This window comes from Sus scrofa, chromosome 8 (assembly GCF_054392235.1).
Source record: "Sus scrofa isolate SSC_HxYL_T2T_F1_AM1 chromosome 8, Sscrofa_HxYL_maternal_Yorkshire_Landrace_v2.0, whole genome shotgun sequence".
Classification (NCBI taxonomy): domain Eukaryota; kingdom Metazoa; phylum Chordata; class Mammalia; order Artiodactyla; family Suidae; genus Sus; species Sus scrofa.
This window is the reverse complement of record NC_139390.1, coordinates 40663428-40785323: the sequence shown is the minus strand read 5'-3', so window position 1 is coordinate 40785323 and position 121896 is coordinate 40663428. Positions and strand designations below refer to the sequence as shown.

At 40.1% G+C, this 121896-nt stretch overlaps 1 protein-coding gene and 1 pseudogene across 2 annotated transcripts; one reads left to right on the top strand and one right to left on the bottom strand.

Moving 5' to 3' along the window:
* Positions 1-5182: 5182 nt before the first annotated feature.
* On the top strand, positions 5183-60864 carry CHIC2 (cysteine rich hydrophobic domain 2). 2 transcript variants are annotated; one of them, XM_003128983.5, is made up of 6 exons: positions 5183-5673; positions 26605-26659; positions 26802-26957; positions 54976-55032; positions 55199-55258; positions 58416-58773. In XM_003128983.5, exons 1-6 carry the CDS (start codon positions 5555-5557, stop codon positions 58464-58466), a joined length of 498 nt encoding a protein of 165 aa, XP_003129031.1. In that variant the 5' UTR covers positions 5183-5554; the 3' UTR covers positions 58467-58773. The 2 variants fall into 2 exon arrangements, with proteins under 2 accessions (XP_003129031.1, XP_084828201.1); XM_084972075.1 differs by lacking the exon at positions 26802-26957 and having other exon boundaries at positions 58416-60864.
* LOC102161838 (peroxiredoxin-2 pseudogene) lies at positions 45436-46154 on the bottom strand (annotated as a pseudogene).
* Positions 60865-121896: the final 61032 nt, after the last annotated feature.

Here is a 121896-nt window from a genome sequence, read left to right as displayed (position 1 = left end):
TCTACCATCTAGGAACTGATGGATTCCAAGTGTATTTATTTCCTGCCAAGACTATTTTTTTTTTAATTTTTTTTTGGTCTTTTTGGCATTTCTTGGGCTGCTCCCGTGGCATATGGAGGTTCCCAGGCTAGGGGTCGAATCAGAGCTGTAGCCACCAGCCTATGCCAGAGCCACAGCAACGCAGGATCCGAGCCGTGTCTCCAACCTACACCACAGCTCATGGCAAAGCAGGATCATTAACCCACTGAGCAAGGACAGAGACCGAACCCGCAACCTCAGGGTTCCTAGTCGGATTCGTTAACCACTGCGCCACGACGGGAACTCCAAGACTTATTTTTTGAGCCTCTCCCCTGATTCAGTCTCTCTCTTTCTCCATCCTTGTCTTATCTATCTATTCACTCATCTACCTACATATCCATCCATCTGTCTATCTAATATCTCTGTGTATCTATCTATGTTCTCCTGGGCATCTCCATTGGGTATCTTACATTCCACCAACTAAATCCATTATCCTCTGCTACAAACCTGAGAGATTTTTATGTGTAGCTGAACTCAGGGGACTCAGGACAAAGTCATCAGGATATGGTCATGTTTGCTTCATCCCTTGGATCTTCTCTTCTCAGTGCTGGCATCATTCTTAGACTGTTTCTACCATTGTAAAAACATCATGGCTCCTAGCAGATTCGTAGAAAAAGAGATCCCCCTCTTCCCAATAGTTCTGTTAAAAGTCCTAGTATTGAGGAGTTCCCATTGTGGCTCAGCATGTTAAGAACTGGACTAGTATCCATGAGCATGCAGGTTTAATCCCCGGCCTCGCTCAGTGGGTAAAGGATCTGGCGTTGTCACAAGCTGTGGTGTAGGTCACAGATGCAGCTCACATCTGGTATTGCTGTGACTGTGGTGTCAGCCAGCAGCTGCAGCTCTGATTCAATCCCTAGCTTGGGAACTTCCATATGCCATGGGTATGGCCCTAAAAAAAAAAAAAAAAAAAAAAAAAAAAAAAGAAAAGTCCTGGTATTGAATGTCGTTGGTTCTGTATGAATCATGTATCCATTCAAACCAATCACTGTGCCCCAGGGTAATCTCATTCTCTCTGATTTGCCAACTTAGGTCATATGCTCACTCTTGGAACTGGGGATGTGATCAGCTTAACCCAATCACATTTCCTGAGAATAGGGGAGATATGGTTACCACAAATTGTCTGGGAAGGGGAGAAAGGTGCTGTTTTCAGAAGTGGGGGCTACATACTGGATAGGGTGGACTGTTGGTCTCCCGTTTGGGGATTTAAAAATGTACATCTGTATGTATGTCATGGCTTGCCTTCACATCTTCACTTTTAGGATGAATTTCTGGCTCTTTATCAAGGGCTTCAAGTTTCTATCAACCTCTCTGACCCTATTGCAGTTTGGCTCTGCCTTCCTTGCTGTGGTCCGATCACACTGGTTTTGTTTGTCACTGATTTGGGCCATGCTGTTTCCCGCTTCAAGTCTTTTTTTTTTTTTTTTTGGCTGTGCCCAAAGCATAGGGAAATTCCCAGCCTGGGGATCGAACCTGCGCCACAGCAGTAACCAGAGCCACAGCAGCGACTACTCCAGATCCTTAACAAGCTGAGCCACCAGGGAACACCTCAGTCTCAGAATCTTTAAATATTGCTATAGACTGAACGTTTGTGTTACTCCCAATTCCCTATATTGAAATCTTACCCCCCAATGTGATGGTATCATGAGGTGTGGATTTTGGTAGATGATTCAGTCATGAGGACAGATAAATGACAGGTAAATAAATTTTGGTCGTTTATAAGCTGCCTAGTCTATGGTATTCTGTTACAGCAGCCCAAACTAAGACAAACGTGCTATTTTCACTGCCTAGAACTTTCTCCTCTCCTACTGCCCCACCCTCATACTTTTGCTTAGCTCATCAACTTAAATGTTGCCTCCCCAGAGAAGAATTACTGATTTCACAGAGTGAGTTGGGATAACTCTCATGGTCCCCTGTACTTCTCCACAGGATTGATCAAAATTCTAATAGTTAATTATTTTTATAATTATAGGACCCTTCCCCCAGGGGGTTTATGCTTCATGAAGGCAGGGACTGCATTTCATTTACTATTGCTAACCCCTAAGTTCCTGATGCAGAGTATGGCACATGGGAGTAATTCAATGCATACTTGTTTAATGAGTGAATGAGCAAACAAATAAGGGTTTATATGCCATCTTAGTCAGCCTGGGAGGCCATAACAAACTACCATAGACTGAGTGGCTTAAACAATAGAAACTTGTTTCTTTCTTTCTTTTTTTTTTCTTGGGCCACTCCCGCGGCATATGGAGGTTCCCAGGCTAGAGCCACAGCAACGCCAGATCCAAGCCACATCTGTGACCCACACCACAGCTCACGGCAATACCAGATCCTTAACCCATTGAGGGAGGCCAGGGATGGAACCTGCGTCCTCATGGATACTAGTCAGATTCATTTCTGCCGTGCCACACGGGAACTCCTCTTGTCTCTTCTTATAAGGATACCAATCCTATCTTGAAGATCCCACCCTCATGACTTCATCTAAACCTAGTTACTTCCCAAAGGCTTTATCTTTAAATACCGTCGTATTGGGGGTTAGAGCTTCTACATACACATTTTGGGGACACAGTTCAGCCCATAGGGCATGCATCACCTTGTTTGACCCTTCATAACCCCATGACATAGATCCCCCTTCAGGATGAAGAGAAGGAAGCTTACAAAGTTGAATCTGCCCACGGCCACTCAGCTAGGTAATGCCAGAATTTGAAAGTTTTCAAATCTGGGAATGTTTGCCTTAACAGCAACTCCAGATTTGTTGCCTCCTGTGGTCCTTAAGACATTATGCTGTTTGGTTTTGTGCCACTGGGTATGAAGGTGAATGTGAAAGTGTGTAGAGCAGGAATGTGAAGGGGCCCTTAAATGGAAAGGAAGCCAGACTGCAGGGCACAGGAGAGCACCTGGGAGCTGAGCCAAAAGACCTGGATGGGATATTTGTGCCCAGGAAGAGACTGGGAAAGGCCTTTGATTGGAAGCTGGACCCTGGAGGGCTGGAGGTGGAGGTTGGCCCCAAAGTCATCAGGGGAATGTTCGACTCATCTTCCATCACCCTCTTGGCCTTGTTCCCAGGTCCTACACACATTTGCTGGCTCTGACAGCTTTTTCAGAACAGGAAAAAGAAGTGCAAAATAGGAAGGGCAAAAATAAGGTAGTCCCCACCTTACACCGAGGTAGTGGGAGTTACAAAGTTTTCTCTGTTGAATAGATCTGAGAACTTCTCTCCCACACGAAACCAAAGTTAAGGGTGAGGTTCTCACAGTCCTCAGAAGCTGCATGAACTCATGATGGTCTGGAAATAGCACCAGTCACAGTACATCTCAACTCAGATAACATTCATCAAGCTCCCTCTCTGAAGCAGGGTGTGTGGAAAGAGCTGGAGACTTAAAGTGACTTCCTCTGTTCTTGGGAAGTTGTCAGCTCTATGAAGATTTATGTGCTTTGGGGCCCCAGTCCCTCATCTTGGCCACTATTTCCACAAAAAGGTGAATTCTCAGTAAAAGCACACAGGGTGTGGGCCATGCCTGGAACATGCTCACCTTCACTCCCGTGGTTCCCTTTTCTCGTCCTCCCACTTGCAGCTGTTCCTTTGACTGAGTACAGCCACTTGGCCTCCTAGCTCCTGCCAAGAAGGAAATTCAGGCAGGAGCTTGGCCTATCCATGCCCTGAATTGAAACCCCTGAGTTTTTAAAAATTTATTTATTTTTATTTTTTGTCTTTTTTAGGGCCACACCCATGGCATATGGAGGTTCCCAGGCTAGGGGTCGAATCAGAACTCCAGCTGCCAGTCTATACCACAGCCACAGCAAGGGGGGATCCCAGATGCATCTGCAAACTACACGACAGCTTAAGGCAATGCCAGATCCTCAACCCGCTGAGCCAGGCCAGGGATTGAACCCGTGTCCTCATGGATAATAGTCAGGTTTGTTCAACCACTGAGCTAGGATGGGAACTCCTCCTTCCTCTTTTCTTGACTAACTGTGCTCATTTTCTTGAACCATTACCAGTAGGAGGTTTTTGTTGTTTCCCCCTGTCCTAATTGCCCCACTTTGTACTTTCTCAGCTACTGCAATCTGCAATGACCCATCTAAACTGGTGGGAAGTGAACACTACATTTGGTGAACATTATGGCCAGCACTGAGTCAGGTATGACCACCCTTACTAGCTCTCACAGTGTATGCTCCTTATCCTGAACGCTCTCAGGAGCCACTCCTGCCCCTGATCTATTTGTATGCCTGGGCGGCTTATTGATTATGAAGCCAAGTACCCAGCGTGACCCTTACTTAGGCCTTTGTTGGTGGCCTAGACCAATAAGCAGAATCCATTAAACTCTTCCTCTGCTTCCCTTTTTCCTTTCGTTTCCTGGGAGGAGCTTAAGGAAGGGAAAGGTAGGCCCTAAGGTCTTAGGGGATAAGAGGTTATGGTTGATGAAGAAGCTTGGGCAGGAAAATGCATCTTCTAATCCAGAATCCAGAGACATTATCAATTTTGTTTCATGGCATGACTTCGATGAGCTTTCTTGTAAGGAAAAACAAAACAAAACATTAGCATCACTGGCATCACATATTGGACAATTTTTAAGGTGGTGATGGGACAAGGTGTTTGAATTTGGACAGTTTTGAAAAATCTTGTATTATAGTGGACAAAAATATTTGCAGTCTGTGTGTTGGGTTCCTCAAATTGGAAAAGTAAAGACTCTGGTACTCATCACAGACTAAAAAATACTGACGAAAAGTGAGATTTGATTTTTAGATAAACTGGCAACCGCATGCACAATAAATTCTCTATTCCGGCCAGGGTTTTTATTCTTAGTTGTTCTGGTTAGAGAGTACTTTAGGGAACTAAGGGCCCCTCTGGACACTCAGCTCTCTTTCTGAGTCACGGTCAATGGCACCAGCCCTTAGGCACAGTCCTCTAGCCGGTCGGCGACCCCTCTTCTGGAGGGCGGGGCCGCGTCGGGGGGCGGGGGGAGCGCGAGCCCAAGACACCCTCGTTGGGTGGAAGTGGGGGAAGGCGACCTTTGGGAGCGCGCGAGGCCTCACGTGCGCGCTCCCGCGCCGCCTGCCTGCGCGCTCGCGCGCCCACGCGTCCGCCCGCCCGCCCGCACTCCCGGGAAGTCTCGCGATGTCGTAGCCGGGTGCTCCCGCTGCGGGTGGCTCTGGCTGTTGCTGTGGTTGCCTGAGTTGCTGCTGCGGCGGCGGCGGCGGCGGCGGCGGCGGCGGCGGCGGTACTGGTGGAGGTGTCGGCCCTTGGGCGGATGTTGACATTGTGTTGTTGTTGTTGCTGACGGTAATGGCGGCGGCGGCGGCGACGGCCGGGACCCCATCTCCTCTGTAGCCGAAGCCAAGACAATCCAGAGCGAACTCCGCGGCCTCGGAGCCCGCGGCAGCGACTCCGCTCAGCCTCGGCTGCCTCGCCAGCCCGTATCCCGGCCGCAGCCCCTGGAGTCAGGCCCCTTCGGGCGGGGGGCCGCGGAGGCTCAGGATGGCGGATTTCGACGAGATCTACGAGGAGGAAGAAGACGAGGAGCGGGCCCTGGAGGAGCAGCTGCTCAAGTACTCGCCGGACCCGGTGGTGGTCCGCGGCTCCGGTCACGTCACCGTGTAAGGCCCGGAGGAGGGCGAGGGCGAGGGCGGGAGGTGCAGGGCTGGGGCGGCCCCCGTGCTCCGTGGGGGCTCTTTCTCCCTGGGGTCTGTCTGGTGTCGGAGGCCTGCGGGAGGAGTAGGCGAGCAGGAAGTGAGAACTTGCTTTATTTTCATTTGTTGCGGTCTCCAGAGTGGAGCCAGACACTGCCCTGCCTCCCCCCGCTGCCTTCTTAGCAGGCCCTACGGGCCTGGGCGCTGTGTCGGATCCCAGGAGGGAAGGTTATTCCTTAGGGTCTGCCCTTCCGGCCACCCTTTCGGCCTCGGGGTGGAAATCCACGTATTTCTGAGGCGCCTCCCCCTTGTTTTCTCATCCTGTTACCCTGTGGCTCTCTGTCTCCTCGTCTGTGCGGTTGAGCATAGTGACATATGGCTCAGAGGCCGGATCTGGGCCAGGTGAGACCCGAGTGACAGTGTGGGTCATGAGTAGTTCGTTGTCCCTATGTTTGTATTTCACACACACCCACAGGTCTTCCCAGTCTCTTGCAGAGTCAGTTTCTGCGGATCGAATGCAAGTTCCTGTAATTGTATATGATAAAAAAATGTATAGATGAGCATATATTTTTAAGATGCAGAATGATTAGGTTTACAGATAATTTTTTAAAAAACTACGTGATGGGCACACAATGCCCAGTGAGGGTTTCTGTTATCTAAGTCCTTCTTTTGGGCAAGAGCTCCTGGGTGGCTTCTTCTTTTGATAAGGGTTCCCGTAAAGTCCCATTGGCAACCTATAAAAGGCTGATATTGTTCAAACAATAAGGAAGGAGAGCTTTCTGAAAGGTCATGACTAATAAAGGAATGTGAAGACTTGAACCAAATAATGAGCTGTCCGGAAGCAGGAAGTTTTGTAATGTTTCTCTGAGAAGTCCAGAGTTTTGTACAACTTGAAGTATTTATACTTTTTCATTTTAGGTCTCTTGTTCAAATCCTAGATCAAACTTCACACTTGTCAGATATCTCCACACTCCACCTTTTTAGTAAAACTAAAGGGCCAGCACGTCTAAGACTGCCTGGAACACTTTTCATTATATTTTTGGTTTAGGGTGAGTGGGGTGTGCAGTGAATAACTTTTGGTGAAACAGTAAGACTTCTCATTGAAGACTGTCAGCAAAATCCTGGCATTTCTCAATACATGATGTGACCAACCATGCTGTTGTTTGGGTGTGCTTATGTAATGCTTTGATTTCTTTAGCACCTGTTAGTTTATATTCAGATGACTTAACAGGGTAAAAACACTGCACAATCACTGTCACAGAGCCATGAAAGGACAATGGAATTTATGGCCACAATAACTGTTACTTAGTTTTTTAACTGTCATCAGCAGCCACATTAAGAAATAGAACCACATATTTGGATATTAAATCTTTCTTTAACAGATATCATAGCCCACCATTTAATTTTTATTTTTTTAGGACCTTTTTACATTGTTTTAAACCTAAGGAGTTGTAGGGGTGCTTAAAGAAGGGCTTTTCAAATTTTATCATATGTGCCCACTCCTCCTCTTACATTCCTCATGTCAAAGAAGAACCAGAAAAATTTTATTTAAAAAGGTGCAGCTATAGATATAATGTTTCCGCTGTTGAAGGAAAAAAGCTAAGTACTTGTTGGGCATAATGGAAAATATAATAGGTGAGGTGCTCAGAACCAATGGATGATTTGATTTTGGTTGGCTGCTGAGAGGGGTTAACAGAGTGGGAGAGAATAATAACCACTAATTAAGTGGTTTTCAATCTCATTTGTCCATTAGAATCACCTGGGGAGATTTAAACACACACCCTTCCTTTGCCACGGGTCAGGCTGCTTGAAAGCCAAGTATCTGAGCGAAAGTTCCAGGCTTGGTTCGTTTTTTTAAAAAGTTCCACAGGTGATTCAAATATGTATCCAGGATTGAAACCCACTATTCCAGAGCATAAGAGGAACTATATGCCAACGCTGAACGGTATGCCTTTCTACGTGGGGACTTAATGTTTCTATGAGCTCCCTCCTCAACTTCTCTTTCTTTCCTGTTACCTTGGCGCTAGGCTCTGGGTTCAAGATGGACCCTTTGCCACTTCTTGGGTAAATTATCTACGCCTCTTCATTTAAGATGGGGATAGTTACAGTTTCTAGCTTTTAAGATTATTAAGGATTGATGTTCCCTGGTGGCCTGGCGTTTAAGGGTTTGGTGTTGTCATTGCTGTGGCTTGGGTTCAATCTGTGAGTCCAGGAGCTTCCATATGCCTCGGGTGTGGCAAAAAAAAAAAAAAAAAAAAAAGAAAAGAAAAAAGATTATTGAGGGTTAAGTGAGATAATACATGCAAAAAATTCATCACATTGTACGGTACTTTGTGCAATAAATATTAGCCGTTATTGACTACTGTCTACACAGCGTGTTCCACTTTGAGAAACTTAGGTGTAAAGCACAGTACTGAGAAATCTGAACTGCCATTTTCAAACCTAATAGTGATTCACCTTAGTCTTATCTTTCCATTTCTAGATGATTTGTATGAAGCTAAATTATTGTGTGAAGTCTTTGGATGAGAATTACTATGATTCTTTTGAAAACCTAAGCCTGTTTTGTGGTGACATAGATAAGTATAGTAATAGTAATACAAAACTCCTTTTTACGTGATTCTGTCATGTATAATTCACAGGCATACCGAGGTGCTTGGAGCCCAGTTAACACCTGTAAAGGATTTTGAAATTGGTGCTTTTGGGTTGCTATGACTGTTGAGCATGTTCAATTTTTTTTTTTTTTTTTTTTTAGGTATAAATGGGAAGACCTATTAAAACAGTTATAAAAAGACTGGTTAAGTTTATCATTGCCTCTGCCCTACCTTCTCCCTCTTTTTTAAAACTAAAGAGCTGTTCAGAGTAGTTTTCCCTTGCTAATTTAAAAATAAATTATAAAGTATAGAATCATCTATAATCCAGATAAATCTGAAAAGATATAGATCCATCCATATGTGTTTTTCATAGATTTCACTTTTGAGTAGATCTTCATAGTTGAATATTTCCACTCTTCCCCCCCCACTTTAATATATCATAGTATTACTCTTATTTTAAAAGTCACTATATTCTCACATGACATAATTTGGCATATCATTATAGTGATATAAGGAAGTAAGTTATCTCCCATTTTCAATTACGCAGTCAGGTCTTGGTTAGTTTTGGGGCCTACCCAGACTTTTGGGACATGAGGATTTAAAATGTGTAATTTGCCTAAGTGAAGTCTGCTTTAATGTGGTTTTAATAAAATATTTTCATATCGACCCCAAATCACACTTAAACTTTGTCCTTACATTAAGATCAGTATTCTTTCTTGATATTCTTCTAGATGAGTATAATTCCTTCAGTGTTAGAGTGGCCTGTAGCAATATGGATCAAGATTGTAGCTCCAACGGAGAAATCTTGTGCAGAAGCGTATTTTGAGGAAGAATGGTATTTGAAGGGAGAGAGGGAAATGATAAATCTCTGTTACTGCATAATATTTATGTACATGTAAGTTAAAGGGCTTGAGATCGTAGTTCAATTAAAAGCAGATTTCCTGGGAGTTTCTTGGTGGCTCAGTGGGTTAAGGATCTGGCATTGTCACTGCTGTGGCTGTGGTTACTGCTCAGGTACAGGTTTGATCCCTGGCCTGGGAACTCCCATATGCCACGAGTAGCTTAAAAAAAAAAAAAAAAAAGATTGCCTTTGTGCGTGGCAGGGGGAGGAGGGATTGTGCTTAACATGAAGATGAGGGAAAAAGTGATTAACATATTAGGGGGTATTGGCAAAATTGGTCAATATGTTAAAATTATGGCATTCTTTGCCCCTTAAAATAAATTTGTGTAAAATATAGAGAACATTTGTTGAAGACTGATTTTCCACAATGATTATAGTGATACGTTAATCTAAAAATTAGAATTTAAAACTCCTTTTAGGTCATTATTTCCTAGTTAATCTTTCATTATAACTGACATTATTTGCTCCCATCTTATTTCATGCCCTCCTATATCAGAAGCAAACTTGGAGTTTTCCTAGGGCACTGGAATCTTTGACTTCTAACATAAGCCAACTTATTTTACTGAAGTTTATTTCTAATATATTCTCTTCACTAAATTACTGTGTCTTCAGGTACTTTCTTCTGAGATATAATCTTCCTACCATCTCCACAAATAATTCCTCATCTTTTACCAGTTTTTATCAATGGCTGTGGGAGATTACTCTTTTTGTTTGTCTTCATCGCAAGTATGCATTGGAAAATGGAAAGATTTGGAAATGTGACTTGAAGAAATATGGAAACGCTTTGGGATACAATAGGAACTCTGCGTAGGAGACATCACAAGAACTCTTTAGTATCTATTGACCTTTCAAATGGAGGAGTTGAAAAGAACTGTCTATCTTAAATGGTATTAATATTTCAAGATTGCTGCTAGATGCTGTGGTTAGCAACAAGAGACCTGAACATGATTTGCCCAAATAACAAAATCACTTTAATTAAAACATTTTTTTAACTTTGTTAAGTCCCATCTCCTTTCCTCTACCCAGAAAAATTATTTCATTTTTAAAGATTAAGTTTTTTGTTTGAAATTTTTGAAGACTTTTTTGATATTTCTCCACAAAGCTGTATATAATTCTTTGATGCCAGGAGTTAGGCTTAGTGGTCTTTATTTCTCCACTACTTAATATAGCATCTGGAATATTATTGGTCCGGAAATGTTCTCTAAATAAGTGAGGTAATTGCATATATCTTTGGATCTTGTCAGATTTATCAAAGGAATAACTGTTTTCTTCCGTTTCTGTATCTCCTAATTAAGGCAAACAATATTTTACAAAAAATGATAAATGGCCTTTTTTTTAAAAAAATAAAATTTGGTGATTTTGAGGAAATTGTTAAGTTAAAGTAGATATTTTTTCCCAGTGATTTTTCTTACTCTATAATTTGAAAGAAAAATTAGTTTGATTTAAAACATAGCATTGGACATATCTTTGATAACATGAGGAGAAGATGCTAACCATTTTAACTGGACCGACTGCTAAAACTTCTCAATGGGTAAACTTTCTTGAAGAAATGAGAAATATGGTAGGAAACTGAAGTTTCAAAATTTTTACTGGAGTTCCTGTCGTGGCTCAGTGGTTAACGAATCCGACTAGGAACCATGAGGTTGCGGGTTCAATCCCTGGCCTTGCTCAGTGGGTTAAGTATCCGATGTTGCCATGAGCTGTGGTGTAGGTCGCAGACATGGCTCGGATCTGGTGTTGTTGTGGCTGTGGCCTAGGCCGGTGGCTACAGCTTCGGTTAGACTCCTAGCCTGGGAACCTCCATATGCCACAGGAGCGGCCCTAGAAAAGGCAAAAAGACAAAAAAAAAAAAAAAAAAAAAAAAATTAATTAAAAAAACAAAACAAAACACAAAATTTTTACTGTATTTGAATTTGATATTTATGTAATGTTCCAGTCCAGACAGTTTAATGTGGGATTTCTGCCTGCCCACATAACGTGAAATTAAGTAGTACTTTGTGACTTGCTAAGTGGAATATAGAAACTAAATGGTAGATAATTAAATTTACTATGATTATTCTAAATAACATTAAATAATAATACTACTCCAAAGAATATTTTTGAGAGCTGCTCTTGAATTCCAGCTTGAGTTTATATCCTAACAGGTTAAACACCCAGGTTTTTAGACCAACTGTATGCTTGGAAGGGAATCTTTTAAGTCTCTAGTATCCATGTCTGGCTTAGCTTTCTAATCGACTCTAAAGCTTAAGATTTCATTCTCAATAAAATTAAGCTTTAAAATATAACATGTAACAACAGATGCTGTAAGGTGTCCTAACTCTAGTTTCTTCTGTGTAAGATTTGTTGGTTACTTTTTATAATTTGTTTCAGAGTGCATTTATAAAATCAGATCTTGTATCAGTGTTCCATGTTCATGCAGTCTGCTTAATCCAATTCAGTATTTCTTAAACTTACCTGATTGACATAAACCACAAAGAGCATTTAAAAAAAATATATGCATTTCAGGTTCTCAGCCAAGACATCCCCAAGAGTCTAGGAATTTTTATTTTTTATAAGAGTTTAGGTAATTCATATGTGAGACACATTTGCCAAGCAGTGGGTGGTACTATGGAAAGAGTGTGGTCTTTGATGTCAAGCAGATTGATTTCAGTTCTCAGGAACTTCCTGACTGTAACCATTAACCTTCCTGAACTATAGTTTTCTCATCTACCTCAGAGATTATGGGTGAGAGGCAGAAATAATTTATCTCATGACCTGGACCCATAGTAGGCATTCAGCAAATTATTGCCACATATTTTGATATTTATCCTTTCATGCATATTTTTTGGTTAATCCTTATTACTCTTTTCTTGGAAATCAGTCTAAAGGGTGATATATGCTTTCCTGCTTTAAAACAAGATTCTGAGCATAAATCAGAATTATCTGATTGAGTAGAGGAAACATTTAATCAAAAGAAGATATTATCAGATTGATACACAGTGATGAAGGCTCTGGAAGTATTTTGGGGTTTGAGGATCTTCTCTGGATGATACTTTCTTGTCAGTTTCACGTGTAGGGGGGCTTTTGCTTTCCTTTACCTTTCTTTCTTTCTAATTAATCAGCTGTAGATTGGGAATAGACAACCAACCTTATTAGAACTTTGTATAAAGTAAGAGAAGCTTGTTCTGGGGGGCTGGATTTAGATGCTTGAATTATAGTACTTTGGTTTTAAGATACTTATTTCCTCAAAGTATTTTTGATTACTCCTTCATTATCAACTGTTTTATTGAGGTTTCCTGATAAATCACTTAGGAAGTATGAATTTTTTTGGGAGGGGGTGGTGCATGCCTGAGGCATGTGGAAGTTCCTGGGCCCGGGATCAAGCCCACACCACAGCAGCGCCCCAAGCCTCTGCAGTGACAGTGCTGGATGCTTAACCTGCTGTGCCACGAGGGGACTCCAAAAATTTATTAAATTTTATGCTGAGTATTATGTGAGGCTCTTGAGTGTATAGTTATGAGTGAAACATGCATAGTTCCTCTGCTCCCTTGGAGCTTACAGCTAATAGACAAATTACATCAGAAAATTGCTGGGAAGGAGACAGTTTCAGAAAGTAATGTGATCAGGGAGAACTTCTTTCTGAGAAGGTAACAGTTAGGAAGGATGAAAGAGTCCTATGAGGAGCTCTGGCAGCTCTGGAGAAGAGCAAAATAAGTTTGGCTTGCCTGAGAAACTGAAAGGATACTACCGCTGTATTGTGGCTAGAATGCTGTAAAAAAAGGAGATAGTGCCTTGAAATGGGGTTGGTAAGCTCAGAGGAGCCAGCCAGGACTGGAGGGGGATTAGAATGAAACTGGGAAAAGTAGTTAGGAGCTATTGGAACAGTATAGTGAGATGATAGTGGCTGGGTCCTGGGTGATGGATTTCAGATAAAGGAGGTATTGCAGTTCTGGTTGTACGCCATCAAATTTATCAGACTTTCCTGTGAGGTATGGTGAAACACTGCATTGGCCTCTTTTGCCATCTCACTCCCCACTTGTGGTATCTTTTGTTTTGCTTTGTTTTTGGTTTTTGTTTTAGCTTTGTGGAGGGTGAGGTCAAAGAACTGTGGCGCTGCCCTTACTGTTGGCTGGAGACTGTCTTGATGACATACCTGCATTTCCTGTTCTGTTGCCACAGGGCAACTAGAATGCCAGGAGAACTGCATGTGCCGGAAGTGGGGAGGGGCTTTCCCACAAGATCATGGATTTTAGAGTGAGGGAAGACCTTTGTACCTTTCAGCCACAGCATGTGTGAAGTTTGACAGTGGTCTGTGTTCATTAGATTTGAGGAAACGACTGTGCTTTTTACCTTTTTATACTTTAAACTGTGTAAAAGGGCTGAAATTTTCTCAAAAAATCTGGAAAAACGACTTTCTTCTTCTTAAGCTCTTTTCCATCCTACATATAGTAAATGAAGTTTACCTAGGGTAGAGTTGGTTGGACTTTGGGTTAACTTGTCTTTGTCTTTGTTTTTGTTTTTGATTTATAAGTGAATGTGGGGAGTTCCCTCGTGGCTCAGTGGGTTAAGGATCTGGCATTTTTATAGCTCTGGCCCAAGTTTGACCCTGGCCCAGGAACTTCAGCATGCTGTGGATGTGACCAAGAAAAGGGGAAGTGAATGTATATGTATTTCTATTTGTCTGCCTATCTGTATGCTTCCCATGAGAGCACCTTATTTTATTCTCTTTGGTCTTGCATTGTAATTACAATGAAATGCTTGATTAGTCCAGTGAAGGAGCTCCTATGTATCTGGCTTTCTTTCTCTGCCTTTTCTAAACTATTCAATGATAAAAGTTTCTTGAAATTGATATTTTGGTGATCTATACTATTAACCAATTCATCCATATATTATTTCTTTCTTTTGATGGGGAATGGACAAAGGAAAAAAAAATTAGCTTTATTGCTTTGCCAGGCAAAGGAGGCTACAGCAGGCTAATGCCCTAAAGACTGTGCCCTCCTATATATTGTTTCTTAAATAAACCTAATTTATCTTCATTGTGCCGCTCATAATATTTATATAAGTATGAAAAGTGTTCTAGGATATGTATAAATTAGTGACATAAAATCTTTTTTCCTTAGTCTGGTACAGATAATTTAAAGTGGTTGAGTTGGATTAGTTGAATCCCTGTATCATTAGAAGTTAATACCATGATGTTTAATCTGTATACATTTATATAACTTTCACTGCTTAAAACCATATTTAATTATCTGTTAATATTTCAAAATTTACTAGTATTTGAAAATTAGTAAATTCGAATGTCAGAATATTATAGAACTATGTATAATGGTGAGGTTTTTGATAAATATAGTTAATGACTTAAGTTTTTGATAATCCTAGTTTATGAATGAGATTTAACTCACACAGTTAAAATTTTTAGAATTGTGTTAGGAGACTCTATGTCTCCAGCTCCAGGGGTTCTTGAAATTGATATTTTGGTAATCTGTGCTATAAACATAGTTCATTTGCAGTTCTATCCTTTCATGAGCCACGTTGATATTCAGATGTATATTAAGGCAGCCAGATGAATTTAAAGTGTGATTTTTTTTTTTTAAGCATTAATTTCTTCTATGGTTATAACTTCATCTCAAAATAGCTAAAAAGCTGATTCCATTAAAAGGTCAGAGTTAAACATCAGGAAATAAGTGGTGTCTTCACTTGCCATCTGCATAACCCATGTGTTTAGATTAAATCTGAAAATTCTAATTCTTATGTCCATATACGTTGTCATTACCTATAGAACGATAAAATTCTCTGAGTCTAAAATATCCAAAACTGAATTTATAATTTTTCCTCCAAATCAGCTTCAATTGCAGCCTTCCCATTTTCGGTTGATGGTAGATCTGGCATCCTGTTTGCTTAGACTAAAAAATCTTTGACACATCCTCGATGTCCCTTTTTCTCTTTCACTGTATCAGATCTGTCAAGAAATTACTCTGTTGGCTTTCATCAAAATATATTCAAAATCTGGCCACTTTTTACCATCTGTAATGCTGGGTGAGTTATTGTTTCTCTTGTGCCTTGTACTTGATACGTTTCTTCTCCCTGCTCCCACCTTTGTCTCTCAATCTTAACAGTCTTTTTGGTACATCTGCCACAGTGAATCTTTTAAAAGGTAAGTCAGATCATGTCTCTTTTCTGTATCAAGACTGCCCAAGGTCCCCATCTTCATAGTTAAAGTTCCTTTGGATGGCCTACAAGACCTCATTGTTATTTCTCTGACTTCTTTTCTACCATTCTTTCACTTGTTTACCCCAGTCTGCAAGCATCCTTTCCATTCCCTGAATTATTCAAGATACATTCCTGGCTTAGGACTTTGCACTGGTTGGTCCCGCTTTCTGAAATAGTCCCCCCAGATATCCAAATGGTTAGCTAGCTCCTTCACCTTCTTCAAATCTTTTCATACTTAATGAGTCCTTCTCTTCTTTGTACTTGAAATTAAAACTCATCTACTTCCTCATACTCAGTGCTATCTTTTTCTTTTTTTCATAGTGCTTCCTCTGTCAGAATGTGAGATGAGCCAGACTTGACAAAGAGTACAAACTTTAGACAACCTTCTCTTGCAAGGAGAAAAACTCCCAAAACTTTTTTGGCAAGAATAAAGTTTTATCCTACTGCATAGCACAGGGAACCATTTCGAACTCTAGTTATAGAACATGGTGGAAGATAATATGAGAAAAAGAATGTGTATATAATGTATGACTGGGTCAGTTTGCTGTGCATAGGAATTGACACAACATTGTAAATCAACTATAATAAAAAATTTAAAAAAAGAATAGGAGTTCCCATCGTGGCGCAGTGGTTAACGAATCCGACTAGGAACCATGAGGTTGCAGGTTCAATCCCTGCCCTTGCTCAGTGGGTTAACGATCCGGTGTTGCCGTGAGCTGTGGTGTAGGTTGCAGATGCGGCTTGGATCCTGTGCTGCTGTGGCTGTGGCTGTGGCCGGCAGCTACAGCTCCGATTCGACCCCTAGCCTAGGAACCTCCATATGCCATGGGAGTGGCCCAAGAAATGGCAAAATAAATAAATAAATAAATAAATAAATAAATAAGAATAAAATTTTAAAACTTTCTTGCTGTTCTATAGCAGCTGACCCATGAATAAAAGGTGAACCCAGAAAAGCTTGCTACTTTTTTTTCTTAAAGTTTGGTAATGCATTTGACCTTTGAACCATAAATGACCCTGAGAAGCAGGTTGTTTTACCTGAGGTAAATAAAACCAGAAAGTGGGTTTAGTTAGATAATATACCTAGTTGATATCTGAACCAGGATTAGAATTCAGGCATTGTGTCTCAACATCCTGTTGTTCTTTTGACTTCACCACAATAACTTCTAGGTGCTTTTCAACCTTTGTCTCACCTGTCTAGATTCCTAGCCTCATGCTTGTCTGTATTAGCTATGACTGTTTAATTTTGCTTGGCTTTCCTGAACCCAGCATCTCTATGTGTACCCTGTTTCCTCCATATTACCCCCGACCTTGAAGAGGTTGGCATAAAGTTTGAATATCTTTGACAGTTAACATTAACCAGTTTTATCATTAGCTGTTCTATTGGCTAAGCTGCTTGAGGATATTTGTGGAGTCATTGAGATTTAGACATTATTTAATTTATAGTTATCTATAGGGGTATTAAATGATGATATTGCCCACTTTATTAGAAGGGTGATAACGCAATATAAACATAGCATACCTTTACATTGTCTTATAATAATAAAAGCAGTTAAACATACACAGTTGAATATACAGGGTTTATGCTATGTACTCTTGGTGCTTTATGTATATGAACTCATTTAATGAGTTAGGGGTTGTTTTTATCCTTGACCTGTAAATAGAGAAACTGATGGCTCAGAAAAGGTAACTAATTTGCTCAGAGTAACACATCTAGAAAATGGCAGTGTCAAGATTTTAGTATAGGCAGTCTGGCTTCAGAATCTTGTTTGTTTAATTGTTCTTATTTTATAGAACCAAAGCAGCAAATTTAAGTGTTCTATATATTATTCATCATCAGAAACATTGGTAACAAAATCCTGTATATTTTGGGATTTTAGATAGAAATGTGAAAAACTCAAAACTAGATTTTTTTTTTCTTAGATCCATATGAGAATGTTAACATTTGTTATGTATTAGTTTTAATTTTATAATTTCTCTTTGATGGAAAAAAATTTTTCCCTCCAATTCGCAAATATTTTCTCAATTTAAAGTTTCTAGTTCAAGAAGATAAACATTTTCTATGCTTACAGAAAAAGTTATTAGAGGCATTGTCCTGTAGTAGAAATTGCCTCAGGTGTGGGTTCAGGAGAATAAGGATAATAGCCTAGATCCTGCATATTAATTAGCCATGAGACCCAAGCTACTTGCCTTTTATGCATCAATTTCTTCTCTGTAAGAATAAATATTTGGATTAAATGATGGTTGTGGTTCTTTCTAGCCCTGAGATTCTGTTGTTATGGAATGAGGAATTATTTTTTTCTATTTAATTTTAAAATTCTTTACAGTATACTTAATATTAAACATACTTTTAAAATCCTTAAACTCTAAAATACACTTTAAAACTGGTAGAATTATCTTGAAATCAAGACATGTCAAATGTACATATATTTCTTTAGGCTTTCTTAAAAATAAAAACAAAACCCCTTTAATCATGTACTTTTTCTTCAGGCTTAATCCTTTTTCTAATTATAATGAAAAACATAAAGGTTATTAAAAAATTGGGAAGTAGTACTTCCCAGTGAAGCAGAAAATAAACCATCTATAATCACCAAGAGGAAAAGGTCATTTAATATTTTGATATATTTGTTCCTAGTCCTTATTAAAATTTTTTGTTTAGTTTAAAATAGTAATATATGTAATTAATGAAATTTTGGAAAACATGAAATTATGAAAATGAAATATCACTCATAATATTGTTGCCCAGGGTTAACCACTGTTAATATTTTGATGGATAAACTTTTTCTGTTTTTCTGTGTATATATAACTTTTTATTAAAAAAATTGAGACCTGGAGTTCCTTTCATGGCTCAGTAGAAACGAATCTGACTAGCATCCATGAGGATGCAGGTTCGATCCCTGGCCTTGCTCAGTGGGTTAAGGATCCAGCGTTGCTGTGAGCTGTGGTGTAGGCCACATATGCAGTTCAGATCCCAAATTGCTGTGACTGTGGTGTAGGCCAGTGGCTACAGCTCCTGTTGGACCCCTAGCCTGGGAACCTCCATACGCTGCAGATGCAGCCCTAAAAAGCAAAAAAAAAGAAAAAAAAGACCATACTTCTAAAGTATTTTGTACTTTATATTTTTCATTTAAGATGTTGGGAACATTTGCCGATATCTTTATAGGTTCTTATATAGCCTGAAACATTAGGCACTATTAGATTTCAAAGAACAGAACCACTGAGGGGGTCTTAAGCAGTGCAAGTTTTTTGTAAGACTGCATGGAGACCAAGAAGACAGGAAACTTGGCCATTGTGTAGACAGGCTTCAAGGAGACAGGAATCATATTATTATTATTATTATTTTTATAATGATTTTTATTTTTCCCATTATAGTTGGTTTACAGTGTTCTGTCATTTGGACTGAAATAATATTGTTTTGGATACTCAAGTGCAGCTCTGTGATGAAGTTGTTCTGTCATTTTTCTCAGCAGCATGTGTCCTTTGGTCAAGTGGTCTGTCACAGTTACTTACCTTACTTAGCTTTTGCTGTTGCAGAGTGAGCTGGCAGACTGCTTTTTCCCTCTATCCCATAGTTTCTGCTTATTATTGGTTTCAGCTTATTCTTAACTTCTACTGATTCATGACTTTACTGTATCTTGGCTTCAGTTTAGCTTCATGTTACCAACCATTGCCTCTTATTCAGATACCTCAAGAAAGAGGATCAGGCTGAGTTAGTAAATGTTGTGCAAGTTGGATAGGACCCTGCCTTCCCATATGTTACTAGCCAGCCCAGGGATTAGCTGTTCTTAAAGCAGATGCCCGTTTGTGGTCTAATTCGTCGGAGCTTAGGGAGCTCCTAGTCAGACACACAGGGTTAGCAGGTTGCTCTCAAGTGTGCAAAGTTTTGAGCTGCGTAATATTTTTCAAATTAATGTCATAATTAATTTCATACAGTTGTAGTCTTTGTATTGTTTTAAGACTTTCTTTGTTAAAAATAGCACTGCAGGGAGTTCCCGTCGTGGCGCAGTGGTTAACGAATCCGACTAGGAACCATGAGGTTGCGGGTTCGGTCCCTGCCCTTGCTCAGTGGGTTAACGATCCGGCGTTGCCGTGAGCTGTGGTGTAGGTTGCAGACGCGGCTCGGATCCCGCGTTGCTGTGGCTCTGGCGTAGGCCGGTGGCTACAGCTCCGATTCGACCCCTAGCCTGGGAACCTCCATATGCCGCGGGAGCGGCCCAAGAAATAGCAACAACAACAACAACAACAAAAGACAAAAGACAAAAAAAAAAAAAAAAAAAAAAGCACTGCAATTTAGAAGCAAGGAAAATAAACAGAACAAAACAAAGTTGAAGAAATCAAATTCTTGTAACTAAATATTTAAAGGGCAAAATTCACCATGAGTTCAAAATGTATCTTAATTCAAAATAACAATGCATTAGTGAATTCTAAGAGACATTAATATGAGGAGATACAAGCAGCATAGAAGAATTAAAAATTGAAGATTAAAAAAAGGATTGGGGATTATAGGAACTAGAACTGAAGAAAAGGTTGAAGTGCATTCAAGAAAGCTATTAATTAGTGAACCCCAAACTCCTTGTTTACCTACAATAACATAACTAGTTAATACTAAATAAAAGAATAGAGAAAATTATGTAGATGTTACTATACATTATAAAATGCTTTTAATGTATTTACTTAGCTATTACTATACATTTATTGAAAAATACTTCCTGTTTTAAGAAACAAGTGAAACAAAATGTCTAATACTCCCTCAACAAATTAGCATTGCAGAATACTTGATTATTCATGAGCACATCTGTGCCACTGAATTATATTCTTCTGATACATTTCTAGAAGTAGAATTACTAGGTCAAAGGGTACACATTTTTTTTTAAGGGCTGCACCTGTGGCATGTGAACGTTCCCAGGCTAGGGGTGGGATCGGAGCTGCAGCTGTACCCACACAGCAACATCAGATCTGAGCTGTGTCTGCAACTTACACTGCAGGTCAAGGCAATGCGGGATCCTTAACACACTGAGCAGGGCCAGGGATTGAATTGGCATCCTCATGGCTACTAGTTGAGTTCGTTACCATGAGCCACAGTGGGAACTTCCGGTATGAATCTTTTTTTTTTTTTTAAAGGAAGCAAAATTTTTATTATAGGAAAGCAGGTAGCTCCCAGGGCTGCTGGGAGGTGGGAGAAGAGACCTCCCCCCCCCCCCCCGCAATTGTCCTATAGGGGTTTTTTTATCCCTTAAAGATGGGGGTGGGGGGTACCATCGTGGGTCCAGAAAGATGTGGTTTCTCCCACTGGCCTTGCCCAGTTACCTATGTCAGTCCTTGTCCGATAGGGGTCTTAGGGATGGAAATGTCCCATGTCCCATAAGTCTCATAGTTTCTCTGCTATTTTCTTTCCGTAAACTGAGTCACAGTGGTTAGGGATTAATGTCCATCTGGGTGTAGGTACACTCCCTATGGTAAACAGGGCCTGTGGGGATGTTACTCCCTATAGTAAACAAGGCCTGTGGGGAATTACTCACTTGGAGCCCTTGAACCACAAATGTTAATGATTTTTTTTTTTTTTTTTTTTGTCTTTTTGCCATTTCTTGGGCCGCCCCGCGGCATATGGAGGTTCCCAGGCTAGGGGTCTAATTGGAGCTGTAGCTGCCAGCCTACACCAGAGCCACAGCAACGCGGGATCTGAGCCGTGTCTGCGACCTACACCACAGCTCACGGCGACGCCAGATCCTTAACCCACTGAGCAAGGGCAGGGATCCAACCTGCAACGTCATGGTTCCTAGTCGGATTTGTTAACCACTGTGCCATGGCAGGAACTCCAATGATTTTTTTTTTTTAAGACTTTTTACTTACCATCAAATGGTATGCTTGAAGGGTCTATCATTTTGTGTTTTTCTTTTACCTTCTAGATCGTATGTTATATGTATATTTTTGTATTTTCTTTTTACTTAACAGCGTATGTACTTTCCATGTTATTTGTAATCTTCATTTTTGTCTAATATTCTGTTATGCTGAGATACTGTAATTTACTTAACATTCCCATAATTTTTTAAAATTTTAAATAAAAATATTTTATTTTATCTTATTTTGTCTTTTTAGGGCCAAACCCATGGCATACAGAGGTTCCCAGGCCAGGGCTCGAATCAGAGCTGCAGCTGCCAGCCTGTGCCATGCCCACAGCAATACCACATCCAATCCATGTCTTTGACCTATACCACAGCTCACAGCATTGCCAGATCCTTAACCCACTGAGCAAGGCCAGGGAATTGAACCCAAGTTCTCATGGATACTAGTCAGATTCGTTACCACTGAGTCACCACAGGAACTCGTCCCATAATTTTTTAATTTTATTTTTCTCTATTGTGATTACAGTTTCATGGGAACTTGTTTATGCATATATTTTTATGCACACTTCAGACTTTTTAGGCAAGATCCTTGAAGGAGAAATTACTGTGACAAAGGTATATATATATATATATAGTTATTTTTTGCTTTTTAGGGCTGCACTGCGGCACGTGGAGGTTCTCAGGGGGTCACATTGGAGCTACAGCTGCCGGCCTATGCCACAGCCACAGCCACACCATATTCGAGCTGCATCTGTGACCTACACCACAGCTCATGGCAATGCCAGATCCTTAACCCACTGATCGAGGCAAGGGATCGAAGCCTTGACCTCATGGTTCCTGGTTGTACTCATTTTTGCTGTGCCATGACGGGAACTCCAAGGTATGAATGTTTTTAATGCCAAATTGATTTCTGGAATGGAGTTCCACTGACATACATGATATTTTCCATCTTAAGATTTTCTTGCCATCATACAATGTTTTTTAGCTTTATTTAATTTATTAGTCTTTGTAGATAACTAAATTGAGATGCTTCCAACCTTGAATAATATCTTTTAAAATTTTTAAGTGCTACTCCCAGCTTTTTTGGATTAATAGAATGTTAGGTTATTAGGTTTGAAGGGAGTTTAGCTTCCTACCCATTGCTCTTCTTTCATGCTGTAGCCTATACTAAATAAGACATTCCCCACCCTGGTACTCAAGCTCTGTGCTATTGCTGGCAGAAAATATGCTGTATGAAGTAGGACTTACTGGAAAAAAAAATGTTTCCAACTACTGTGTTGAAAAGAAATGTGGATTAAATTCTGTATTGTAGTAGTTTGAAAAGTGAATGAGAGGTGAGATAAAGAAATGAATGTAGAGGATTCTTTCAAGGTCCTGGATGAGGAAGGAAAAGAGATGGATGCCATTATACACTGAGGGAAAAGAAAATAGGGGTTCAGATATTAGGGCTGGGTGAACTTATGCAGATTTGTAATCTATGTGTAAGGAGCCAGAAGAGAGGGAAAATGAGTGGATTGCAAAGAGGTGCAACCAGGAGCAAAGGGTTAGTTTGCTTCCATTGAGAAAGATGGTAAAGATACTGAAGACATTGGTAGATCTAAAAATGAAAGGGAGAGAAGGCTAAGCAGTTTATGTTCATTGGTGTTTTTTCCTCTGGTTGGAGTTAATGAACTATGATTATCTGCAAAAAAGTGGATTGTGAGGATAAGGGTAATAAGCACATGTAAGCACATATGAAGTTGGAAAACGGAGTTGATTCGGAATGAATAAAGATTACTATAACATTATGTTTAATTGAAGTTAGAAATTTATGTGGTTTTTCTGTTGTAGCTCCAGGCCATGGTAATTGAAGTGAAGAAAATAAACATTTCAGCTGAATTGAATTGACAAGAGACAGTAGAGATACAAAAAATAAAAAGTTTTGTTGGAGTATGGTTAAATGATTGACTAGATCTGACAGATAAGGAAGAAAATAGAGTCACAGGAAGCTGATTTGTAGTGGAAAAGCAAGGAGGAGTGGTTAAGAGTAGGTTACAACCAGAGACTAAAGAAAAAAAAAATTGAGGGAGTTTCTGCTGTTGCGGTGGGTTACAGATCCAACTGCAGCATCTTAGGTTGCTGGGGAGGTGCAGGTTCAATCCTCCACCTAGTATATTTGCCTCAGCTGCAGCTCGGATTCAGTCCCTGCCCTGGGAACTTCCGTATGCCCCAAGTGTGGCCATTAAAAAAAAAAAAAAAAAAAAAAAGGTAAGGGTAGGAGATGAAATTATTGATGGTAGTGTTAAGAGGAGAACTTTACACTTCAGAATTTCAGAGGTGATATAGTTCCAAATGATGACTTAGATTGCTGAGTTAAATAGAGGTGAATTTCCTCAGAATAGGTGAGGTCAGTTAATTAATTAGGTTTTAGCACTAGATATTGAATTAATTGGGATGAAGAAAAGAGTTCCTGTAGAGAGGAAAAACTGTAATGTGATTATCTGTATCCTGAATAAAGAGTGTGAAATTGTGCAGAAAAAGCATAGCAGACTTGAAACTGCCATCCTTAGAAAGTCTTACTTTCACTGTCAGTTCTTGGTTGGTACCTGGGAATTTGGACTTTGGGAGGGTTCCCAGTATTCCCAGAATTGATAAGAATGGCTCACTGGGCCTAAACTGTCCAAACAATGTGGTCTATACTGAACACCTACTTTCTTTCTGGGATTTTGGAATTTTGGTGCATGGCAAATTGATGGGGCCTTTGTGACCAGTCCCTGGTAAAAGCTTTGGGCACTGACTCTCTAATGAGCTTTCCTGGTAGACATTATATACATGTTGTCAAAACTAATTGCTGGAGGAATTAAGAACATTCTGTGTATCTTTACTGAGAAGAGACTCTTGCAAGCTTGCTTGTTCCTGATTTCCTTTGGACTTTGCTCCATATATCTTTTCCCTTTGATGATTTTGCTTTGCATCCTTTCCCTGTAATAAGTCTAGTCGTGAGTACCACTGTATGTTGAGTCTTTTGAGTCCTCCTAGTGAATCATCAAACCTGAGGTTGGTCCTGGGGACCCCCAGTACAAAAGTAGTGAGCTGGAAGACTGAAAAAACTGCTCTTGGGGCTTGAAACAGTGTGGAAGTTGTTCACATCAAAGAAAGAACAGTGGTGTGGAAGTTTGCAAAGAGGAGTTAGTGGAATGTAGACATTTCTTCTGGCTTGAAAGTTACTTTATTTAGCAAATATTGAGTATTTGTCAGGCATTGGGCCAGACATTTAGGGTATAAAGATAATTAAGATACCATGCCTACCTATAAATAACTCATTGGTTATCAGGGTAACATGTTAGACTTATGACATAGTTATAGTGAGATATGATAAGGATTATACAAGAGATATAAATAGTCAAGCATTGTGAGAATATGGAAGATGGAGTCTGGCAGATGGACTCTAAGGAATGAGCTATAGTTGAGAATTTCTATGGAAAAAGTGGCATTTCAACAGGATTTTTGGTTAAAGTGAAGAAAAAACAATTTTTAAAGAGAAGATGTAGACAGATATCCAGGTAGCAGATCCACAGACTAGAGGTTCCAAAGTTAAATATTAAAAGAATTTGGAACAGAGAGGATTTGTCAGGAAAGGGGGAGTTGTAAATTGGATGAAGATGAGAAGGGAGGGTAACAGATTAGAGTAGCTTACTCTGAGTTTTGGCTGTAGGTTTAGAAATGAGGTGACAGTGAAATGGATGTAGATGGGATATGAGTAAAACAAGCCTATTTCAAGATTCCATTTAGGAGTAAGTTGCAGTCCCTTTCCAGGGCTTTATCACGTATATTATAAGAACTTTCAAAATTACCTCAAATTATCTAAAAATAAAAATTGGCCTTGTACATGCTTTCTTAAAAACATTTCCTTCCCTCCCTCCCTTCTCTCTCTCCGTTCCCTCCCTCTCTCCTTCCCTTCCTTTCCCCACAGGTGTGGCATATGGAAGTTCCCAGGCTAGGCAGGGGGTGACCTGGAGCTGCAGCTGCTGGCCCACCCCACAGCCACAGCCAAGCCAGATCCAAGCCTAATCTGTGACCAACACTGCAGGTCATGGCAACGCTGAATCCTTGACCCACTGAGTGAGGCCAGGAATCAAACCTGCATCCTCATGGATGCTAATCAGGTTTGTTTCCACTGAGCCATGAAGGGACTCCAAAAAATTTTGTATAAACCTTCTGCTGTAGGACCTTGTGATCATGAAGCATTACATAAAAGTTGCTCAGTAGTTTGATTCGAATGAATTCTCTTTTTCTCCAAATATTAGTAGACTTGTAAACTTATACTAGGTAACAGTACAATAGGTTAAGTTTAATGTGTTTTATCTTGTTATATTTGCTATTCTTTGAAAATAGTTTAAATCTTTTATCAATTCCAAAGCCACGAATATTTTAACAGTGATTTGGGACAAGAGCTTTTAGGTAACAGGAAGAGAGATAGATGTAGCACGTGTCTACATTTTCTTTCAGATATTGAATGGACTGACAGTAGGTATTGAGTGGTGACCAGATAGGACAGTTGTTGGTAGTACTTTGCCAATCCTTACCTTTTTTTTTTTTTTTCTTCCATTTCTTCTCTCCTTGTTTTCTCTACTCTTTTTCAACTTTGCCCTACATTTTTTTCTTCTCCTGCTTTTATTGCTTAGGTGTACCAAGGACACTTGTTCAAATTCACAACCATTGCCTATCTCCATCAGTAACATTTAAAGCTAGGAATAAAGTCATCTTTTAAAATAATATGCTTTGAAGTTAGTTTTTAAGGTATAGGCAGTAGCTCAAATTAAATCAACCGCTTTTTCTTTTTTGGCCACCCTGAGGCAAACCTCCTGCGGCATATAAGGTTCCCAGGCTAGGGGTCTAATTGGAGCTGTAGCTGCCAGCCTACGCCAGAGCCACAGCAACGCAGGATCCTAGCTGTGTCTGTGACCTACACCACAGCTCACGGCAATGCTGGATCCCCAACCCACTGAGCAAGGCCAGGGATCGAACCCACAATCTTATGGTCCCTAGTCGGATTCGTTAACCACTGAGCCATGACGGGAACTCCTGAAAGAATCTTAGTAATTTTGACAAAATTGGGCAGTTGTGTTGTTTTCTATTACATTAATATTTGGCTTACAAAGATAGTTCCGAAGAAGTCATATTTTTCTGCAGTCTCAGCCTCTTATATAAAAGCTTTGGTTCAGCTGCTAAAATTGCTTGTTACATTTCATAAATTGCTAATTAAGTTTATGTCTCAAACTTTGTTATTCTGTATATAAAGTTGCACTCTATTTACTTGACCTTTGATTAAGATAAATAGTCTATCTTTGCAACAATGACATGTAATAATAACATTTTTCTCCTTTTTTAAAAACAGATTTGGACTGAGCAACAAATTTGAATCAGAATTCCCTTCTTCTTTAACTGGAAAAGTGAGTATCTGTTGGTTATTTAGGTATTGTTTTTATGCCTTAGAACTGAAGTCTTTTCCTAACAAATTAGAAAAAATTATGCTAATGAGACATATTTATTCACATTAATATTGCAGTGTTATTTCTTAAAATTCTTCTTTAGGTAGCTCCTGAAGAATTTAAAGCCAGCATCAACAGAGTTAACAGTTGTCTTAAGAAGAACCTTCCTGTTAATGTACGTTGGCTACTTTGTGGCTGCCTTTGTTGCTGCTGCACATTAGGTTGCAGTATGTGGCCAGTTATTTGCCTCAGTAAAAGAGTAAGTTGAATTATATATTTTAATTTAAATTTAGAAGTAGACATGTCAGATCTTGCACTTATCTGGTTTTTATTTTTTTGTTTTGAATGAGTCACACTATTCTGAATACCATAGAAAAATAATTTGATCCAGTAGAGGAATGATTAAGTTATGTCCACATGATGTTATATGAAATAGCTATCTAAAAATTATAGTTATGATTCTTATGATACAACACATTATGTCAGGATGGAATACAGCATGCTCTCTCTACATTATGGTATAATTAGTGATTGAAAATGTTGGGCTCGGGTATACCACTTACCTATGTGATCATAGGCAGGTTTCTTAACCTCTTTCAACTAGTTAACATATCTGTAAAATGACAGTATTTACCTCCCTACTTGAATAGGACTGTTGTAAGGATAAGATCAAATAGTTTGTAAAGCTTTTAGCTAAATAGTTCAAAGTAAGAACCTAATGCATATTGATTAAAACGTTATTACTGATATTTCAGTACCAATGGAAGAAATAAAATCTGATAATGCTTATTTGTAATTGGTGAGATTGTGGAGAATTCTGTTTTCTTATTTAAAGAATTTTTTTTTTTTTTGTATTTTACAAGTTTTGCTGAATACATACTAATCCTGTAATCATAAAAATGATCTAAAGAGTAATAGTTTTGACTTTTTATAGTAGGAAATTTCCAAGATCTGGGTAAAGGTATGGCAAATTAGTATAGATTGAATGTGTTATATTTTTGTTAAAAAGCTTTAAAAATTAAATGGTAGTTATATGTATAAAAATGAACTACCATTATGTTGAAATTGAGTGAATAGTTTGTGTGACTACATTTCATTTTATCATCCAGTAATAACAGGATATATGGAAAAGAAAGCTTATGTTTGTTCTTTGTTATAAAACAGGATGTATATTTCTACTGGAAACAAATTTTAACTAGTGCATTTTATTGATAGGAAGTAGATAATTGCCTCTGTAATATAATTTTGTAATATTTATTGTAATATTTGTAATATTTACTTTTTTATATTCCAAGAATATTTCTTTTTTCCCATAGTTCTCAGCAGATGATCTTCCTACCATAGTTTTTTTAAAATCTGGTTTCTGTTGCATTTGTAGCTCTTTGTAGTTTAGGTCCCTTCACTCGCTTCTACTGTTCAGGCATTTCCATTGTTTAAATGATTGCTGAGTCTCACTTGCTTGGCAGCTTACTATTATTTAACCCAAAGAATCAAAGTTTTATTACTGTAGAAACCTTTGCGATATAGTTATTTTTGTTTCTGAAGGTTTTGAGATCCTGTTTTTTTACTTTTTATTTTTATTTATTTTTATTTATTTATTTTTTGTCTTTTTGGCATTTCTTGGCCTGCTCCCGCGACATATGGAGGTTCCCAGGCTAGGGGTCTAATTGGAGCTGTAGCCACCAGCCTATGCCAGAGCCATAGCAACGCAGGATCCGAGCCGCGTCTGCAACCTACACCACAGGTCACGGCAATGCCGGATCATTAACCCACTGAGCAAGGGCAGGGATCGAACCCGCAACCTCATGGTTCCTAGTTGGATTCGTTAACCACTGCGCCACGACGGGAACTCCGTTTTTTGCTTTTTAAATGAGTAAACAAGATGTTAAAATGTGTGCACAGTGTTGGATGTAGAAAACAAAAATAAACTTCCTGCCCTTCTCCACACTTTCTTGGTAATAAGATCATTTTTCAGATGCTTTCATTAAATTCCTTTTTATTTGAGACATAAAGTATATTGACTTTTTTTAGCTTATTTCAGTCTGTGGTTTCAGAAAGTACATTTCATTCAACTTTGTAATATTACACTAAAGTCTCTCTTTGTGTGTGTGTGTGTGTATATATGATTTAATTTTATATAGACTTTACCATCCAGTGAGCGTAAACAAATGCAGTTACTGCTTAAAAACCTGCCTTTACCTGTCTTGGATGTAAACTATTAAATCATTGGAGAGAGTAACTCTACATGCAGGTATGAAGGGCGTTAGAGGCCCTGAAAAAAGGAGTGCTTTGTAAGATGGGGCAGGATAATTTAGAGCAGGGTTGACCTTTTATTTGTTGTAGACCCTTCGATAGTCTGGGAAAGCCTATGAACCCTTTCTTAGAATAATGTTTTTTATTTGATTTGGAGAGGCTTAGTATATATTAAATTTGTAAAATCAAATACATAGGATTATAAAGGAAATCAATTATATAGTTATCAAAATTCTAACACCCCTCAAATATATGATTTATAAATATTTTTTCTTTTTTTTTTTTAATGGCTGCACCCACGGAAAATGGAAGATCCCAGGCCAGGGACTGAATCTAAGCCACAGTTGTGACCTATGCTGCAGCTGCTGCAACCCTGGAGTCTATAACCCCCTGTCCCGGGCTCAGGGATTGAACCTGAGCTGCTGCAGTCAGATTCCTAACCCACTGTGGTGCAGCGGGAACTCCCTAGATAATTCTTTATCAATGCATGCAGGGGATCGCATGGTAATATGATGTGATAGGAAAAATCTATGATTTCTATGAATGTTAAAGATACAGGTCCTGTTTAATCTACCGGTTAGTTGCATACATTCATAATCTAAGGAAATATACAACATTTCAGTTAGAGGTTAGTGAAATTAAAGATGAATTTTTATTCTCTCCATTTTCCCGGACTCCTAGAATTCTACCTAGATATTTCATGTTAAGAACCCTTGATTTAGAGGTAGTGGGATAAATAAAAGCTAAAACCCTGCCAGATTGCAAGCTTCTGAACGTCTCTTTTGTCCTCATTTGTGATGTGGAATCCTCTTATACAGTTAGAATTGTCTCAGACTCTAAGGCAAATCAGGACCAAAGGCAAACTCTGTTTGCAGCTTAGCATTTTCACCTTCCTAACATTATTCAGTAGTTTGGATAACTAGATTATCTGCCTTGCCTTTGAAACCAATCCCCGACTGAGTGATCCTTTTTATGAACTGGTCTTGTTCTGGAAAACTTATTTTTAATCTGTTCTATTACTGTTTTTAGCCCTTCCAAATTGCCTTAGTTACTGCAGTCTATTTTTGAAAATTATTTAACATACAAGAAAATTCACTCTTTTTGATATTCAGTTTTATGATTTTTGGCAAACACATGAAGTTGTGTAATCAAGATACATTACATTTCTTTCACTCCAAAGAACTTCCCTTTTCTGTCCCTTCAACTCTGAAATCCTGGCAACATCGATCTGTTCTCTATCCCTATGGTTCTGCTTTTTCTAGAATGTTCTATAAATGGAATTATACAGTGTGTACGCATTTTGAGTATGGCTTCTTTCATTCAGGTAGTGCATATGGAATCATCTGTTTTGTTTCATTTATCAATAGTTTACTTTTTTATATTGATGAGTAGTAGCCCATTGCATGGTTGTATCACAATGTGTTTACTCATTCACCAACTCAAAATCATTGGGTTGTTTCCAGGTTTGGTGATTTTGAATAAAGCTGCTGTAAATATTCACATGCAAACTTTTGTGAATGTGAATTTTAATTTTTATGGGTGGGATTGCTGAGTCTTTCGGTAAGTGTATGCTTAATTTTAGGAGAGACTTCCAAACAGTTTTCCAGAGTAGTTATATCATTTTATATTCCAAGCAGCAATTTATGAGAGTTGCTCAGCATCCTTCCCAGTGCTTGGTATTGTTAGTTTTAGAAATTTTAGTCATTCTGATAGATGTGATGGCATCTCATTGTGGTCTTAATTTGCATTACTCTCATGACTGATGAGAGTAATGCAAACACCTTTTAATGTGCTTATTTGCCACTCATTCTTTTCTAAAGTATTTATTCATATATTTTGTCTATTTTTAAGTTATTATTTCTTACTGTTGCTTTTTGAGAGTTCTTTATATGTTCAGATTGTTAAGTCCCTTGTCATATGTAACTTGGCAAATATATTTTTCCAGTCTGTAGTTTGTTTTTTCATTCTCATTCTATCTTTGGCAGAGCAAAAGTTTATTTTGAATGAGTGCAGTTTACCAATTTTTAAGAAATTGATTGTCCATTTGGTGTCATATCTTTTTTTTTTTTGGTCTTTTTTTGAGGGCCGCACCCACGGCATGTGGAGGTTCCCAGGTTAGGGGTCTAATCAGAGCTATAGCAGCCAGCCTACACCAGAGTCACAGCAACGTGGGATCCAAACTGCGTCTGCGACCTACACCACAGCTCATGGCGACACCGGATCCCTAACCCACTGAGTAAGGCCGGGGATCAAACCTGCAACCTCATGGTTCGTAGTTGGATTCGTTTCCACTGCGCCATGATGGGAACTCCTTTTTTTAAAAAAAAACCCTCCACACTTGCAGCATATGGAAGGTCCCAGGCTAGGGGTCAAATCAGAGCTGCAGCTGCAGGCCTGTGCCACAGCCACAGCAAACTGGATCCAAGCCGCATCTGTGACCCACACTACAGCTTGTGGCAAAGCAGATTCCTTAACGCACTGAGCAAGGCCAGGGATCGAATCTGTGGCCTCATGGACCCTATGTCAGTTTCTTAACCCATAGAGCCACAACAGTGTTACATCTAAGAATTCTTTGCCTAAATTAGGATCACAACATTTTTCTCCTATGATCTCTTCTGTGTTTTACTTTTAGATCTATGGCCCATTTATTTTATTTTAATTAATTAATTTGTTTTGTTTTTTGCCTTTATTTTTTATGTATTTCTTTCATCACATCTGTAGTTGTGTAATGATCATCACAATCCAATTTCACAGGATTTCCATCCCACAACCCAAGCACATCCCCCCACCCCCCAAACTGTCTCCTCCAGAGACCAAAAGTTTTTCAATGTCTGTGAGTCAACATCTGTTCTGCAAAGAAGTTCAGTCTGTCCTTTTTTCAGATTCCACATGCAAGTGATAGCATTTGATTTGGTGTCTCATTGTCTGACTGACTTCACTTAGCATGATAATTTCTAGGTCCATCCATGTTGCTGCAGATGCCATGATTTCTTTCTGTTTAATGGCTGAGTAATATTCCATTGTATATATGTACCACATCTTCTTGATGCACTCCTCTGTCGATGGACATTTAGGTTGTTTCCATGTCTTGGCTATTGTATCTAGTGCTGCAATGAACATTGGAGTACACGTGTCTTTTTGAGTCATGGTTTTGTCTGGATAGATGCCCAGGAGTGGGATTGCTGGATCAAATGGTAGTTCTATTTGTAGTTTTCTGAGGAATCTCCATCCTGTTTTCCACAGTGGTTGCACCAACGATTTACAATCCCACCAACAGTGTTCCTTTTTCTCCACACCCTCTGCAGCACTTCCTGTTTGTAGACTTTTGGATGATGGCCATTCTGGCTGGTATAAGATAGTACCTCATAGTGGTTTTGATTTGCATTTCTCTCATAATGAGTGATGTTGGAACATCTTTACATGTGTTATTTGCCATTTGTATGTCTTCTTTGGAGAACTGTCTATTTAGATCTTCTGCCCATTTTTGGATGGGGTTGTTTGTTTTTTTGGTATTGAGCTGTAGGAGGGGCTTATAAATTTTGGAGATTAATCCCTTGTCAATCGATTCATTTGCAAAGATTTTCTCCATTCTGTGGGTTGTCTCTTCATTTTGTTTAGGGTTTCTTTTGTTGTGCAGAAGCTTTTAAGTTTAATTATTAAAGTCCCATTTGTTTATTTTTGTTTTTACTGTCATTACTCTAAGAGATGGATCTGAGAAGATGTTGCTGTGGTTTATGTTGGAGAGTGTTTGGTCTATGTTTTCCTCTTAAGAGTTTTATAGTATCTGGTCTTATATCTAGGTCTTTAATCCATTTGGAGTTTATTTTTGTGTAAGGTGTTAGGGAGTGTTCTAATTGCATTCTTTTCCATGTGGCTGTCCAGTTTTCCCAGCACCACTTATTGAACAGGCTGTCTTTTCTCCATTGTATATTCTTGCCTCCTTTGTCATAGATGAGTTGGCTGTAGGTGCGTGGGTTTAATTCTGGGCTTTCTCTCCTGTTCCACTCATTTGTATGTCTGTCTTTGTGTCAGTACCACATGGTTTTGATGATTATTGCTTTGTAGTATAGTCTGAAGTCCGGGAGCCTGATTCCTCCAGCTCCATTTTTCTTTTTCAGGATATCTTTGGCTCTTCTGGGTCTTTTGTGCTTCCAAACCAACTTTAAAATATTTTGCTCCAGTTCTGTGACAAATGTCCTTGGTAGATTTCCTTAGGTAGTATAGTCATTTTGATACTATTGACTCTTCCAATCCAAGAGTATGGCATATCTTTCCATCTATTTGTATCATCTTTGACGTCTTTTGTCAGTGGCTTATAGTTTTCAGAGTACAGGTCTTTTGCCTCTTTAGGTAGGTTTACTCGTAGGTATTTTATTCTTTTGGATGCGATGGTAAACGGGATTGCTTCCCTAATTTCTCTTTCTGCTCTTTCATTGTTAGTCTATAGAAATGCCATTGATTTCTGTGTATTAGTTTTGTATCCTGCGACTTTGCCAAATTCATGGATGAGCTCTAACAGTTTTCTGGTAGCGTCTTTAGGATTCTCTAGGTATAGTATCCTGTCATCTGCAAATAGGGATAGTTTTACTTCTTCCTTTCCAGTTTGGATTCCTTTTATGTCTTTTACTTCTCTGATTGCTGTGGCTAGGACTTCCAAAACTATGTTCAAGAGTAGTGGCGAGAGCCCGGACGTCCTTGTCTTGTTCCTGAGCTCAGCGGGAATTCTTTCAGCTTTTCACCATTGAGAATGATGCTAGCTGTGGGTTTGTCATCTGTGGCCTTTATTATGTTGAGGTAGTTTCCCTCTGTGCCCACTTTCGGAAGGGTTTTTATCAGAAATGGGTGTTGGATTTTGTCAAAGGCTTTTTCTTCATCTATTGAGAGGATCCTATGGTTTTTATTCTTCAGTTTGTTAATGTGGAGCATTACACTGATTTGTGGATATTGCAGAACCCTTGCATCCCTGGGATAAATCCCACTTGATCATGATGTACAATCTTTTTAATGCAATGTTAGATGCGGTTTGCTAGTATTTTGTTGAGGATTTTTGCATCTATGTTCGTCAGTGAAATTGGCCTGTAGTTTTTTTTTTTTGTGGTATCTTTGTCTGGTTTTGATATCAGGGTGATGGTGGTTTTGGGTTTGGGAGTATCCCTTCCTCTGCAATTTTTTGGAATAGTTTCAGAAGGATAGGTATTAGCTCTTTTCTAAATGTTCAATAGAATTCGCCTGTGAAGCCATCTGGTCCTGGACTTTTGTTTGTTGGAAGTTTCTTGGGTTTTTTTTTTTTTTTTTTTTGTCTTTTTGACTTTTTTAGCGCTGTTCCCACAGCCTGTGGAGGTACCCACGCTTGGGGTCGAATTGGAGCTGTTGCCACCGGCCTCCACCAGAGCCACAGCAATGTGGGATCTGAGCCACGTCTGTGACCTATACGATAGCTCATGGCAACGCCGGATCGTCAACCCACTGAGCAAGGCCAGGGATCGAACCCTCAACCTCATGGTTCCTAGTCGGATTTGTTAACCACTGCGCCACAACGGGAACTCCTGGAAGTTTTTTAATCGCTGTTTCAATTTACGTACTTGTGATTGGTCCATTCATGTTTTCTATTTCATCTTGGTTTAGTCTTGGAAGTTTGTAGCTTTCTAAGAATTTGTCCATTTCTTCTAGGTTTTCTGTTTTATTGGCGTACAGTTGCATATAATAGTCTCTTATGATCCTTTGTATTTCTGGAATGTCCGTTGTTACTTCTCCTTTTTCATTTCTAATTTTATTGATTTGAATCCTGTCTCTTTTTATCTTGATAAGTCTGGCTAAGGGCTTATCACTTTTGTTGACCTTTTCAAAGAACCACCTTTTCGTTTCATTGATCTTTTCTATGGTTTTCTTTGTTTCTATTTCATTGATTTCTGCTCTGATCTTTATGATTTCTTTCCTTCTACTAACTTTAGGTCTTCTCTCTTCTCTCTCTTGCTGCTTTAGATGTAAAGTTAGGTTGTTTATTTGAGCCTTTTCTTGTTTCCTGCGGTGGGCCTCTATTGCTGTAACCTTTCCTCTTAGAACGGCTTTTGCTGCATCCCATAGGTTTTGGCGTGTCATATATTTGTTGTCATTTGCTTCTAGGTATTTTTTAATTTCCTCTTTGATTTCCTCAGTGATCCATTGGTTGTTTGGCAGCATGTTGTTTAGTGTCTACCTGTTTGTGTTTTTTGCAGTTTTTTTCTTTTTGTTGATTTCCAGTCATATAGTGTTTTGGTTGGAAAAGATGCTTGATATGATTTCAAGTTTCTTAAAGTTACCGAGGTTTGATTCGTAGCCCAGGATGTGGTCAATCTTAGAGAATGTTCCATGTGCACTGAAGAATGTGTATTCTGTTGCTTTTGGATGGAATGTCGTATAAATATCTGTTAAGTCCATCTGGTCAAATGCTTCATTCAGGGCCTGTGTTCCCTTATTGATTTTCTGTCTGGATGATCTGTCCATTGCTGTAAGTGGGATGTTAATGTCCCCCACTATTATTGTGTTATTGTTGATTTCACTTTTTAAGATTGTTAGCAGTTGCCTTATATATTGTGGAGAACCTATGTTGGGTGTGTGGATATTTAAAATTGTTATATCTTCTTCTTGGATTGATCCTTTGATCATTAGATAGTGACCTTCCTTGTCCCTTAAACTAGTCTTCATTTTAAAGTCTATTTTGTCTGATATGATATGAATATTGCTACTCCAGCTTTCTTTTGATTCCTGTTGGCATGGAATATTTTCTTCCATCCTCTCACTTTCAATTTGTATGTGTCTCCAGAAGTGAAGTGGGTCTCTTGAAGACAGCATATATATGGATCTTGTCTTTGTATCCATTCAGCCAGTCTACGTCTTTTGGTTGGGGCGTTTATTCCATTCACATTTAAGGTAATTATTGATATGTATCTTCTTATTGCCATTTTATTAATTACTTTGGATTTGTTTTTGTTGCTCTTTTTTCTTCCCCTCTCTTGCTCTCTCCTCTTGTGGTTTGATGACTATCTTTAGCATTGTATTTGAGTTGATTTTTCTTATGTGTTTGTGTATCAATTGTAGCTTTTTGGTTTGCAGTTACTCTGAAGTTTTAATATGAGTCTGTATGGAATACAAGATTGTTTTAAGTTGTTGGTCTCTTAATTGCAAGTGCATCTCCAGTGTCTTGCATTTATACCCTCCTCATGATTTCTGATTTTGGCACCATAATTGTGCATGGATGATTTCATATCTTTACTGTATATATACCTTTACTGGCGAGCTTTGTCATTTGTGGTATTTTTGTTTCTGGTTGTGGCCTTTTCTTTTCTGTCTGGAGAAGTTCCTTTAGTATTTGTTGTAAGCCTGGTTTAGTGTTGCTGAATTCTCTTAGCTTTTGCTTATCTGTGAAGCTTTTGTTTTTTTCTTCAAATCTGAATGAGAGCCTTGCTGGGTAAAGTCATCTTGGTTGGAGGTTTTTTCCTTTCATCACGTGAAGTATATCATGCCACTCCCTTCTGCCCTGCAGAGTTTCTGCCGAAAAGTCTGCTGATAACTGTATCGGGGCTTCCTTGTATGTTATTTGTTTCTTTTTTTTTTTTTCGTCTTTTGTCTTTTTTTTTTTGTTGTTGTTGCTATTTCTTGGGCCGCTCCCTCAGCATATGGAGATTCCCAGGCTAGGGGTTGAATCAGAGCTGTAGCCACCGGCCTACGCCAGAGCCACAGCAACTCGGGATCCGAGCCACGTCTGCGACCTACACCACAGCTCATGGCAACGCCGGATCGTTAACCCACTGAGCAAGGGCAGGGACCGAACCCGCAACCTCATGGTTCCTAGTCGGATTCGTTAACCACTGCGCCGCGACGGGAACTCCTATTTGTTTCTTTTCCCTAGCTGCTTTCAAGATTTTCTCTTTGTCTTTAATTTTGGTCAGTTTGATTAATACCTGTCTCGGGGTGTTCCTCTTTGGGTTTATTTTAAGTGGTACTTGTTGTGCTTCCTGGATTTGAGTGAATGGTTTCTTTCCCATGTTAGGGAAGTTTTTGACTATTATCTCTTGGAATATTTTTTCTGTCCCCTTCTCTCTCTTTTCTCCTTCTGGCACCCCTATAATACAGATTTGGTGTGTTTAACGTTGTCCCAGAGTTCTCTGAGACTTTTCATTTGTTTTCAATGTTTTTTCTCTTTTCTGTTCCACATCAGTGATTTCCACTAGTCTCTCCTCCACCTTGCTTCTGCCTCCTGTATTCTGCTGTTAGCTGCTTCTAATGAATTATTTATTTCAGTTATTGTATTTTGCATCTCTTCTTGCTTAAGTTTTATATCCTGTATTTCTTTGCTCAGTGTTTTCTGTAACCTATCCATCTTTATCTCCAGTTTATTTCCAATGTCTTGCATCATCTTCAGCATCAACAGTATAAAGTTTTTTTCCTGGAGGCTGAGAATCTCCTGATCACTTAGTTGTTTTTCTGGGGTTGTTTTCTTTCTCCCGTACCTGAGTTATAGTTCTCTGTCTTTTCCTTTGCATAGGTTTTTGGTTTGGTGACCTTTTTACAGATAATAGAGTTGTAGCCTCTCTCACTTCTGATGTCTTGCCCCCCGTGGGACTGAAGTTGGTAAGGGGGCTTGTTGTAGGCTTCCTGATAGGAGGGACTGATGCCTGCCCACTGGTAGGTGGAGCTGATTCCTATTGCTCTGGTGGGTGGGACTTTGTCTCTGGATGAGATTAGAGGCAGCTGTGTGCTTGGGTGGTCTTTAGGCAGCCTGGGTGGGGCTGTGATCCCACCTGGATTGTTGTTTGCCCTGGGGCTTCTCAGTGCTGATGGGTGGGGCCAGATTTTCCCAAAATGGCCACCTCCAGAGAAAGGCAGACTGATGAACATTCCCAAGAGCTTTGCTTCCAATGTCCTTTCCCCACAACAAGCCACATTCACCCCTGTTTTCCCAGGAGGTCCTCCAAGAACTACAGTCAGGTCTGACCCAGATTCCTATGGAGACCATGCTTTGCCCTGGAACCCCAATACATGTGAAAGTCTGTGTGCACCTTTTAAGAATGGGGTCTCTGTTTCTCCCAGTCACGTGGAACTTCTACATACAAGCCCCACTGGCCTTCAGTGCCAGAAGCTCCAGGGGCTCTTTCTTCCAGTACCAGATCCCCACGTGTGGGATTTTGGTATGGGGCTCAGAACTCTCACTTCTGTAGGTGAGTCTCTGTGATACACTTACTTTCCAGTCTGTGGGGCTTCCCACCCAGAAGGTATGGGGTTGCTTATATTGTGTAATCACCCCTCGCCTACCTCTTGATGTGACCTCTTCTTTGTCTTCTGGAGTAGGATATCTTTTCAAAGTTTCCAGTCCATTTGGTAGAAGTTTGCTCAGCATTTGGTTGTAATTTTGTTTTTTTTTTTTTTTTGTCTTTTGTCTTTTTGTCTGTTGTTGTTGTTGATGTTGTTGTTGCTGTTGTTGCTATTTCTTGGGCCGCTCCCGCGGCATATGTAGGTTCCCAGGCTAGGGGTCGAATCGGAGCTGTAGCCACCGGCCTACGCCAGAGCCACAGCAACACGGGATCCGAGCCGCGTCTGCAACCTACACCACAGCTCACGGCAACGCCGGATCGTTAACCCACTGAGCAAGGGCAGGGACCGAACCCGCAACCTCATGGTTCCTAGTCGGATTCGCTAACCACTGCGCCACGATGGGAACTCCTAATTTTGTTGTTTTTAGAAGTGAAGTTGAGCTCCAGTCCTTCTATTCCATGATCTTAATCCTGTCTCTCTGTAGATGTCCTTTTATCTTCATTTTTTTTAAGGGCTGTAGGTGTAGCATATAGTTATACTTTTTAATATCCCTTTAGTTTCTTTGAACATAAATACACTTAATTAAAAATTATTTTATTATAGTTGATTTACAATGTTCTGTCAATTTCTGCTGTACTACACTTAATTGATTAATTAATTTTTTGTTTTTTAGGGCTGCTCCTGCTGCATATGGAGGTTCCCATGCTAGGAGTCCAGTCAGAGCTGCAGCTGCCAGCCTATGCCATACCCACAGCAACACCAGATCCAGGCTGTGTCTGTGACCTACACCGCAGCTTGTGGCAATACCATGTCCTTAACCAGCTGAGCAGGGCCAGGGATTGAACCTGCACCCTTATGGATACTAGTTGGCTTCGTTTCTGCTGAGCCACAATGGGAACTCTTCCTTTTATAATCTTGAGGAAGTTTTATTCTGATAGTTTGTAGAGAGTTTTTATCAAATAGTTTGTGTTAAATTTTGTCAAATACCTTTTTTGCTTCTGTTTTTGTTTATTTGTTTTTAATTTATAAATAGGAATTGATTGAATTTTTGGCTATTAAACCAATCTTACATTCCTAGAACGAACCTCACTTTGCCATGTCTATTTTTCTTTTAATATTTTTGTTGTACTTGATAGACTGTAATTTTGTTTAGAAGTTTTACAGATGTGTTCATGAGTGATATTTTTCTGTAGTCTTTTTGTACTGTCTGATTTTGGCACTAGGGCAGTGATAGCCTCACAAAATGAGTTGGAAAGTATTTACTCCTCTTCAGTTTTCTGGAAACGTTTGTGCATTATTTCTTCCTATATTTTAGAATAATTCACCCATGAAGCCATCAGGATCTGGAGTTTTCTTTGTTGAAATTATTTAAACTACAAATTCAATTTCTTTAATATATATGGGACTTTTCAGGTTGCACGTTTTATCTTTGTCTTTTTAGGGCCACACCTGCGCCATATGGAGGTTCCCAGGCTAGGGGTCCAATTGGAGCTGTTGCTGCCAGCCTATGCTAGAGCCATAGCAGTGCCAGATCCGAGCCGTGTCTGTGACCTACACCACAGCTCACGGCAACGCCATGATCCTTAACCCACTGAGTGAGGCTGGGGATCGAACCCGCAACCTCATGGTTCCTATTTGGATTCATTTCCACTGTGCCACAAAGGGAACTCTGCATATTTAATCTTGCTTGAGCTTCATAGTTTCTGTTTTTCAAGGAATTTGTCCATTTTATCTAAGTTGTCGAATTTTTATACAGTTCATAATACTCTATTGTTTTTTTTTTTTACATATTTAAATACTTAGTATAGTTATGTAAAAATTTAGACATCCATTGCTATCACATATGCATATTAAGAAATGTATGGGTTCTTATAGAAATTTACATACATAATTAATAATTAATGTTAGTCATTTTGCCTCAAATTCAACATCTTTCAAACCATAGGTAATATTTTCTTTAAATTTTGGCATAAATTTTGAATATAGAACCCACAGAGAATCTTACGTAACCCGACACTCAACAAAATCAAGTTTTATTTGTTTAGAGGTTCTAGATATTTTCAAAGGCACATAAAATATTTGTTTTAAAAGTTAAAAACTTGTGGCGATCATTTTGTACTGTAGATATACTGAATCCCTATGTGGTGCTCCTGGAACTAACACAGTGTTTAGGTTAATTCTACATCAATTAAAAATAAAGCAAAAAAAAATAAAAAATAAAACACTGCACGTAAGCCCCATAGAAGTGTGTTTCATTTAAAGAAAGCCACAACAGAATCATGGCTCACTGAAATATTATTTGCATTACAAAAGGACCCTTCACTCCATAAAAGGAGTTGTCTGAACTCCATTAAATGACAACCCTTCAAAAAAAAAACCCAAAACCAAAAAAAAAAACCCTCCGAAAAACAAAATCAGAACATTTACAAAGGATCATGGGGTTGTCTGGCCATGCCTGTGGCAGGGGGAAGTTCCTGGGCCAGGGATGGAACCCGTGCCACAGAAATGACCCGAGCCATAGCAGTGACAATGCTGGATCCTTAATCTGCTGAGCCACCAGGGAACTCCAACAAGAATTGTATTTTTGATACCCTTATATCTATTCTTTTATTATTTGTAACATTTCTTGTGATATCACCTCTCACATTGCTAAAATTGTTTTTTCCCTTTTCTTTTTCTCTTTTTTTTCAGACCATTCTGGCTAGAGTTTTATTACTTTTATTAATTTAGCAATCACCTTTTGATTTTATTACTTCCATTGATTTAATGATTAATATTTCAGAAGTTTCACTCTATTACTCTTTTCCTTTCTTCTTACTCTGGGTTTAATTTATTCTTTTTCTAGTTTTTTAAGGTAGAATCAAAGGCTGTTGATTTGAGATCCTTCTGGTCATTATGTTACAAATTCCCTTTCTGAGTACTGCTCTAGTTGTATTGCCCCAAACTTAATACTTGATATGGACTATCTGCAGATTTTTGGAGTTCTTTGTAGCACTTTTCTTTCTGGTACTGTCTGTGGCTACTAGGTGCCTTGTTCTCCTCAAATCCTTAGCTCTGTGTCCTTAACTCAGGGAGTCACCTGGCTTTGTGCTCTCCCTCCATTTGCTGTGGCCTGGAAGCTCTCTTACATCAATCTTGGGAAATTGTAGGGCCTTTCTCATTCATTTCTGGTCTGTCAGGAATTCTGGTCTTTTGTTGTCTTGTCCATTGTCTTGAAAACAGTTTCATATGTTTTGGGTTTTTTTGTTGCTGTTGTTTGTTTGTCTTGGGTGGTTTCAGGCCAGAGGGTACATATGGTGCCTATTGGTAATCTTTGCTGAAAATGAAAGTCTGAATGACCTGTTCTTATAGAAGCTTTTTGACATATATCTACTTTGCTGAGAATAGAAAGACATATTAATGCTATACTCAAAAGAGCATATGGATATTTGGCTAGGTAAGTACAGAGATAGTTTAGGTTTTTAAGTACTTGTATTTCTCATGAAGTAGCTCTAATAACAGAAGACAATAAATATGTGTCTTTAGGGTCTAGAAATATGAAGTAGCTACCTACAGTTATGAATTATATTTGAGTCTTAAAAAACGCTATGTGCAGACATTCATTTGATTTTCACATTCTATATAACATTTATTTTAATAGGCAGTGTTTAAAAGGATTTATTGAATAAAGTTGATATTCTTGGAATATAAGCATATTTGTCTTATGAAATTGCTGGTTGTAACTGCCATTTCTTTTTGCTGCTAGTATGCCATTCTCTGGAAATTACTTTATTCATGAATTCAATTAATATTTCTAAAGCTGCACTGTGGGCTTGGTACTGTTTTAGATGCCATTTAGATACTATTTAGAGGTTATGTGTTTCTTAAAAGATAAAAGGCAATGAGGTAATGACAAATAGTAATAATGCTTGGAAAATAAGACAGGAAACCCCAATCTTTTAGAAGGTTCTTTCTAAGAGCATGTGGCACTTATAAGCAAATGAAATGCTTCAGCTTCATTAAATACATTTTATGGCATGTACTTTGCAAAAGCTTATTTTTGTTGATATTTTTGTTTATACTTTGCTTCTTACTTGTGTATTAATTGTAGTATTATAGTTTCAAAAATTGATGTCTAAGTAAATGAAGTACTTATGACTTGTATTGCTTTCAGCCTGGCTCATTTATTGAGGAAACAAATTTCATGATTTCTTTTTTTTTTTTTTTTTTTTGTCTTTTTGTCTTTTGTTGTTGTTGTTGCTGCTATTTCTTGGGCCGCTCCCGCAGCATATGGAGGTTCCCAGGCTAGGGGTTGAATCGGAGCTGTAGCCACCGGCCTACACCAGAGCCACAGCAACGCGGGATCCGAGCCGCGTCTGCAACCTACACCACAGCTCACGGCAACGCCGGATCGTTAACCCACTGAGCAAGGGCAGGGACCGAACCCGCAACCTCATGGTTCCTAGTCGGATTCGTTAACCACTGCGCCACGACGGGAACTCCAAGTTTCATACTTTCATTCTGTTGTGTTCTAGCATGTTTTGGTTTGTTTTGGTTTGTTTTCCATCCTAAAGTAACTATTAGTTTCAGTCTTCTGAAATTTTGCATATGTGTGTGTGTGTGTGTGTGTGTGTATATAATTTCCCAATTTTAGTGATTTTATGGACTTTGTTTATATATATGCCCTCAGCCATATCCTTTCTGACTAAAAAACCTTAAGTTTGATAGTGTTTAAACACCATCTTCTTAATCTTGTGAGTTGTCTTTCCTCTTAGTTTTAGTGCTTTAATCTGTCTCTTACATATCATGACCAAAATTGCAGGGCTTTCTAGAAGTGCTCCTGTATGGATTTGTTGTAAATAGTGTATATTTTCATTTCCTTTATACTATATTGTATTTAGTCCTATATCAGGGAATTATTTCTTTAGGAATAGGTGAGTAGGTGGCAATGTGTGGTAGCTGGGACCTGCATTTTGGTGCAAGAAAACTGGTTTGGAAAAACTAAAACTCCATTTTTTTCTCTCTAAGATTGGGTTAATCTCTTCCTTGTAGTGTTGTTTTAAAAATTAGAGCAAGTGCATGTAGAGTATGTAGTATAGTATTTTGGCTATAGTTGTGCTTAGTTGCTATTAATATCATTATTTAATTATTATTCTTCCCAGTGACTGTCTTGTTAATTGCTATGTCCTCAGGGCCTCTCATGGTGTCTCTCATCTACTTTGTGTTCAATAACTATTTGCTGGGTGAATGTACTTTTCGGCTTTTGAATTTCTTGAAGAGTAAGATCATAATATTTTAGAAGATATGGTCCTCACCATTCAAAACAAGATTCCCAAGTAAATAAAAGCATCTTGTCTTTTTTTTTTTTTTTTTTTTAATGGCCACACTAACAGCATATGGAAGTTCCCAGGTCTGGGATTGAATCCAAGCCACAGCTTTGACCTATGCCAGATCCTTTAACCCACTTTGCTGGGCTGGGGATTGAACCTGCATCTGTGCAGTGACCCAAGCTGCTGCAGTTGGATTCTTAACCCACTGCAACGCAGCTGGAACTCCAAGCATCTTGTCTTTTAGAGTAAATAACAGACTTTTTCTGCAGAGGCATTGTGATAAAGTTTAAAAGATAGCAAATCACTGTTTAAGCTGAGTGACTTCAAGAAAGTCACTTAAAACCTCTCTGAGCCTGGATTTTCACCACCCCTACTTTCTTTTTCTCTTTTTCTCTTCTCAAAAAATGCGAGGCAGGCTGATCTCTCCAGATACTCTCTAGCCCTGAAAAATCTGTAATTCTTTGAAAACTGAGCTGTGTAGGTCTATAAAATATCTATTTCCAAGCTCTAAGTAAAGAAGTTTTCAATATTGATTTTTATTTCAAATCTAAAGAATTAACATTTTAGTAAAAAAAATTTTTTTTAGTTTTTCTTTTGCTATTTTAGCTTCTCTGAGGGTTTTTAGATAATTGCTATTTAGGTTTGAAATTTTGATTTTAAAAAAGGCTACTGTATTTTAAGTTGTAGCATGCTTAGATTTACTTCCATACCTTTTCTCTCAACCTCAGGTTTAGTTATCCAATAATTTTGAGTTACTTTGTTTGGGGTATAGTAGGAGTGGAGAATCTAAATGGGAGAGGTCAGGAATAGAGAGTTTTGATGGAGAATGTAGCCTCGTAAGACTTAAAGGAATTCAAGGGAAAGTGAACCTGAAGAATCATAACCAGAAAGCTACAAATATTTGTATGTGTGAGGAATTTGAAATATACTTACTAAGTGATACTGACAGTATTAGAAGTTACCTAGAACTTTCAGAACTCTCATTTACTCTGTGTTTGGAATTTGAGCAGTTGTAGTCAGTAGCTCTGAATCTTAAGATGAGAATGGTAGTGAACATTTGGATGAAGAATTACATAAGAAAAATGCTTCTAATATATTGTAGCTAATGAAAGCAGAACAAGCATATTCATGAACTTTTTGTGAAGGGGGGTCTTGAAGAGTTTCTGGCAAACAAGGGAAGATCAATAAGTGGCAGTCATTATTGATTGAAGATAGAGGAGAATCAATGATAACTTTTTAACAAAGAATGCTATCCAATTGCTTTATTTCTATAAATATAACATTTATAAGGGCTTGCTTATGTTCAAGATGAGTAGTTACCTATGAAACCTATTATAAACAATGCCATAAACCCAATCGTAGCTTCCAAAAATTTACTCCTTTCCTCCCATTCTTTTTTGTGTAAGTATGTGATAACATTTAACAAAGGAGCTACCCTGTGCATTTTCCCCCCAGCTTTATTAAGATGCAGTTGATATATAACATTGTGTAAATTTAAGGTGTACAACATGATGATTTGATACGCATATATATTGCAAAACCTATGCATTCATTCTAAGTTTTACAACAATCCTTTATGGTAAATGTCATGATAACATCTAATACTTATTGCGGGTTGTTTTTTTTTTTTTTTTAAAAACATTTGTCCCTAATACTTTATTGGTAACCAAAAGGCCTGCACCCAGCTATGTGCATTCCAGGGAAGGGGGACACCATTCACCAGCTCCCAGCTAGGAGCTTGAAAAGGCCTTGACCTAGCCCTCTAGGATTATGGACTGTGGAGTCTTAAGGGGCTGGTCTGGCCTCACCTGGGTCGGTACAGGGCACCGAGGCAGGGTGCACAGATAGAGGCCAGAAGCCCAAGCTTACCATCCATCTGCCAGCCTAGTTGTGTTTGGAGAAATATTTCTTGCTGTCGCCCATGTTGGGCTTGATTGTGTCACTGCCTGGCTTCCAGCCAGCAGGACAGACTTGAAGGCTTGGATCAGCTACAGAGCTTCAGAGCTTCATCCACGGAGTGTCCCACAGGCAAATCATTGACCATGATCTGGCAAAGGACACCCTTGCGGTGGATGATAAAAAGGCCCCTGTAGGCGATATCTTCATCGTCCTTTGGCACTCCATGGTCAGGGGACAAGTTTCTGGTTACATCAGCCAGCAGGGGGATGTTCAGGGGGCCCAAGCCTCCCTCCTTCCGGGGGGTGTTGATCCAAGGCAGGTGGGTAAACTGAGAGTCGACGGAGACACCCAGCACCTCGCAGCCTAGGTTGTGGAACTCCTCAGCTCAATTCCTGAAAGTGATATGTGTGGGGCATACAAAGATGAAATCCAGCGGGTAAGAAAAGAGGACCAAGTACTCCCTTTGGAGTCAGAAAGCTTCTCCTCCTTGAAGGCGCCATTCCCCACAGCAGTGGCCTGGAATTCTAGGGTGGGCTTTCCTATGTGCTGGTTGCCAGACCCATGACAGAAAGCTGCGTGGACAAGGGTGGGACACACCTACAGCGAGTCTCGAGTACTCCATTTCTCCAGGCCCCATCTAATAATTATTAAGTGTTCACTATGCCAGCTACTGAGTTAATTGATTTACTTGTACTGTCGTTCATTCTTCTCCAAATTCCATGAATAGGCATTCATGTTTAGGGCTGCCCCCGTGCCATATAGAAGTTCCCAGACCAGGGGTCAAATTAAAGCTGCAGCTTCTGGCCTGTGTCACAGCCTCAGCAACGCCAGATCCGAGCTGCATCTGTGACCTATACCACAGCTCATGGCAACACCAGATCCATGACCCACTGAGTGGGGACAGGATTTGAACCCACATCCTCATAGATACTAGTTGGGTTCATTACTATTGAACTATCAGGGGAACTCCATATTATTCCTATTTTAAGGATGAGAAAACTGAGGTTCTGAAGTTAAATAGTCTATTTGAGATCCCACAGTCTCTAAAGCTAAGCCATATTAGAACCTCAAGCATGCTACAAATCTCATGCTTTTTTTTCAATTATTTGATAAGAATATAAAATCATGCTATTTTTTAATGAGTTATAATTCAGTTTTATACCTAGAAGCAAGGGATTTTAGAGGTTTGGAAGAAACTTAAAAGATCATTACTTCACAAATTAGGAAATTTGTCCATAGGATGTTGTTTATCCATTTGTTTTATAAATGATAACAGTGTTCAAGCATTTTATGTCAGCTTTTGCAATATTTTATTTTATTTTTTTCAGCAGATTTTTAGCTTTCCAGTTATTTTTCCCTAATATTTAAACAAATTCATATTTCTTAAAAATACAAACTCACAGTAAAGAAAGGAGGTTATAAAAGAGGTAAAGATGCAGGAAAACAGAATATTTTATTCATATTTTGTTACAAAATTCCATTTGGTAACCTTCTGCTTTATAACAACAAAAATCAACATCTCTGTCTTTGAAAAATCATCAGGTTCTCACTTCCTAATAAATAAGTACACATTCCTGGTAGGTTTTTTTTTTTTTTAATGTTACTATACACTTCCTTGAAACTTGTATATTTACTCTTAGAGAGATTGAGCATGTCATGTATTGAGTTAATGCAGTGTAGGAAGGACAGGGGACTCTAACTGAAGGTAGAGTTGGATTTTCTATATCTACCCCTAGGTGTTCAGTTTGTAGTTTCTTGCCCCTTCTTCAGTATCTCTCACATTATAAAATACAGGATAAGGAAATAGGTTTAACCTCTTTGAAGTCTTATTTCCATTGCTGTGGAAAAGGGATTGCTCTGGTTTCCTATTTCTTGGGTATGATCTTGTTGATGTTCGATTGAGGCCCTGTCTCATCTCCTCTCCTCAAAAGGCTGTGTCCTTAGGATATTTTGAGTTGGACTTTTGAGCCTTCATCTAATGTAGGTTTAAGTTTTTTGAAGGGAAGACCAATCATGAGTTTGTTGCCAATCCTTCTCCCACTCACAGCATTTTTGTCTCTTAAGTACTGGGAGACTAGGAGTAATATTTCTCTGCTTTTTTTGGCTTGGTGCCCCACTTTTCCATACAGCCCAAGAATTCACTAATGTCTCTAGGGGAAACTGGCTTTGCATTTTAGGATACATCTCATTTCCAGTCCATTGGGCCAGACTGTACAATCTATGAAAGCTCTCTTGATTTCCCCAAAAGAGTAGCACTGGTTGTGCCAAGCCTGATTCTTAACTGACCCCTTGAATCACAAAGACAGAAAATGGCCAGTATATAATTATCAAATGATTTAGAAAGGACTCTTTCTTTTCTAAAGAAATTCCTTTCTGGATTTTATTTCATCTAGCCTTTATTGCTTCCACTGATTTCTGATATTTTAAAAAATAATTCTTTTCTTTTTCAATTTATGCATTTCTATTTGTGATGGGAATGTTGGCTTGAATGTTGATATGCTACCCAGAAATATATGTCTCCAATTGCCTTTACTTTACATAAAGATTTATGTTGTTTTGCATGTTGGGAGGGAAAGAATGGTGTTATTGTTACTATCTTGTTCTTTAACTTAAAAAAAAATGTTTTTCATATTTGGAATTGAAGAAATTATATTTTAAGGACATTGTATTCATCTTATGTTTTTGCCATGAGTGGAAGGATTTACAAATTGATGTCACTTAATTAAGTAAAGATACATATGCTCACTGATCCCAAGTAGAAAGAGCATTAGATTTAAAGTTTAGAGATCGAAACTTGAAAGTCCTGTCATTACCCTTACTAGTTGTGTGACCTTGGACAAACCATTTAATTTCTATAAGTCTGTGTACTTAGTCTGTAAAATGGAAATACATCTCAATTCATGTTTTATTGAACAAAGCGAGGTATAAACAAAAACAAAATATATTTTGGATATATCTCATGAAGATTTAATAGAGTAAAATGACTATTTCCTAGACCTTTGAACCAGAGAGTATTTGAGCTGGAGAAAATTTTGTTGTAGATTACGTTGGCTGTTCAAGGCTGATAACCTAGTTAGTAGCTTAAGATACCTTGAATGTCATAGCATGTTATTCTACAAGTTACAAATTCTTGGAGCGATCATGATGTTGAAGGCCATTCAGATCCCATCTCCACCATTTCCTAGAGTGGCTTTAAGTTTCTCAACCTCACTAAGATGCAATTTTCATATGTAAAATAAATTATACAAGCTGCCTTATAGGTTGATTATGAAGATTAAATAATGTAACAGAAGGAATACACATAGCATAGGGTCAGATCCCAAATGAGGACCAACTGATACTATTTGTGTGTGTGTGTCTGTCTTTTTATGACCGTACCTGTGGTGGCAGGCTAGGGGTTGAATTGAAGCTGCAGCTGCCAGCCTACAGCAATGCAGGATTTGAGCTGCATCTGTGATCTAGGTTGCACCTTGCAGCAAGGCCAAATCCTTAACCCACTGAGTGAGGCCAGGGGTCTAATCTGCATCCTCATGGATACTAGTCAGGTTCTTAAACCACTGAGCCACAATGGGAATTCCAACAGATATTTTTTACTCCTTTTTGTTTCTCTAGTTGTCCATTGTAATCAATCAGCAGGTAGGAGTTCCCTCTGTGGCACATTGGGTTTAGGATTTGGCATTGCCACAGCTGCTGCATAGGTCAAAGCTGCTGCTTGGATTTGATTCCTGGCCTGGGAATTTGCATATGCTGTGAGTGCGGTTGGTCCTAGCCAGTGATTCTTCCTTGTGTAATTAATATAGGTTTTTAAAACCCCTAGTAGTAATAGGTTTGATTGCATTTGCTTAGGGAAATTCACTTGTCTTTATGAATAATTTTTCTAATTTTCTGCTGTAATCGAACTCAGTTTTAGTGTTTTGAGATATTATCGTATTTTTTGAAATATTCTCAGAGGTTTGTGGATAACCCCTTAAAATTGTGTGCAGCATTGTATATATTGGTACATAAATGCTTTTTTCATCATTCACAAAGTAGTCAGAGTAACCTTAAAAAGTTAAGAACCATTAGCATATGTCATAAATTCTTGATCAAATTTGTATTCAAGCTTACCTCATTTAAGATTAGTACCTGTTAAGTCACTGCTCAGTACTACATTCAGAGGACATTTTTGATACACAAAATCCACAGTGGTTTAGCTTATCTTCATCTATAAATAGTACTTGTAACAAATAGTATGAAAAGGATTGTTTCAAATACATTTTGGTGGATTTTTAGTTTATCTAGATTACTTAAGATTACTTAAAAGCTAATATTATGTGAAATTTTTAAAAGGGCGCTTTAAGTACAGGAAGGGAATTTGTTTAAAAATCTTTTTGAGAAATCTAATCATATTCTAGTTTGTCTTTTGGTGAACCTAGATTTTTTTTATGTATCATATTACTGAGATATGCCATTTAATTTTCTGTATATAACTATAAGATTTATATAAATCTGGAACAGAAGTGAATCAAGTAGTTTTTTAAGTTTATATTTAAAATTTTATGATTTCCTTCTAATGACTTATAACTAAGAACATTTCGTTTCACTCATTGTAATGATTTTAATTTGCATAGATGTCAAAAGGGAAGCATAGTTCTTATTTAAAAAATACTTTAAAAATACGTACAAAGCATTATTCTAGTTAAAGCTTAAAGCTTAATTAAAGCATTATAAATGTAGTTAAAAATTAAAACTTGTTTTAAATAAGAAACTGAACATTTGAAATTGTACTTTGGTCTTCTGTGATGTTATGAATAAGTCCTTTTCAAAAAAGCTTTACTGAACTTTTACAAATAGTTATTAGTGAGATTCTATTTATACATTTTGTTAACATATTTCAGCATCTTTATGTTCTAAAGACTGGTAAGAGTGTTATTTCTTTGGGGAAAATTCAGAGAAATACTGTTACAGCATCCATTTAACATTTTTCCTTTGGTTTTGAGTACTGTAAAATCCTTGAGATTTCTGTAGATTTTGTAAGGAACTTCTAGAAAACCTCTTCTTTGAAAAACCACTTTTTCAGACAATTGATTGTGAGTAAATGAATCATTGGTAATGAGCGTACTGTTAAGTACTAGTGGTAGCAAAGTAGGGAAGTGATACATTGAAGATTTTCTGAATGATTCCTTATTGATCTGAAAGATTTGTATCTAGTGGCAGATAATTTGTTTATAGGGAATAATAATTTATTCCTTATAAAGTTATGATATTTATAAAAAATTACAAAAATGCTTCTTATTAGTCAAATTTGAATTTTCAGAATACCCTGAATTTCAATTGCAGTAGCTTACTAGGTGTTTCATATGTATTTGACTATTGTAAGCTTACTTTAGATGCTTTTTTGGAAATTTATAGTGATACATCATTACTAATGTTAATTATTTATTGATTAGCTATTTTGTGAATTGTCCAGGCCATTTGACCTCTTGCAGTTTTCATATCTTGACTTAATTTCCACAATTCTACCAGAAATTTAAAAGGAACCACAGAAAGCCAAATTTCCTATCCTGCTGTTACTGTACTTGTTACTCAAGTTGTCTATTTAATACATAAGTTTTTTATAATTGAAATGAAATTTTTGAATCTATTTTCACTTAACATTGCTGAATGGCTATATTAGACATAGTTTTCCAGTGAGAAAAATATAATTAGCAAATGAGGAAAAGTGTGAATAAAAAAATTAAAGGGAGGTCTGTGATCAGGGTAGAAGTCCAGATGCTTAGAACAATCCTTTTCCCAAGTTAGTTGACATGATGTTATTCTTATAAAAAAAACTTATCTTATTTTGATTACATGATGTGGATTGGTGATCTTGGTCCTTTTAATTAAGGATAAGAATCCATGATAAAAATTAGATTTTTCGATGATCATCGTATACAGAAGGACTGAGGATTCATTGGTTAAGAACCGCTAACCTGTCCTCTTGCCCCTAGGGTGTGAGCACTGAAAGGGATTAAGGCCCACTGTAGGGAAGCTTGCACGGAAGCCTGCACTGCCCTTTCCCCTGTTCTTTCAGTTAAATAGAAGATTTTCAGTTCCCATGACTATCAATCTGGTGCTTTTCACAAGCACCAAATTCTTTTAAGAAAATTAAGATGACTTATTTTTAGAAATCTATTGGCCTAGGATACTGCAAGATGATTCTTTTGGTATTTCATCTTGACAGATCCTATACATACTGTTTTTTTCTGATGGATATTAGTTTGTTTTAATTTATGTTAAATTTGTTGATAAATATAGACTTTTAAAAATCAAGGACACATTTTTATGTGGTTGGTTTTTTTTTTTGTCCATTAGTAATTATAGAGTTTGGCAGTGTTGAATCTTATATTTCATTAGAAGTAGCTATCTGACAACCATGTGGACATAAACTCTTAACTTTTCTTTCTAGATTACTGCGATAATAAGGTGCTTTCTCTTAAAAGTTTAAAGGCCTTTAAATAGCTTTTGTAAATGCTAAAGCGTTGTGTATTTTTTCAATATCTGCCAAATTGGTACTGTATTTAATCTGAAAATATCTTTTGATTTTGTTAACTAAAAATAATTGCAAAGTAAGTATTAAACATTCTCAGTAGTTAAAGCTTTTTTTTTTTCCATTTAATTTGAGCTTTTGTTGTTACTAACAAATAATTTGTGGCACAGTTTCTTTTCTTTCTTTCTTTCTTTCTTTCTTTCTTTCTTTCTTTCTTTCTTTCTTTCTTTCTTTCTTTCTTTCAATGACTGTTACAATCTATATACTTGTCACCTTAGTGTGCTAGAAATGTTCCACTCAGATCAAGGGTTCCTTTCTGGTTTTGTATGTTCTCACCTGCTCCTCACTGTAAATCATTGAGATGTCAAGTGCAATGATTAATTAAGCTGCACGTGCAAGTGCTTTTTTTTCCTTCACCTGTCAAGCAGGAAAGAAGTCTTATAGCAAGATTAGATGATGCTAATTCGCAGCTATTACTCCAGATTGTCAAGTGCGAGGAAATATTTTATATTTACATGCTTATTTAGAATATGGCATACTACAGTTTTGTTTGGTTTAGAATTCTTAAATATTGTAAGATACAATTATTCTATCAAACCCTATCATTAAACTCCCAATTAGAGGCAAAGGAAAAAGCCTAAATTTCTGCATAAATATTTTGGAATTTAAGGTTCACACTTTATAATTAACATTACCTTTTATTCAAGTCCTAGTAGTTGATTTGAATTATTTATAGTAAATATTTTAAGTGTCTAAATTGATGTGTATGTGTCATATACACCATTAAATCCATTCATAATAATATTTGTTAATATAGTATGGGATTAAATTTGTAATGAAATGATTGTGGTAACTATACTTTTTTCTTTGACTAATGAATGTAATGTAAAACTTTTAATTTTCATACATTAATATGAAACAACAGACATGGAGAGCTTGTTCTCCCCACCCTAGTTCTTTCATACCCCCTGCCCCCTTTTTAAACCATCAGTAAAAGTAAAACCTCAAATTGTATAGTAATCTTAATCTATTATTAAAAGGTCCTAGAAAGGAAGATTACAAGGTAGATTCAGGTTTTGAATCGGTTTTGCCATTGGTTTAGCAGCGGGTGGGCAGGCAGATGCCTGCTCAGAGTAGAACCTATTGCCATTTTTCACCATTGATAGAGTAGCCTTTCAGAGTCAATGAGCTCTGTCAATGTGAGCTTGTCAAGGCTACAACTTCATAGACCTGAGAGGCGGTTTGAGAGGTCAGCCCTTTTCAGGTTCGCTGTGATGCAAATGAACTTTAATGCTTAAACAACTATTGGAATTTTTATGTCTGCTCCTTGTTCTTTTTTCTTCACAAAGTCATTGACGAGACATTCAGTGCTTTTTAAATTGGAAGTTGCATTGTGCTAAAGACCTAGTACAGATTTACGGAGGGCTGAAAGCAGTTAGATCATGTTCTTTTCATGGTGCGATTAGAATCAAATCGATTTCCCTACAGCCTTCAGCATTCAGATGGCAATTTTAACAAAGCTTGGGGGCTAGACAAGGGACAAAACGACTGAACTGAATGTTAATTACACTCTGCAGCCTTATTTTCTTTTGATTTGGGGCTGACTGGCAACTAAATTAACAAAAAGTGTGACCATAACTGCTGCCCTATTTTCATTTAAAAGGAGAGCTGCCTCTAAAAGGCTATCTTTACAAAGAAACAAGTGAGGTCTGCTGATCATTGTTAACAAGGGCACTTTTTTCCCTTTAAAATTCTTGCCCAAAAAACTGTTCAAAAAAAGTAGTGTAATAAATTAGTCATTGGCGTATTATTACCCAGAGAGTTAGTTGATTTTCTGATTTTTATGACATAAGTTTGGAAAATGTAAGGCAGTAGTAGTAGTAGTTATGAATTATAATTGGCACCTCTGTGACTGTGGTATGTCTCTAGCATGTTCAGCATGCTAAAAGGTAACATGGTAACTAGATTACAGTAGATACTTTAAATATTAACACATTTTATAACACTGAGCTATTCAAAACTAGCTGATCGTAACAATTTTCACCTAGCTCATCCTTGCTTGACATGCACATTTTCATATTTGATGATTAATACTTACTTAGTTGTGCCACATTAATAGAGCTAGATGCTTTTTCCCTTTCCTTGCAAGGAAGCTGCAGCTGCAGCAAGTTGCAGTTGATTCTTGTGGCAAAACTGTCCTGTTTGCACCTGCAGCTGTGTTGGTCTCATCCTAACACCTGGCACCATGAATTATGCTCCCTTTTATTCTTCCCAAGGAAGAAGCATTTCATGCTTCATAGTATATATTGCAAAAATCATGTGATCCTAAACATAAATTTCTTAGTTGATTCCTTTAACAGTAATATTTAGTAAAGAGATTTTTCAATAAAACTCATTTTGTTTGAAAACCAACAAAAATGATTGGTTTAAATGCAGTTTTGCCTCTGCTTGAAAATAGTTACCTATGGAATAATAAACCAGCTTTTAAATTTGGTCATCATTCTTATAACGTAAAAATTAGTTTGATTCGATAGCAAATTGATTTTAAATTAACTTTCAATTATTTCCTTCTTGAATTTATTCTAAAAGCCTTTTGCATTTTGTTACCTAATGCTTAACCTTTGTTTTAAAATATATATTAAAAAATAGAAGATGTATAAGGAAATCTTATTACTATTTAAGCATTACAAAAATATTTCTGAAAGAAATTGGGATTAAATTTGTATCATATGGTGAAAATTAGCTTTTTAGACTTTGCTGGTTTTAAATCAGAGCATAGTGTGTTTGAAACAGTTAAGAAACGCAATGGCGAAAAACCAAAACCATGTCTTAATCAAAATAGTGTTCTGTTTCTGTTCAGGCAGCTATTATAGTGCTCGAATGTTGATAGTGTTTATAGACCACCCTATACTCAGTCACTGTCTTATACCTCACTCCTTTTCACACAAAAAGCAGCTGCAAAACAAAGTTTTTCTAAAACCAGTCAAGAGTAAACTTTTTCCTCATTTGTCTTCCAGACACGAAGATCGATTGAGAAGTTATTAGAATGGGAAAACAATAGGTTATACCACAAGGTGAGTACCACAGGGAGCAGCTTCGTACTGTTGGGGTCTGAATTGCACAGTATGGAAACAGATGCTTTTGTTGAACTAAAAATATGAAAGGTGGATAAATGGGTTAGTCTGTGTGCTGCAATAAAATAGAGCTCATTTTTCTTCTTTTACTCTCCTACTTGTCTAGCTGTGCTTGCACTGGAGACTGAGCAAAAGGAAATGTGAAACGAATAACATGATGGAATATGTAAGTTAAAGGGCTGTTTTGTGAGTTTCTCTATTAAATGATCATTTATTTTGCTTCTGATCTTATTCTTTCCATGATTATTAATCAGCAAAGGTGTCAGGAGCTTAATCTCCTGAGCGCAAGGATTTTCTACGGTTCACAGATGCATGGTTTCATGTGCAAGACTGATTTATAAAGTTATGAATGACTTGAAAACAAGGCTTCACTGTGTTCTGAAAAATAATAAATTAATTGCCAAGATAAAATAGCCTGAACATGTGTTGATGGAGTGTGAAATTTTAGATGCTGTATAAAGAATAACCACAACTTTGGTTACGCAGCAAGTCAGATATGGCTTTTTTATATAATGCTAATCAGGTTTCCAAGTATGGAAGAAAACCTTTCAGCCAAGCCACTGGAGCTTAAGAAACCTTTAGCCTTTATAGATTTTAACTGCCCATACCTCCGTGGCCTTTAGAGAATCTTTCAAAGTGTTATTGGAATATTATTCTGTAAAAAGTATCTTAAAAGTAAACGGGAGATGAGATGGTACTTATCCTGTATTTATTCGTTAAGTTATCTAAATGAGCATGTATATTCAATGGATTTTAGAATGGGATTTAATTTGCTGACTACTTGATTTACTTTATTTTTCTCCTTTTGAAAAGTTCAGAATGCTATAGAAAATTGTGACTCTTTATTCTCCCTTGAGTTTGGGTGTTTCATTTTAAATATGGAAAGGTTATTATATTAAAAGAAAAAGATCTGAGGAAGAGTTAAGTACCTGGAACATCATTTCTAACAAATTTCATCTATTCTTTGAAACAATATAGCCATCATAAGTAGTATATATGTATGTGTATATATAAAAGATTGATTAAAAGAGTGCTTAAATAGTTGGAAATTATCATACAATCATTTTTCTCTGTAGCATTTTCTCTTTCATTATCACACAGTAAAATCCCATTTCTAGCCTTGAACATAAAAGATGTCTTAAAGATGTGTCTTTTTTTTTTTTTATAGAATAGCTCTATTCAGTGAACCAAGTAATGAAGATTTTATCATTATTACATCAAACATGTTAATTTATGATGATAAAAAGGCACTTGATACCTCTTTATATAATAAAAGCACATTCACATAACTTATTTTGAGATAGACCTCTGGAAATGCTGGATTTGAATTTTCATCATAGATGATGAGAAAGATTATGTATTTTGTGAGGAGGGATGGATATCTAAGAGATTTAAAGGCTTTTGTGAAAAAATACTGACTATAAACCCAAACACTAAGCTCAAAATTGAGGCTTTTGTTTATTTACTTATTTTTTATTTACTTATTTTGCACATTTCTAAATTTACTTTGAAAAGGAGAACAACTTATTCCCAATTTCTAGATAGAACTGGAAGAATGTCATTCATTTATAAAATATGCTCATTATATTCATGTTTATTTTTTATTATTTGTTATTCATTTACATAATTTACTTCCAAAACATTCTGAACTATGTGCTCTGTGTATAAAATAGTTTCCTTTAATTTATCATAAATTTTTAGATAAACACTTTTCCTAGGGCCATTATATTTTTCACATCATCATAGAAGATATCCAGAAGAGTAGCTTTAAAACATTTGCTTTAAAAATGTATTTTTTCTAAATTTTCACAGAGTGTATATATATGTGTGTGTGTGTGTGTGTGTGTGTGTGTGAGAGAGAGTTGAATGAAGGGAAAACATAATTTTTAAAGCTTCCAAAAATAATTCTGAAAACTTAAGATAGTAAATGATCTATCAGATATATATATATATATTTGACCTAAACTTTTCTTTAACTTAGAGAAATTTCCTTTGTTAAAGGGAAATAATTTTCCTCTATTATATTTGAAATATTGGAGTCAATCTAAGAACGTGCAAATTTGTTACTAACTTTATTTTTATATGTGGCTTCTAAAGAGAAAAGTTTGTAGGATACACTCTTTAAAAACTAGTAATGATTCGAATATAATCAAAGATAGCTTTTATTATTCATTATATAGTATACACTATAAAATATAATTTAATCAAATTTTAGAGCTGCAATGAGTCTTGTCATCTAGTCCAACCCTCTTATTTTATAGATGAGGAAACTGAGGAACAGGAGAATCTAGCTCAAATGAGGAAGCTGGATCGGAAGCTAGTAAACATTTTGTCGGCAAATAACAGGTCAAAAGAGTGGCACAGGGGGCACCTGATAGTAAATCAACTAAGAAGGGAATATTTTTGAGCCATGTGTAGAAATACCTTCTTTATTGAGATAGATCAAAGCCCAGGAAAACTGAAGAGTGAAAATGAAGGTTTCTGACCCAGATGACTAAATGTGGAAGAGTATCCAAACCTGGAGGTCATATCAAGACACCAGTTCTGAAAAAGAATGAAGAGTTGGAAACTGTTCAAATCAAATAATTTTTTTGTTTAGCATCTATTCCATACAGAGTTTGAACAAAGGGAAGAATCAATTACAATTTAGGATAGTTTCAAGTTTGGAGTGAAAATTAGTTCTGGTCATCTAGTGTCATTCTGTGTTACTATGTTTTGTTTTTGTTGATTTCCTGTAGTTTCCTAGTGAAAAGTTCTCTGCAACAAATTTTAACCTTTAATTTTGCTAACCCTAAGAAGAATAGGATATTAAAAAAAAATTAAAGAGGTAAAGCACCAATCAGTTGTCTTTGTCTAGAGATCCCATATCCTGGTACTGTAAAATGAGAGCAACTCTAGAACCCTAAAGACCCATGGAATGGGGCGTTAGATAAAATGAGAAAGCCTGAGGAACTGGGTCAGCTGCAGCTACATATGGCAGTAGAAAGAGCAGAGCTCTGGAGTTAAGCTAGACCTTTGTTCAAATGCAATCCATGGTGTGACACTTCTTAGACCATTGGTTTTCTCATCTGTAAAATGAGGATGATAGTGTTTGAATCGTCGAAAGTTGTTGTGATTAAATAGATCTATGTAGAATGAAACACTTGATAGGTTAGGTAGTTCTCAGTAAATGCTAGCTCCTTTTTTCATTCATGCATGCGTGCATTTTCCTGTTTGTCAGAGGCACTATTAAAATTGTTTGTAAGTGATGGAATGTAACTGAAGTTTTTCTGAGATAAAAATCTTTTAAAGTCTTTTTAAAACTTTTTTTTCTCCTCCTACAGGTCATCCTCATAGAATTTTTACCAAAGACACCGATTTTTCGACCAGATTAGCATTTGCTTTATTTATAGAGACTTTCCAAGTATGTTGTCTTTCCAATGGTGCCTTGCTTGGTGCTCTCCTGGTGGTGACATAGCATTGGTTCTACAGAATCGTGTGGTGTTTTTTTGTTTTGTTTGTTTGTTTTGTTTTTTAATAACCGCATGTTCTAAGTGTGCATTTTTGTCAAACTTTGCAACAGTTATTTCATACAGATGTTTAATACTTAAGTTATTGTGCTCTTTTCTGTTATGTATTCTGATTTTCAAGGATTACTTTTTTGTATTATCAAAAAAAAAATACATTTGAACTTAGCATAAAGAGTGGCCAGCCTTTTTTATTTTACCACCAAGGTACATACAATCCTTTATTTATTAATTCCTTAATATAGAAAAAGACCTTTATAAGGCTCTACTTATCTACTCTAGCAAGCACACACTTTTTATTATTTTTCTTGTTTTTTAAATTTATTGTAGTCATTGTTATAAAATAGTAAATTTTCTTTGATAGCTTTTTGAACCCTAATATATTCTTTCTCATACAATTCCTAATGCTCTGTTTACAGCAGAAATACCTGTAACATTATGAAGACCTATTAAAAAGTTTTGAAAGTATTTCTGTCTTCAAAAGTAGTAAGGCAAGAGTAAATTATTTTCATTAGAATAGATAAATCAATGAATGGTATGCATGCATCTAATGGTTACTAGAGCTCAGGATCACAAAATATAGTAGCATTACAATCTGTATATTTTTGATCAAGATGATTAAAATGGCCTTATTTGTGTTATTTTTTTATTGTTTATCAAATATTATATACAAAAGTGTAGAGATACTCCTTTTAAAAATTTCTAAGGAAAATATTTCTCCAGTCTAACCCAATTGTAGAATGGATCTATGTTTCCAAAAAAGTTTTTGAAAGAAAGCAAAAGTTCTAGCATTAAAGTAAGCTGATATGTAAATACCCCATTGATATTTAAAGCAGATGATTACTAAGAAAGGGAGGACATATATAGTACTGTTTTAATCTACTAGTTTGCTTTCAGGTCAGTTATGTATACTTTTTTGATTGAGGGTGTGACCTATAAGTTTGAGTTAGATCAGTTTTGTTTCTTTAAAATACATACAAACATACTTTTTTTTTTTTTTTCTCCTTTCGGTTGTACATAGCTCCATGCATTTTTAAACTCGCTAAATTTCTGAAAAGCCTATGTATAAATTTTCATTTTTATAAACCAGAAATTATACAGATTTTGTGTGTGTCAAGAACTTGTTCCATACAACTGTGGTATCGAGCAATAATGTGAATAACTTTTGAAATTATATAAACTATGCTTAATTTGTATTTAGAATTGGTACCACTCTCTAATACCCTTTTTCCTTGTATTAAATCTTTTAAGTACAAATTTCATTAATTTATATACATGTATTTTTAAAAAGTATTTCTTTGTACTTCTCCAAAGTACTGTAAGTCTATAAAAATTTGAGTAGTTGAATGCCGGTATCTTATATCCTATATCGAACATTAGGAACTATCTTAAAATCTAGGATTTTTTTTTTTCTTTTGTTTGAGATATTTTTTCATTGCACCTCCTCCCCCCATAAAAGACCAACTTGAATTTATAAAACACTTTTTCCTGTGAAAAGCTCAAAGTACAAAGAATTCATACTTTTCTCATTTTTACTTACCTGGTGTCTTGGGTGTGACTATCACCTTAAAGTAGTGCAATTAAAAGGCTGTGCCGTTCATAAACTCTAGTGTTCCTTGGTGGTTTCCCTGTGACAGAGTGTTGCACGGAGAATGCCAGTTCTGCCTCAGGATTCAGAAAGAACAGAAAAATATGAAGACCATGTAGACCATGCAACACAGTTTTCCAAATCTAAAATTTTATAAATTTGTAGAGCATTGTATTAATCAGTTTTATAGGAAGAACCATGACTATTTAGGCATAATTTTTTTCTCCTATTATTCTTCTATAATGTAATATATAATATAATGTAATTTTAACACTATTATGTTCCCATAAGAATATTTTAACAGTCAGGTAGTTTTCATGCTTGATAATGTTAAGGATAGGATTTTTAAAAGCTTTTCTAATTTTATTGAGAAGTATGTCAGTTGCTTAAAGATTCCCTAGAAATGGGCACTCTTACAATTCTAATGAATTTATAAAAAAGAGCTATCTACGGTGCTTAACAAGTGGCATTACCATAAGCCAATTATGCTTTGAGCAGTTAGTTTTCCTTGCTTGGGTTTTCATTATCAGCCCCCAGTGTAAGGCCTCTGGTTATCCTTTCTTGAATCAGGAATTTAAGTGCCCATGTTATAAGAAATTAGAAATGTCGGAGATGGCTATGTGTTATTTGAACATTAGTCCAAAGGAAATGTTTAAAATAAATGATGACTGTTCTTCAGTTTCTGTTTGTGAGATATGAACCATAGTACTTGGCCAGGAAAAGGTATTATTGGCAGAAAATTAGTATAGATTTTATGTAGGCTAAGTGAATAACTCATGATCTTTGTTCATATGATTACTAGCATTTTATAATTAGTCCAGCATTCCTGTGTACAAACATTCCTTTATCAAATAATGTACTTTGCAAACCATACTATATTTTAGTACATGACTATTTTATACCTAAGTTAAAATATATACCCCAAAACCTTATACTATATACTGTAGTAAAACTGAAGTGACACATTCAGCTTTTAAGGTAGATAGGCCCTCTCTCACAAGAAAGTTACCTTCCTTATATAAAATGATCTTCAGATGCTTTATTAGTACACTCTTTAATGACTAGATTTCATCCATTTAAAACATAAACATGTGGACTTCCTGTCATGGCTCAGTGGTAATGAACCCAAGTAGGATCTATGAGGACATGGGTTCAATCCCTGGCCTCGCTCAGTGGGTTAAGGATCCAGCTTTGCAGTGAGCTGTGGTGTACTTTGCAGAAGCGGCTTATCCCTCGTTCCTGTGGCTGTGTAGGCTGGCAGCTGTAGCTCTGATTCAGCCCCTAGCCTGGGAACTTCCATATGCCATGGGTGTGGCCCTAAAAAAGTAAAAACAAAACAAAATGTAAACATGTATTTGGGCCTAAAATCAAGAAGTGTTCAAACAATGAATAGTAGGAATCAACAATTCCTTTTCTTACTAGAGAAACCAGTTTTGTAATTGAATAATTTTAAATTAGGAAAAACCACAACTTTCTCCATGGTTGTATTTTCAGTGTTACTTGTAGAGAGCTTCTGATTGCTTCTTTGTATCAGCAGACACAGGGCAACCATATAAAACCTTGACAACATTCCACATCAATCTTTGGTTATAAAAAATGATATTAAATAGTAACATGTACAGTTAGTTGAATCCATAGTTGCATGAGTTCAGACTCTACTAGTTTTAGTTAATATTCTGTACATATAGACTATTTCAACTTTTATGGTATTTTCTTCGCAGTTATAACCATTAGTTGCTTACCTGATGTTTCACTGTAAATATTTGCTTTGGCTCTACTGTTGGTCAGAAGTACATAGAGTTTAAAATTGTCTTTGACTAAATTTCAGCATCTAGTCCTGGACTCTCTTTCCTTCTCCTATCGCACTGAAGTGCTGTGGGTCCTTTTGCTGCCCTCTTGATGTCCAGAGTCTTCACCTAGCATGGACATAGTTCAGAATTGCCTTTGTGTCTTCCTTCCCCTAAGCTACCAGTAAGAATGTTAATTTTTTTGCACTCTTAGCTAAGTGTTTAGAAGGACAATTAAAGCAAGTCAGTCACATTAAATGATAAATGGCTGAATTCTGCTACTTACATTTTTATTTTTATTTTTTTATTTTTTGGTCTTTTTGCTATTTCTTTGGGCCACTCCCACGGCATATGGAGGTTCCCGGGCTAGGGGTCGATTCGGAGCTGTAGCCACTGGCCTACGCCAGAGCCACAGCAACGCGGGATCCGAGCCTCGCGTCTGCAACCTACACCACAGCTCACAGCAACGCCAGATCGTTAACTCACTGAGCAAGGGCAGGGACCGAACCCGCAACCTCATGGTTCCTAGTCGGATTCGTTAACCACTGCGCCACAATGGGAACTCCTTACTTACATTTTTAAAAGGGACTTTCTTAACGTAAATTTCCAATTAGTGCAGTGGTACAATTGGTATTTTCCTTTTCAGCAGACCCTATCGATAAGTCTAGACCTTCGAGGAAGGGAGTAATAGAATGGTTGCATATGGGGCTTCTCAAGCCACTATTTCTGAAGAAAGCTGATTTATGTTTCATATCAGGGCGGAAAGAATAGGCTCAAGATCAATCCCAAACCAAACTGTTAGTTATCCCGTAATAGTTTGTGTTTAAGTAAATACCCTTTTAAAAAAAAATAAAACAACTCTTAATTTTCTGTAGATAAAATAGCCAACTTTGGGTTGTGTTTAGGAACATACCTTTTATATAAATCGAGATTTGAAGATTTGTTTTTAAATTTTAAATTATCTTTTCTGTACTTTTACAAAGATTTTTAGATGATAATTTTAGAGAATCATAAAGATATTGTTTATATTATTAATCATAATTCTGTTTACTTGTTTCTGTTCTAGGAAGCAATACTTATCCCTACCCCCACCACAACCCCATGGTAAATTAAAACAACAGAGATGGTTTATAGCCTTAATAAACAGTTCTGAAAATAGAAATTCAGATTGCTAATCCTGATTTTGAATTAAGATAATCAAATTGTTGGCCTCTTTGCTTTTCATTTCTATGAAAGGATGATACTGTGACTACCTCATATTTTTTAATTATGTTGCTGTTATTTATTAATCCTATATGGAAGTAAGTAGCTAGATGTTTAATAGTAATGATTGAATAGCTTTTTTGACTTATTTACAGTATCACCAGAAACTTGAGTTATCAAATTTTGCATTAAAAAGTAGAGTTAAGTACTCCCTATATGTAGAGTAATGCTTTGCTTGTTTAAAAATCAGGTAAACATTAAATATAATATATGAGAAGGGTTTCTAATAAGACTTTTAAAATATAGTTACATGTAACTCTGATATTTAAGCAAAATTACGCTCTTTTGGGGGGTTTTTAGCATTTACTTCATAAACATGGTGCTCTGAATTTGAGAATTGACTGGTTTTTTCCTTTTCATGAAAAATAGTATATTGCCTTCCTTGTTCTGTATCTCAGAAATATTTCAATGACTAATAACTAGGGTAATTCTTAATTTGGGCAGATGAGCTGTCTTTTTTTTTTTTTTTTTAAGAAACGTAATATCAACCAACCTTTAAGAGAAGGTAGGTATTTTGGCTACTCTGCTCTATTGGACCATAGTGTACCTCAAACTGCAGATTTTTCTCTTCTGTTGTTTCTCCTACTGGTTCTTAATAAAGCTAGTTTTGATTCTTTCTTTCTCAATATAAATGCTATAGATTTTTTTTTTTTTTTTTTTTGCCACCACTTGCTGTGACTTGGTGTGGGATCTCAGTTGCCAGACCAGGTATTGAACCCAGGCCATGGTGAAAATGCCAAATCCTAGCTACTAGACCACCAGGGAACTCCCAGTGCTGTTAGATTTAAACTGTTTTAGAAGAAAAGCACATTCTAGTTCCTCAAGAAATCTTTTGTACTAAATAAAAGATCACTTTTTCTTCCTTCTTCTAATAGCAGCTTATTAGGTAGTTACTACAATCTCATTGCATTGCCATGAAATATTCATAAAAAGAGTTTAACTCAAGTTTTCAAAGCCTTTTTAAAGTCTCTATTTCTTTTTACGTTTTTTAGAGCTAATGACATTTTGACCTCTCAGAATAGTTAAGCATTGTGAAACTGGCAGGGGAAGCAAGAAGGTATATAGACATGGTTGGAAAGCAATATGCTGAAATCTACTGGCTGAGAGAAATAATTGCATTGTTGTCATACACTTTGACTTACAAAGGGGAAAGTTACACAGTGGCCAGGAATTGTACACAGTTTTATGCTCCCTTTATAGATGTCTTCTGTATTGCAATGGATATTATTTTTAAAAAGTATTAGTCTAGATAGTTTTTCTCTGCTATGTAATGTCCTTTGAGAAGATAGTGGAAGATTACCTTGAATACAGTATTCTTCTATTTATCTTTTGTAATTTAAGTGTGATAAACAATTTAAAAAGAACCAAATAAAGGATTTTAGGCATTTGTTCCTAAATAGTTTAGGAATAGTTTTCAAATAAAATAACTCATCAGAAATTTTTGATCGGTAAGCATTTATACAGACCCAAGATCAGGGTCCCTATATATGCTTTTAGGTAATTCTAATTACCTCCAACCAACTTTAGTAACATTAACAAAAATGAAAATAATTTTGATAAAATATACAGTTGAATTTTTAAATTATGTATTTTTTTTTCTTTCATTATTAAGAAATTAGAGCCATTGGCAAACGAAAGTCTCCTGTTTCTGTTAAGATGAGATTTTTCTTTTGGTTAGGTAAAAACTTAGTAGCTTTTATAATGTGAAGAAATATGTACTCAAGGTGGCTTGGTTTTTGTTCCAGTGTTGGTTGCAGTGTATTTTGTTATTTTTATTTTTAAATTTTTTGGCTGCACCCACAGCGTGTGGAAGTTTCAAACCTGCACCACAGCAGCAACTTGAGCAGCTGCGGTGACAGGCGTAGATCCTTAACCTACTGAGCCACAAGAGAACTCCAGTTGCAGTGTATTTAGTCTTGTAAAGGGAAGTCTTCATTGACATGGTTTTTTGTTTTTTTCAGTTTTTTTTTTGTTTTTCTAGTAAACAAATCAAGAGGATTTTTTCTTTTTTTTTTAATTTGGCTTCTTTGCTTTGCCTGAGTTTTTGCTGTTCTTAAGTGAGTTCGTTGTAACATATGACTTCAAACATGATTCCATACTCAGAACTGAGATACAGGTTAATTCATTTGATCTCTAAAGACTATATAAAATTTTAAGCCAATTTAGGTGAAGTTGGGAAAGGGATTCTGGAATTTAGTAATCAAATCACTTTAAAGGAAAATGACCAAACTTAATGTCTGTTGAAATGACTATGTGAATGAACACGCACGCGCATGCACACACACACACATATTTCTTCTGTAGCCATGACCTGTACACATATCTAGGGGAGTTCCCGATGTAGCACAGTGGGTTAAGAATCCTACTGCAGCAGCTCTGGTTGCTTTGGAAATGCAGGTTCTATTTCTGGCCCAGCCCAGTGGGTTAAAGGATCTGGTGTTGTCACTGCAGTGTCTTGGGTCATTGCTGTGGCATGGGTTCAGTCTCTGGCTCCAGAACTTTTGCATGCTGTGGGTGTGGCAAAAAAAATAGTAACAACTGGGAATAAAATATTTGAAATTGTGAATATTATTTAGGAAGTATTAGCAATTAACTTATTAAAGAAAATTTTTTACTATTGTGTTCATGAACTTGCTTTATAATTGGACTACCTTTTTTTCCCTCCAAAAATTTTTTTTGTTTGTTTTGCCTTTTTCTAGGGTCGCTCCCATGGCCTATGGAGGTTCCCAGGCAAGGGGTCTAATCGAGCTGTAGCCGCTGGCCTACGCTAGAGCCACAGCAACACAGGATCTGAGCCATGTCTTCAACCTACGCCACAGCTCACAGCAATGCCGGATCCTTAACCCACTGAGCAAGGCCAGGGATCGAACCTGCAATCTCATGATTCCCAGTCGGATTCATTAACCACTGAGCTATGACGGGAATTCCTTTTTTTAAAAAATATTTTAAAAAACTTCTATGGCCACACCTGCAGCACTTGGCAGTTCTCTGGCCAGGGACTGAATCTGAGCTATTGCAGTCAGATTCTTAACCCACTGTGACACAGCAGGAACTCCCAAAGGTCTTACTTAAGTTGTCCCTAAATTTTTAAAGCCAGTACAGTTATTAAGGGCTAACATTTGTTTTTAAGTTTTTAGGGGGGAGGGGGGAGCAGAAATAATTCTAATCACTCCTGTAAATCCACATATTTAGCATTTAGCTAAGGTTTATCTGTCACATTATATCAAATAACTGTTATACAAACTTTTATTTTTTCATTTTACTTTATTGATTCAGATGCTAGTGCAGACCTTAAAAAAAATAGTTACATATATATGAAAAAAAGTGTATGTGTATTCACATATACACACATACATGCATACTTCTAAGATAAAGTAATAGCTCAGTTCACTGAGACATCTATCTCTGCAATAGGCAGTAAAGATGCTTTTATACTCTGTCACTTGGAGTTTTTAGTTAAAATGCAGAACAACAATTGATGCTATTTGAAACATTTAAAAACTTAAGAGGGGAATTTTGTATTTATGGATTTTTATGTTTCCTTTGAATCATCTCATTATTACAGTCTTAAAAGAATTGATTTCTTATTTTCTGAATTTCTGTTCTTTTAATCTTTTTTTTTTTTCTTCTTTTCATCCTGACAGGAAAAAATGTGAGAATTCTCAGAACTATATTAAGTTTCCCTTTCCACACATGGAGACTTATGCAAAAATGCCATTACCACTTGTGGTAGTTACAATCTTAGAATCCATCACAGAAAGCCCAAAAGATAGCCCAACCTTTTGTACCTATAGTTTTAGATATTGTTAGGTAGCCATTCAGTTTTCTTTACATTGTGTGTGAGATGAATATTTCTTGAGACTTTTTTGTTTGCTTTACTAAAGAAATCAAGGAAAGGAAGAAAAAAAAAAAAAAAAACACCAAAACAAAACAAACAAAAAACACCCTGTAACTCATGTGAAGCATGCAGGGTGTTGTAATTTCAGTTTGCAAAGCAGTGTGATACAATGTTGCTGAGCCAAAAGCATACCATAGATTTAATGTAGCCAATTGTGTACTTTTGAAAAAAAGAGTAACTGTTCCCTGTGAGTTAATTTTGGATTTTTTCAAAATCTCTCTTTTAGGCTTTGTGCCGGATTCTTCCAGACAAATGCGTATTCCATGTGGGCCACTGTTCTGCTAAATGCTCTCAGTTCTCCTTTTGCAATCAAGATTATGTTGCTAAGGAGATTTTGCTTTTATTGGTGCCATTGATTTGTGTTAATACGTTTTGAATACCTCTCCGTATTCTTCCGTAGACAAGGCCAAAAGAAAAACTTCCCCGAGTTTCCCAATTTACATTACAAATGGAGCGGTGGTGTAATGAAGCCGATATAAAGTGGGCAGTTGAAAGGGAACTAAAGAAGGGCACTCAAGTGAGAAATGAAGAAATGTGCCGAGTGTAGTCTATGGGCTGCCTTCGGTCCAGCTGCAGGAACTGGCTCTGGCCAGAGGTAGAGTGAGTGAGCACCTCCCTTTACAAAGACCACCCACTTTTTGGAGCTCAGGCTGGCATACTATAGATTACCTCATTGACGAATATAGGGCCATTAAAAAAATTAGAAATTCCTCTTCCCACTCACACCTAAATCTCTTTTAAATCATTCCTTGAGCATGACCGAGTCTAGACTTTGTATAACTTATGACCTTAAGTTGTCCATTAAAGGAAGCCCTATGGATGATTATGAGGATTAGGATATTCAGATACTGTCTCTCAGTGAGAAGGATGTTAACTGGATTAAGTTGAAGGTTTTAGTTATATACTCCTTACTTTGTATCATATTTTAGACTCCAAAGACCGTCCTCTTGCTAAAAAACCTCATATGTTCTGCTGTGAATGGAAGGAGAATCCTACTTGGCATGTCTTGAATCGGTGATTTACTTACATTAGAGTATCCAAAAGTGCTAAAGAATACCTGCTTTAGGAGTTCCCGTCGTGGCGCAGTGGTTAACGAATCCGACTAGGAACCATGAGGTTGCGGGTTCGGTCCCTGCCCTTGCTCAGTGGGTTAACGATCCGGCGTTGCCGTGAGCTGTGGTGTAGGTTGCAGACGCGGCTCGGATCCTGCGTTGCTGTGGCTCTGGCGTAGCTGGCGGCTACAGCTCCGATTCAACCCCTAGCCTGGGAACCTCCATATGCTGCGGGAGTGGCCCAAAGAAATAGCAAAAAAAAAAAAAAAAGAATACCTGCTTTATGGCACAGCCATACCCCTTTAGTGGGCTACATTGTTCAGTCAGGCTGGTGTTAACCTTTATGCTTTTGTTTGTTTTTTTAATCAAAGCATAAATACTGCATTGGTAGAGCCTGAAGAATTTTTAGTCACTTTAATAGAAATGTCAAAAATGATATATTAAAAATTATGAAAAAAATTTCTGCACTTATCTGAGGAAATAAGCATCTCAAGTGTTAAAAGAACAAGCCTGCATTATTTAGAGATGAAAATGATTCTTTCTGTCAAAATAACTTATTAATTACTCAGCAAAAGAAAGTCTAAATTATCATTCCTTTAATGTTGTATGATCTGGGCAAGAAGCATAAATTGCAGAGGCATTCCCTTATCATAGGGAAATAAAAACATAAAACATAAAAACATCTGAAAAGAAAATCTATCATTCCTATATTTAGTGTCTCAGAGTTTTTCCCCCAAAAGATGCTTGTCAAATACTGTGCTTCATGGTTAAAATCCCAGTTTCCAGACTAAATGTGGTAAGAAATATGTCTTATATCCCAAAATCTTGGTGTACTTGTACTTCTGGGGTTTTATTTCCCTGTAATTTTTTAAAGCTTTTAAAAGTTCTTAACTACAGCTCAAAGACTAAAGTCAAAACATACAGGTAGGCATTTATATTTCAGCTTGGTATTTTGGAGGTGTGTTTGTCAATGATTTCTATATTAATAATATAATTCTTTCATGCTATAATGTTAAATTTAAAAAATTGTATTATAGGTAAAAGGTAATATAACATCAAACAAATATTTTTGTACTCTATATTGAGAGCTTTTTTTTTTTTTTTCCAAATTGGAATTAATCTATTGAAACCTAAGAGGTAGGCAAATGTCTTCTGTTGATGTACATAAAAATAGGCAATAAGTTTGATGCTCATGAGCATCAGACCTCTAACAAAAGCTAATTAAACTGTTTTCCAAAGATAGGTAAAATTTATCAGAGGTATTTAAGATTTATAAACTCTGAAAAGCCAGCTCTTCCTAGTCTTCTGTTTGTAACTTACTCTACCTACTGCAAGGTATTTTTGTAAGAGAATGCCAGTGTAAGAAATCAACCATTCTTCCCAGATGGTCTGATCAGTATTTCTTTTATCTACTGCTGAGAGAAAAGATGAGTTAGGTAATCTATAAATATATAGTCTGCATTTAAATACTGTCAAAACCATCAATAATTAGGCTGTACCAGGAAACAGAGCTTTGCAGAAAGTATGTGTGTAGGAAAGCACTATCTTTTCCTGTTCTGCCAGCACTAGTCTTGCTCTTTAGCCATATAGCACAAGGCCATTTTTAAAAAAGACTCTCAGAGCCGGAAGAAACCCCAGTGCCTAGTGGGGCCGTGCCTTGAAGTCACCTTGGCAGCTTTTGCTTTTGTTTTTTCAAATGCACTTGACTGTGCCCCCCTCCCCAGTTGTAATTGGAAGGGGAACATATATATATGTAGAAAGATTTTTCTCAATTATAATGTCATCCCTCCCACCTCTAACCTTATAATGACCTAAGGAGTTTCTCGTTTATTTATGCTCATATTGTTAGTGACAGAGTCATGTGAGGTCTTTTTTGCAGTAAATACTATAAGTAGAATCTTCTGTTTTACATACTTAGCTATTAAAAAAAAAAATCCTAAAACTATCATTTGAAATCCAGAAAGCATTATGAAAATCGATTCTTTGCAACTGAAAGATTATCCCCTGTGCCTAGAGTATCTAAAGGTAAAAAAATTTGCAAAATTGCTTATCTCCCTAAGTGAAGAAATTCTAGCTCTATCTGCTGCCCAACCTGAGAACTGTGACTTAAACATTTAATTATTTATTGTTGGTCCGTGTGAAAACATTTAGAATGGCTGGCAGCCTACCAGACCCTGAGTTAAACATTCTACAGCCTGACTAGACTGCTGGGTAGCCAACTTCACATCAGATTAAACACATTCTCTTCATGATGAATAGCTTGGAACCCAAAAACTTGATTTTGTTACCAAAAAAAAAAAAAAAAACACACCCAAGGGGTGTGTTGTTTTCTGAATTAAAATTATTTTATGTTTTACTGCCACATTCTAATTGTGATTGTCAAAAGTATTTTCTCTGGTGGTGGTGAGATGGAGAAGAAATGGACAGTGAGGGACTTTTGGTACTAATAAAATTTTAAAAGGACTCCAACAAGGTTGGACACAATGCAGCCTAGAGATGAACATTCATGAATTTTGTACAGAAAAAATTTACATTTCATTAACATTTTAAATTACAAAGGCAGGTCTACAAATACTGATTTGTGTGTGTGTGTTCTCATTGCATTTTCCAAGCGAATGGTGAATAATGTAATGCTAACTGTATTGTTTTCTTACTATTTCCCTTTTTATTTTGAAGTGTAAGCTAACTGTAATGTGTTAATTTCAGCAAGGCATAGATGACATTATCTATGAATTTATGCATGTAAACTTTATCATGTTCCCTTATGTAATAAATGCTTCAGGGTAATGAAGGGTACTGTGAGCATCATTACTCAGCTATGTAGTAAACCAGTTCTTCACAGACTTGCCATTCTAGTTCTTCAGCCCATAAATAGAAATCACCTGTCTTGATAATGAATGACAATATGAAAATGTAATCATTGATGATTAACATTCACTAGATTAAGAAAGAATTCAATTCTTTGCCATTCTTTCAAATATGTTCTACTTTGGGAAATTCTGTGAAATTACAAACAATCTGAAAGGGTTTTGGAGGAGATGGTGGCTGACTGTAATGAATTGAAACGTTGAAACTAAGAACTCTGTGCTCAAGGGAGCTGGCTGTCCAGCCGGCTGCCAGTTGATGGTAATTGACGAGCAGGTGCTTGAAAAAAATGACGGGAAAGACCCTATTTTTAGTTATTGGCATCAGTGATAATGACATTATGGCTTTAGGCCATGATTGAAGAAGATACTTTCTGAGAGTAGAGTAGTATATCTTGAATTTAAAGTGTGTTGATTTTCAACTGCAGGAAATTAATAGTGTCTAAAAATTTTTTAATGACCAAAAGAAAGCCTTTTGACCAGAATATCTCATTTAAGACCCTGTTCTTGTGCAATTTGAAATTTACCAGCTTTAGATACATTTTTGATCAAGGAAAACTATAAAGTATACTTTGAAAATCACAGAATGTTTAAGACTTGGAGTTCCCGTCGTGGCTCAGTGGTTAATGAATCCGACTAGGAACCATGAGGTTGTGGGTTCGATCCCTGGCCTTGCTCAGTGGGTTAAGGATCCGGTGTTGCCGTGAGCTGTGGTGTAGGTTGCAGACGTGGCTCGGATCCCGCGTTGCTGTGGCTCTGGCGTAGGATGACCGCTACAGCTCCGATTAGACCCCTAGCCTGGGAACCTCCATATGCCTCGGGAGTGGCCCAAGAAATGGCAAAAAGAGAAAGAAAAAAAAAAGACTTGTATGATGTGCTTTTTCTTGTACTGAACATCTGGAGCGCTCTCAGAAACTTAACATGGTTTTGGACTTCTCTTCTTGAGGAATCAACCCTTAGTAAAGAATACTGATATTGCAGGATTACTGAACTCTCACAGTGTCTGTCTTGACATTGTCCTCTAGCAGTGTGGAGTCCTTGTGCTTCAGATGTGCTATGGTTTCTCATGGCCACATTTTCAAACATGAAAGGGTAAACATGAACAATTTCTTGAATATCTCCTTTTTTTTCCCCTTGAACTACCCTGATTTACTCATCAAAATTGCATTCTTGGAATGAATTTGTATCATGATCACAAATGAAATTCATTAAATAATTCAAAATCAACTGGAGAATGTTTTTAAGTAGGAAGATAAAAGTGCAGGAGCTGGCAATGTTGAAACCTAGATTCTTAAATAGTATGTTAAAATTGATATAAAGTATGCTTGGGGGTAATATTTTTAAATAGCTTAAAAACAAAAGGAAAAAAATGATTTTTATTTTTAAGTAATTCAAAATATTGGCCAGAGATAGGAAGTCAAGGCTAGTCCTGCCTTGAAATAATGTTTAGAAGGTTCCATTGTGGCCCCGTGGTAACCAGCCTAACTAGTATACATGAGGATGCAGGTTTGATCACTGGCCTTGCTCAGTGGGTTAAGGATCTGGTGTTGCTTGTGAGCCGTGGTGTAGGTCACAGACATGGCTGCATTGCTGTGGAAATAAAAAAGAGAAAGAAGGATGGAAGGAAGGAAGGGAGGGACAAAGAAAGTTTAGATTTCAGAATTTGAGTTTTATTTATTTATTTGCTTTATAGGGCCACACCTGAGACATGGAAGTTTCCAGTCTAGGGGTTGAATCAGAGCTACACTCTCCAGCCTACACCTCAGCCACAGCAACGCCAGATCCCGATCTGCATCTACAACCTACACAGAATTCACAACAATGCCGGATCCTTAACCCACTGATCGAGGCCAGGGATCAAACCCAGATCTCATGGATACTAGTCGATTCGTTTCCATGCACCACAACAGGAACTCCCTTGAGTTTTATGTTTGTTTCAATAAAAAGATTATTTTGCTTTCTTCAACAAGAGAGGGTTTAAGGCTTTGCACTTTGTAAAACCTCTAGATGTAATTAAGTTTTTAAAACAAATCCTATAGAAATAGAGAATGTCAAATCTATTTCAAACAGGATAGAATTTACTATTACAGCAGATCTATTTATTCACAAAATTACCTTCCAAAGATAACTATGCTCAGAAACAAAAGGGAGAAACAAATTTTTAAATACTATTGTTACTTTAGTGCCACTTTAATCATATGTTTTGACCTCAATTTTATTCTTAACAATTAAAAAATAGATGATTGGGTAATCTTTTTCTTGAAACACAAAGGAATCCAGCTCAACTTTTAAAATCTGCTCTGTCAATGCACTTTTCTTCATAGGACCATCCATTACATTTAAGTAGATAATTAAGTTGCCTCTTAATTATTTTCACACTAGCTATATGACTTCATTTTTGTTACTTGCAATAATTGGAACTTCAGCTGAAATTGAAGAGAACACTATGTCAATACTTTATAAAAAGTATTTTAAATAATACTTTTAATAATTTTTGCATCAATTCAAATATTCAGAAAGTACTGAAGAGTAGTAGCTAGTTTGTATTCTCTTCAGTTTGCTTCCACAGAGTAATTCTATTGCGAGTTTTATTATTTTTTTTTTTTTCTATTAGTTATCAAAGAGATTTATTACTGCACTGTGTCCCCAAATCATGTAAATAGTGTTCTGGAATAGAAGATGAAAACTTTCTTTAAAATATATGTTTAGTTCCAAGAGGTGACACTGCTGTAATGTAAAGACCTGTTAAAAATAATCCAGTTAATAAGTTATTTTCCAATCCACAGTAGATCTTTAGGAAAATAGTCTGAATACCAGTTGTTTGCCACTATGGCTAATGCACAGATTACTAAATCATTAATGTAGTTTTCTTGAGTACTAGGTAACAGAGCTAAAAATAATGTTACTAATGAAATTGGAGACATTTTGACTTTATCTCCTTAATACAGCCATTCTCTCACTGGTTCCTGTCGTGGCACAGTGGAATCTGACTAGTATCCATGAGGATGTGGGTTTGATCCCTGGCTTCACTCAGTGGGTCAGGGATCCTGCGTTGCCTTGAGCTGTGGTGTAGGTTGCAGACATGGCTCGGATCCTGTGTGGCTGTGGCTGTGACTTAGGCCAGCAGCTGTAGCTCCCATTAGACCCCTAACCTGGGAACTTCCATGTGCCACAGGTTCAGCCCTAAAAAGCAAAAAATAAATAAATAAATAAATAAATTAGAGCCGTACTCTGAATTGGTTTGGTGAGGGAATCATTTAAAGAATATGTGTTAAGCTTAGTTCATTCCCAGGCATTGTGCCAAGTGCAAGGGATAGCAGGGGAATTAACATTACATCTGAAGAATTGAGGCTGGAGGAATAATGTGGTATGATAATTCCCAGTAATCAAGGGAATTGGATTGTGTAGTGGGAGCACAAATGAGCAATAAATTTTGTATTTGGAGAGATGGTCAGTGAAGTTCTCAGAGGAGACAGTCAAGGTGACTTTTGAAGGATCGGTTTGAAAATGGGTAGATGCAGAGGCACAGAGAGTGATATAAATATGTCACATTTAAAAATGTTTTTTGCATGACTGGAAAATAGGGAAAGATTATTTGGTACATAGTAGTTATCTCAAATTAATGGATTATGGGGAAACATTAAGAGATAAGGCCAGAAAAGGGAGAAGGAACATGTGTATCATGCTGTAATTTTAACTCTAACCTGAAAATATTGAAGCTTTTTAGAAGGTCTGTGGACTTGCTCGGATCTCTCACTGAAGAATTTACTATTTTAGCAGTAAGACCAAATAATAGGTAAGATGGGAAGTATAGTGGTATAGAAAAACAGTTTTGGCCTTTGTTTAACTGAAAGACTATCCTAACAATTCTGGCTGTTATCTGGAACAGTATCAAGGAATCTCTTGAGTCAAACCTGAACTCTTCTGACTGCCACTTTCTGGCTGTGTGACCTTGGAAGTGTTACTCAACAGTTCTGTTCCTCTGTTTTCTGATTTGTAAAGTAGATTTATAGTAGCACTTGTTTCAAGAAATAGCTGTGAGTATTAAATAATGTAATGCATGTATTCTATTAACAATGCCACCGAATGTAAGACTACTAGGAACACAAGGGAGTTGAACAAAAGTGGGTTTATTTTTTGTTGAAACTAGAGCACACACGGTAGGGTTTATCAGTGGAAGTGTTCTGCAAAAGGGTGCTCAAAAGGCCTTATTGCATTGGGGCTTGTGTTAAGTGACTTAGAAGTTCAAGGAAAGAAGAGTTTGCTCTGGATTGCATTCTCTCAGGCAGGGGGGTAATTTTATGACTGGGTATCTTAATAGAGCTTGTTCAGAAGGTGGAAAAAATGAAGGGGAGTTAAAGCTGTAATTGGTAAAGAAGCAGCAGTCACCTAGGTGGGCAGGGGACATTTGGTATTTTGTGCTTTGCGTTGTAACATGGTTTTTATCTGTACTTAGACAAAATTATGAAGAGATCTTGTCTGTCTTATTTCATCAGGGTCATAGAGTGACCTTGCCTAATACTGATGTTCTGTGAAATTAAATTTATGTTCTGCAAGAGAACAGCAAGACCTCACTGATAGTCACAAGCCACTTCCCAGATGCCAGGGGCTGCTTTTCTCCTCTCATCGTAATGCTTGTCATAAACTTAACACCTAAAAAATACTTCCTGAGGAGTTCCCGTCGGGGCACAGTGGAAATGGATCCAACTAGGAACCATGACGTTCCGGGTTCGATTCCCTGGCCTTGCTCAGTGGGTTAAGGATCCAGCATTGCTGTGAGCTGCCCTGTAGGTTGCAGACGAGCATCAGATCTGGCCTTGCTGTGGCTGTGGCGTAGGCCGGCAGCTACAGCTCCGATTCGACCCCTAGCCTGGGAACCTCCATATGCTGCAGATGGGGACCTAAAAAGACAAAAAAATAAAAATAAAAGACAACTTCCTGAGGAATTGTAATATTGAGCCCAACATTACAGGATCAAATATATTTCAGTCCAAGTTTATGGACAGTTTGGTCTGTTTTCAACCTACCCTATCGGCCTGCACCTTCTTACTCCTTTTCTATGTGAGAAGATTTTTCTTATGTTTTAGATTTTTACTCTGAGTTAGTATTTCTCATACACAAAAAGAATAAATCAGAATGGTAAACTTCGAAACCACAGGTTCTTTAAACATTTTTATGAAGGTTTAAAAATTTAAAAACATAATCATTCCAACATCTGCATTTTATGTTGGTGTAACATTGGTCAATCCTTACAGTGTTTCTCACGACTGAACTTAAATGCTAAGTGTAGTTATTTGTATACTATCTGTGTTCCCTAATATACCATAAAACCTGTTAGCCTTGTCTTATCTCTAGTGTAAAGTGCAGTGCCTGGCACAGTAAGTGTTGAAGAAATGGTTGTTGAATAACAGAAGGAGGAAAAGAAAAAAAAAATTGTGCTTAGGAAGCAGTACTGCAACTAAATTATATTGAGCAATTACTCAATGCCAGGTACTATTGTTAGCACGTTAACAAAAGTTATAAGGAAATGACCTAAAGTTTAGTATTTATCTTCTGTGAAGGAAATTTTGACTTAAGCTGACGGTGTGTAACTTGCTGTTCTAGGAGGTGATAAAACTCCATTCCAGACTTGTGTCATGCATCAAACATTTAATAAAAACACTCATATTGCGCTGGGAATTGAATTTATCAAAGCCAGTCATTAGCAATTGCTGCTTTGTAATTAAATGGACTCCTTCAGCTACCCTCCCTCTGTTATAATCACCTGGGAGTCTCAAATTGGTTTAAACACAGCCCCCCCCACCCCCACCCCCACCCCCGCCCCCGACCCTGTGCTGGCACCTAACAGCTGAATGGGGCTGGAGAAAAACCTACAACTGCTGCTAATTTCCTTTTTGGTTTGTTGTCCCAAATGTCAAATAGGTACTATGCAAAGATCTTGCCATACTTCACAAATAATCTTGTTCTCTTACTCTCCAAAATTACTTTGTCATACCTTCATTTCCCACGTCGTCGGCACCACCATTCTCTTACTACTGGATCTTTCATCAGCATATGAACATTCTCTTTTGTCTTCTATCTTTAAACAAGATAAAACCCTTCCTGAGCCTCACAGCCCCTTCTGCCATGTCTCTCACACATCACAGAAAGCATCTTAAAAGCTCCCTCACATTTCAGTTTACCTCTCCTGACCCTAACTAGGTTTTCATTACACACTCCCCTGAAACTGCTCTTGTCAGGATTACCAAACACCTCCGCTTTGCCAAGGCAATAGTCAGTCCTCTGGGTTAGACTGAAGCATTTACTCAGTTGACCACTGCATCCTCTTCATGCATACGCTGTCTATCCGTGGCTTCCCTGACAGCATGCTCTCCCAGTCTCTTGCTCCTTGCTTCATCCATGGGCTGCAGCTCCTCCGTTTTACCCTTAAATGTTGGAATGCTCCAAGGCTCAGGTCTGGGGCTTGACTTCAGCTCTTCTCTTTTTTTTTCTACTCTGTATCATCGAATCCCTGGGTTTAGATACCATCTATATGCAAACTTATTTTGCCAGCTCTGACCTTTTCACTGAGCTATAAATTTAGATATCTAGATGTCAGCTTAACCCTTCTCTCCTTGAATAACAAATAGGCATTTCAGGAGCTCCCTCATGGCTCAGTGGGTTAAGGATCTAGCATTGTCACTCCTGGGGCTCTGGTTACAGCCGTGGCATGGGTTCTATCCCTGGCCTGGGAATTTCAGCCAAAACAAACAGAGGCATTTCACACTTAAAATGGCCAAAGCAGGAGTCTTGGTTTTCTCCCTGTGAAAACTGTTTTTTCTTCATTCTTCCTCACCTCAGTATGTGGTACCTCCTTTCACTCAGATAGATATTCAGGACAGGAACCCCGGAGTGGGCCTTTTCTCTCCATTTCCCCTGCTCGCTATACTCTACCTCAGACATACATCCTCAGTACATTTCTCTCCATATCCATTGCTTTCACTTGCGTCTAAGCTTCCATTATCTTCTGTCAGTTCTTATCTGAATTATTATGGTAACCTCTTAACTATTCTTCAGCTTCCTACCTCATCTGGCTGTTTCTTAGCTTTTGACATTTCCTAGCACCCAGCACCCAGTCTCACCCACTGCAGTCTGGCTGAAAAAAAAAAAAAAAAGACAAAGTCCTCCTTTGGGGCCTTTGGTTCAGTATGGGCTCTGCTTGGAATGGCTAAGCCCTGACATTCAAGTCTCAGAACTAGTGTCCCTGGATCGGTGAAAGGTGAAAATTTACCTAACCATATACTCTGAGTTAGCACCTTTACCCAGTCAGCATCCCTCTGTATGTTCTCGATTATACTTTTCACTGTCTGGATTGATCTCAATCATATTTTTGTCATTTGGTATGTCTGCTATTAGGGTATCAGATCTATAAATTGGGGACCTTACCACTGTATTCTTAGCACTAAGAACATTGCCTGACACATGATAAGTACTTAGTGGATATTTGTTGCATAAATAAATGTATAACCTTATTTATTTTAATGTAAAACTGATTTCACCCCTACAACTTTGACCCTAGGAAAATGTGCCTCCCGTGTTTCCTATGGCTTCATTACCTCATTTCTTACTTTGAGAAGCTTTGCAGCTCTTTACATCTATACCAAACCCCTTGAGAATGAAAAGAAGAATGGTATGGTATCTTTGAATAAACATCAGTGAGGAAGCTCATCAGTAAGTGATCAATATAGGCCTCCCAAAAAAAGAGAGACGCTGTCATAGAAATCGCCCATACAGTTGAGTACTTGGCTTGACCCTTGATTTAAATAAATATACTTCCCTGGTAAGTCTGACGAAAGGTAATGCAGTATTATGTGATGTGAAGAGCGATGAGACAAAAGCTTGAGTCTACTTTGAAAATAAGTAAATCTGGAGTTCCTGTCATGGCGCAGTGGAAACAAATCCAACTAGGAACCATGAGGTTGCCAGTTCGAACCCTACCCGTGCTCAGTGGGTTAAGGATCCGGTGTTGCTGTGAGCTGTGGTGTAGGTTGCAGATGTAGCTTGGATCCTGTGTTGCTGTGGCTGTGGTGTAGGCTGGCAGCTATAGCTCCAATTTGACCCCTAGCCTGGGAACCTCCATATGCTGCAGGTGCAACCCAAAAAGAAAAAAAGAAAAAAAAAATGTAAATCTTTGGTCATGATTTTGGATCACACCCAGACAATCCTATGAGGGAAAACATAGAAAAGCAGCACAAACATTTCTACTCTTTTTGTGTTTGTCCAAAGCAGAATGTAGAGGACAGTCCCAAGGGTGCAGTACTCTCTTCTGAACACAGAATAATCTTTTCGTCTTTCTCTAAACTGTCTTCTAAACATTTTTTTCAAGTGAATGAAGCAATGAAACTTAGTTGTAATTCACCCAGGTTTCCTATTGTAAGGATGTGTATGTGCCCAGTAAACTTTACTAAGCATTTAAAAGTAGAAAGTGGGAGTTCCCATGGTGGCTCAGCAGGTTAAGGACCCGATATCTCTGTGAAGATGTGGGTCTTGATCCCTGGCCTCACTGAGTGGGTTACGGATCTGACTTTGCTGTGAGCTGCAGTGTAGGTCACAGGTGTGGCTCTGATCTGGTGTGGCTGTGGCTGTGGCATAAGTCAGCAGCTGCTGCTCTAATTCGACTACTGGCCTGGGAAATTCCATATGTCACAAACACGGCCATAAAGAGGAAAAAACAAAAAACAAAACCGAATCTGATTTACTACTCTTTTAACTCATCTCTTTTCCCTTCCTTAGTCAAAATTTGGTTTCAATCATAGAAACTCTTGGAGTTCCCTGGTGGCCCGGTAGGTTAAAGAAGAAAGCAAGCAAACAAACAAAGAAATAGGGAAATTCTTTGTATCCTAAGATAGTTAATCTTAGGAAATAACTCATGGGATAAAATGAAATTTAGCAGTTCATGAATTGAGGGTTGTCTCAATCTAATCAATTACAGTGCTCATTTTTGCCATTAATCTTTACTGCGTCTCTGCTTCCTTTCCTGTAGAAGTGGATAGTGTCAGTATTGTTAGGGAACTAAACAAGTGGTGCCAAGACAGATTAGAAAAACTTTAAAAACTGGTCATTTGCTATTCATCTACTCACCTGATTATCTATAAACAAATGACTTTGAAAAGATTTGGAATTTTACTATGTGTTCCAAACAATGCAGTGGTTTTTGCAAGATAGGTTGGGAATGGGTCATGCCAGAAAAAAAAAAGAAAAAACAACAACAGGTTTTAACAATTAGTCATGAGATTTTAGTTACAACCAAACACTTTGTTATTCCTATGAGTAACAATGGAAGATAAAATAAGCCTGTTTTCCTTCTTTTCTCCAATATTTGCCAATGAATTAAAATATAACAAACAAAAATTTAAAATAATTCTGTGTGTCATTTATTACTTATCACTTTAGTTCAAGAATAGTGAAGTTGCTGCTGGTACTGCTGACCAAACCCTGCTTGCTAAATAATAGCGGGTAGTCAAAAACAGATGGGACCAGTTTAGGCTGTGGCCTGGGTTTTAGCCACCTCTTTCAACACCCAGTTGCCTAATATCATTATGTGAAGCTAATCTGGTAACCAGTTAGAGGGGGCATTACATCAGGCTGACTCATCAGTTACCAGGGAAACTAGCAGAGGGGCAACGTGCCCTCACCCCTCTGCTAAAAACAGTCACTAGCCGGGACCTGGGGCAGGCGTGTAGGAAGGTCAGTCCTGTGAGTAAAGGTGTAGATTGAACACTAGGTGTGCAGAGAGCAAGAGAACAGCCACCTCGAGTGGCCTGACCGTGCACTTCTCCACAACCAAAGCACCAGACAGAGACAAGTTAGGAAGTCACTGAAGTGCCCTTATGTATATTCCAAACATGTACATCTCCCAGGCTTTGCGTCCGTCCTCTCTGAAAGCCCTTACAGTCTTTGCGAGGAGAGAGCAGAAGAGAATGGGGAAAAGGAGTGAGAGGCAAGGGCCTGCCTTCAGTATCTGGTGGTGTATTATCCTCAGCTCACCACGAGAACGCCGCACAATGAGGCTCCTATTAGGAATGGGAACAAGTACCTATTGTTTAGAACCAAACAGCTCTAAGTGTCTCTTCTAGAGATAATTAATTTAATTAAAATGATCCCTGAAGCCAAACCAAGCTTCATATTGAGCACTGCACACATTCCTTCCAAATGCCAGCACAGGGCTATTCAGAATGAGCAAGGCGTCAGCCATGGAGCTCAGCAGACGCGCTGGGCCTGGTGAAAAGGCCCACAGACAGGCCTCTCCACTTCCCTTGGAATGGAGGCCCCAGGTCAGGGGCTAAGGCAGGGGGCTCTTCCTGGGCCGAGTGGAGGGCTGTTAGGTCTGATGCAGTTAAAGAAAAGATCGTCTTTCATCTGTGAATTTAGTTCCAAAATCATGGGGACATTTTTTCCCCTAGTGGTTCAAGAGAGAAATTTGGCTTATTGGCTGTATCCAGTTCAACAGTCCCCACACAGTGTAGCCTTAGTATGCTGGTGCTCAATAACCATCTGCTGAAGGAATGAAGGGGTAAATGAGTGTAAACCAACCTCCTTGGCTGGCTTTTCAGCCTGTTTCCTGTAAAAATGAATAGCATCTGATCTTCAATTCAAATGAAACCAAAAATACCTCTACTCAAACCCAACCTAAAGCCAGATTGGGACTTGAACCCACATTATTTAAAATTAGAACCACTCACCTGGTGTCTGGACTTAATGAGGTTCAGGTTCTTTGTCTCAGTGCAGAAGGAATTCAGCGAGAGACAAAGTGAAAGGCAAGAAATAGATTTATTAACATAGGACACTTGTGAGAGATGGAGGTGGGCAGGCCAAGAAACTCTGGCCTGAGAATTAGGGGGGCTACATTTTTATAATCCAAGGAAAGTGGAGTGTGAGAGAAGACTGCCTTCTTCCTCATTCTTCCAGTAAACTTAAGGCTTATATCATTAGCTCCTTCTTTGTATCCAATAAGAGTGTATTTGACCCTATGAGGTTAAACTAGGACTGTCATGATGCTTGTTCAAGTCAGCAGAAGAGCAGTTACACATGCTAAAATATGTTGAATCATCTCACATTTCTGTATAATGGGGGTCTCCTACTTTGGAATTTCATCTTTCCCTTAAATTCCTGTCCTTGATCCTAAGGATCATTATCTAGCTGAACGCGAATCCAGGCCTCATTTTGTCTTTCACTTAAAGCATAGCTCCTGCTTTTATTTATGGTTTTATAGTTAAGCAAGCCTGCCTTGTTCCAAGATGTTCTGATGGCTTTCTTGAGTGATTATTAACATACAGTGGTCTCCCCAAATTTCCTAGTTTCCCTCTCTATCTATGGTCTCTTACTGGGACTTCCAGAACTACAACTACCTGTGTAGCTATCCTACTCGATCCCTATCGAAAACTCCCAAACTGTCATGTGCCCCCATGGAACATAATAAGATGCTGTGTCACTGGATGGTGATATATTTGTGGTGGATGTAATTCAGCGTTTGGGACGTCGTTGTCATCTAGCTAGGGTAAGGGAATGGGAGGCAAACAAGAACCATAAACATATTAAAATAAACCTGTGATATGTTAGAAGTTCTTTGTGCTAAGAGAAGAAGAGTAATGCAGGGTAAGAGTTCCCAAGGTTGAATTGGGGGATGGGAGAGGGTGAAAGTGGGCTTGCAGTTTTATCGAGGGGAGACGAGGGGAGACAAGGTGGGCCTCTTTGGGAAGGTGATGCTTGAGGTTGATGAGAAAGTAAGCCATGTGTGTACCTAGAAACAATCCTAGGCAAAGGGTAACCAGTACAAAAGGCCAGAGGCAGGAGTATACCAGGCATATTTGAAAGCAAAGAACAAAGGAGCCAGTGTGGCTTGGAGAGGAAGAAGTAACTGCGTCTAGGTGGAGGCACAGGGAATTCGAAGGCAACTGGCAGAGAGGCAGAGAACATGGGTGCAGCTCCTGCTGGTAGGTGGGTAGCTTGGTTGTGGGAGTCTGTGGAAGTTTTCTTCTGGTATTCTCAAATGTCTTAGAGATGAAGGAAGCAGAGTAATCAGCTGAGACGAAGGGTATGAACTTGCCCTCTAGGAGAACAGGAGAGTGAATGGACCGGGGGTGGGGGTGGGGGGAATATATGAATGCCAGGCAGCATTGTGGGTCCACTTAATGGTTAATGATCACAAACTCAAAATGAGGCCAGTCAGCACAGTTGAGTCTCTCCCCAGGCATATTCAACTGTTCTGGTACAAAGAGTTGGTTTTGCTGATAACCAAGAATGACAAAGCTAGAAAGGGGCAAGGGACTTCAAGGGTTCTGAAGTAATTACAACATGATGGTTGACCAGAGAATTTAAGCTGAATAAGGAGAGAAGATAGGACCTCAAGTAAAAAGAGGGAAGGACCAAATGGATTAGAAATCCCCAGGGGGAGTTCCCATCACGGCTTAGTGGAAATGAATCTGACTAGCATCCATGAGGACGCTGGTTCGATCCCTGGCCTTGCTCAGTGGGTTAAGGATCTGGCATTGCCATGAGCTGTGTTGTTGGTCACAGATGCAGTTTGGATCCCGAGTTGCTGTGGCTGTGGTGTAGGCCTGCAGCTGTTGCTCTGATTTGACCCCTAGCCTGGGAACCTCCATATACTGTGGTTCGGCCCTAAAAAGACAAAAAAAAAAAAAAAAAAAAAAAAAAGAAAAAAGAAAAGAAAAGAAATCCCCATGGATTTGAAGGATTGGAGGAATGGGGCACCTGCAGATCGTGTGCTAGACAGATAGGTGGTGGAGGTCAGGATGGAATGTGTCCAAAAAGATTATGAAAATGCATCTAAAATCTTAGGGTTGTATCTGGCACAAGGCAGATACTCAATAATAAATAGCTATTGATTGGAATTCATAATAATTTATCTAGAAACTTTGAGGCCAGGTATTTTTAAAATACAAAATTTAGGAGTTCCTGTTGTGGCTTAGCAGGTTACAAGCCCAGCTAGTATCCATGAGGATTCAGGTTCAATCCCTGGCCTCCCTCAGTTGGTTAAGGCTCACGTTGCGGTGAGCTGTGGTGTAGGTCACAGATATGGCTAGGATCCCATGTTTCTGTGGCTGTGGCATAGGTCTCAGCTGTAGCTCTGATTTGACCCCTAGCCTGGAAACTTCCATATGCTGTGGGTGTGGCCCTTAAAAAAAAAAAAAAGACTGGGCCTATGTTTTGTATTAATAAATTTATTTTGATTGACTATTATGATCCTGCTTAAACTGGTAACAGAAGATTTTAAAACTTTTTCCCAAATCAATCACAAATATGTTAGTATCTATCAAATTTGGTGCAACCTCACAGGTCAAATAAGTTAGAACAAGGTTGGGCTGAGTTCATACAAAGTTTTAATGAAAGTACTTATGAAATGCTGCATTATGTAATTAAATTCATTTATTTTTATAATGGTTGAGTGTTTCCTAGTAATGTTAAGCCATGACTTGCTTTGGTGATTGGATGAGGCTGGTTTTTAATTTAATGCATAATGTCATTTGCATATTGTGTGCTTATAAAATGCTGAGAAAGTGTCCTTGCAATAGATTAAATACATCCCTTGCTTTTGGTTGCTCTATTCATTATCATAACAAATCCTTTGTAGGTGCAACAAAGATAAATTTCAGTCCAGCTTTGTCCAATTATCACATATTCTCCAAGGAAGCGTTCCAATATGGAGCTTGCTTTCTGGAAATGAGCACAGTTGTAAAGAATGGAGCAAAACTCCAGATACTGATAAATAGAATGTTTTGCATTTTCTATTATATTTTCTGGAAATAATGGTAAGATATAACTAGTTTAAAGCAAAAAGGCCCCAGGCTCTTCCCCAAATCCATCTTCAGCCCAGTTCGTGCCACTGAGTTTCTGCCCACATATCTAATTGTATTGATCCTGGATTTGAGATTGACTCAACGATGTGTTTGCACTTCTTTTACTCAATGGTTTTTCTCCTTCACGTGCTCTTGGCACCCTTCCCTTTCTTTTTGCTTAGCTCAATGCTATGCATGCTTTAATACCTGGGTTAGGTGACATCATTTTTAGGAAAGTCTTTCCTATTTCCATCACCACCAACATTCCCAAGGCTAGCGTGGGTATCTTTCATAAGTGCTCTTGTGGTTAACACCATGTATTCCCCATTGTAGAGTGTATCTCTCTCTCTCTTTTTTTGTCTTTCGTCTTTTTTTAGAGCTGCACCCGCAGCGTATGGAGGTTCCCAGGCTAGGAGTCCAAACGGAGCTGCAGCCGCTGCCTTACACCACAGCCACAGCAACGCAGGATCCTTAACCCACTGATCGAGGCCAGGGGTTGAACCTGTGTCCTCATGGATGCTAGTCAGATTCGTTTCTGCTGAGCCACGACAGGAACTCCTATAGTGTGTACCTCTTTAGCGTCCACGAAGTTGTCTTGATCCCTCACTAGGCCATCGAGTGAGGATCGAGTGTGTCTCACACCATTGCTTCTTCAGGGCCTCCCTGTCTTAAGCTAACTAAAGGTTAAGTTTATGGTTCCAGAAGGAGGCCTTCATACTACAACCCCCGGAACACAAAGCAAGATTTAATCCCACTCAGCTCTTCTAGAGGCCAAAGAAAGGAGGTGGTTCCCTGGCTGGAGAGAGAAGTATTACAGTTCCTCAGCACTCCATGTCAAAGGAAGATGGAGTTGTCCTTGCATCTAATTGGTCCCTGGGGAAACTAGGCCCTTTTTCTAGCTGGGAGAGAGAGCATTCTTCTTAGGAGGCCTCAACAAGTCAAAGAGGAAAAGGGATATAAGAAAAAGATTCCTGAATAATACAACAGATATTTTCCAAGCACCTATCCAAACAGTATATGGCCATGTCTGTCTAGAGTTATCCTCTTTGGGAGCCTAGTTGCTCTAAAGAAATACTAAAGAGACTCAGGTCAAATAAGATGACTATCTGGCCTTATTTACAGGGTCAGCTGTGTGCACCTCTGATCTTATTAAGAAAGGGGTTCAGGAGTCATCTGGTGGCCTAGTGGTTAAGGATCTGGCATTATCACTGTTGTAGTTTGGGCCACTGCTATGGCACGGGTTCAGTGCCTGGCCCAGGAGATTCCATATGCCATGGTTGCAGTAAGGAAAAAAAAAAAAAGACAGCAAAGAAAGGGATTGGTCTGTGGCCTGCCCAGTCACACACATTATTATTATTATTATTATTATTATTATTATTATTATTCAATGAATTTTACTGTATTTATAGTTGTACAATGATCGTCACAACCAAATTTTATAGCATTTCCATCCCAAACCCTCAGGGCACACACTTTTAAAGACACATCATTCCACTACATACAGATAGCTAAACACTAACTACACTCTTACATTTCAAACATAATATTGGCACCTAAACTCAAATTGCTGTATTACAATCAAATTGCATCAGCCAGCAGTAGATTTAAACCCCACAGGATTCAACTAATTAAAGAGACTCTGGTGACTAAACAAAGATAGTTTCTTTCTTGTGTGTGTGTGTGTGTGTGTGTGTGTGTGTGTTTTGTTGTTGTTGTTGTTTGTTTTTGTTTTTAGAACTGTACCTGTGGCAGATGGAAGTTCCCAGGCTAAGGTTCGAATTGGAGCTACACCTGAGGCCTACGACACAGCCGCACCAGATCTCAGCCTCATCTGCAACCTAGGCCACAGCCTGTGGCAATGCAGGATCCTTAACCCACTGAGTGAGATCAGGGATTGAACCTGCATCCTCAAGGAGACTATGTTGGGTTCTTAACCCGCTGAGCCACAGTAGGAACTCTGAGAAAAAGAGTTTCATTTTATTTATTTATTTATTTTGTCTTTTTGTCTTTTTAGGGCAGCACCTAGATTCCCAGGCTAGGGGTCGAAAGTCACTTCTGCTACATTCTCTCAGTTAAAGTTGGTCACAAGGCTAGCCTGGTGGGATGGCCTTCCAAGATTTTCTAACCAGCTGCCACACTCAGTCATGTATTAGCTCTTTGACTTGGGGCAAGATATTTAACCATTCTGCACCTCAATTTCTTCTTCCTTGAAAGTGTAAATAATAATACCTTTTTCATAGGATTATATTATATGAGACAAATAGTTCTAGTGACTGGCATGTAGTTAGCATGGAAACTATTGGAGTTCCCGTTGTGGCACAGTGGTTAACGAATCTGACTAGGAACCATGAGGTTTCGGGTTCAATCCCTGGCCTTGTTCAGTGGGTTAAGGATCCAGCGTTGCCGTGAGCTGTGGTGTAGGTCGCAGACGTGACTCAAATCCTGCATTGCTGTGGCTCTGGTGTAGGCCGGTGGCTATAGCTCCGATTCAACCCCTAGCCTGGGAACCTCCATATGCCGCAGGAGCAGCCCTAGAAAAGGCAAAAAGACAATAAATAAATCAATAAATAAATAGAAACTATTATTGTTGACACATAGCTGATTGTTAACACATAACTGAAATGGGTGTCTTTTCTCTAAAGCCTTCTTTCCAGCTCTGCATAGTGAGTACTTTTAAGTGGCTAAAGTATTATATTCTAACAGGCAGGTTTGAAAAAGGGCAGAAAGAAGACATACGTGTGTGTGTGTGTGTGTGTGTGTGTGTGTGTGTGTGTGTGTGTATACATGAATGAGGTGAGAACCCATGACTGATAAAAGAGACTTTAGATAGGAGTTCCCGTCGTGGCACAGTGGTTAATGAATCTGACATGAGGTTGTGGGTTCTATCCCTGGCCTTGCTCAGTGGGTTAAGGATCCGGCGTTGCTGTGGTTGTGGAGTAGCCTGGCGGCTACAGCTCTGATTAGACCCCTAGCCTGGGAACCTCCACATGCAGTGGGAGCTGCCCTAGAAAAGGTGCAAAAAAAAAAAAAAAAATAAATAAATAAATAAATAAAGAGAGAGAGAGAGAAACTTTAGAGAGAAAAATTAGATGTTTGCTATGCATGATCTATAGATATGGGGCCAAAATTGACCTTACAGCTCAAATCCATCAGTTAGTCACATTCTTTCTATTCTCTGTGTGCTCTGAAGACCAGCAGCATCAGCATCACCAGAGGTTGTTAGACATGAAGAATCTTGGGCCTCAGCCCACACCTGTTGCATCAGAATCTGCACTTGAATGAAATCCTAGTTGATTCATATTCATGGCAGAGTTTGAGAGGCAGTGCTATTAAAGAACCACTTGCCACTTCACTCGGTCTGCTGTGTCTGAACTTGGGTGGAGCTCTTTGGGAACAAACAAGACTGCTTATATCTAAGTTGTACCTAGTACCATGTCAAATTTCCCTCATCTTGGGAGACAAGGTGAGTCATTTGATGGGGAACATTTTGGTTTGGGGCCATCACTTTGATCGAGTGATAGGCAGAGCCAGACAAAGGCAAGGGAAATAGGCACGGTTTCATTAGATGTCAGTTATGCATTTATAGGGGTCATGGTCTGGTCAAAATGGAAGAATAGGAAAACATTCAAAATAGAATCAGGCATAAATAAGTTATTCTAGCCAATAAAGTGGTAAGCAAATGGGTGGGATCTGCATTATAGATAAACCAAGTAATGATGTATCTTGAAACTGAAAGACCAATACCCTCAAAAAATTCAGTGTGTTGCTCATCATTGTTCAGAATAAAATCTCACACTTTGAGATTTTGGCCCCAAACCTCCAGCCAATATGAATGCTCATTCCACTAGAGTGGTGACTTCTCCTTGTTTGGGGACAGTGTAGTTGTTTTCTTAATGGAGCTTTTAATCCTCTTCAGACTTAGTAGCATTTTTGTGTAAATTCAGGAAGAGATTTTTATAATCTTGAGGATGATGTGTGTTGTTTGGTATTTCAAATATTTCTAAGGGAGGATTTAACCTGTTAGAGAATTATGATCCCAATTTAAAGAGTGTAATTTGTAATTTTTAGCTGAAATGTATAAAGAGATCTTTAAAAGCCTTTTGACTAAGATTCTAAACCATTTTGGTTTAAGAATCTGGAGATTAGTTACATTTTGCTAGAGTCATATAAGTATTTGAGAACATTTTGCTTGTTAGAGGCATTTGAAGGACTAAAAAAGATCCGCTATATTAAATATATATTGTAGCTTGAAATTTTTAATGGAATTTAATTAGTTGAGTATTTAAACAAGACTATTTAGGAGAATTTATTTCCTGCAGCCTTAGTTGACAGAACTTTAATCCTCTTGCAACTGATGGTTAAAATTTACTTGACTTATAAATAGGATAATAAGGTTTCTACATTGAACTTTAGGTTTAAGGAAAACTAAATTTTATTTATTTTTTTAAATTTTTATTTGTTGTCCTTTTGCCATTTCTAGGGCCGCTTCTGTGGCATATGGAGGTTCCCAGGCTAGGGGTCTAATCAGAGCTGTAGCCACTGGCCTATGCCACAGCCACAGCAATGCCAGATCTGAGCCACATCTGCAACCTACACCACAGCTCATGGCAACGCCGGATCCTTAACCCACTGAGCAAGGCCAGGGATCAAACCTGCAACCTCATGTTTCGTAGTCGGATTCGTTAACCACTGAGCCACAACAGGAACACCAGGAAAACTAAATTTTAGAATTACTTAAAATGTCTTCCTTTAATAAATCTCATATTCCTTAAAAAAGCTCAAGGTATCTGCAAATAGTCTTCATTATGCTCTAAAGCTCCCATAAGGACACCAAAAACATATTGACATAAATACTTTAAATTGTCACCAGTATGTGGTAAGTTTAGACATTATAAAGCCAAGAGCATGTTTTTTGGTAAGCGTGGGACACTCCTCTTGCACCAAGACTTCCAGAGCCATAACTATCAGGCTCCCTCCAGTATACCATCCATAGATAACTGGCCAACAGACTGTGCCAGTCGTCCCTAGAGCGGTTCCCCTGCTAATCAGTGCCACCATCAAACATTTGTGTTAAGTCTCCACCACTTCACACCTGGAAACCCGTGACAGCAGAAGTAGAAAGCCAGCCAATGAACCAAGAGATGATGTTCTTCTGTGATGTCTGCTGATCCACATCACTGATTAGAATCCCACAGTTTGCTCCCCCTTCCTTCTCCAAAAACCCAGAAGTGAAGTCTGTATTACAAATTGCAGAAGGTTTGGAAAATTCTGTTTTAAAAGTGACACTCGGGGCGTTCCCTTGTGGCTCAGTGGTAATGAACCCAACTAGTATCCATGAGGACACAGGTTTGATCCCTGGCCCCTCTCAGTGGGTTAAGGATCAGCAGTGGGGCCATGAGCTGTGGCATAGGTCACAGATGTGGTGTGGGTTTGGGTGCGGCCCTAAAAAGACCAAAACAAACAAACAAACAAAAAGGTGATGCTTGGCATGCAGAGGAGTGTATTTTCCTTGGACATAAGTCTACCTTCCTGCTGATGGCAATGTCAGGGAGCCAGCTAGATATCCAAATTCAAGGAGCTGTGGGCTTCCACAGTCGGCCAAAAATGCCTCTTTCAAACTCTGATTCTGTTGGCTCTTCTGCGGACTTTAAAAAAGAAGAAGAAGAAAAAAAAAAAGATTTACCCTCAACCCTTCCTCTAGAAATCGCTCTGCAGCTTGATAAATCCAGCTGGCTTAATAACAGAAATCACCTTGAAACCAGTCTGCTAGAGCCCCATTGGGCCCATTGGGCCCATTGTGCCCATTGGGTGCTGGATGTTGAGAGTTCTGTCCCTTTTCCCACCTTTTGGAAGAATTGGAGCTAAGGAGAGAAGGAAGTCCATAAAAACAGCCTGAATTTTCCAGATGCATTTTCATCTAGTACGGTGAAAAGCAAGCTCAGGAGGCTTTTGCTTCTCTAAATGGATGATCTTGGTGCAGAATTCATCATCATTGTTGCTGTACCCTCTGCCCTTTCTTCCTGAAGCATTTCCTAGTTTCTCCTTGGGTACCTCCTTAGATCACATAGTACTGTAATTGGTATATATTTATTTATTTACCCCCAGCCCAGAGTACCTCACAGCAAAGCTTGTATTTTATTCATCCTGTATTTCCCTGTGCTTCTTCCAGAGCAATTTTCACATAAGCGCTGAAAAAGTATCTGTATAGTGAACAGATGAATGAACTGTAATAGCCGCTAATTACAGGAGACATTTACAGGAAGGAATATGGAAGGGTTGTTTTCTTAGTTTGCTTCAAGTGCTAACTTTTTTTCCTACTTTGAATTTTAAGTGTAGGATGAAGTTCCCTGGTGGCTCAGCTGGTTAAGGATTTGGCATCATTACTGCTGTGGCTCTGGTTACTGCTGTGGCGTGGGTTTGGTACCTGGCCTGGGAACTTCTGCATGCTGCAGGATGCTGTGGGTGCCACCAAGAAAAAAAAGAAGAAAAATAAGTGTAGTATTTACCCTAAATTCCTGGCTTTAGTGCATTATCATATATGTGCAAATTGGGGTTCCTGCTGTGGGGCAGTGGGTTAAGAATGTGACTGCAGCAGCTTGGGTCGCTGTGGAGGTGTGGGTTTGATCCCTGGCCCTCAAAGTGAGTTTAAGTATCCAGCGTTGCTGCAGCTGTGGCATAGGTCACAGCTGTGGCTCAGATTCGATCCTTGGCCCAAGAACTTCCATATGCTGTGATTGTGGCCATTGATAACAAACAAACAGGAGTTCCCGTCATGGTGCAGTGGTTAACGAATCCAACTAGGAACTATGAGGTTGTGGGTTTGATCCCTGGCCTTGCTCAGTGGGTTAAGGATCCAGCGTTGCCGTGAGCTGTGGTGTAGGTTGCAGACGAGGCTCGGATCCTGCACTGCTGTGGCTGTGGCATAGGCCGGCAGCTACAGCTCTAATTAGACCCCTAGCCTGGGAACCTCCATATGCCGCGGGAAGCGGCCCTAGAAAAGGCAAAAAGACAAACAAATAAACAAATAAACCACATATTTTATAGGTAAGTTCTGCTTGCACTAGGAGAGAAAGAATCCTAGAACTTAAGCAGAAAAGGTCTCAGAGATTATCTAGTTGAATATAATAATGATGATGATGATAATAATATCGGTATTTACTATACAGAGTTCCCGTTGTGGCTCAGTGGAAACAAGCCCAGATATTATCCATGAGGATGCAGGTTTGATCCCTGGCCTTGATCAGTGGATTAAGGATCTGATGTTGCCATGAGCTGTGGTGTAGGTCGCAGATACAGCTCAGATCCCCAGTTGCTGTGGCTGTGGTACTGGCTGGCAGCTGCAGCTCTGATTCAATCCCTAGCCTGGGAACTTCCCTATGCCTCTGGTGCAGCCCTAAAAAGCAAAAATAAAATTAAAAAAGTGTCTTAGTTCCTTCAGCTGCCGTAACAAGAATACATAGACTGGATGACTTAACACAACAGGCATTTATTTTTTACCGTTCTGGTGGGTGTGAAATAAATGATAAAGACATTGGCAGATTTGATGTGTGGTGAGAGCCAGCCTCCTGGTTCCCAGATGGCTGTCTTCTCACTGTGTCCTCACATGGTGGAAGGGGAAAAAGAGCCCTCTGAGGTCTCGTGAGGGCACTAATCTCCTTCATGAGGGCTCCACTCTCATGACCCAATCATCTTCCAAAGTTTCTAGCTCTGCATACCATCACACTGGGAATTAGGCTTCAGCATATGAAGTTTAAGGAGGCACAAACATTCCATTCATGATAGGCAGCATTCTTTTTTTGTCTTTTTAGGGCCGTATCTGTGGCATATGGAGGTTCCCAGGCTAGGGGTCTATGGGAGCTATAGCCGCCAGCCTACATTACAGCCACAGCAACGCCAGATCTGAGCCGAATCTTCGACCTACACCACAGCTCACAGCAACACTGGATCCTTAGCCCACTGAGTGAGGCCAGGGATAGAACCTGAAACCTCAGGGTTTGAACCTGAAACCTCAGGGTTCCTAGTCAGATTCGTTTCCTCTGTGCCACAACGGGAACTCCAAGCAGTATTCTTTTTTTTTTTTTTTTTTGTCTTTTTGTCTTTTTTGTTGTTGTTGTTGCTGCTATTTCTTGGGCCGCTCCCGTGGCATATGGAGGTTCCTAGGCTAGGGGTTGAATCGGAGCTGTAGCCACCGGCCTACGCCAGAGCCACAGCAACGCAGGATCCGAGCCGCATCTGCAACCTACACCACAGCTCATGGCAACGCCGGATCCTTAACCCACTGAGCAAGGGCAGGGACCGAACCCACAACCTCATGGTTCCTAGTCGGATTCGTTAACCACTGCGCCACGACGGGAACTCCCAAGCAGTATTCTTTTACTCTGGTTTTCAGCCTGCATTTAGTCTCACTACACATCACCCTTGAGTGACTATACTGAATCCAGTGGACTCAACCTCTGTCTCTATTCAGGTCGGCATAGACTAGCTCTAAGAGTAAGTACCAAGTCTGTTCCCTGAGCTCCCTTTGAGCCCCAGGACACAGTGCTCATGCTCTCTATGGACAGACATGTCCAGAGCAGATACCTCCACACAGACATGCCACAGCACCCCAAGTGGCACAAATCAACTCTCCCCTCATTCCCTAGTCTGTTCTTCTCCTGAATCCCCCATCTCTAATAATGGTACCATGCTTCACACACACACCCAAGGATGCAATCTAGTCTCTCTTCCTTATTTCCAGTTTGCAGCTTCTTGTCTAAGCTTTACCCTTGAGCTCTCTGGGACCTGTTTCTTGTTCATGCTCTCTGCTTGCAGCTCCTACTTGGACTATTCTAAGGGTATCCTAAGTCTTCCCGTCTTCAACCTCTTTTCCTTAAAATTCATGCTGTAGGAGCAAATTTCACAAATATCACCAATGCGTTATCACTCATCTCCATCATGTGGCGGGCAGAGACCATGCCCCTTAAAAGGGCAATCACGGCCCTCTGGTCTCTGGCTCCAGCCTTCACTCCTCTGTAGCCAGACTGAGCACTGATCCTACCTGACTCCTAGCAACTCCCCCCTCAGACTTTTTGTATGGTTCCCTCCATCCAGAATGCCCCTGATCCCTGCCCCCTAGAGAACTAATACCCCTTTGAACACTTAAATATTCCCAATGTTTCCAGGCAAGGTGGGTGTGCTCAGAGTGGTCCCATTCTCCTTTATATCAAAGGTTGGTTGGTACAGAGAGGCCCTAGGAAGTGGCAAGAGAGGAATGAAAACTTAACCATCTCAGGTTTTTACCCTAGTAATTTAACCAACAAGGGTCCATGAGGGGTTAGATTTTTATTTTATTTTATTTTTATTTTCTTGGTCTTTTTAGGGCTGCTCCTATGACATATGGAGTTTCCCAGGCTAGGGGTCAAATTGGAGCTGCAGCTGCCAGCCTATGCCACAGCCACAGCAAGGCCTGATCTGAGCTGTGTCTGTGACCCACACCACAGCTCACAGCAATGCCAGATCTTTAACCCACTGAACAAGGCCAGGGATGGAACCTGTGTCCTCATAGATACTAGTCAGATTCCTTTCCGCTGAGCCATGACAGGAACTCCTTAGCTGTTTCATTAATTCAACGATTCTTACATATACTCAAGGGTAGTTTTCATGGGAACTAAGACTCACTTTTTCCTCCTGCTAGATTCCTCCCCGGGGGTTGGCATGAGGGACGTGAAGACACTCTCATGGGGACAAAGCAGGCTTTTAGGGCCTCTGCTGTCATCAGCAGCTTCTTCCACCTCTGCGTGCAGTATCTCTGCTGTGTTAGCCGCTCAAGGGACTGGCTCCCTATCCCTTCACCGCCCCCTCCCGGCCCCACCCTTCCAAACCCCCCATCCCCCAGCATTAGAAAACGAAGCTGAGAAGCAGATTATTGACTCTTTGAAATGTCACTTCTGTAGGTGATCTGCCACCTTGCACAGAGACGGCTATTGTTACGCAACATCATTAATGACAGCAGCCTTCCGGCGGATTAAACTGTTATCCATCTTTCATTTCTAAGAATGCGTTTGCTTTGAAACACGGAAGAGTGAATTTACAACATTTTAGAAACCAAATAAAAGATGAGAGCAATTAAATGAAAACCGCCACCAATTAATTTAAACTAGACTAAAAAAACTGCAAAATGGTTACTAATACTGATCATAATTACAATGACATTAAGGCGCCTTTTGGGGTTGTTTTTGTTTCTTTGTAAATGGGATTTAAGTAACATACCCTGCGAAGATGATAAATCTAACTGCATGACTACCAGGTGCAAGAATTCTATTTGTGTGGCATGAACAGGGCTGCTAATCCCTCACTCGTTCTTTTCTGTTTGGCAGCTAAACATTTCCTGGTGTGCCCTGTAATAACAGGCAGCTGTCCTGTCAGTTCCACTGAAAAATGAGATAATAAGGCAGGCAAATGATGTCCTTTATGTCCCGAATCTACCACTTCCTGCAGTTTTCTTCTCAAATGCTTTAAGTAACAAGAATCTGTGCAATTTTCACACTGTTTCTTCTTCCAAAAAAGTTTGTCCAAATTCTTGGTGCATGTCATTTCCCTTTGGACATTTGGTGGAAAAAGAGGCAGCCTGCTTCATTGCCCCAGGACAGAAGGCTTCCAAAAAGCCTCTGAATGGGGTTTTGTGCACGGAAATCTCCCCTCATCAGCCAGTGAGGTGATCAGAGCTGTCGCTGGTGTCTGGAGGGCTGGGGTTGGCTCCCCTAAGATAACTGCCGTGGATGTTTCCATTGTGCCCCTGGGATAACTGGCCTTTTTAGAAGCTGTAGCAAGAGCAGTGACATCCTGCCATTCTTGAGAAAGGGTGCCCAGTGGCCTCCTGGCTGGGAAAAGTGTGGGCAGATGGGTCAAGGCGGACATCCATTGGGGGAGCCCAGGCGGTGCAGGATGTGTGAGCTTTGAGGCATCATGGAGGTTGTCTGTATCTCCCCCATGTTTCACCAGAAAAGAAGTGGAGGCTGAAGGGCAAAGTTAGAACTTAAAACCAGTCATCCTTCTGGCCAGGCTGGTGGTGACTTTTCCTAAACAGGGGTGTTTCTTGGCATTCTTTATAATCCACACTGACCCACGGCCTATAACAATTGAATCCTACGGAGTTCCCATTGTGGCTCAGCAGAGACGAATCTGACTACCATCCATGAGGACGAAGGTTCGATCCCTGACCTCGCTCAGTGGGTTAAGGATCCGGCATTACCATGTGCTGTGGTATAGGTCGCAGATGCAGCTTGGATCTAGCATTGCTGTGTCTGTGGTGTAGGCCAGTAGCTACAGCTCCAATTTTCGACCCCTAACCTGAGAACCTCCATATGCCGCTGGTGTGGCCCTAAAAAAAAAAAAAAAAAAAAAAAAAGACAAGCAATTGAATCCTTCTATCAAATTCTGTGTGTAATGCAGAAGAAGGTTAATGTTCAGATTGTGTATTTTAGAATGTTTTCTGGGACTCCATTCTCTGTCATTCATTCATTCCTCCATCCATGAATCACACTCTGTGCAAGGGTTAGAGAGACAAATAGGTCAGTTGATCTTGCTGCCTGCAGTGGTGTCTCAGGAGGTGGCAATAACCAGGGAAACACATTCCAAGCATTCTGGACAGGATGTGTGTGTGTGTGTGTGTGTGTGTGTGTGTGTAGGAGGGAAGAGCTAACAGCCCAAATGAGTCTGTAAACTCTTAAACAGCCTGGGCAGGAAAGACTTGCTTCACTTCATCAATTCATTCTATCTACCCTGACTCTCTTTTCCCTGTGGAAGAAAGATCCCACCTCCGTGACAAAGTTAGATTCATTTTTCCTGCCCTTTACTGGTATGAGCCTTAAAACAGCCGCGGGACCTTGGCTGCCCTGGGGGCTGGGAAGACTGTGCCTGCTGTTCACCCACCGGCTCGGGAGGCCTGGGTGGCCACCTGGGCTCAGAGGTGACTCAGAGGCAGAGGCCTCAGGGGTGGCTGGCCTTGAGTGGGGCTTTGTCTCAAAAGGCCTCAGGCAGGGTTCAAGCTGGGCAGAGGGCTCCAAGCATCTCTGCAGGGAGGGTCCCACTGGGGAAAGGAAGAATTCAATAACTGGCTGACCCTTCATTTCCAGACCAGACTTTTTGCCCACCTCCCCCATCACTGAGGGCAGGTCCAAACTACACTGAGAGGCCTCCGAAGTTTGTTTGAATTGCTGGCTCACCTTTCCTGGGAGAATAAGAATCCCCCCCCCCCTTTTGTCTTTTTAGGGCCACACCTGCGGCATATGGGGGTTCTCACGCTAGGGGTCAAATCGGAGCTGTAGCCACCGGGCTACATCACAGCCACAGCAACGCCAGATCTGAGCCATGTCTGCAACCTACACCACAGCTCACGGCAAAGCTGGATCTTTAACCCACTGAGCGAGGCCAGGGATCGAACCTGAGACCTCAGGGTTCCTAGTCGGAGTCGTTACCACTGCGCCACGAGAGGAAGTCCAGTACGTACCCCTTTTATTCACTCAAAACTTCTCTCCAGTCTCCTCCCCTCAAGTTTTTTTTTTTTCTCTTGTATTTGCTTTCTTAGGGAAGAATGGTACATCTGCTGTTTACTGAGCAGCTATATGCTCAAGCACTTGTTCAGTTGCTTTACAAATACTAACTCACTGAACCCTCAGAACAACACAGTAGGGTGTTTCCCTGGTTATCCTCATTTTACAGATGAGCAAACAGGCTCAGAGAGGTTGAGTAATGCATTCAATGTGACACCGCCAGTAAGTGGAAGGAATCAGGGTTCAAGTCCAGGGAGTCTGGCTTCAGAGTTTCTCTGTATACATAACGGTTCACCCACATTTCCTAGAAATGTGCTGTCCAGTAGAGTTCCCGTTGTGGCTCAGCAGAAGTGAATATGACAAGCATCCATGAGGACGTGTGTTTGATCCCTGGCCTCTCTCAGTGGGTTAAGGATCCGGCGTTGCCGTGAGCTGTGGTGTAGGTTGCAGACACGGCTCAGATCCTGTGTTGCTGTGGCTGTGGTGTAGGCCGGCAGCTGTAGCTCCCATTCGACCCCTAGCCTGGGAACCTCCATATGCTGCAGGTGTGGCCCTAAAAAGACAAAAAAAAAAAAAAAAGTGCTGTCCAATATGGTAGCCCCTGGCCACCTGTAGCTGTTTAATTTAGCATCTAAATAATCCAAAGTAAGTAAATTAAACATTCATTTTCTGTGCTATACAGGAGGTCCTTATTGATTGCCACAGGAAATGCTACTCAGTATTCTGTAATAACCTATTTGGGAAAAGTATCTGAAAAGGAATAGATATATATATATATATATAACTGAATCACTTTGCTATACACCTAAAACTAACACAACATTTAAGTCAAACTATACTGAAATATAAAATCAAAATTTAAGAAAAGGAATTGGGAGTTCCCACTGTGCCACAGTGGGATTGGTGGTGTCTCTGCAGCGCCAGGAGGCAGGTTCAATCCCCAGCCCAGTACAGTGGGTTAAAGGATCCAACGTTGTTGCCACAGTTGCAGCATAGGTCCCAGCTGGGCCTCAGATCTGATCCCCCAGCCTAGGAATTTCCATATGCTGCAGGAAGGCCAAAAAAGTAAAAGGAAATTGGCTCACAAAAAACCCCTGCAAAAAACCAAAAAGTCTTCATTTCCTCAGTAGCCCTAGTCTCATTTCAAGATCTTAGTAGCCACAAGTGGCTAGTGGCTACTGTCTTGGAAAGTGCAGATATTGGAATATTTCCATCTCGGCAGAAAGTGATAGTAGACAGAGCTGCCCTAGAAAATCCCTAACTTGCTGTCGTTTTATTCTGTTTGAGAAAGACCAAGGACAGTAACACAAACAAAGGTGGTCTGTTAAATGTATATTAACAAAAATTTAACTTTTGAAGTTAAGTAAGACTACTTTTCATGTAGTCTTAGTAGACTGAAAAATAGGTTCTTCCTCGAAAGTTGTTTGTAAGGCCAGTGAGTGAAAAAATCAAATATAGGTTTCCCCCACTCTTTGAAAGCAGAGCTTTCTATGAAACCTTTCCTAAGCTGAAATGGCATAAAGTGAAGAAGCAGTCGGCTAAAGACTTATCTTGCTAACAGACACACAAAATAAACTGGGATAAAACACAGATGCTCAGACACAGTTCAAACTATGGTGGCCTGATGACAAGATGCTGAGCATTGTTCCCGGCGAAGGAGCTTGGCGGTACCACTCTCTCTACTGGGGTGTGGCTGCCTCTCGAATGGCTGCTGCAAAACCAATGCTTTTTTTGGTTTTGTTTTTATTTTTTGCTTTTCACTTTTCTGCATAAAAATGAAAATCCTTTGGATTCCTTTCTGTCGTAGAAAATAGGTATTAATGTAGAAGATTGGTGGCATAAATTGAACTTTTGAAAAGTGAGAGATACTTGTACCACCAAAGTGTGTAAAGTGCAATGCACTTTTGTTTAAAACGACACACCTCTACGTCCATGTATGCGCACGGCAAGAAACACCTGGAAGGACACGCTTAACCATGGTTATCCTTCCTTCAAAGTAAATGCAAGGAGATGATGGGTGGGTAAGGATCAATTTCCTTTACAGTTTTGTTTTATTTTAAAAAATTTTTTTATGGAGTTCCCATCATGGCGCAGCAGAAATGAATCCGACTAGGAGCCATGAGGTTGAGGGTTCGATCCCTGGCCTAGCTTAGTAAGTTAAGGATCCAGCATTGTCCGTGAGCTGTGGTGTAGGTCGAAGACTCGGCTCGGATCCCGCATTGCTGTGACTCTGGCGTAGGCCGGCGGCTACAGCTCCAATTAGACCCCTAGCCTGAGAATCTCCATATGCTGCAGGAGCGGCCCTAGAAGGACAAAAGACAAAAAAATAATAATAATTAAAAAAAATTTTTTTGACAGCATTTATGACTTGCTGCCTGTCCTGGGGAGCGCAAGGAGCAGAGAGCTGGGGGGGTGAAGGCAAACTGGGGAGAAGGCAGCACAGAGGCCCAAGCATGGGGAGAAGGCCCTGGAGTAGTGCTTCAGATCCAGCAACACAGAGTTTGCAACACTGGTTCAGGATCTGCATGGCCCCTTCGCCCCATCTTATCCCCTTTGTGGTCCTTTCCCCCTCTCCTGCCAGAGCCAATCAGGAGTAAGCTGCCTCCAGGACAGGAATTTATTCTTTGGCGCCTTTTTTTTTTTTTTTTTTCTTTTTTGTCATTTCCGTACCCGAGGCATAGGGAGGTTCCCAAGCTAGGGGTCCATTCAGAGCTACAGCTGCTGTCCTACAGCACAGCCACAGCAATGCAGGATCTGAGCCGCATCTCCGACCTACACCATAGCTCAAAGCAATGCCGATCCCTAACCCACTGATAGAGGCCAGGGATCAAACCTGAAACCTCATGGTTCCTAGTCGGATTTGTTTCCGCTAAGCCAAGACAGGAACTCCAGGAATTTATTCTTTGAATTAATTCTTTCCAGAGTGTAAGCAGGCTTCCAATCCAGTCAGGATAATTCTGGAAGGGTCAGAAACAGACTAAGTGCCCGATAAAGATTTCCCTCTGTTGGTGACTAGATAGACCCTCTAATCGCCAAGGGGGAGCAAGGACTCCCTTGTAAGTCTCTGTCCACCCGTCTCTGCCCTGCATGCAGCTTCTGCTTTACCCTGCCCTCACTTGCTCACCTGGCTTCCCCACCACCTCCTCTTACCCTCCTGCACTCTCTCTAGGCTTTTCTCTTTTCCCAAAGAAAGTCCCGGAGTTCCCATCATGGCTTAGCAGTGAAGGAACCCAACTAGCATCCATGAGGACGAAGGTTTGATTCCTGGCCTCTCTCAGTGGGTTAAGGGTCTGGTGTTGCTGAGAGCCGTGGTGTAGGTTGTAGACACAGCTCGGATCCAGCGTTGCTGTGGCTGAGGTGTAGGCTGGCAGCTACAGCTCTAATTCGACCCCTAGACTGTGTACCTCTGTATGCAGCGGGTGTGGCCTTAAAGAGATAAAAAATAAACAAACAAAAAACACCCAAACCGCGAGCACGTGCGCACACGCGGGGACACACACACACACACACACACACACACACACACACACAGAGTCCTTTTTAACGCTTGCTAAAAATATTTGCAAAGACAATTTAAAAAGAAAAGAAAGAATGAAGGAAATCTGCACTGTGATAAATCCTCCTGAATCTACACCTGTTGACTCTGGGGTCAAGCACAAGTGGGGCTGCCTTTCTGGTCCACCTGTTGTGTTATGGCTGTGTTGTCTCCCCCATTTCTCCCTGGAGCAGCATCTGGTTTTTGGGGGTCACAGCAACAGGCTGAATGAGACTTCTCAGACAGGCTTTTAACATTTTTTTCAACTTTTTTTTCTTTTTAGGGCCACATTTGTGGCATATAGATGTTCTCAGTCAGGCTAGGGGTCGAATCAGAGCTGCAATTGCAGGCCTATGCCACCGCCACAGCAATACCAGATTCAAGCCACATTTTTGACGTACACCACAGCTTGTGGCCACACTGGATCCTTAGCCTACTGATCGAGGCCAGGGATTAAACCTGCATCCTCACGGACCCAATGTCAGGTTCTTAACCCACTGAGCCACAACAGGAACTCCTCCTGTTGCATCCCCACACAGGCTTTTTAGAGGATGAGTTATAGTATGCCCTCGGCAGGGAGAGAGGCAGGCATGCCTGGAATCTGGCTGAGGGCCGAGGCAGGCCTGCCTGCTGAAGATGCCAGGCCAAGCTGAGGGATGGCTCCTTGGTGGCAGAGAAAGCTGTTCCCCTCTTCCTTCCCCCGTCCCCAGCGTGGGCAGACTGCCCAAGCCCTTGTCTGAGGCAAAGACCACAGTGCTGCTCACTTGCACATCCTTTTGACATGCAGCATATTGTGGTTTATAGCTTCTGCTGAGGGATTGAAAGGTCTGAGGTTCAAACTCTCAGGGTCTCAAGGGAAAAGAAAAGGACTCTTGTTAAGAAAACATTTCTAGCAGCTCATCTCCACGGATGCATGTGTGAGGCCCCAACTCTCGACCCCTGTGTGAGAAAGCGTGGCACTGAGTAGAAAACCGGAAGGCGTTTGACCCCAGTCCCCAGTTACAAATTCCTGCCAGGACTCAGACACACGCGCTGCGCTGCTCAGAGCTGCCGAGGCCACTTGCGAAGGCCCCGAGGGAAGCCAGGCTGCGGGGGCCCCTGGGTTGGGGGGAAGGCTGCACTGAGAGGCCTTTGAGTTCCCTTCCGTGAGAAATGTGTGTCTGGGAAGCAGAGCACAGAATTGGAGCATTTCAGGGCCAGGGGAACTGGGAGTGATGGGGAGGGGAGCCTCCTTTTTATCCCCTGAATTTAAATGCAAAGAGAAGAAATTCCACCCCCACCCCCCTGGGGGAGGAGGGGGAATGCAAAGGAAGGAGACCCCACATCACCTTGAAAGGTCTTTCCTTCCAGGAGAGCAAAATCCAGCTAACATTTGAGTTCCTTAAATCCTCTGATACACTTCAGCAGCTTAACTAGAAAGTGGATCATCTGGCATCTCTGCCTTTTTTGTTGTTGTTGTTGTTCTTTTAGCGGCACACCCGTGGCATATGGAGGTTCCCAGGCTAGGGTCCAATCAGAATTGTAACCCGTGGCCTACGTCACAGCCACAGCCACATCAGATCCGAGCTGAGTCTGCGACCTACACCACAGCTCATGGCAACGCCAGATTCTTAACTCATTGATCGAGGTCAGGGATCGAACCTGAAACCTCATGGTTCGGATTCGTTTCTGGTGCACCATGATAGGAACTCTGGTATCTCTGCTTAAAGACGGACACAGGCTCCTGGTCCTAGACTGTGTGCCCTAGGGATTAAGCATCCTTACCAGGCATCTGTGTTAGCCATGGTCTCCAGGCATCCTTTGAACTGATTCTTTCCAGAGTGTAATCAGGCTCCCATTTCAATCAGGATAATTCTGGAAGGATCAGAAACAAGACTAAGTGCCAGGTAAAGAGTTCCCTCTGTTGGTGACTAAATCAGACCCTCCAATTTGCCAGAGGGGAAGCAAGGACTCACTTATAAACCTCTGTTGGAGTTCCCGTCATGGCTCAGTGATTAACGGATCCAACTAGGAACCATGAGGTAGCACGTTCGATCCCTGGCCTAACTCAAGTGGGTTAAGGATCCGGCGTTGCCATGAGCTGTGGTGTAGGTCGCAGACGCGGCTCGGATCCTGCATTGCTGTGGCTGTGGTGTAGGCCGGTGGCTTTAGCTCCGATTAGACCTCTAGCCTGGGAACCTCCTTGTGCCGTGGGTGTGGCCCTAAAAAGACAAAAGACAAACAAAAACAAAAAACAAAAACACCTCTGTCCACCTGTCTCTGCCCTGCACTCAGCTTCTGCTTAGGATTCCACATGGCAACTCTGTGTGAACACTTTTTAATGAAATTGCTTATCACTTAGGAGCCCCTTTCAAGAGTTTTACATTCATATCAAGAATCTGTTGGAGTGGGTGGGTCCTCCAAATCTGTAGGACAGTAAAAAATTTCAGGCAGAATTACTATAGAGCTTCTTTTTATCTCAATTTCTGGAAAAGCACATCCAATCCTAAATGGGCCATCGCATTCATGGCTTGTCAACGAGAATTTTCGGCCATGCCTGTGGAAAGGTTAAGAAGTCAATCCTGAAACATGTTTCCTAATATTTTCCTTGGAATTAGTTGCAACAATCACGTAGGAGGTCCCTGTAAGCATTTTCTAGTAATACTTTTAGGATGAGGAAGTGTTTGGGGATGGGCCAAGTACAGCCCATTCTCATTATTCGTGGTAGTTGTGATCTAGAAAGTCACTATGAACAAGGAATTAGTAAATGCTGAAGTATTGCTCCTGGGGAAATATGGAGTTACCTTTCTTCGAGCCTATGGTCACATCAATAAGTACATAATCTTGTTTCATTGGTATTTCCATTTAAAGACACCTTATTTTTGGAGTTCCCTTAGTGGCGCAGTGGTTAACAAATCTGACTAGGAACCATGAGGTTGCCAGTTCGATCCCTGGCCTTGCTCAGTGGGTTAAGGATCCAGTGTTGCTGTGAGCGGTGCTGTAGGTCACAGAGGTGGCTCAGATCCCAAGCTGCTGTGGCTCTGGCCTAGGCCGGTAGCTATAGCTCCGATTAGACCCCTAGCCTGGGAACCTCCATATGCCACGGGAATGGCCCTAGAAAAGGCAAAACGACAAAATATGTATATATATATATGTATATTTATATATAAAGACACCTTATTTTATATGTATATTATATATATATACACATATGTATATAAAGTTGGAGTTTCCATTGTAGCTCAGGGGTAACAAACCTGACTAATGTCCATGAGGACGCAAGTTCGATCCCTGGCCTTGCTCAGTGGGTTGCTGTGAGCTGTAGTGTAGGTTGAAGATGCAGCTGGGATCCCAAGTTGCTGTGGCTGTGGGGTAGGCTGGCAGCTGCAGCTCCAGTTCAACCTCTAACCTGGGAACTTCCATATGCTGCAGGTGGGGTTCTAAAAAAGACAAAAAGATGAAAAACGACTATACGTGTAGATATTGTTGATTCAGTCACACTGAATTCATGGCCAGTAGCACCATAACTCACGCCTGAAGGAAGCTTATCTAACACATGTATTTTCACCTTAGAGCGTGTCACAGCCTTCTTGAGCTTGGGACACTGGACAGCCCTTCAGCAACAGGTGTGGGGGCCACTGAGCAGTGAAATCACCAGCAAAAGCACACGAGTGCAAAACACGGAACTGCATAGTCCATGAACTTGTTCGCTGAGAGCTGAAACAAGAAGGCAGAACCATGTTTAAAGATGCTATATGGGTGGGACTGGGTGGGGCTTAATTTTTTTTTTTTTTTTTTTTTTGCCACTAAGCATGTCTGCAAATGACCACACAATCCCTGTCATGTGTGGATTTGGGGGTTACAAATGAATTTTAGTGGGAAGGCAAAGTCCCAAATACAGAATCTATAAATAATGAAGACCGTCTGTATGTCCTTCAGGGTGAGATCTCATTACCATGGTTCCGGTTCCATGATGCTTCCTTGATGATGTAAAATCATCAGTTAGCTTGCTTAAGAAAAGGCAACAACCTCTGGGAAAAGAAACTAATGATTATCTGGAGTTCCTGTCATGGCTCAGTGGTAAGAAACCCAACTAGTATCCATGAGGATATAGGTTCAATCCCTGGCCTCGCTCAGTGGGTTAAGGATCCAGCGTTGCCATGAGCTGTGGTGTAGGTCGAAGATGTGGTTTGGATCCTGAGTTCCTGTGGCTGTGGTGTAGGCCTGCAGCTGTAGCTCTGATTTGACCCCTAGCCTGGGAACCTCCGTATGCTCTGAGTGCGGCACTAAAAATACAAAAAAAAAAAAAAAAAAAAAAAAAGGGAAGAAAGAAAATAAATGAAAGTGATGATTATTTGAGTCATCTGTATCTCATGAATTTGTTCATCAGCTTCCTTGCTGGAAAGAACCTGTCTTAGAGCAGATTTGGCAAGGCCAATATTTAGAGAGTTGACAGGGGTTAGAGGGGATTGAGAACTAAAGTAAACTTTAGTGTGTCTTCATTCTCCTACAAGGACAGTGGGACACTGAAAGTTCACCTTTCTATGTCACCCTGCCCAGCTCCCCACCACCCTCCCCTCCCCGGCAGACAATTTGCCAGAGTTCAACGCATTTCCATTCTTTGTCTTCAATCAGCCAGAACCATTCTCCCAAATGCAGCCGATTTGCTTACTCAGGAAAACACTTCCTGCTTTATCACCGGGGATGGAATCATCTGTTCCAAGACCAGGTTTAAGTCCGCCTGATGCAACAGCCATTTCCGAGCCTCAGCACCATGCAAGGTGCTGTGAGTTGATTCTGAACAGGCAGGTGGAAGGCTGATGGGGACCCCAAACTTACCCCTCAACCTGGACTCTGAAATCTTTGTCTCCTCCCTGGATCTGCAGCTTTATGAACCGAGGACTCTGTGGCCCGGGGCTAGACTTCCTGGCTTCCGTCCCTGCCTTGTGACTGACCTCTGCCCTCAGAATTCTCCGTGGTCCTGTCCTGATTTTCCAGTTCCCTGACCTTTTGCTTGGCCTGATCTCTAGCAGCCCCAGGCTTTGTAACCCCCAGCTTGGCTGCTCAGCAGCTCCCTAGGGCAGCGAGTCCTGCTGGTGTTGCCCACTCCCTGCCCCCAATGTGATGCTCCAGTGGTTCCAGTCCCTCTGTTCACAGGATCCCAGACCTGGCACGGAACATTCTCCCAAGTGGGTAAACCAAGTAAGAGCCAAGACTAGGAAAATAGCCTTGCTAGTTTCAGGTTTGTAATTGGCCAACTGTGAACTGCATCAGGAGTGTTTAATATTCTCTGGTCAATGATAATCATAGGCTATTAGAGCCAGAAGTGACACTGTATTCCCTCATGTCAAAGATAGAACAAAGCTGAGACCTGGAAGTAAAAGGAACGGCTCTGGAGTCCCTATTGAGGCTCAGTGGAAACGCATCTGACTAGCATCCAAGAGGACGCAGGTTCGATCCCTGGCCTCTCTCAGTGCGTTAAGGATCTGGCTTTGCTATGAGCTGTGATGTAGGTTGCAGATGTGGCTCAGATCTCGAGTTGCTGTGGCTGTGGTGTAGACCAGCATCACAGCTCCAATTCGACCTCTAGCCTGGGAACCTCCATATGCCATGGGTGTGGCCCTTAAAAAAAAAAAAAAAAAAGAGCTGCTCAGAGTCATGTAGCTACTAAATAAAAGGGGTAAGACAAGAACCCAAGTCACCTGGTCCCTGACACTATGTGGCTTCTCCTATTTAGCTGCAGGAGGCACCTGAGGAAAAGGAAGATTACACTGCTTATGATGATATGAGTTTAAGTGCAGATAAATGACTTTAGTTGGTTTAAGCAAAAAGGGATTTAATAAGGGGACTAAGGGTTTAGCATCATTGCTAGAAGGGCTGGAGGAGCCGCCAGAGACTGGCCTCTGGGAACGGCTTCTAGGAGGGCACTGCAAAGGGGCCTGTGGAGGAAACAAAATTCTCTTCTTTCAGGAGGAGGTTCTGGAAATTGCTATCCCAGCCCCTGGGTCCAGGACCCCCTGTCTTGACTCTGATCTGGGGGTCAGGAAGCCACTCCCAGAACTTGTAGGCACCAAAACGTCACAAAACTACAATCATCTGCAAAGCCTAGCCTTACATGCCACCTCTTTTCCCTGCCAAACTCTGTTTCAAAATCAAGTCTCAGGCTTCTGTGGCTGATTGATGGACACAAAATCCTATCTCGAGCCTTCTTTGCACAGGAACTTCAGCTTTCCAGGCTATTTTCCTTCCATTCTAGAAGGAAACTGGAATGGATGCTGAGTGAGCTAATCTATGGAGTTCCTGCCACACTGGACCTCAGTTTTCTCATCTGTAGAGTGGGAATAACTCTACAGATGAGGAAAATCACACCTACTTCATAGAGTTGTAGGCAATTAATAAACTATATTGCAAGTGAAAACAACTCCCCAAAACAAAAAAACAAAACATGGCCTGGAAGGGTCCACGTCTGATTCATGGAGGTGGTAGTCTCTACAGTGGGAGGAAGGGGAGTGGGCCAGAGACTTAGAATCGATTTGTTACACTTTATACCTTCTCCTAAGACCCAAGTCTGAAGCAACTATTTCTTCTTTTTTTTTCTTCTTGTCTTTTTGCCTTTTCTAGGGCTGCTTCCTGCAGCGTATGGAGGTTCCCAGGCTAGGGGTCTAACCGGAGCTGTAGCCACCGGCCTACGCCAGAGCCACAGCAACTCAGGATCTGAGCTGCATCTGCGACCTACACCGCAGCTCATGGCAATGCCAGATCCTTAACCCACTGAGCAAGGCCAGGGATCAAACCCGCAACCTCATGCTTCCTAGTCAGATTCGTTAACCACTGCGCCATGATGGGAACTCCTGAAACAACTATTTCAAATGTTAGTATTTAATAATATGTGGTAGGCGGTATTATATTATTCTCTGTAATTTTCTGTTTTTGTATTATTTTTTTCAAAAAAAAAAAAAAAGACTGAGGGGGTAGTGGAGTCTGCGCTGCAAGATATTTTGAATTCTCAATAATTAAGAGCATCGTTTTGCCCACAAATAAATCAACAACGTTGAAAAGAAAGCTCAGAAACAGACCCAAGGGGAGGAAGTGTTTGAAATCAGTGAGGGGGGGTTTCCGTCATGGCTCAGTGGTTAACAAACCCGACTAGTATCCATGAGGACATGGGTTCGATCCCTGGCCTTGCTCAGTGGGTTAAGGATCTGGCATTGCCGTGAGCTGTGGTATAGGTCGCAGACACGGCTTGGATCCTGCATTTCTGTGGCTGTGGTATAGGCCAGCAGTTATAACTCCGACTCAACCCCTAGCCTGGGGACCTCCATATGCTGTGGGTATGGCCCTAAAAAGATGAAAGATAAAACACACACACACACAAAAACAGCAGAGGTTCTCAGTGATGATCTCACCATCCTGCATCAGTTTTTTTTTTTTTTTTTCCTAGAGAGGTTTAAAAACAAGCAAAAAATGAAACCATGAAATAGCAAAAAGAAAATACTGTTTCGTGTTCATCTGATTTCAGGGTAGAGTAGTTCAAAATTTCCTCATGAGATCTCTTCCCACCCCAGGACCTTTGCACAGGCTGTTTTCTGTCTGGAAACATTTTTGCTCTCCTCTTTCTTCCAGCAGACTAAGGATCCAGTGTTGTAACTGTAGCAGCTGGGGTTGCTGCTGTGGCACAAGTTTGTTCCCCTGCCCGGGAATTTCCACATGCCGTGGGTGTGGCCAAAAAAATGTATATGACTGAATGTAGAGAGGCTTTTTGGTTCATGTGCTTTTCAATCAAGGACTTAAAAATATATAGTTATTTCATTTGGGGGAAGTCCTCCCCATTTTTGGATATACATAAAGCCTATTTGATGTCACCAAAAAGTGCAAGGAGTCATTGATGTAGATGCCATGACTCAAATGACCAAACCTTCCTTCCCACCCTGTCCTGAGTAATCAGTCAGAGGCAGCTCCACCCTGTAGAGAGGGGAGCCCAGCCAGGCTTGAGGTATAATAATAAACAGTTGCCACCATTTATTAAATGCTTACCACATGCCAGGCACTGTGCCATACATAAATTATCCTATTTAGTCTTGGTGACAATGCCATGAGGTAGTATCATTTGTTTTGCAGATGAAGAAACTGAACATGGAGCCCAAGGTCAAGCTGTAAGTGATGGATCTGGGGTATTACAACCCTAAATCCACATTCCTGGCTGCCGTCTTCCATTCAGTCCACTGGGCACCGTGCTCGGCCCTGGACCCTTCTGGCCTCCAAGTGGAGTCGCTGGGCCAAATGTGTGAACATTTTCATCTCTCACAGGAGTGGCTGGAGACCCAGGAAAAGCTAATATTTCAGTTCAAGGATGAAGATAGGGAAAAAGCCGATGCCTTAGTTCAAAGACGTGCAGGCAGGATGAATTCTCGCTAACTTTCTGCTCTATTCAGGCCTTCCAGTGATTGAGGAATCCTTGTTTTGATCTCACCTTAGTACCTATGAGAGCTGACCGACAGACACGGTCTGTCTACATCTTGGTGTTTGGAGCACGAAGTGAGGTTGGAATTCTTACTTCCCTCCCACCCTTTGGGGTTGGTTGGGACCCTGTGATGAATTCAAGGTCAAGCTTTTTTTTTTTTGTCTTTTTAGGGCCACACCTGCAGAACATGGAAGTTCCCAGGCTAGGGGTCGAATTGGAGCTACAGCTGCCAGCCTACACCAGAGCCAGGATCCGAGCCTTGTCTGTGACCTACACCCCAGCTCACAGCAACACTGGATCCTTCACCCACTGAGTGAGACCAGGGATCGAACCTGCATCCTCATAGATACTAGTCAGATTCCTTTCCACTGAGTCACAACGGGAAATCCCAAGGTCGAGCTTTTAATTGCTGTTTTGAGACCCTTCAGAGCTCTTTTTTGTGTGTGTTTCTGCCACCTTTCAGAGAGTGGGTGTTTCATTATTGATCTCCCAACATAACACATGACACATATGTAGCCCTGTAATAGACACGTGGCACAAGCAAGAAAGAGACTTTTGTCATTTTTAGCCACGGAAAACATAAATCTTGGGGGTATATTTGTTATTGCAAAATAACTCTGACTATCCTGATGGACACACACTTTTTGGAGAGGGCAGAGGAGATGACTGCTCTTTAGAAAGCCTCCTTGTCCACTGTGGGGAAAGCCATAAACACCCTGCTTGCCCATAAACACCCTGTCCTAGCCCCGTTCCGTGTCATTTTCTGCCAGTACTCAAGGCGACAGTCTACCTTAGTCTTCCTGCTTTAAAGACGGCCAGTTCATCAGAATCTCGCAAGCCAAGCCTTGAACCACAAGGTTTAATGACCAATTTCCACATAACATTTAAGATTGTTCTAGAAAATCCCGCCTCACCGACTCCAGCATGACAGCTACTCATGTGGTGCCTGTGCTAGTTACCAAAAAAAAAAAAAAGTAAAGAAGAAGAAAAGAAGAATCATGAACTATTGCTGAACAGTTATGAAAGAGTCTCTAGTCCCTAATGGCGAATTCATTTTCATTTAATAACAAGTTATTGTGAAGTATAATGAAAAATAGAGTGGCATGCAAAATAAGCTGGCCTCTGTTTCCATTGACGTTGTGCCAGTTTCTTGGGTGCAGTTACAATACTATCCATCTTCATAAAGCACTCCTTGGAAGGCATTATTAAACAGCGGGAGGGAATGGTGGGTGACAGCTTCATTAGTCATGACTAGGTAATCCTGGCCAATTTCTCCTGGGAATTATTAACACATTCCTAAACACCCCTTGGTTGATGGCATTCAAGAAAGAAGAGGAGGAGAGCAGATATAAGATCTTGGACCTTGTCCAAATCTGGCTACACGTGAGCCGAAGAAGTCCCCCTTTCCCAGAGCTCCCTGGAATGCTTCTGGGAAATGGGCCCTTCCGAGCCAGGAAGGACAAGATGTCCATCGGTGAATCCCTAGTGGAGAGAAAAAAATCAGGATGGGGTCTGTACCTGGTAGGCAAATTTCAAAGGTATCACTTTGTAAATGGATGAATTAGCCCCAGAGTCATTCTCATCACTGGTGAGAAAATCGGAACTCCAAGAGGGAGTCTTTGGGAGCCCAGCAGGTGCACAATAAACACTACAGATGCCTGGCAACCGGGGATCCCACGTTTGCCAAAAATGACCTAATTCCCCCCTGCCCCCTCCAGCGTGATCACTTAGCCTGGAGGCTTGAAGGACAAGGTGGTGGTTGCCAGTCAAGATTTCCCATGTGTTTGTGACCTTTTCTATTGATACCCGCCTTTTCAGTTTCTTGGTGAGTCAGCTGGGTGGGGCTGTAAGAGAGGCTGGCAGGGACATGGCTTGTTCTGCAGGTCAACAGAGCTTTAACTGTGGGTGAAGACTCCCGTTAGCCGTGTTTTGGAAGCTCCCTGGTGCTTCACGGTGTAGCACAAAGGCTTGTGAATTGGAGTGAGTGAGACTTAGGTTCAAGTCTTTTTTTTTTTTTGTCTTTTTACTATTTCTTGGGCTGCTCCCGCAACATATGGAGGTTCCCAGGCTAGGGGTCGAATCGGAGCTGTAGCCACTGGCCTACGCCAGAGCCACAGCAACGCGGATCCGAGCCGCATCTGCAACCCACACCACAGCTCACGGCAATGCCAGATCGTTAACCCACTGAGCAAGGGCAGGGACTGAACCCGCAACTTCATGGTTCCTAGTCGGATTCGTTAACCACTGTGCCACGACGGGAACTCCTTAGGTTCATGTCTTGCTCGGCCGCTTACTAGCTGTGGGTTCCTGGGCAGGTTAATAATCCCTTTCAGCCTTAGTTTCCTCATCTGTAAAGTTGGGATAATGATATCTATTCCATAGGGTTTTGTGAAGATTAATTAACATAATTAGATAAAGCACTTGGCAGAGTGACTTAGTGAATATTTCCTCCATTATATGCATGTATGTAAACTATGTCCTGCTTAAAAGCAAAACCAGAAATCATCAGATTAATAGGAAAGAAAAATTGGTATGAATTGTTTATATTATCCTGCCTACTGGCTCCAACTAAATTATAAATTCTTATTTTCTTTTACTTTTTTTTTTTTTTAAAGCTAAAATTTTTTGGGCCCTATTTGTGGCATATGGAGGTTCCCAGGCTAGGGGTCGAACTGGAGCTACAGCTGCTGGCCTATGCCACAGCCACAGTAACGCAGATCCCTAACCCACTGAGCAAGGCCAGGAATCGAACCCAAGTCCTCATGGATACTAGTTGGGTTCATTTCCTATGAGCCGCAATGGGAACTCCTACTGTTTTTTCTTTTTTTGTTTTTGAATAATAACTACACTTTATTAAACATTTTTTTAAATTAAATTTTTTCATTTTTTTTCTTTTCAAGGTTGAACTTGTGGCATATGGAAGTTTCCAGGCTAGGGATTGAATTGGAGCTGCAGCTGCTGTGGCAAGATTGGGATCCAGGAGCTCCTGTTGTGGCGCAGTGGTTAACGAATCTGACTAGGAACCATGAGGTTGCGGGTCGGTCCCTGCCCTTGCTCAGTGGGTTGGCAATCCGGCGTTGCCGTGAGCTGTGGTGTAGGTTGCAGACTCGGCTCAGATCCCGCGTTGCTGTGGCTCTGGCGTAGGCCGGTGGCTACAGCTCCGATTGGACCCCTAGCCTGGGAACCTCCATATGCCGCGGGAGCAGCCCAAGAAATAGCAACAACAACAACAACAAAGACCAAAAAAAAAAAAAAAGATTGGGATCCAAGCTTGTGGCAATGCTGCATCCTTAACCGACTGAACAAAGCCAGGGATCAAACCCACATCCTCGTGGATACTAGTCAGATTCTTAACCCCCTGAGCCACAACGGGAACTCCCTACTTTTAAAAGAAGAACAGTAATATCTGTTACTGTACAAAACATTTGTGGGTCACCAAACCCTTGTTTAATTTTCACATCGACTCTATTGTTGTCCCCATCTTGCAGATGGGGAAACAGGCACAGAGGAGGGGTAAGTTTTGGAGCTGGAATTAGAAACCAGAGAGTCTGCCTGGAGACCGTCCTTACCCATCACAGCTGGGTCCGTGGATCTCTGTTGAACTGGATTGAATCCAGGTGTGAACTCCTATTTAAACAGCAAGTTTCCTAAGAGCATTTCAGTGTTTACAAATTGCTATCCTAGGCTAGCTCCTTGGCTGCTCTGTGCAAAGCTAAAGCCTACTCACGCTTAAGTTCTAGATCCTTTAGAAGTCTCCCTGGATTTGTTCTATGTAGTCTTTCAACAGTCCTTGCCTCAGCCCTACCACCCATTCTGAGCATTCAAATCATTCATTATGGCTCCTGAGAAGATAAGAGTGACAGCTGCAAAGGATGCCAAAGAGAGACAGGTCAAGAGAGGAGAAGATGCTAAAAAGAGCAGGCGGGGTTGGGGGCGGGGAGTAGAGGGAAGATAACAAGAAAGAACTAAGGGTGCTTAAATCTCCAGGTGGATTTTATTTTTAAGTATTTTGTTTCTCTCTCTCTTTTTGCTTGTGTGTCTTTTTTAGGGCTGCACCCGTAGCACATGGAGGTTCCCAGGCTAGGGCTTGAATGGGAGCTACAGCTGCCAGCCTACACCATAGCCACAGCAAATCAGGATCAGAGCCAAGTCTGCTACCTACACCACAGCTCATGGCAACACCAGATCCTTAACCCACTGAACGATGCCAGGGATTAAACACGTGTCCTCATGGATGCTAGCCGGGTTTGCTAACTGCTGAGCCACAACAGGAACTCCTATTTTTAAGTATTTTGTATCATAAAGTCTGGCTATTGTCAGAGTTTTTTCCCCCCTCTGCTGCCTCTGGCTTTTGTGAAACAGTGATTCACTTTCATTGTAGCCGTCATGAAAGAATCTTATTTATCCTGATTGCTGATACCAACTCAATTTTCAGCAGTGGCCATTGTGAAACATTTAAAAATGTTTTCTTTGAAATCAAGTGCAGAGTATCCTTTTCTTGGTTTTATGGCCTTTGGAAGCAATGTCAGCGATTTCTGTAAGAACAATGTTATTTTTTTAATCCAGTTGGAATTTAGTACCTATTATGATCAATCTGGTAAATTTTTATTAAGTACTTACTACATGCGTGGCACTGTGCTGAGCCCTGGACCCAAGACTGAATAAAGATCACCTCTGCCTTGGAGGGACCTCTAGTCCAATCAGAGCTCCTCAGACTTGGGGGGGCAGTGGTCTCTTAGGAAGCCTGTTAGAAATTTGCCTGTGGGTGTTCCCATCATGGCTCAGCGGTAACCCAACTACTATCCATGAGGACTCGGATTCAGTCCTTGGCCTCGCTCAGTGGGTTAAGGATCTGGTGTTGCCACGAGCTGTGGTGTGATTGGCAGACTTGGCTCGGACCGGGCGTTGCTGTGGCTGTGGTGTAGGCCGGTGGCTACAGCTTTGATTTGACCCCTGGCCTGGGAACCTCCATATGCAGCAGGTGCTGCCCTAAAAAGACAAAAAAAAAAAAAAAAAAAAAAAAAGTTTGCATGTGTGAGTTCCACTCCTGGACCACGTGATTGGGTAGGAGATTCTGATGTATCCTAACATTCATGGCACACTGGCTGGGGGCAGGCACCATTTGTACCAATGACATACCCCAGCTTTAGAGCTCCAGGACTCTGAAAGCTCTGGAGACCCTCTGCTACCCTGTTTCTGCACGCAGCTCTGAGGAGCTCAGGCAGGCTCCACCCTAAAGCGGGCGGCATGGGTGGGCTAGGTCCAGAGACAGATCCCTGTATATCACAGCTGATGCACAACCGAGTATTCTTGTTAAAATTTCTGGAGGCCCAGAATTAACCTTGGGTCCCTGGGGAACATCTTACTTTTAGAGTCTTTAAAATCAGAAACATTTGATTGGAAAAAGCTACTTTTTTCATGCCTTATCTTACCTTATGGATCAGAGAAGCCTTGTCACTGTCTTCTCCTTTTTTTTTTTTTTTTTTTTTTTGCTTTTTAGGGCAGCACCTGCAGTATATGGCAGTTCCCAGGCTAGGAGTCAAATTGGAGCTGTAGCCTCCAGCCTACACCACAGCCACAGCAACTCGGGATCCGAGCCTCGTCTGGGACCTGCATCACAGCTCACGGAAAAGCTGGATCCTTAACCCACTGAGCGAGGCCAGGGGTTGAACCCGAGTTCTCATGGATATTATTTGAGTTCGTTAACCACTGAGCCACAGCGGGAACTCCAAGCCTTGTTTTCTTAAATCAAACTTTTCCATCTCTGGAAATGCCAAGCATAGTAAGTTCACAAGTGAGGTGATAATACAGAACACACTCTTGTGCTACTAAATGGGCAAAGTGCTGATGGGAAGACAGTCCCTAAATTCCAATAGTTTCCCATTTTTTTAGCTGCACATTTCCATAAACTGTTTCTATGATAGTCTTCCTGCCGCGCCTTATTTTCTTTCTCTCCAAAATAAAACAAAAGCAATGATTCAAATTCAAATGCATTTCTAAGTAACTTGGGTGAGGTCACCAGAATGAGTTTTGCTTTACACAATTTGAATCAGGTCAATCTGAAAAACAAGAGCAAGATTATGCAACTAAGATTGTGTGTGTGTGTGTGTGTTGAGGTAATTGGAACCATTTTAATGGAGTAGTGAGTGGTTAATAGAGAAACTAGTTGGTGAGACTTTTGTATCGAATTTGAACTTGCTATTTTTTAAAATTACTCAATGAATTTTTATTACATTTTATAGTTGTACAACAATCATCACAGCCAAATTTTATAGCATTTCCATCCCAAACACTCAATGCATTCCCCCCCATCCCCCAACCTGTCTCATTTGGGAACCATAAGTTTTTCTGAATTTGCGATTTCAACAAAGCCATTCTGAGCGCTTGTTGTGAGGACAACACTTACTTCAAGGGCATATATAAGTATTCTTTTCCCACATAGAATGCATGCTCCTTAAGGGAAGATCAAGATTACATCTTTCTTTCCTATCTCCTAAAAGAGGGGCAAAAAAGAAAGAAATGAGGGGGAATGAGGCAGGATTGAGGAAATAAGGGTCTAGCCCTTCGGGTTAAAGCAGTGTGTTTTTAGCACGATAAAAATGTCAGTCAGTGGAACTGGCTAGAGAGCTGGTCGTAGATATAAAAATACGGAATAATTACAGGAGTTCCCCTTGTGGCGCAGGGGAAACCGTGAGGATTCGGGTTCGATCTCTGGCCTCACTCAGTGGGTTACAGATTTGGAGTTGCCATGAGCTGTGGTGTAGGTCACAGACATGGCTCAGATCCCGAGTTTTTGTGGCTGTAGCATAGACTGCCGGCTACAACTCCAATCTGACCCCCAGCTTGGAAATTTCCATGTGCCGCAGGTAAGGCCTGAAAAAGCAAAGAAATAATTAAAGGATTAGGTAAGCATCATGAAGGGAAAGCAAGAATTAGTTAATAAACGGTTTTGTAATGCATTTAACCTGGCAGTTGACAATTGTTCCTTTTTTTTTTTTTTTTTAGCACCATGGCAGGAACTCCAACAATTGTTCCTTAAGCTTTTCTCTTTCCCTGTGCCAGTATTCAGAGACCCACTCTGGCCCCACACTGAAAGGAGCTGATCATCAAGTTGGCTACTTTGTTACAAGTGACCCATCCCCTGTGCCATGGCACTGAGGCTGACCTGGGAACCAACCTGGCTGAATTCTAGCGTGATGTGTATTTGCAAATTTACTAGACATCAACTCCTGGGAAACCAAAAGAGGGTAATTGCGTTTATGATCTGAAAGGACAGGGAGCATTTGGAAACCCTCAGCCACTCTGTTACTCTAGCGTCTAAGAGAGTAGCTGGCATCTAGCAGGTGCTGAACAAATGTTTGTGGACTAAATGACATATGTGTCCTTTTACTTTACGGGGGAGACCTCCGTGCTGCTGGCTGCGGCTGTTATCGCCTGAGCCCAGAGCTCCTTAAAGTATAAAGTCTTTACACCCAAGGTTCCCCTGGGAGCATTTCTCTGATATTTCCAGAGTGGGACCCTGGACCAAGAGGGGCGAGACTGAGGATTAAACAGAGCATATTCAAGACACAGGCAGAGACACTTCTAGCTTCCAAATGGCTGGCTGGCTGCTGCCTCTGGCAGCAAACACGGCCCTTTCCCCCAGGAATGGAACGGATGGCACAGACAATATTGAAAAGAAAAGGGAACGAGGCGTTCCCACTGTGGCACAGTGGGTTCAGAGGCACCTTGGAAGCGCTGGGAAGCAGTTTCAATCCCCAGCCTGGCATAGTGCATTAAAGATCTGGTGTTTCCCCAGCTATGGCATAGGTCACAACTATGGTTCAGATTCGATCCCTGGCCTGGGAGCTCCATAAGCTTCGGGCAGCCAAAAAATTAAAAAAAAAAAGAAAAAGAAAGAAAAAAAGTGGAATGAGCATTGGGCCCAGGGCCTTCCTTCCTCATGCTGGCTCAGCCAGCTGTCAGCAGGCGTTACGTCCTGTGTCTAACCAGAAAACTGTCTCCAGCCACTGCCTCTCTCCTGCCCTCCCCTCTGCCTGGAGTGGAAACCCAGCTTTCTTAGATCCCTGTTGTTGGAGCAAGGGGAATGGTGGACACGTGTGTGCCAAATGCCCAACGTTTTGGTTGATCCTGGCTTGGGAGAGATTATTTGCTGGTTGGGAGGGGGAGAGGAGACGGGGAAGAAAACTCAAGTCTCATTCTTTAGTGATGTGGAAATGTATTGCCATTGGCTCTTATTAGGTAGCTCTAAGCCAGTGATGAAAAAAATGTTTTCATTGGCAGGAGAACACTTTTTTTTTGGCTTTCTGCCATTTCTTGGGTCACTCCCTCGGCATATGGAGCTTCCCAGGCTAGAGGTCGAATCGGAGCTGTAGCTGCTGGCCTATGCCAGAGCCACAGCAACGCGAATCTGAGCCGCGTGTGCAACCTACACCACAGTTCACAGCAACGCCGGATCCTTAACCCACTGAGCAAGGCCAGGGATCGAACCCACAACCTCATGGTTCCGAGTCGGATTCGTTAACCACTGCGCCACGATGGGAACTCCAGCAAGAGAACACATTTTACAGCCACATCCATGCATGTCTGCTTTTGGGCAGACTGCAGAAACCTGTGGCTTCGGTCCCTCCTACTCCTCCGTCTAGGGAACCTACCAGTGGTTCAGGACCGAGCCCAGTGCCTGCGTTGAACATGAGGATTTTCTTGGCCACTCCGGTCCACACCGATTTTTCCATGATCTCAGCCTTGTTGCAGTTACCATCTTCACCACAGTCAGAGCAGACGTACTGTAACGTGAAAGAGGCTTAGGCGTTAGAACTTCTAATAATATGGTCCTTGCGTAGGCTCATGTGGTCATATGCTTTTGATAAAAGTGTAAATGTTGGACTTCCCGTTGTGGCACAGTGGAAATGAATCTGATGAGTAACCATGAGGACGCAGGTTCGATGCCTGGTCTCGCTTAGTGGGATAAAGATCCAGCATTGCCGTGAGCTGTGGTGTAGGTGGCAGATGTGGCTCCAATTAGACCCCTAGCCTGGGAACCTCCATATGCCGTGAATACAGCCCTAAAAGGCAAAATAAAATAAAATAAAATAGAATAAAATAAAATAAAAATTGCAAATGTTAAAATATTTTAACTGCCATGGGCATATTGTCTCCACCGACTTGCTTCCCCCTCCATCACTTTTCCCTCCAGCAGATGTGTGTCGATGGAGAGGCTCTGGCATTTGGGGGACTCCAGCTCTTTAAGAAGTTAAGTTAGAGCTATATTTGTTTGGAGTTCAATGGATCTGTGCATGTGGTTCACACATTTCTGTGTTGGTTATTCTCGGGTAAGAATTACTTCCAGGAATACTCGGGATGTCCTCGATACATACTCATCTGCCAGCACGAGTCCGATTGCAGTATCAGCGTGTCCCACTGCACCTGACACTGGAAGAGAAAAAAACAGAGTCCAAATGTGCAGAAACAGAAACTAGACTGGGGAAATTTTTTTTTTTTTTTGGTCTTTTTGCTATTTCTTGGGCCACTCCTGCGGCGTATGGAGGTTCCCAGGCTAGGGGTCGGGTCGAATCGGAGCTGTAGCTTCCGGCCTACGCCAGAGCCACAGCAAGGCGGGATCCGAGCCGCGTCTGCAACCTACACATACAGAACGGCAATACCGGATCCTTAACCCACTGAGCAAGGCCAGGGATTGAACCCGCAACCTCATGGTTCCTAGTCGGATTCGTTAACCACTGCGTCACGACGGGAACTCCGGGAATGTTCTTTAATCCTTAGAGGTACAAAATTATAAATGGAATATTTGGTTCTGATTGACGTCCGCTCAAGACAGAAATTACCTTCAGCTTTGATCCCTGGCCTGGCTCAGTGGGTTAAGGATCCGGCGTTGCCGGGAGCTGTGGTGTAGTTGCAAAAGCGGTTTGGATCCTGTGTTTCTGTGGCTGTGGTGTAGGCCTGCAGCTGTTAGCTCCAATTCTACCCCTAGCCTGGGAAACTTCATATGCTACTGGTGCAGCCCTAAAAAAACAAAAAATAAAATAAAATGAGAATCAGGAATTCCTGTCATGGCACAGTAGGTTAAGAATCTGACTGCAGTGGCTCTGGTCACTTTGGTGATAAGGGTTCAATCCCCTGGCTGGTGCAGTGGGTTAAACATCCAGTGTTGCCATAGCTGTGGTGTAGGTCAAAGATGCGGCTGGGATTCAACTCCTGGCCTGGGAACTTCCACATGTTGTGGGTGTGGCCATAAAATTAGAAAAAGCGAATTGAGAATCAACTCAGAATAGAATTGACCAGAGTACTTGTGTGGATAGGGTACAAAACTGTAGCAATATTATAAACTGTGAAGTAGCATTTTTATGCTGCCAAGTTGCATTTTTATGCCTCCCAACATAAAAACTGATGGCGATCCCAACTGATTCCCACGGACCAGTCTCAGCATATGAGACACCTCCTGATGAAGCCTGGCAATTCCAGGAAAAAAAATAAAAAAGGCATTCAAAAGCACTAAAATCACAGCAAAGCAACCTAAGTGTTCTTGTGACAAAACTCTCATGCATATTCATGTATAAGTTATTGTACACAGTTTAAGAGTAATTTGATTAAACAATTATGTAGCTCAATCCCATATAATGGCATTCTAAAATGCATTTGAATTGCTTTCTCTTCTCTCCATGACAGTGATATTACAGAATTATTGTCATTTGCAGAGATGATCATACAAAAAGTATACAACCAAAAAAATAGGAAAAAGTATAATAGAGGTATACTATGTAATTTTTCATGGTTTTGTTTTCTGTATTTGTCACTTTCTAAAATTTTGTAATTTGTTGTGATTTCTTTTTTTCAATCAAAATGTATTTTCCTTTCATACCTAATTTTGTCTTCCCGCTTCCAATTCTTTTTCTTAAAGAACCCTTTCCTCCTACCATGCATAAGCTTCATGACCCACGTAACTTGAATCTGCCCTTGACCACAGCTGAGCAATCTCTTAGACTCTTTTCTATTATTCTTATTAAAGTTGTTGAATATTAAAGATACCCATAATTGTTTATGTTTGGGAAATAATTTTCAACAATGCAGAGCTTTGTGCAGAATGTAAATAATGTCGTTGCCTAATGCTTCTCACTCTCCAGGAATATAATTAATGTTAATTTGATGTCCACCCTCACCCTCAAATGCCTTTTTGTTTTTTAAGCCAATTCATGATGACTCAGTGTGGACTTTGGAGCTCGCTGCATGGGTTTGACTTTCACCTCTGCCCCTGTGATCTTGGGAAAACTACTAAATCTCTTAGTGCCTTACCTGGAAGGAGAGGGTTTGACTATTCTGTGCACCTGTCTCTTAGGGGTGCTGAGAGAAGCATTTAGGGCTTAGAGCAGTACCTGCCATGCTGTACTCATCCTACGATGGTTTTATTTGGAAAATGAATGTATTACAATTTCTTATCAGTTATTTTATGTGACCAAGTATATCACTCTCCCTTCCCCAAAGATTGTAAGCTGCTTCTTTTTTTTAATTAAAACAATTTAATTATTTTTTATTAACTTTTTTTATTATAGTTGATTTACAATGTTCTGTCAATTTTTTTCTTTTTCTTTTTTTTTTTTTTTTTTTTTTTTTTTTTGTCTTTTTGCCTTTTCTAGGGCTGCTTCCTGTGGCATATGGAGGTTCCCAGGCTAGGGGTCTAATCGAAGCTGTAGCCACTGGCCTACGCCGGAGCCACAGCAACTCAAGATCCAAGCCGCGTCTTCAACCTACACCACAGTTCACTGCAACGTCGGATCCTTAACCCACTAAGCAAGGCCAGGGATCGAACCCGCAACCTCATGGTTCCTAGTTGGATTTGTTAACCACTGCACCACGACGGTAACTCCTGTCAATTTCTGCTGTACAGCAAAGCGACCCAATTATACACATATATACATTATTTTTTTCACATTATCCTCCATCATGTTCCATCACAAGTGATCAGATACAGTTCCCTGTGCTATACAGCAGGATCTCATTGCTTATCCACTCCACACCCAATAGTTTGCATCTGCTAACCCTAAACTCCAAGTCAATCCAAACCCTCTCCCTCTCCCTTGGCAACCACAATTCTCCACGTCCATTAGTTTGTTTCTTTTCTGTAGATAGGTTCATGTGAGCCGTATATTAGATTCCAGATATAAGTGATATCATATGGTATTTGTCTTTCTCCTTCTGACTGACTTCACTTAGTATGAGAATCTCTGGTTCCATCCATGTTGCTAAACTTCTGTTTAGGTACCAAGGGGAAAACCTCTTTCAGATGGCGTGATTCCTTAGAATTGTGAGGTCGTGAGCGCCCTCTAGCTGCATTATCTGTGGTTCCACTGACCGCCATGCACACTTCCACTGATCTGGCTGTTCTGACTCACGGAACAATCTTAGATTTGGTAGAAACCGGAGGGTGGCTGTGGCTGTTCTGAAATTCAGAACCAACGTATCAGGAGACACTCCTGAGAAGCTAGAGATCATCG

Coding starts and splice junctions, on each gene's coding strand:
- CHIC2 (XM_003128983.5), top strand. CDS start 5,555: ATGGCGGATTTCGACGAGATCTACGAGGAGGAAGAAGACGAGGAGCGG. Junction 5,674..26,604: donor GGCTCCGGTCACGTCACCGT/GTAAGGCCCGGA, acceptor TTTTAAAAACAG/ATTTGGACTGAGCAACAAAT. Junction 55,033..55,198: donor ACAATAGGTTATACCACAAG/GTGAGTACCACA, acceptor CTACTTGTCTAG/CTGTGCTTGCACTGGAGACT.